The following is a 144,030-nucleotide window of genomic DNA, read 5'->3' on the forward strand; positions in this document are numbered from 1 at the left end:
TCTTTGTCACTTCCTACGAGCTGGGTTGTGACAAAAACTCACTCCCATTCTTATTTTTAATAAATGTTTCGTATAATGTGTGTGTGGCAGGCTTACAACGATGGCATAAAAACGTAATTTGAGAGTGTGCTGACCCTGGTGCTAGAGGGGGTACGCAGCTGGAGGTTTAATGTTTGAAGGGGTACGGGACTATAAAAAGTTTGGGAACCACTGCTCAAGTGGAATTGTGCCGCCGAGGTATCCTGAGGTGTCCTTCCTCTCTGACCTCAAACCCAGGACATCTCTAGTAAGAGTGTCAATAAGGCAACAGCAAACCACCCAGCTGAATGCGAGATGGCCACGTACAGGTTAGAACCCTCATTCCGGCTAGAACCCTCACCCTCATTCCGGTTAGAACCCTCACTCATTGAGACGCCATAATAAAACCACAGCTCCGGACTGCATGAAGAGTGGTAGGGGGAGTTTCACGGCCACGGCGTTTCCAGCGGGGCGAAGTCACCTGAGAGGGTATCACTCTCGCACTCTCTTTGTAGGGAGTGTTGACCTGCGCTAGTCTTTCTAGATCAGTCCCCAGATACAGTTGAAGTCAAATGTTTACATACACCTTAGCCCAATACATTTCAAACTCAGTTTTTCACAATTCCCGACATTTAATCCTCGTAAAAATTCCCTGTCTTAGGTCAGTTAAGATCACCACTTTATTTTCAGAATGCGAAATGTCAGAATAATAGTAGTGATATATTCCAGCGTTTCTTTCTTTCATCACATTCCCAGTGTGTCAGAAGTTTACATACACTCAATTAGTATTTGGTAGCCGTTAAATTGTTTAACTTGGGTCGAATGTTTCTGGTAGCCTTCCACAAGCATCCCACAATAAATTGGGTGAATTTTAGTCAATTCCTCCTGACAGAGCTGGTGTAACTGAGTCAGGTTTGTAGGCCTCCTTGCTCGCACACACTTTTTCAGTTCTGCCCACAAATGTTCTATGGGATTGAGGTCAGGGCTTTGTGATGGCCACTCCAATACCTTAACTTTGTAGTCCTTAAGCCATTGTGCCACAACTTTGGAAGTATGCTTGGGGTCATTGTCCATTTGGAAGACCCATTTGCAACCAAGCTTTAACTTCCTGACTGATGTTTTGAGATGTTGCTTCAACATATCCACATCATTTTCCTACCTCATGATGCCATCTATTTTGTGAAGTGCACCAGTTCCTCCTGCAGCAAAGCACCCCCACAACATGGTGCTGCCACCCCCGTGCTTCATGGTTGGGATGGTGTTCTTCGGCTTGCAAGCCTCCCGCTTTTTCCTCCAAACATAACAATGGTCATCATGTCCAAACAGTTCTATGGAGGATGTTTCTCCAAAAGGTACGATCTTTGTCTCCATGTGCAGTTGCAAACCGTGGTCTGGCTTTTTTACGGCGGTTTTGGAGCAGTGGCTTCTTCCTTGCTGAGCGGCCTTTCAGCTTATGTCGATATAGGACTCGTTTTACTGTGGATATAGATACTTTTGTACCTGTTTCCTCAAGCATCTTCACAAGGTCCTTTTGCTGCTGTTCTGGGATTGATTTGCACTTTTCGAACCAAAGTACGTTAATCTCTAGGTGACAGAATGTATCTCCTTCCTGAGCGGTATGACGGCTGCGTGGTCCCATGGTGTTTATACTTGCGTACCATTGTTTGTACAGATGAATGTGGTACCTTCAGGAGTTTGGAAATTGCACCCAAGGATGATCCAGACATGTGGAGGTCTAAAAATGTTTTTTTTCTGAGGCCTTGGCTGATTTCTTTTGATTTTCCCATGATGTCAAGCAAAGAGGCACTGAGTTTGAAGGTTGAAATGCATCCACAGGTACATCTCCAATTGACTCAAATGATGTCAATTAGCCAGAAGCGAATTAATTAATCCTAAACTTCTAAAGCCATGATATAATTTTCTGGAATTTTCCAAGCTGTTTAAAGGGACAGTCAACTTAGTGTATGTAAACTTCTGACCTACTGGAATTGTGATACTGTGAATTATAGTGAAGTAATCTTCTGTAAACAATTGTTGGAAAAATGACTTGTGTCATGCACAAAGTAGATGTCCTAACCGACTTGCCAAACCTATAGTTTGTGAAGTGGTTGAAAAAAAAACTAGTTTTAATGACTCCAACCTAAATGGACGTAAACTTCCGACTTCAACCATATCTGTAGCTCGAGGAGTCGGGTCTCGCTCTACTGTTGTATCTGTGCCTTGTGTTTGATGCTGATTGGCCCTGTGTTTGATGCTGATTGGCCCTGTGTTTGATGCTGATTGGCCTGTGTAGGGCAGCATGATCCCATAAAGCATCAAACACACACCACTAGCACAACAATAGAGACCTTTCTGTTTTACTTAGTACTTACTGCTAGTTTTCAATGGATTCCAAGTTGGCCTGATACCAATGCCAGATGTTAGGAAGAATTTTGCTGTTCGAATCAGTGGGAGTTGAGTCTATATAAATGTGATAGCACGGAGACTTACCCAGTAAAAGGGCTTAACTGGAATGGAGAGATTTTCATGGTTGTGCCACCTGCCATGCCAAGCAGTGCTGTTGCCAAACTGGGCACAGGAATCTCCTCTGGCATGTGGAGAGGGCATCACCCACCACACTGGCAGTGCCCCTGTCGTGACATGACTAACTTCTGCTGGGAGGGTAGGCTTACATACAGTATGTTCACTATGTGACCGCACCCAGTGAAGCGGGGCTAGATTCACGCCCCATCATGTCCACATGGACTCCATCCCCGGCTGCATTCAGTTGCTTTTCTCTGCCTTCACAAAGCCCACAAGTCAACGAAACCAGGGCCATTTGGCTCAAAATGGCCGACATCGGATGTGCTATGTTTGCTAATGTATGGTACGTTTCGAGTCATCCATGTTGGCTCTGCTGATCCTGGTTGAGGGCGAAGGGAGATCAGGGAGGGGCTCGGCAGGTCACCTGACCTTCATACAGGGCTCCGAGCAGAGGAGTGTTTGGCCTGGCCTGTGCACACTGCCGAAGCCATAACAACTCTGCTCTGCCACACACACACACACACACACACACACACACACACACACACACACACACACACACACACACACACACACACACACACACACACACACACACACACACACACACACACACCAGCTCTGGTCTGCCGACATTAGGGGCTGTCGCCACTTAATCTCCCCCACAATTGTGTGTGGGCGTGCGCGCTGGAGTGGATTAGTGATATTGCTGGGCAGAGGGGCACACAAATCGCCGCCACGAGCAGTACTCTTAGTTGCTGCAGGGCGTCAGTTCATTATCCTGGAGCATCTGGCTGCAAATCTGGCCGTGTTTGCTCTCCGTTTCTCTTTCTTCACAGCCCGTTTACTCGTCCCTTTCTGTCCGTTTGTAATTTGCCCTCTGTTTACGTTTGATATGTTGTTTTGTCGGCTTGCCTGTCTTGTCTATGACCCTCTACTCATCTGTCCGTCCGTCCGTCCGTTTTCAACTGTGTTTTGTCCATCTGTATGTTTTCCTTCTTTTCCCGCCTTTTCAGATATTCATCTGTGTTTTCTGTAAAAATCTGTTTTCCTATTTATTTCACATATCACCGTATCACTCTGAGTGTACAAAACATTAGGACCACCTGCTCTTTCCAGGGCATAGACTGACCAGGCGAATCCGGGTGAAAACTATGATCCCTTATTGGTATCCACGTCAAATCAGTGTAGACGAAGGGGAGGAGACGGGTTAAAGAATGATTTCTAAGCCTTGAGACAATTGAGACATGGATTGTGTGTGTGTGTGCCATTCAGAGGGTGAATGGGCAAGACAGGTTGCCGGTGCCAGGCGCACTGATTGGTGTCCAAAAGTTTTTTCATGCTCAAACAGTTTCCCGTTGTGTATGAAGAACATTCCACCACCCAAAACACATCCAGCCAACTTGACACAACTGTGGGAAGCATTGGAGTCAACGTGGGCCAGCATCCCCGTGGAACGCTTTCGACACCACGGTGTTCTGAGGCTGTCCTGAGGGCAAAACGGGGTGCAACTCTATATTAGGAAGGTGCTCCTAATGTTTGGTATGCTCCGTGTGTTTCTGTCCAGCACCCTCTACCTCTCTGGATGCCACCACTGACTCACCCCGTCACGATGACAGGTTCATAGGTCAGCAACGAAGGCTCCATGAATGACTCCAGCACACAAACGCTATGAAATCGGCACTATTCATTGTCAATGTTCTGATCGGTAACCTTGATCAAGACATTCACAACATGCCTTGTGTTTAACGAACATGCGTTGTATTTGCCAAACGTCTCGCGCGCACACGTACCGCACTTCAACACGACAGGCTGAAAGCTTCCCACACGACCTGCCTGTCAGTCTCTCGCCGTCATCGTCTCTGTGGGTGAGGAGGGCAGCAGCTGGGGCTTCGTCTTCCCTTTAGAGAGTAATTAAGAGGAATGGGAGTTAATTTGAAGCTCCCCCAATGCCACCAGGCCCTGCCTACCCATAAGCCCCTTAAGGGATTAACCAAGGGGAGCTCATTGGCGCTTAGACTGGTGAGTTAATGCCCACCCAGTGTGGCACAACTAACCTGGCCAAGCTAGGCCCACACAGCCGCATAGACACACACATACACACACAGACACATGCGCAAACACATTTAATGGTCCCATGTAGCTCAGTTGGTAGAGCTTGCAACGCCAGGGTTGTGGGTTCGATTTCCCACAGGGGACCAATGCAACAAAAAGAAGGTACGAAAATGTGTGCACTTAGAGCGTAAGTCGCTCTGAATAGAAACATCTGTTAAACTGCCAACTGTTAATGCCCCGCGAACTTTCTCGTTCCCAAACACACACACACACACACACTTTTCCTCTTCAAATTGCGCTATTGGCACCTAAAGTGTGCACGCGCTGCCAAAGCTTACACATGGTCCCTCAGCTTAGTGGGTTGTAAAAGTCAAGTCCTGAAATATGTTAACAGCCTCGTTTTAAAATGCCCAAATAGCAGAGTGTGATCGGGCATGATTCAGAGTGGAGCGTAGCACGTGCGGCGGTGGTGCCACGGTTAGTCACTGTGGAGAAACACGTGGCTGGACAATACGCTCCGTGACACAGACACACAGAATGGGAAGTTGAACACTGTGCGGGCACTCATTTTAAGGAAGTCTGTGTGTGTGTGTGTGTGTGTGTGTGTGTGTGTGTGTGTGTGTGTGTGTGTGTGTGTGTGTGTGTGTGTGTGTGTGTGTGTGTGTGTGTGTGTGTGTGTGTGTGTGTGTGTGTGTGTGTGTGTGTGTGTGTGTGTGTGTGTGTGTGTGTTACATATTAAGGCTGGGAATTGCAAAGGACCTCTCTTTACGATATCACAATACTTAGATGCCGATATGATACGTATCAAGATTCTCACACTTCTATATGTATTGCCACTCGATACCGCAATTTTTATTGAGACTCGAACGTATTGCTCATCGTATGTCTGCTGCAGAGAGACGAGAGGGAGAGAGAGAGAGACACGAGAAAACGGGTTTTGGCCAGTCGTGGAAATAAATGTGCCCGAAAACAAATTGGCTCCCTGTTTAAAAAAGAAGATGGGAGGACTGAGCTATGAAGGAGAAATACTGGGTGCAGGTACAGCCGACCTGGCGCATAAATAGTATTGCGGTATTGTTAAAACGATACGACATATCGTCAAAAATAATATCCTGATATGTAACTAATCACTATTACCTTACGTACCAATGTTATTGTCACTCGCCCTCCATAGGTCAACACGAGAGCTTTGGGCCAATACACTCCCACAGGTTTGAACGTCACTCACCAGCATGTTGAGCGCCGTTAGAGCCTGTCGTCGATGCGGGTGTCCTTTGTCATGTGACTTGTTGACACCGTTGGTCGTTCTATCCTTCCGTCTTCCATACATAAGCTGGCCTACTCTAGTTGTATTATCTCAATGACGCCGCTGCTATCAAAAAACGAGCCTTTTAGGTCAGTAACCTATTATTGCTGCTCTCTCTCTCTTTCAGTTCGGCGACGCTACGTTGGGCATCGAAGCATGTCATTCGTAGGCGTATATTGTCTAAGCAAAACCAGAACATAACAGCAATCTTTCTCCCCTTCTCTCCCGCTTATTATTATATATTTTTTTAAATTACAATTATCGTTTTTTTTAATGAGCAAATAAAGCAAATGTTAACACCCGACCTCTCTTCTCCCCGCAGGGTTTCTTCCGGCGAAGCATCCAGAAGAACATGGTGTACACCTGTCACCGAGAGAAAGGCTGCATCATCAACAAGGTCACCCGCAACCGCTGCCAGTACTGCCGCCTGCAGAAGTGTTTAGAAGTGGGCATGTCCAAGGAGTGTGAGTACTAGTACCTGTCTCCTTCTCTCTCTTTCTCACCCCAATCCCCACTATTCAATTTAAGGGGCTTTATTAGCATTGGAAACATGTTTCTCTCTCTCGTGTGTCTCTCTCTCTCTCTCTCTCTCGTGTCTCTCTCTCTCGTGTGTCTCTCTCTCTCGTGTCTCTCTCTCTCTCTCTCTCTCTCTCTCTCGTGTGTCTCTCTCTCTCGTGTCTCTCTCTCTCTCTCTCTCTCTCTCTCTCTCTCTCTCTCTCTCTCTCTCTCTCTCTCTCTCTCTCTCTCTCGTGTCTCTCTCTCTCTCGTGTCTCTCTCTCGTGTCTCTCTCTCTCTCTCTCGTGGGTCTCACTCTCTCTCTCTCGTGTGTGTCTCTCTCTCTCTCTCGTGTGTCTCTCTCTCTCTCTCTCTCTCTCTCTCTCTCTCTCTCTCTCTCTCTCTCTCTCTCTCTCTCTCTCTCTCTCTCTCTCTCTCTCTCTCGTGTCTCTCTCTCTCGTGTGTCTCTCTCTCTCTCTCTCGTGTCTCTCTCTCTCTCTCTCGTGTGTCTCTCTCTCTCTCTCGTGTGTCTCTCTCTCTCGTGTGTCTCTCTCTCGTGTGTCTCTCTCTCTCTCTCTCGTGTGTCTCTCTCTCTCGTGTGTCTCTCTCTCTCGTGTGTCTCTCTCTCGTGTGTCTCTCTCTCTCGTGTGTCTCTCTCTCTCTTGCGTTGCTCTCTCTCTCTTACGTTGCTCTCTCTCTCTCTTGTTTCTCTCGTGTGTCTTTTCTCTTGTGTGTCTCTCTTTCTCTCGTGTGTCTCTCTCTCTCTCTCGTGTCTCTCTCTCTCTCGTGTGTCTCTCTCACTCGTGTGTCTCTCTCGTGTGTCTCTCTCACTCGTGTGTCTCTCTCTCGTGTCTCTCTCTCGTGTGTCTCTCTCTCTCTCTCTCTCTCTCGTGGGTCTCTCTCTCTCGTGGGTCTCTCTCTCTTGTGGGTCTCTCTCTCTCTCTTGTGGGTCTCTCTCTCTTGTGGGTCTCTCTCTCTTGTGGGTCTCTCTCTCTTGTGGGTCTCTCTCTCTTGTGGGTCTCTCTCTCTCTCTTGTGGGTCTCTCTCTCTCTCTCTCTTGTGGGTCTCTCTCTCTTGTGGGTCTCTCTCTCTCTCTTGTGGGTCTCTCTCTCTCTCTTGTGGGTCTCTCTCTCTTGTGGGTCTCTCTCTCTTGTGGGTCTCTCTCTCTTGTGGGTCTCTCTCTCTTGTGGGTCTCTCTCTCTTGTGGGTCTCTCTCTCTTGTGGGTCTCTCTCTCTCTCGTGGGTCTCTCTCTCTCTCTCTCTCTCTCTCTCTCTCTCTCGTGTCTCTCTCTCTCTCGTGTGTCTCTCTCTTGTGTCTCTCTCACTCGTGTGTCTCTCTCTCGTGTGTCTATCTCTCTCTCTCTCGTGTGTCTCTTCTCTTGTCTCTTACTCTCGTGGGTCTCTCTCTCTCGTGGGTCTCTCTCTCTCGTGGGTCTCTCTCTCTTGTGGGTCTCTCTCTCTCTCGTGGGTCTCTCTCTCTTGTGGGTCTCTCTCTCTCTCTTGTGGGTCTCTCTCTCTTGTGGGTCTCTCTCTCTTGTGGGTCTCTCTCTCTCTCTCTCGTGGATCTCTCTTGTGGGTCTCTCTCTCTTGTGGGTCTCTCTCTCTCTCTTGTGGGTCTCTCTCTCTCTCTTGTGGGTCTCTCTCTCTCTCTCTTGTGGGTCTCTCTCTCTCTTGTGGGTCTCTCTCTCTCTTGTGGGTCTCTCTCTCTCTCTTGTGGGTCTCTCTCTCTTGTGGGTCTCTCTCTTGTGGGTCTCTCTCTCTTGTGGGTCTCTCTCTCTCTTGTGGGTCTCTCTCTCTTGTGGGTCTCTCTCTCTTGTGGGTCTCTCTCTCTTGTGGGTCTCTCTTGTGGGTCTCGTGGGTCTCTCTCTCTCTCTCTCTCTCTCTGTGTCTCTCTCTCGTGTGTCTCTCTCTGTGTCTCTCTTGTGGGTCTCTCTCACTCGTGTGTCTCTCTCTCGTGTGTCTATCTCTCTCTCTCTCGTGTGTCTCTTCTCTTGTCTCTTACTCTCGTGGGTCTCTCTCTCTCGTGGGTCTCTCTCTCTCGTGGGTCTCTCTCTCTCGTGTGTCTCTCTCTCTCTCTCTTGTGTCTCTCTCTCTCTCTCGTGTCTCTCTCTCTCTCGTGTGTCTCTCTCTCTCTCGTGTGTCTCTCGCTCTCTCGTGTGACTCTCTCTCTCTCTCGTGTGACTCTCTCTCTCCCGTGTCTCTCTCTCTCTCTCTCTCTCGTGTCTCTCTCATGTCTCGTGTCTCTCTCTCTCTCGTGGGTCTCTCTCTCTCGTGGGTCTCTCTCTCTCGTGGGTCTCTCTCTCTCGTGTGTGTCTCTCTCTCTCTCTCTCGTGTGTGTCTCTCTCTCTCTATCTCTCGTGTGTGTCTCTCTCTCTCGTGTGTCTTTTCTCTTGTGTGTCTTTCTCTCTCTCTCTTTCTCTCGTGTGTCTCTCTCTTTCTCTCGTGTGTCTCTTTCTCTCGTGTGTCTCTCTCACTCGTGTGTCTCTCTCTTGTGTCTCTCTCACTCGTGTGTCTCTCTCTCGTGTGTCTATCTCTCTCTCTCTCGTGTGTCTCTTCTCTTGTCTCTTACTCTCGTGGGTCTCTCTCTCTCGTGGGTCTCTCTCTCTCGTGGGTCTCTCTCTCTCGTGTGTCTCTCTCTCTCGTGTGTCTCTCTCTCTCTCGTGTCTCTCTCTCTCTCTCTCTCGTGTGTCTCTCTCTCTCTCTCTCTCTCGTGTGTCTCTCTCTTGTGGGTCTCTCTCTCTTGTGGGTCTCTCTCTCTTGTGGGTCTCTCTCTCTCTCTTGTGGGTCTCTCTCTCTCTTGTGGGTCTCTCTCTCTCTCTTGTGGGTCTCTCTCTCTTGTGGGTCTCTCTCTCTTGTGGGTCTCTCTCTCTTGTGGGTCTCTCTCTCTTGTGGGTCTCTCTCTCTCTTGTGGGTCTCTCTCTCTCTTGTGGGTCTCTCTCTCTCTCTTGTGGGTCTCTCTCTCTCTCTTGTGGGTCTCTCTCTCTCTTGTGGGTCTCTCTCTCTCTCGTGGGTCTCTCTCTCTCTCGTGGGTCTCTCTCTCTCTCGTGGGTCTCTCTCTCTTGTGGGTCTCTCTCTCTCTCTCTTGTGGTCTCTCTCTCTCTTGTGGGTCTCTCTCTCTCTCTTGTGGGTCTCTCTCTCTCTCTCTCTCTCTCGTGGGTCTCTCTCTCTCTCTGGGTCTGTCTCTCTCTCTCTCTCGTCTCTGTGTCTCTCTCTCTCTCTTGTGTCTCTCTCTCTCTTGTGTCTCTCTCTCTCTCGTGTGACTCTCTCTCTCTCTCGTGTGTCTCTCTCTCTCTCTCTCTCTCTCTCTCTCTCTCTCGTGTGTCTCTCTCTCTCTCGTGTCTCTCTCTCTCTCTCGTGTGACTCTCTCTCTCTCTCGTGTGACTCTCTTTCTCTCTCTCTCTCTCTCTCTCTCTCTCGTGTCTCTCTCTCTCTCTCGTGTGTGTCTCTCTCTCTCTCGTGTGTGTCTCTCTCTCTCTCTCGTGTCTCTCTCTCTCTGTGGGTCTCTCTCTCTCGTGTGGTCTCTCTCTCTCTCGTGTCTCTCTCTCTCTCTCTCTCGTGTGTCTCGTGGGTCTCTCTCTCTCGTGTGTCTCTCTCTCTCGTGTCTCTCTCTCTCGTGTGTGTCTCTCTATCTCTCGTGTGTGTCTCTCTCTATCTCTCGTGTGTGTCTCTCTCTCTCGTGTGTCTTTTCTCTTGTGTGTCTCTCTCTCTCTCTTTCTCTCGTGTGTCTCTCTCTTTCTCTCGTGTGTCTCTCTCACTCGTGTGTCTCTCTCTCGTGTGTCTATCTCTCTCTCTCTCGTGTGTCTCTTCTCTTGTCTCTTACTCTCTCGTGGGTCTCTCTCTCTCGTGGGTCTCTCTCTCTCGTGTGTCTCTCTCTCTCTCGTGTGTCTCTCTCTCTCTCGTGTCTCTCTCTCTCTCTCGTGTCTCTCTCTCTCTCTCGTGTGTCTCTCTCTCTCTCGTGTGTCTCTCTCTCTCTCGTGTGTGTCTCTCTCTCTCTCTCTCTCTCTCTCTCGTGTCTCTCTCTCTCGTGTGTGTCTCTCTCTCTCTCGTGTGTCTCTCTCTCTCGCTCTCTCTCGTGTGACTCTCTCTCGTGTGACTCTCTCTCGTGTGTCTCTCTCTCTCTCTCTCTCTCTCTTGTGTCTCTCTCTCTCGTGTCTTTGTCTCTCGTGTCTCTGTCTCTGTGTGTGTCCGTCTCGTGTGTGTCGGTCTCTTCTGAGTGAAATACTGTCTCCCACGAAATGTCTTCAACGCACCACACACTGACGTGACAAAAAGTGATGGTTCCAACCCATTTCAAGACATTTTCATATCAAGGAGCTATAATCCACAACCCACCATGATGGCTTCCCTCCCTTAGTCCATGTCTACACTTCCACCACACACACGCTCACACGCACTGTATATCTATCTCCCTATAGGTTTCCATGAGGCTAAGCGCCAAAACAATCTCCTAGCCCTTCATCCTCTTTGCCCCCCTGTAAGTGAGTTATCCTCCTCAGTGCTCCGAGCCGCTGGTTTACAGCTACATTCATCCCAGTCAAGGCCGCTAGGGAAATCAACCACTGCCATCTAGTGGTGGGGAGCATGTTACTACACCTGGGAAGTAGCACTGTGTTGTTGTTGTTGTTTTTCATGTATTAATTTGACAGAATCAGATGTGTGTGTTTGCTTTTAAACTGGGATCTATATCGAGTTGTGTAGCTGGGCTGTGCGTGTGTCCAGGACTGTCTTAAATCCTCTTGACTGACCTTTGTGCCCTGACCTTGACATCTCGGTCAACCTGTCATCCTTTTAGACATAGAACCACGGACACGAAGACTCTCTGAAGGGGGTTGGCACACTGATGCTATTTAACCCCCCCCCCCCCCCATGGGTGCATGTTTTGGTTTTTGCCATAGCACTACACAGCTGATGGGGGGGCATCTCCGTTTTCCTTTGTGTGTGTGTCAAGACTGATTGGAGCGCCAGGCTAATAGTTATTTAATGGCTTCATTAGGTTGTGTTTTCTGGGCCCACGCTGGCAGCACACACACACACATAGTGAAAAGTGCTATGCTGCCCTGAGGAAAGAAAGCAACACACATAGTGAACAGTGCTTCTCTCTCTCTCTCTCTCTCTCTCTCTCTCTCTCTCTCTCTCTCTCTCTCTCATATTTATATATATATACACACATACAATTCCATTTAGTGGTTGATGTGTGTGTTCCCCTGCCATACATTGTCTGTCTTGTCTCTTTGGTTGGAGTTGGCACGGCTATGTGATGATTGTGAGGTCGACTTGGAGGCATTAACTTTCACATATCCGCGGGAATTGTCATTTGAGCCTAGAGGATAACTCTCTCCATCACTCCCTCTCTCTCTCTCTCTCTCTCTCTCTCTCTCTCTCCATCTCTTCATCTCCTCTCTCGCTCTCAGCGGTGAGGAACGACAGGAACAAGAAGAAGAAGGAGGAGAAGAAGCCAGAGTGCACGGAGATCTACGTGCTGAGTACCGAGACGGAGCAGATGATCGAACGCGTTCGCAAGGCCCATAAGGAGACTTTCCCCTCGCTCTGTCAGCTGGGCAAATACACCACGGTGAGTTATATATACACACACACACACATGCACACACACCGACAGGTTACACGTACACAAACATTACCCTCACTCTGCCAATATGTTTTGGGTACACCAAACGCTGACAAACATACACTCCTTTCACTCTCAACATGCCAACCGGTGTATTTGTAGAATCACAGAATAAAATGCATCCCTCTTCCCCCCCCCCCCTATAGAATAACAGTGCAGAGCACCGCGTGGCTCTAGACGTAAACCTGTGGGATAAGTTCAGTGAGCTGTCCACTAAGTGTATCATCAAGACGGTGGAGTTTGCCAAACATCTGCCAGGCTTCACCACCCTCACGATCGCTGACCAGATCACCCTGCTCAAGGCTGCCTGTCTGGACATACTGGTGAGGAGACGCATCAGGACACATACACACACACACACACACACACACACCCACACACACACACACACACACACACACACACACACACACACACACACACACACACACACACACACACACACACACACACACACACACACACACACACACACACATGTAGGACATACATATATTTATTACAAACAGCAAAACATCTACAAAAAGGGAACACCAATATACAATATCTTTGTGCTCCACCTCCCTTTCCAACTAACTCCGTGGCCTTGTGGTTAGTGTCCGTCCTGAGACTGGACGGTTGGGAGTGTGATCCCCAGCCGAGTCATAAAAAAATGGGACCCGATGCTTCTCTGCTTGGCACTCAACATTAAGGAGATAGATTGAGGATAAGGTAGTCCAGCATCCTGTCCAGGGGGTGCACTTGCATATCAAGCTTCCTCACGCCACGGAAATCTACTCCGATGAGCCAAGGCTCGTCGCAAGACTGACTAACTTCCTCCCTTTTCCCCTCCTTCCCTCCCTCTACATCTCAATCCCTCCATCTCAGATTCTGAGGATCTGCACGCGCTACACTCCAGACCAGGACACCATGACCTTCTCAGACGGGCTGACCCTGAACAGGACCCAGATGCACAACGCAGGCTTCGGCCCGCTCACAGACTTGGTGTTCGCCTTCGCCCAGACACTCCTCCCTCTGGAGATGGACGACGCCGAGACCGGCCTGCTCAGCGGCATCTGTCTGCTGTGTGGAGGTACTGCACCTCTGCCCGGATCCCAACCCAGCGCTGCACTCATGTCAGGGTCCGGGAGTTGAGCTCAAAAGAGGCCGATTTGTCATTGTTTTTCCAGCAAATTAGTACAAACAAGTCTCGGCAACTAGTGTGTTTTGTCAGCTGTGTGCATTACTGGCGTGAAGACGTGAGTTTGCCTAATACTGCATGTGGGTAATGCTACTGTTATCATGCCACTGTGTGAATCATGCCACGGTTGGGCGTGCTCTTTGAGTGTAAAGAGTGGGTAATAAGGACGTGCTTTTCATTGTTTGTGTGTGTGTGTACGTGCGTGTGTGTTTGTGCGCGCGTGTGTGTGTGTGTGTAGACCGTCAGGATCTGGAGCAGGCAGACAAGGTGGACTTGCTACAGGAGCCCCTACTGGAGGCTCTGAAGATCTACGTGAGGAAGAGGAGGCCTCACAAACCGCACATGTTTCCCAAGATGCTGATGAAGATCACGGACCTCAGGAGCATCAGCGCCAAGGGTGAGAGAACACGCCTGTACACTGCGTTGTTTTTTTGTATATAGGGTAGCTTTAGTGTAGCTTAAACTTCTTCCAGTGTGAAGTCATCGGCAGCTTGGGAAACCGTATTGTTTTATGTTGGTGTTGACTTGATATTTTGGCAGTTACCTGTATGTGCTTGTTATACAACTTAATCCACAGTTGTTTTTTATTTTTTTTTATAAACTATTAATCCTCTGTGGCTAAATTATGTTCTTTTGGTGTATTTTAAACTTTGAAAGTTGGCTCCTGTGATTGTATATTTGTAATTTTTTGCCTCTTGGGCACCCTGTGGGGTTGGGCCAAGGGAATTCAGCCTCTGTAAACCCCTGTGTTAGTCCAGCCCTAGTCTCAGTGCAGCAATACTGCCGTTTATAGCTACATCATGCGTCATTTATTTGAAGATAAATGTTTATGGTCTTACATACGACATTTTGCTGTAGAGGCCGAACCTTGTGGAACACATAACACATGACCCTCTCTCTCTGCCTCTCTCTTTTTCTCCCTCCCTCCCTCCCTCTCCTCTCCTCCTCCAGGAGCGGAGCGAGTGATCACTCTGAAGATGGAGATCCCAGGCTCCATGCCCCCTCTCATCCAGGAGATGCTGGAGAACTCAGAGGGTCTGGAGGGGCAGGGGGCCAGCGGGGGCCGCTCCAGCGGAGGAGGGGCCCCACCAGGCAGCTGCAGCCCCAGCCTGTCCCCCAGTTCAGCTCGCAGCAGCCCCCCTGCACCCTCCCCTTAGACGGGGGTCCACCACCACCCCCCAGACAGGGACAGCCAGAAGGCGTGACTACAGACTCCCACACTGTGACAAACCAGGCCAGAGTGGAGTGGGGTTAGGAAGAGGGCCAAGCCTGGGCCCAACCAAGATGGACTTTGACACTTTGGGGGCAAACGTAGGCCTCGATGGACAGCCGTACCCCCACTCCCCCTATCTCAGACCCAGACCGGGCACCGAAACGGGGCCGGAACCGACCCCATCATACTTGACTGAACAATACGGGGGGCGGGCGGGTGGGCATCTCACTTTGATGGCACTATCCCCATCACCCCCCCACCACAACTATAGACATGCCTCAGAACCAACACCAGGGAACGGCTGCCCCGCCGCGCAAGGAGTTTAATCTGAGGTGTTCTGTTTACTCTCCTCAGTGACGACTCTGTGTTCCTCCTCTCTCCCCCTTAAGACATTGGAGAGGAATTCGGGCTCGGTGCCCGTCAGACCTGGGGTGAAGGGGTCGACAAGACACACGTCTTTCTGCAGGGAACTAGACAGACAGACGGACAGCTTGACATTGGGCACGAGTCATCCCTAAATGTTGTCAGGGACAGCAAACGGGGGGGGGCCCGAAGGGGGGTGCCTGCCTCACCTTCTCCTATACAAGAGACTGATTTTTTTTTTCTTACAAAAGATATATGGAAATATAAATATATATATTGAAAAAGTAATGATTGCAATTTGAATTATCCTCGGTGGAATGATGCATAAAAGAGGAGTTGCTATCTTTTTTTCCCAAATGTTTTCCCTCACTGTTCTTTCGAACTTGTGATCCTCCGCCCCACCTCCCCAGACCTAGTGTTTTGTTCTCTCCGTTTCACCCAGGAACATCGGCACACTAAGTAGTCACAGTGGAAATGTGTTTTTTTTTTCTCTCCTCTATCAAATCAATAGATAAGTAGAACAAAAATGATTTTCAGATGCAATTCACTTTATGCACTAGACCTCTTGCACTGTCATGTTCACAGGTTGGATCAAATTGATACACAAAACACAAATTGGACCAGGTTGGGTTGGCATCTCTCTGTTCTGTTCTGTTCCGTTTACAGTATTTAGTTTTTTTTTCGTGGGTGGAAAAGAAAAGAAAACATAGTGGCTCTAATGATCCAGAGTCAAGTCGTTGTGGAGTTATGAAGATGCTCTGTGAGATAATAGCAGCCGCGACAAAATGTACATCAGATGTGTTCCTTCTTTTTAAAAGTACACGGAGTCTAGACCTTTTTTTGACATTGTCAAAGCCTTTTATGTTCAGCTTTTTTGTTCTCGTTTTGGTTTCTGCAGTGAAGGCATTGATCACTAAATCGACTGTTTAGACCACCTAAGGAAGGGGCTGACTTCTAGGACCACTACAGCCGTTGACAACCAGTAAAGAGTTACATTTCGACTTCACCTGAAATAAAATGGAAAGATTTACGACAATTTGTTGACCGACAACTCCGGGATCCCCTTCTCCCCCTCTTTTCCCAAGGTGGTCCCTCCCTCATTCCACGTCTGGATAGTGTATGTGTTTACCCCCCCTAACACCACTGCCTCTGTGCACGTTCTCAATATCTATGCCCCCCCCGTCAGTCCCAAAATGTCCCACGTTACCAGTATGCTCACAACACCACTGCCTACATGTTCCCCATCTCTCTCTAGCCCCCCCCCACCACCACCACCACACAACACAACAGCACTGCCTCTCTAAGTCTGTTTCACAGTATCAGCACCTCTCTCTCTTTATCTATCATGACAACGCAACTGCCTCTGTTTTACACACTATCAGTATTTATCTGCCTGTCATCCCGGACTCTTGTGACACATCCGAGTACCTAGCTGTTCCCTAGCCTGGCCTTGAATCAGTTTGTGCTGTCTCGCCAATGCATGACAACGAAACAGGAGTGGGCAAGACCGCACAAACTGTTCTGGTATCAGGCGAGCTATTCGCCCCGCTCTCTAACCGCTGTTTACACACTAGTGTGACTTACACCCACCCATCTCCTTTCCCCCCCACGACGCCACTGCCTCTGCTGTTCAGTAGCAGTGGACCTGTCCTTCACAACGGATCGAACGGGGCCAACCTCACTGCAGCCAGAATGACAACGCACAACTGCCCCCCCCCCCCCCCCCCCCACTCTCACTTGTAATACAATCGGATGCACAACCAGCATTTGCGGATTAAATAAATAAATAACTGTTTTGATTATGCCAGATCATTGGACGAAGAGAATAATGTTTAATAAAGAACCATGTCTGTGTGTTTTTTTAATGTTTCTTAATTAACTGGGTGTGGGTCCACCATTTATACGTTTGTGTATAGCAGCATTTTGGTGGACCTGGGACTATAGCAGGTCTCGTTGCAAAAAAACAATACAAGATCCAGACACCCTTTAATGGTTATACTACAGTTTTCTTCCCTTATTGGCCCCTCGATTTAGTTCAGACAATACACGGAGTGTGCAAAACATTAGGAACAACTATTTCCCTGACAGACTGCCCTATGTGAATGTTAGGATCTCTTACAGATGTCACTTGTTAAATCCACTTCAATCAGTGTAGATGAAGGAGAGGAGACGGGTTCTAAGAAGGATTTTTGTGCCATTTGAGGGTGAATGGACAAGACAAAATATTTAAGTGCCGTTGGGTTATGAGAATAAGAAATACACTTCTTCGTGTCACTGAGGGAGACTAGGGGAATGTATAATGTTCACCTTCTGTGCGGATATGTTATGGTTGGCTATCAGGGATTCTATGGGAGCAGAAAAGAGTCTGGTACGAGTCAACACGACCCCCCGTGAGTTGAGGAGGAGTGAGCAATTTGGGGCAGAGGTCAGGTCAGAGGAAGTGAGGAAGAACAAATATCACTAAGGTTCTGCCTAGCAACAGCGATGCATTGGCTGTTCAGATGTGTAGGAGGAGACTCGGCATAGGAGAAAGGGTTTGACATCGGTGCTGGTGGGAATGTGTATTTTGTCTTACGCAGCTGTATTGACCCAATGGGTGAATAAACTTGGTTTAAGCTTTACCGATCGTCCATGAGTTTTAATAGGTTAATTTAGAACCCAACAGGGCCTTTTGAACGGGTTATGGTAGCAGACGCCAGGCGTAGCTGTTTGTGTCAAGAACTGCGATGCTGCTGGGTTTTTCACGCTCAACAGTTTCCCCCGTGTATCAAGAATGGTCCAACACCCAAAGGACATCCGACCAACTTGACACATCTGTTGGGCGCATTCATGGGGGATGCAACTCAATATTAGGAAGGTGTTTTTTACATTTTGTACACTCAGTGTGTATCTATGTGTATATACACTGCTCAAAAAAACAAAGGGAACATTAAAATAACACATCCTAGATCTGAATGAATGAAATATTCTTATAAAATACTTTTTTCTTTACATAGTTGAATGTGCTGGCAACAAAATCACACCAAACTTATCAATGGAAATCAAATGTATCAACCCATGGAGGTCTGGGCGCCAGTGGCGAATTTGCCAATCTTGGTGTTCTCTGGCAAATGCCAAACGTCCTGCACGGTGTTGGGCTGGCTGTAAAGCACAACCGCCACCTGTGTATGTCGGGCCCTCATACCACCCTCATGGAGTCTGTTTCTGACCGTTTGAGCAGACACATGCACATTTGTGGCCTGCTGGAGGTCATTTTGCAGGGCTCTGGCAGTGCTCCTCCTTGCACAAAGGTGGAGGTAGCGTTCCTACCTGTGCCGGCTGGAGATGTTAAAATGTTCATAAATGACCAGCATGGTCAAATAATAATAATCACAGGCAGAACAGTTGAAACTGGAGCAGCAGCACGGCCAGGTGGACTGGGGACAGCAAGGAGTCATCATGTCAGGTAGTCCTGAGGCATGGTCCTAGGGCTCAGGTCCTCCGAGAGAGAGAAATAAAGAAAGAGAATTAGAGAGAGCATACTTAAATTCACACAGGACACCGGATAGGACAGGAGAAGTACTCCAGATATAACAAACTGACCCTAGCCCCCCGACACATAAACTACTGCAGCATAAATACTGGAGGCTGAGACAGGAGGGGTCAGGAGACACTGGCCCCATCCGATGACACCCCCGGACAGGGCCAAACAGGAAGGATATAACCCCACCCACTTTGCCAAAGCACAGCCCCCACAACACTAGAGGGATATCTTCAACCACCAACTTACCATCCTGAGACAAGGCCGAGTATAGCCCACAAAGATCTCCGCCACGGCACAACCCAAGGGGGGGCGCCAACCCAGACAGGAAGATCACATCAGTGACTCAACCCACTCAAGTGACGCACCCCTCCAAGGGACGGTATGAAAGAGCCCTAGTAAGCCAGTGACTCAGCCCCTGTAATAGGGTTAGAGGCAGAGAATCCCAGTGGAAAGAGGGGAACCGGCCAGACAGAGACAGCAAGGGTGGTCCGTCGCTCCAGAGCCTTTCCGTTCACCTTCACACTCCTGGAGAGATAAAGAGATGAGTCTTCAGTAAAGACTTAAAGTTTGAGACCGAGTTTGCGTCTCTCACATGGGTAGGCAGACCATTCCATAAAAATGGAGCTCTATAGGAGAAAGCCCTGCCTCCAGCTGTTTGCTTAGAAATTCTAGGGACAATTAGGAGGCCTGCGTCTTGTGACCGTAGCGTACGTGTAGGTATGTACGGCAGGACCAAATCAGAGAGATAGGTAGGAACAAGCCCATGTAATGCTTTGTAGATTAGCAGTAAAACCTTGAAATCAGCCCTTGCCTTGACAGGAAGCCAGTGTAGGGAGGCTAGCACTGGAGTAGTATGATCAATGTTTTTGGTTCTAGTCAGGATTCTAGCAGCCGTATTTAGCACTAACTGAAGTTTATTTAGTGCTTTATCCGGGTTGCCGGAAAGTAAAGCATTGCAGTAGTCTAACCTAGAAGTGACAAAAGCATGGATACATTTTTCTGCATAATTTTTGGACAGAAAGTTTCTGAGTTTTGCAATGTTACGTAGATGGCAAAAAGCTGTCCTTGAAACAGTCTTGATATGTTCTTCAATAGAGAGATCAGGGTCCAGAGTAACGCCGAAGTCCTTCACAGTTTTATTTGAGACGACTGTACAACCATTAAGATTAATTGTCAGATTCAACAGAAGATATCTTTGTTTCTTGGGACCTAGAACAAGCATCTCTGTTTTGTCCAAGTTTAAAAGTAGAAAGTTTGCAGCCATCCACTTCCTTATGTGTGAAACACATGCTTCTATCGAGGGCAATTTTGGGGCTTCACCATGTTTCATTGAAATGTACAGCTGTGTGTCATCCGCATAGCAGTGAAAGTCAACATTATGTTTTCGAATGACATCCCCAAGAGGTAAAATATATAGTGAAAACAATAGTGGTCCTAAAAAGGAACCTTGAGGAACACTGAAATTTACAGTTGATTTGTCAGAGGACAAACCATTCACAGAGACAAACTGATATCTTTCCGACAGATAAGCTCTAAACCAGGCCAGAACTTGTCCGTGTAGACCAATTTGGGTTTCCAATCTCTCCAAAAGAATGTGGTGATCGATGGTATCAAAAGCAGCACTAAGGTCTAGGAGCACGAGGACAGATGCAGAGCCTCGGTCTGATGCCATTAAAAGGTCATTTACCACATTCACAAGTGCCGTCTTAGTGCTATGATGGGGTCTAAAACCAGACTGAAGCATTTCGTATACATTGTGTGTCTTCAGGAAGGCAGTGAGTTGCTGCGTAACAGCCTTTTAAAAAAAATTGAGAGGAATAGAAGATTCAATATAGGCCGATAGTTTTTTATATTTTCTGGGTCAAGGTTTGGCTTTTTCAAGAGAGGCTTTATTACTGCCACTTTTAGTGAGTTTGGTACACATCCGGTGGATAGAGAGCCGTTTATTATGTTCAACACAGGAGGTCCAAGCACAGGAAGCAGCTCTTTCAGTAGTTTAGTTGGAATAGGGTCCAGTATGCAGCTTGAAGGTTTAGAGGCCATGATTATTTTCATCATTGTGTCAAGAGATATACTTGAGTGTCTCTCTTGATCCTAGGTCCTGGCAGAGTTGTGCAGACTCAGGACAACTGAGCTTTGAAGGAATACGCAGATTTAAAGAGGAGTCTGTAATTTGCTTTCTAATAATCATGATCTTTTCTTCAAAGAAGTTCATGAATTTATTACTGCTGAAGTGAAAGCCATCCTCTCTTGGGGAATGCTACTTTTTAGTTAGCTTTGCGACAGTATCAAAAAGGAATTTCGGATTGTTCTTATTTTCATCAATTAAGTTGGAAAAATAGGATGATCGAGCAGCAGTAAGGGCTCTTCGATACTGCACGGTACTGTCTTTCCAAGCTAGTCGGAAGACTTCCAGTTTCGCGTGGCACCATTTCCGTTCCAATTTTCTGGAAGCTTGCTTCAGAGCTCGGGTGTTTTCTGTATACCAGGGAGCTAGTTTCTTATGAGAAATGTTTTTAGTTTTTAGGGGTGCAACTGCACCTAGGGTATTGCACAAGGTTAAATTGAGTGCCGTAGTTAGGTGGTTAACTGATTTTTGTCCTCTGGCATCCTTGGGTAGACAGAGGGAGTCTGGAAGGACATCAAGGAATCGTTGTGTTGTCTGTGAATTTATAGCACGACTTTTGATGTTTCTTGGTTGGGGTCTGAGCAGATTATTTGTTGCAATTGCAAACGTATTAAAATGGTGGTCCAGGATTGTGAGGGATGAGGTAGACCGCAGAGAGAAGGAAAAGCAGCCAAGTGCTCAGCATATGTAGGAACTCCTTCAAGACTGTTGGAAAAGCATTCCAGGTGAAACTGGCTGAGAGAATATAAAGAGAGCAAATCTGTAATCAAGGCAAAGGATAGCTACTTTGAAGAATCTGAAGTATGTTTTGATTTCTTTACCACTTTTTTGGTTACTACATGATTCCATATGTGTAGTCCATAGTTTTGATGTCTTCACTATTATTCTACAATGTAGAAAATAGTAAAAATAAAGAAAAACCCTGAAATGAGTTGGTGTGTCCAAACGTTTGACTGGTACCCTATAAATATGTGTATGTATAGCTCAATTGTCGTGTTTTATGGGTCTCATGTTCTTGTTTTAAAAAATGAAGCAAGTGGGGTTTGTGATGTTGAGCTCAGTGTTGTGTGCGGGCGCAGTTCAGTGGAATTAGTGACTTGACCAGAGACCAACCACATTTTTGCTCAGTCGGGTGGGATTTCCTGTTTTGTGACTACTTCTCTTCTCTGTCATGGAAATGCTGATACCAGAAAGTGTCTAGAGAAGATCACACATTGATTGACCTTTTCTACGTGGAGTTATTATTGCCAGAAAATTGTAATTTAACTCTCAATTTTGGTTCATCAGAATTTTGTTTTGCTCATCCATCATATTGTAACTTAAAAACAGTTAAATCTGGGGGTAAATATTGTAATAGTTTACTACCAAGTGTTGGTGAGAATCCTAGCTGACATTGGTGGACATTACAAGGATAAAGATGGTGACAACTCTACTCTTTATGGCATTAGGTGAGTATTACAGTAACACAGTTTTCATAAAGGAAGGTAATTTCAAGTGCCTTACATCAACACCAATAGATCATCACAGCTATAGCTGGGTATCCGTTGTCTCTGTGCATTCTGCTTTATACAAGTACTGTATGTTATTGTCTCTGTCTAGCCTTGTTTCAATAGGCTATTTATATATTGGATATATTAATATCTGCAATGCAATTTTAACAGGCTAATTTGGATCTCCATGAATATTGCTCACGAGCGACTTGGTAGACAGTGGCAAATTCAAACTGACCTATAACAAAGGAATTGTTTCTAGTTCTGATGTCTGCGTTCGTCTCACACAACTGCAACGTCAAATTTCAAAGTTGATGTGCTTTGTGTACATATCCCGGAAAAGTTTAGCAAAATAGGATCTTTAAGCCGTGGAGAGGATAACACCGGTCCATCTACGTGAAATTTACAATGATTCATCCTCTAGTGATGTCGCAGTTGACATATTATTCAGGTATAGCATCCTCTTTCAAGACACACAAGAAAAAATGTCCTTTTATTTGGAATAGCAAACCAGATAGTTAAACGGACATATTTATATAACAAACATGAGTTTGGAGGGTTTAAACCAGGGTCGGAGTCAATTATAAATGATGGAATTCACTCATAAAGTGGAGTATTTAAGGTGAATTGAATTCAAAATTTAAAAAAAAACTGTTTGGTCTGTTTTGAATTGGAATTCAATTAAAATTCAATATTTGTACATTTCCCAGTTAGTGCACTTACAGTGCATTCCTAAAGTATTCATACCCCTTTTCCACATTTTGTTATGTTAGTGTTATTCTAAAATATATTTTTTTAAATCCTCATCAATCTGCACCCAATACCGTGCAAATGTATTAAAAGTAAAACACAGATACCTTATTTACATTAGTATTCAGACCCTTTGCTACGAGACTTGAAATTGAGCTCAGGTGCATCCTGTTTCCATTTCTACAACTTGATTGGAGTCCACCTGTGGTAAATTCAACTGATTGGACATGATTTGGAAAGGCACACACCTGTCTATATAAAGTCCCACAGTTAACAGTGCATGTCAGTGCAAAAATAAAGCCTAGACATGATTGTGTCGAGGCACAGATCTGGGAAAAGGTGCCAACATATTTCTGTAGCATTGAAAGTCCACAAGAACACAGTGGCCTCCATCATTCTTAAATGGAAGAAATTTGGAACCACCAAGACTTTTCCTAGAGCTGGCCACCTAGCGAAAATGAGCAATCGGTGGAGAAGGGCCTTGGTCAGGGAGGTGACCAAGAACCCGATGGTGACTCTGACAGAACTCCAAAGTTCCCCTGTGGAGATGGGAGAACTTTCCAGAAGGACAACCATCTCTGCAGCACTCCACCAATCAGGCCTGTATGGTAAAGTGGCCAGATGGAAACTACTCCTCAGTAAAAGGCACATGAAAGCCCACGTGGAGTTTGCCAAAAGGGATCTAAAGGACTCCCAGACCATGAGAAACAAGATTCTCTGGTCTGATGAAATGAAGATTTAACTCTTTGGCCTGAATGCCAATTGTCATGTCTGAAGGAAACCTGGCACCATCTTTACGTTTAAGCATGGTGGTGGCAGCATCATGCTGTGGGGATGTCGTTCAGCGGCAGTGACTGGGAGACTCGTCAGGATTGAGGAAAAGATGAACTGAGCAAAGAACAGAGAGTTCCTTGATGAAAACCTGCTCCAGAGCGCTCAGGACCTCAGACTGGGGGGTGAAGGCTCACCTTCAAACCAGACAATGACCCTAAACACACAGCCAAGACAACGCAGGAGTGGCTTCAGGGCAAGTCTCTGAATGTCTTTCAGTGGTCCAGCCAGAGCCCGGACTTGAACCCAATCGATCAGCTCTGGAAAGATCTGAAAATAGCTGTTCAGCAACGCTCCTCAACCAATTTGCAAACATTTCTAAAAACCTGTTTTTGCTTTGTATTTTGGGGGTATTGTGTATAGATTGATGAGGGGAAAAAAATGATTTCATCTGTTTTAGGCTGTAATCAAACAAAATGTGGAGAAAGTCAAGAGCACAGTAGGGCTCTATTTTAACAAACCTAACGCAATGGTATCTTTCATCGCAGGCGGTATCGCTATGGGTTCAGGGCTGTGTCACATATTTGTGTCACTTTCATTATCACAATTGTCGTGCGTTTTTTGGCACCGCGATGAAAGGGCTGGATTCTGACAAATGAACAAGTTGTGGCTGTGCCGAGGCTTGGCCCCTCACCGGCCAATCAGAACGTGCTCCATGCCGAAATGTGTGGTTGCTTCAAGTTGTGCATTTACAGTCTTTTATGAATTGCCTTGGAATCAACTCCAATTCCAATGTTAGTCCGCTATAGTTTGTTAAATGGCTTACAGAAACGAAGTAACAAAATGTAGACTTATCTTTGCTAAATATGTTAACTTGAACCCATTTGCAGTCCACATTGTTCTAAGTACTTGCATGGCTTCAATACCATTCACACGGATATAGGGGATAGGCCTAGTGCACATTACATTATGGCTGAGCATGAACACGCCAAACATTGTCAATAAGCATTATGAAAGTAATTCTTCATAAGTCCTAAAAAGAGAAATAATAATTATAATCAAAACCAAAACAACTTGTTTTAAATAGGCTTTGTCACACTTACAGGCACCATCATTTCTCCCCATGGGCATATAAAATTAAAACAACGCAGACTATGGAGGGTTTTACGCACATCCACATTTTTCACAGTAGCTGGACATAGATCCATTGCAGAACATTGATCTAAAATTGACCCTAGAAATAGTACCGTTGGGAGCTCTGGAGACACCGGGTGCGTCAATTACTAATACTCTTAGTAAAAGTATTTATCTTCAACTCGCAGTCTGTGAGTTGCATTTGATTAGATAGATTGAAATTGTATGTAAAACATCACAGCATAGTTGAAAGATATATGGTGCATAGACATCCGAAGAGGGTGGCCAGAAGAGATAGGTGTGTTGGGCTGAGGGAAGCTGAGGTTTGGGATGTGGAATTGGAGACAAGTGGGAGTGAGGTTGCTGTGCCAGGAATAGAATGACGGTCAAAGATTTAAAAAATAATAATAATAAGTAAAAATAAAACAAAATGAAAAGTAAGTTTGAATGAAACTGAGGGACAGTGTTTTTACAGCTAATGCCGGTTTACCCGAGGCTGATGGCGTGCAGGTGTTTGTACACATGCAATATACACACACTGTGTGTGTAGTGGTTTGTCGTGGTTCCTTTGCAGCAATTTGACCACGAAGGACTGATTCACGCGGTCTCTGAACAGTTGATGTTGAGATGTTTCTGTTACTCAAACTCTGTGAAGCATCTATTTGGGCTGCAATTTCTGAGGTTGGTAACTCATGAACTTATCCTCTGCAGCAGAGGTAACTCTGGGGAATCCTTTCCTGTGGCGGTCCTCATGAGAGCCAGTTTCATCATAGTGCTTGATGATTTTTGCGACGGCACTTGAGAAAGTTCTTGAAGTTTTCTGCGTTGACTGACATTCATGTCTTAAAGTAATGATGGACTATCATTTCTCTTTGCTTATTTGAACTGTTCTTGACATAATATCGACTTGGTATTTTACCAAATAGGGCTATCTTCTGTATACCACCCCTACCTTGTCACGACACAACTGATTGGCACAAACGCATTTAAGAAGGAAAGATTTATTTTATCCACAAATTACATTTTAACAAGGCATGCCTGTTTTTTGAAATGCATTCCAGGTGACTACCTCATGACATTGGTTGAGAGAATGCCAAGCATGTGCAAAGCTGTATCAAGACAAAGGGTGGCTAGTTTGAAGAATCTCAAATATAAAATCTATTTTGATTTGTCTAACGCTTTTTGATTACTACATGATTCTATATGTGTTATTTCATAGGTTTGATGTCTTCGCTACTATTACACCAAATGTTGTATCAAGTCTGCCAAAATGTGCTTTATTAATACACTTACAAGTTTGTAAATGTGCACTCTCCTCAGACAATGGTATTTTTTCAATGTAATAGCTATTTTAAATTGGACAGTGCAGTTATATTAACCTGTTGCGACGAGCATACCCGTATCCGGGAGCGTAATTATAGCCTCAAGCTCATTACCATAATGCAACGTTAACTATTCATGAAAATCGCAAATGAAATGAAATAAATATGGCTCACAAGCTTAGCCTTTTGTTAACAACACTGTCATCTCAGATTTTTAAAAAATGTAATAGTTTCGACAGAGGACACCGAGCGGACAACTGGTAAATGTAGTCTCTTATGGTCAATTTTCCAATGATATGCCTACAAATACGACAGGGATTGGGGAAACGACAGAAAGTGTAGGCTCTCTCCTTGCGCATTCACAGCCATATAAGGAGACATTGGAACACAGCGCCTCAAAAATCTGGCTCACTTCCTGTATGAAATGTCATCTTGGTTTCGCCTGTAGCATTAGTTCTGTGGCACTCACAGACAATATCTTTGCAGTTTTGGAAACGTCAGAGAGTTTTCTCTCCAAATCTGTCAATTATATACAAAGTAGAGCACCTTTTCGTGACAAATTATCTTGTTTAAAACGGGAACGTTTTTCATCCAAAAATTAAATACTACCCCCAGAGGTTCAAGAGGTTAACTACACTTTGCGTGGAAGTTTATCTGAATTCAAATCTTCTTTTCAGTAGTTATTTACTCTTTTGACATGTAGCTAACAGTGTAGTTAGCTACTAGAAGCCACCATTTTTTGTTTTATCTCCAGAACAACTGGCGTGAGGCCGATTAACTTTCTATCTGGCTGTCACACAGATCTCCCTACACTGTTAACATCAAATCAAATCAAAGTTTATTTGTCACGTGCGCCGAATACAACAGTGAAATGCTTACTTACAGGCTCTAACCAATAGTGCGGAGGAAGAAAAAAAGTGTGTGTGTAGGTAAGTAAAGAAATAAAACAAGAGTAAAAAGACATTTTGAAAATAAAAGTAGTGAGGCTACATACAGACACCAGTTAGTCAAGCTTATTGAGGTAGTATGTACATGTGGGTATGGTTAAAGTGATTATGGACATATGATGAACAGAGAGTAGCAGTAGCGTAAAAAGAGGGGTTGGCGGGTGGTGGGACACAATGCAGATAGCCCGGTTAGCCAATGTGCGGGAGCACTGGTTGGTCAGGCCAATTGAGGTAGTATGTACATGAATGTATAGTTAAAGTGACTTTGCAAATAAGATGAACAGAGAGTAGCAGCAGCGTAAAAGAGATTTTGGGGGGGCACACAATGCAAATAGTCCGGGTAACCATTTGGTTACCTGTTCAGGAGTCTTATGGCTTGGGGGTAAAAACTGTTGAGAAGCCTTTTTGTCCTAGACTTGGCATTCCGGTGCTGTTTGCCATGCGGTAATAGAGAGAACAGTCTATGACTGGGGTGGTTGGGGTCTTTGACAATTTTCAGGGCCTTCCTCTGTCACCGCCTGTTGTAGAGGTCCTGGATGGCAGGCAGCTTTGCCCCAGTGATGTACTGGGCCGTACACACTACCCTCTGAAGTGCCTTGGGGTCGGAGGCACCAGGCAGTGATGCAACCGGTCAGGATGCCCTCGATGTTGCAGCTGTAGAACCTTTTGAGGATCTCAGGACCCATGCCAAATCTTTTTCGTTTCATGAGGGGGAATAGGCTTTGTCGTGCCCTCTTCACGACTGTCTTGGTGTGTTTGGACCATTCTAGTTTGTTGTTGATTTGGACACTAAGGAATTTGAAGCTCTCAACCTGCTCCACTACAGCCCTGTCGTTGAGAATGGGGACGCTCCTTTTCCTGTAGTCCACAATCATCTCCTTAGTCTTGGTTACGTTGAGGGATAGGTTGTTATTCTGGCACCACCCGGCCAGGTCTCTGACCTCCTCCCTATAGGCTGTCTCATCGTTGTCGGTGATCAGGCCTACCACTGTTGTGTCATCAGCAAACTTAATGATGGTTTTGAAGTTGTGCCTGGCCATGCAGTCGTGGGTGAACAGGGAGTACAGGAGGGGACTGAGCACGCACCCCTAGGGAGCTCCAGTGTTGAGAATCAGCGTGGCAGATGTGTTGCTACCTACCCTCAGCCAGTGACTGATGTGGTGTCTTCCTCAATGTCATTCGAAGAATCCCGGAACATGTTCCAGTCTGTGATAGCAAAACAGTCCGGTAGTTTAGCATTTGCTTCATCTGACAATTTATTATAGACCAAGTCACTGGTGCTTCCTGCTTTAATTGTTTGCTTGTACGCAGGAATCAGAAGGATAGAGCTGTGGTCGGATTTACCAAATGGAAGGCGAGGGAGAGCTCTGTACGCATCTCTGTTGTCACGCCTTGGTCATTGTATCTTGTGTTTTTGTTATATGTTTGGGTAGGCCAGGGTGTGACATGGGTTTATGTTGTATTTCGTATTGGGGTTTGTATTAATTAGGAGTGTGTATTAGTAGGGGTGTGTCTAGTTAGGCTTGGCTGCCTGAGGCGATTCCTAATTGGAGTCAGCTGATTCTAGTTGTCTCGGATTGGGAACCGTATTTAGGTAGCCTGAGTGCGCGTTGTATTTCGTGGGTGATTGTACCTGTCTTTGTGTTAGTCACCAGATAGGCTGTAATTTGTTTCACTTGTTTGTTGTTTTTGTATTTTCAATTATTTTCATGTACCGCTTTAGCTTCATTAAAAGGCATGAGTAACCTACACGCTGCATTGCGGTCTGTCTCTCTTCTAACAACAGACGAAGATCATTACAGAATCACCCACCACGATTCACAGACCGAGCAGCGTGTGAACTGGCAGGTGTTGAAGGAGGACGATATGGATTATACGACGTGGGAAGAAATCGACAGGTGGGCAGCCGACCCAGTGCGTGTGCAGGAGCCCGCCTGGGATTCCCTACAGCAATGCGAAGAGGGCTACAGGCGAATCGAATCAACGAAAAAGACACGCCGGAAAAAAGGAGAGGCGCTGGTTTAAACAGGCAGCGACAGCTGGAGCAGCAAAGGGTGGATGAATTATTTGGAGAATGGACATGGGAAGACGTATTGGATGGTAAAGGTTGTTACACTTGGGAGGAGATATTGGCCGGAAGAGATTGCCTCCCATGGGAACAGGTGGAGGCACTAAGGAGAGCAGAGGCAGCGGGAGATAGGAGCCGACGATACGAGGGAACACGGTTGGCAAGGAAACCGGAAAAACAGCCCAAAAAAATTATTGGGGGGGAGCTAGAAGGGAGAATAGTTATGCCAGGTAGGAGACCTGTGCATACTCCCTGTGCTCACCGTTGGGCTAGAGAGACCGGGCAGGCACCGTGTTATGCTATGGAGCGCATGGTGTTTTCAGTGCGGGAGCATAGCCCGGTGAGGCACATACCAGCTCTTCCTATTGGCCGGGCTAGAGTGGGCATCGAGCCAGGGAAGCTTGGGCAGGCTCTGTGCTCTAGAGCTCCAGTGCGCCTGCACGGTCCGGTCTATCCAGAGCCACCTCTACACACCAGTCCTCCGGTAGCAGCACCACGCACCAGGCCTCCAGTGCGCCTCGCCTGTTTAGCGCAGCCAGAGTTTTTCTCCTCTCCTGCGCTGCCGGAGTCTCCTGTCTGTCCAGCGCCACCAGTGCTACCAGTCGGCCCAGCGCGTCCAGTGCGCATCGCCTGTTCAGCACAGCCAGTGCTTTTCTCCCCTCCTGTGCTATCGGAGTCTCCAGCCTGTTCAGCTCAGCCAGAGCCTTTCTCCTCTCCTGTGCTGCCGGAGTCTCCTGTTGGCCCAGTGTCACCAGTCTGCCAGGATCCACCAGAAGTGCCAGTCTGCCAGGATCCACCAGAAGTGCCAGTCTGCCAGGATCCACCAGAAGTGCCAGTCTGCCAGGATCCGCCAGAAGTGCCAGTCTGCCAAGATCTTCTAGATCGGCCAGACAACCTTAATCATCCAGGTCCACCAGCCAGCCAGGATTTACCGGAGCCTACTACCTGCCTGAGCTTCCTCTCAGTACTGAGCTTCCTCTCAGTACTAGGCTCCCTCTCTGTACTGAGCTCCCTCTCAGTACCGGGCTTCCCCTCAGTACCGGGCTTCCCCTCAGTACCGGGCTTCCCCTCAGCACCGGGCTTCCCCTCAGTACCGGGCTTCCCCTCAGTACCGGGCTTCCCCTCTGTCCCGGGCTGCCCCGCTGTCCCGAGTTGCCCCTCTATCCCGAGTTGCCCCTCTATCCCGAGTTGCCCCTCTATCCCGAGTTGCCCCTCTATCCCGAGTTGCCCCTCTGTCCCGAGTTGCCCCTCTGTCCCGAGTTGCCCCTCTGTCCCGAGCTGCCCCTCGGTCAGGAGCTGCCCCTCAGTTATGTGGGGATCAGGGTGAGGACTATTAGGCCATGGTCGGCGGAGAAGGTGGATTATCCTAGGACGCGAAGGGGAGGAACTAGGACATTAATGGAGTGGGGTCCACGTCCCGAGCCAGAACCGCCACCATGGACAGACGCCCACCCGGACCCTCCCTATGCTCTTGAGGTGCGTCCCGGAGTCCGCACCTTAGGGGGGGTTCTGTCACGCCTTGGTCATTGTATCTTGTGTTTTTGTTATATGTTTGGGTAGGCCAGGGTGTGACATGGGTTTATGTTGTATTTCGTATTGGGGTTTGTATTAATTAGGAGTGTGTATTAGTAGGGGTGTGTCTAGTTAGGCTTGGCTGCCTGAGGCGATTCCTAATTGGAGTCAGCTGATTCTAGTTGTCTCGGATTGGGAACCGTATTTAGGTAGCCTGAGTGCGCGTTGTATTTCGTGGGTGATTGTACCTGTCTTTGTGTTAGTCACCAGATAGGCTGTAATTTGTTTCACTTGTTTGTTGTTTTTGTATTTTCAATTATTTTCATGTACCGCTTTAGCTTCATTAAAAGGCATGAGTAACCTACACGCTGCATTTCGGTCTGTCTCTCTTCTAACAACAGACGAAGATCATTACATCTGTGTGTGGAGTACAGGTGATCTAGAATTTTTTCCCTCTGGTTGCACATTTAACATGTTGATAGAGATTGGTAGAACTGATTTAAGTGTCCCTGCATTAAAGTCTCCGGCCACTAGGAGCGCCGCCTCTGAGTGAGTGGTTTCCTGTTTGCTTATTTCCTTATACAGCTGGCTGAGTGTGGTCTTAGTGCCGGCATCTGCCCATGGAGGTAAATAAACAGCCATGAAATGTATAGCTGAGAACTCTCTAGGCAAGTAGTGTGGCCTGCAATCTATCATAATATACTCTACTTCAGGTGAGCAAAATCTAGACACTTCCTTAGATTTCGTGCACCAGCTGCTGTTTACAAATATGCACATACCCCCCCCCCCTTCTAGACTCTAGAGTTATGTGTTCTTCCAGTCCATTTTATATCAGGAAATAACGTAAGTCTACATCAAGTGGGGAAACTTTTTCATAAAATAAAGTGTTGAGAGTCATTCATAGATTTTTGCAGAAAGCAGGATTATCTGATTTTAGAAGAGGGCTATAATGTGAGAAATATATGTATTTTTTAAATGAAGCTTAATCTGAATACTAAGCAGCTGGCAAATGTTAACCACAATAGTTAACTATGGTACATGACACATACATCTCTCACAGGGCAGTTTCACAAAGGAAATCCTTGAGCTCAATATAGACATAACCATCCGGCTTTACAAATGGTTTAAATACCACAACATCATATGCAAATTATGTTCGCTTGCTGGGATTACATTTAAAGTTGTTTTATAAATGTGTCAATAACTATCTACATATAGCTTACTAACATATCTAAATGTAACAATAACATTTATTAAATGGTGAGCAAACGTATATTTAAAAAATGTATGATTTTTTTGTACTGGACATATAGTAAGGTGTTATCCATTTAGAAATGGCAACTTCAGTAAATGTTTGTTTAAATTGTAATGTTTTGGTTCTCTGTGTTTATTGATATTTATTATGGATCCCCATTAGCTGCTGCCAAGGATACTCTTCCTGGGGGTCCAGCAGAATTAAGGTAGTTCTACATTTTTTTAAACATTACAAAACATTCATAACAGATTTCACTGTGTTTCTCTCCAACAGCTCATCGAATGGTGTTATCTTCATTGGCAGGTAAGTGTTCATTTACATGTGAACACAAGTCTCAAAAAGGTTTTAAAATGCTGTTTAAATGCTGTTAAAGTCCATAAAAGGTTAAGCAACACATTTGTAACAACTTTTAATAGAACAACTTTGACAATACTGACGGTGTTAAATTGCTTATTTGATTATTAATCATTATTCATTATTTTTCCCGATCATCTCTTTTCCTCTTTGTGAGCTGGTGAAGAGATCAGGCTGGTCGATGGCACTAGTCGCTGCTCGGGGACAGTAGAGATTCTTTACAAGGGCCAGTGGGGACGAGTGTGTGGCCAGAAGTGGGACGTAAAAGATGCCAATGTGGTGTGTGGCCAGCTGGGCTGTGGGAGAGCTGTGAGTGCCCAGGGTAGTGCCCACATAGGTCAGGGTAGTGGTGGCAGGCCTACTTGGCTGGATGATGTTGGGTGTAAAGGCACTGAGAGCTCCCTCACAGAATGCTCACATGGAGGATTGAAACACCATGACTGTTTACAGGCTCAAGATGCCAGAGTTGTCTGCTCAGGTAAGAAAAGTCCCTCTGTTGCTATTGTGGTTGCTAAAAGTCGAAATACCTTGATTTTAGTTGTGTCAACTTGGCATCGATTTATTTGATAAAAATGATACTGAAATGCATTTAATTGTCAAATGTTCTTTCATGCCTAGTTAAACCTAATATCAGACTGGTCAATGGGAGTGACCTCTGCTCTGGGAGGGTGGAGGTCTATCAAACTGGTCACTGGCGGACCGTGTGTGATGACGTGTGGGACTTGAATGATGCTGCTGTGGTTTGCAGACAGCTTGGCTGTGGGAGAGCTGATAGTGCCCCAGAGAGGGCGTACTTTGGTCAGGGAAGTGGGCCCATCTGGCAGGATGATGTTGACTGCTCTGGCACAGAGTGCTCCATCACACAGTGCCCACACACAGGAGGAGGAACACATAACTGTAATCATGGTAACGACGCAGGTGTTATTTGTTCAGGTAAGGGAGTCTCTTTGCCTTGTCTATACATTTGGTTTGAATGGTTTGAATTGTGCAGAAAGGTCTCGTCATAGAGAAAATCCTAAAGCATATTACTGCAGTATTGTAGCCTGCTCTGCCACCTAGTGGAGAGTTGACCGTTGCGCAAAGAAACTTAACCCAGGCCTGACTTGGTGCTATATGACCAGATGGGGGAAACCTACATTTACATTTAAGTCATTTAGCAGACGCTCTTATCCAGAGCGACTTACAACCTAGAACAGAGCATGTGGTTTATATAGTATGAAGACCAGATAGGTTGTGATTATTGTTTCCTCACTAAACTACATCTCTTTGTCCAACAGGGGTTGTCTTGCAGAAGCCTTCACTCTCCGCAGACCCGTCCTACTCTGCCTTCTTGCATGGAGAGGAGGTCCAACTCACCTGCACTCTTCCATCCCGTATCCTCTGTAATGCTGTGGAGTTCATCTTCTATCAGAATGGAGATTCCGTCATGACCGTGACCGTTGGATCCTCACAGCCCAGGGCTACTTTAACAAAGTTTAAGACGGACGCTTCACACCAGGGCAGTTACAGCTGTCTCTACAGAACCCTCTCCAACGGCAAAGCCATCAGCTCCCCTTACAGCACCGTTACTAAAGGTGAGGTGGTAGTTGGGAAACAAGTGTTGCTTAATCTACAGTGAGCTCCAAAAATATTGGGACAGTGACAAATATTTTGTTTTGGCTCTGTACTCCAGCACTTTAGATTTGAAATGATACAATGACTGAGGTCAAAGTGCAGACTGTCAGCTTTAATTTGAGGGTATGTTCATTCTAAACGGTCGAACCGTTTAGAAATGACAGCACTTTTTGTATCTAGTCCCCCCATTTTAGGGGACCAAAAGTATTGAGACAAGTTCACTTATACAGTATGTGTAATAAAGTAATCAAACGTTTAGTATTTGGTCCCATATTCCTAGCATGCAATGATCACATCACGTTTGTGACTCGACGCACTTGGATGCATTTGCTGTTTGTTTTGGTAGTGTTTCAGATTATTTTGTGGGCTATGAAATTTGTGCATCTAACTTTCTCACTCATCATTGTTCACGAATATATTCAGGACTATCCGTAATCACGGTAAAACATTCATGTAGAAGTTTTTAGAAACATATTATATACTGCTCAAAAAATAAAGGGATCACTAAAATAACACAATCCTAGATCTGAATGAATGAAATATTCTTAATAAATACTTTTTTCTTTAGATAGTTGAATGTGCTCGACAACAAAATCACACAAAAATGATCAATGGAAATCAAATTTATCAACCCATGGAGGTCTGGATTTGGAGTCACACTCAAAATTAAAATGGAAAACCACACTACAGGCTGATCCAACTTTGATGTAATGTCCTTAAAAAAGTCTAAATGAGGCTCAGTAGTGTGTGTGGCCTCCATGTGCCTGTATGACCTCCCTACAATGCCTGGGCATGCTCCTGATGAGGTGGCGGATGGTCTCCTGAGGGATCTCCTCCCAGACCTGGACTAAAGCATCCGCCAACTCCTGGACAGTCTGTGGTGCAACGTGGCGTTGGTGGATGGAGCGACACATGATATCCCAGATGTGCTCAATTGGATTCAGGTCTGGGGAACGGGCGGGCCAGTCCATAGCATCAATGCCTTCCTCTTGCAGGAACTTCTGACACACTCCAGGCACATGAGGTCTAGCATTGTCTTGCATTAGGAGGAACCCAGGGCCAACCACACCAGCATATGGTCTCACGAAGGGTCTGAGGATCTCATCTCGGTATCTAATGGCAGTCAGGCTACCTCTGGCGAGCACATGGAGAGCTGTGCGGCCCCCCAAAGAAATGCCACCCCACACCATGACTGACCCACTGCCAAACCGGTCATGCTGGAGGATGTTGCAGGCAGAAGAACGTTCTCCACTGTGTCTCCAGACTCTGTCACGTCTGTCACGAGCTCAGTGTGAACCTGCTTTCATCTGTGAAGAGCACAGGGTGCCAGTGGTGAATTTACCAGTCTTGGTTTTCTCTGGCAAATGCCAAACGTCCTGTAAGCACAACCCCCACCTGTGGACGTCGGGCCCTCATACCACCCACATGGAGTCTGTTTCTGACCGTTTGAGCGGACACATGCACATTTGTGGCCTGCTGGAGGTCATTTTACAGGGCTCTGGCAGTGCTCCTCCTTGCACAAAGGCGGAGGTAGCGGTCCTGCTGCTGGGTTGTCTCCTGATGTACTGGCCTGTCTCCTGGTAGCGCCTCCATGCTCTGGACACTACGCTGACAGACACAGCAAACTTTCTTGCCACAGCTCGCATTGATGTTCCATGCTGGATGAGCTGCACTACCTGAGCCACTTGTGTGGGTTGTAGACTCCGTCTCATGCTACCACTAGAGTGAAAGCACCTCCAGCATTCAAAAGTGACCAAAACATCAACCAGGAAGCATAGGAACTGAGAAGTAGTCTGTGGTACCACCTGCAGAACCACTCCTTTATTGGGGGATGTCTTGCTAATTGCCTATAATTTCCACCTGTTGTGTATTCCATTTGCACAACAGCATGTGAAATGTATTGTCAATCAGTGTTGCTTCCTAGGTGGACAGTTTGATTTCACAGAAGTGTGATTGACTTGGAGTTCCATTGTGTTGTTTGTGTTCCCTTTATTTTTTTGAGCAGCATATTTTTTATTTACAGTAAAAGTACATTGAAAATGACACAATACATTATTTACCATTCATTTCGATTGGGCACAAAATAATCGGAAACACAACCAAAACAAACAGCAAATGCATCCAACAAATGTGTACAGTCAGAAGCTTGATGTAATCATTGCGTGCTATGAATATGGGACCAAAAATACTAAACTTTGACTATTTTAAACATATACAGTACCAGTCAAAAGTTTGGACACACCTACTCATTCAAGGTTTTCTTTATTTTTTCCTATTATCTACATTGCAGTATAATAGTAAACATATCAGAACTATGAAATAACACATAGGGAATCATGTAGTAACCAAACAAGTGTTCAACAAATCTAAATATATTTTATATTTGAGATTCTTTGCACAATCTTGGCATTCCCTCAACCAGCTTCATGAGGTAGTCACTTGGAATGTGTTTCAATTAATATGTGTACCCTGTTAATTTGTGAAATGTGTTTCAGCCAATCAGTTGTGCTGTGACAAGGTAGGATTGGTATACAGAAGATAGCCTATTTGGTAAAAGACCAAGTCCATATTATGGCAAGAATAGCTCAAATAAGCAATAAGAAATTACATTTCAAGAACTTTGATAGTTTCTTCAAGTGCAGTCGCAAAAACCATCAAGTTCTATGATGAAACTGGCTCTCACGAGGACCACCGCAGGACATCAAGTCCCAGAGTTACCTTTGCTGTAGAAGACACGTTCATTAGAGTTAACTGCACCTCAGATTGCAGCCCAAATAAATTCTTCACAGAGTTCAAGTAACAGACACATCTCAACATCAATTGTTCAGAGGAGAATGCGTGAATCAGGCCTTCATGGTCAAATTGCTGCAAAGAAAACACTACTAAAGGACATCAATAAGAAGAAGAGACTTGCTTGGGCCATGAAACACGAGCAATTGACATTAGACCAGGGGAAATCTGTCCTTTGGTCTGATGAGTCCAAATTTGAGATTTTTGGTTCCAACCGCCATGTCGTTGTGAGACGCAGAGTAGGTGAACGGAAGATCTCTGCACGTATGGTTCCCACCGTGAAGCATGAAGGAGGATGTGTAACTGTGTGGGGGTGCTTTGCTGGTGACACTGTTGGTGATTTATTTAGAATCCAAGGCACACTTGTCCAGCATGGCTACCACAGCATTTTGCAGCGATACGCAATCCCAACTGGTTTGTGCTTAGTGGGACTATCATTTGTTTTTCAACAGGACAATGACCCAACACACCTCCAGGCTATTTGAACAAGAAGGAGAGTGATGGAGTGCTGCATCAGATGGCCTGGCCTCCACAATCACCTGACCTCAACCCAATTGAGATGGTTTGGGATGAGTTGGACCGCAGAGTGAAGGAAAAGCATCCAACAAGTGCTCAGCATATGTGGGAACTCCTTTAAGACTGTTGGAAAAGCATTCCAGGTGAAGCTGGTTGAGAGAATGCCAAGAGTGTGCAAAGCTGACATCAAGTCAAAGGATGGCAACTTTGAAGAATCTCAAATCTCAAATCTATTTTGATTTGTTTAAAACTTTTGGTTACTACATGATTTCTTATATGTTTTTTTTTATAGTTTTGATGTCTTCACTATCATTATTCAATGTAGAAAATAGTGAAAATAAAGAAAAACCCTTGAATGGTACTGTACGTGAATTTGTCCCAATACTTTTGGTCCCCTAAAATGGGACTATGTACAAAAAGTACTGTAATTTCTAAACGGTTCACCCGATACGGATGAAAATACCCTCAAATTAAAGCGGGCCTACTGCACTTTAACCTCATATTCATTGTGTCACACACATATTTCTCAGTTACAAGGTGTGAATATGGAATCACATTACAGTCATATTGCTGTTTACTTTCTTCCAAGTGGTCCTGCTACAGCCCAACATCTCTCTCAGTCCTCCAAATGGAGGGATGTTTTGGGAACCTCATGGGCCAGAGGTGACCAGGGGCCACAGCTTCTCCATCATCTGCTCCATTCAGCCACAGTATCCCGGAGGCCTCTTCTATCTGGACTTCTTTGGTTCCAACAGAACAGAGACTACGCCACCAGTCAACCACTCTGCCTGCTTCCACTTCCCTGTAGCAGAGTATACAGACCAGGGGAAATACAGCTGCAGCTATGGAGTCAACATCTCCACCCGGTCATTCAGGTCGGCTAATAGTGAACTAGCTGTCACCATTAGAGGTAAAATAACTCGTGCTTTACATTTTTTTTTTAAATAGCATTTACGTGAGAGAAAAATCACAGTATTGTAAAATGATTCATAATCCTTCATATCACTTTTTTGGGGGGTTTTATATCCTATGAATTGGCCATCTACAAGTCTTGATCTGTAGGTCTAAACCTTGAAATACCTACCTTTTCCTCAGCCTCTATGGTCCCCATCATTGCCTCTGGAGGGACTGGTGGCCTCGCACTCCTGTTTCTGCTTCTGCTTATCATCTGTGTCATGTTTTGTCTTAGATTGTCTTGTCATTATGCTTTCCCTTCTGTTCGTTTCCCCCTGCTGGTCTTATTAGGTTCGTTCCCTTTTTCTATCCCTCTCTCTCCCCCTCCCTCTCTCTCCTCTCTCTATCGTTCCGTTCCTGCTCCCAGCTGTTCCTATTCCCCTAATCATCATTTAGTCTTCCCACACCTGTTCCTTATCTTTTCCCCTGATTAGAGTCCCTATTTCTTCCCTTGTTTTCCGTTCCTGTCCTGTCGGATCCTTGTCTATTGTTCACCGTGCTGTGTCTATGTATTGCCCTGTCGTGTCGTGTTTCCCTCAGATGCTGCGTGGTGAGCAGGTGTCTGAGTCTGCTACGTTCAAGTGCCTTCCCGAGGCAACCTGCAGTTCTTGATCAAGTCTCCAGTCTGTTCTCGTCATTACGAGTAGTATTATGCCTTTTGTTTGTAAAGTAACTTTACTGGATTAAAAACTCTGTTTTCGCCAAGTCGCTTTTGGGTCCTCATTCACCTGCATAACAGAAGGATCCGACCAAGGAATGGACCCAGCGACTACAGATGCTCGTAACACTGCCGTCGAGATCCAAGGAGCCATGCTCGGCAGACACGAGCAGGAATTGTCTGCTGCTCGCCATGCCGTGGAGAACCTGGCCGCTCAGGTTTCCGACCTCTCTGGACAGTTCCAGAGTCTTCGTCTCGTGCCACCTGTTACTTCCTGGCCTGCCGAGCCTCCGGAACCTAGGGTTAATAACCCACCTTGCTACTCCGGGCAGCCCACGGAGTGCCGCTCCTTTCTCACCCAGTGTGATATTGTGTTCTCTCTCCAACCCAACACATACTCTAGCGAGAGAGCTCGGGTTGCTTACGTCATTTCACTCCTTACTGGCCGGGCTCGAGAGTGGGGCACAGCTATCTGGGAGTCAAGGGCTGATTGTTCTAACAATTACCAGAACTTTAAAGAGGAGATGATTCGGGTTTTTGACCGTTCAGTTTTTGGTAGGGAGGCTTCTAGGGCCCTGGCTTCCCTATGCCAAGGTGATCGATCCATAACGGATTACTCTATAGAGTTTCGCACTCTTGCTGCCTCTAGTGACTGGAACGAGCCGGCGCTGCTCGCTCGTTTTCTGGAGGGACTCCACGCAGTGGTCAAAGATGAGATTCTCTCTCGGGAGGTTCCTTCCAGTGTGGACTCTTTGATTGCTCTCGCCATCCGCATAGAACGACGGGTAGATCTTCGTCACCAAGCTCGTGGAAGAGAGCTCGCGTCAACGGTGTTTCCCTGCTCCGCATCGCAACCATCTCCCTCCTCTGGCTCAGAGACTGAGCCCATGCAGCTGGGAGGTATTCGCATCTCGACCAAGGAGAGGGAACTGAGGATCACCAACCGCCTGTGCCTCTATTGCGGATTTGATGGACATTTTGTCAATTCATGTCCAGTAAAAGGCCAGAGCTCATCAGTAAGCGGAGGGCTACTGGTGAGCGCTACTACTCAGGTCTCTTCATCTAGATCCTGTACTACTATGTCGGTCCATCTACGCTGGACCGGTTCGGGTGCTACATGCAGTGCCTTGATTGACTCTGGGGCTGAGGGTTGTTTCATGGACGAAGCATGGGCTCGGAAACATGACATTCCTTTCAGACAGTTAGACAAGCCTACGCCTATGTTTGCCTTAGATGGTAGTCATCTTCCCAGTATCAGATTTGAGACACTACCTTTAACTCTCACAGTATCTGGTAACCACAGTGAGACTATTTCTTTTTGATTTTTCGTTCACCTTTTACACCTGTTGTTTTGGGTCATCCCTGGCTAGTATGTCATAATCCTTCTATTAATTGGTCTAGTAATTCTATCCTATCCTGGAACGTTTCTTGTCATGTGAAGTGTTTAATGTCTGCCATCCCTCCCATTTCTTCTGTCCCCACTTCTCAGGAGGAACCTGGCGATTTGACAGGAGTGCCGGAGGAATATCATGATCTGCGCACGGTCTTCAGTCGGTCCCGAGCCAACTCCCTTCCTCCTCACCGGTCGTATGATTGTAGTATTGATCTCCTTCCGGGGACCACTCCTCCTCGGGGTAGACTATACTCTCTGTCGGCTCCCGAACGTAAGGCTCTCGAGGATTATTTATCTGTGTCTCTTGACGCCGGTACCATAGTGCCTTCTTCCTCTCCGGCCGGGGCGGGGTTCTTTTTGTTAAGAAGAAGGACGGTACTCTGCGCCCCTGCGTGGATTATCGAGGGCTGAATGACATAACGGTTAAGAATCGTTATCCGCTTCCCCTTATGTCATCAGCCTTCGAGATTCTGCAGGGAGCCAGGTGCTTTACTAAGTTGGACCTTCGTAACGCTTACCATCTCGTGCGCATCAGAGAGGGGGACGAGTGGAAAACGGCGTTTAACACTCCGTTAGGGCATTTTGAGTACCGGGTTCTGCCGTTTGGTCTCGCCAATGCGCCAGCTGTTTTTCAGGCATTAGTTAATGATGTTCTGAGAGACATGCTGAACATCTTTGTTTTTGTCTATCTTGACGATATCCTGATTTTTTCACCGTCACTCGAGATTCATGTTCAGCACGTTCGACGTGTTCTACAGCGCCTTTTAGAGAATTGTCTCTACGTAAAGGCTGAGAAGTGCTCTTTTCATGTCTCCTCCGTTACTTTTCTCGGTTCCGTTATTTCCGCTGAAGGCATTCAGATGGATTCCGCTAAGGTCCAAGCTGTCAGTGATTGGCCCGTTCCAAGGTCACGTGTCGAGTTGCAGCGCTTTTTAGGTTTCGCTAATTTCTATCGGCGTTTCATTCGTAATTTCGGTCAAGTTGCTGCCCCTCTCACAGCTCTTACTTCTGTCAAGACGTGTTTTAAGTGGTCCGGTTCCGCCCAGGGAGCTTTTGATCTTCTAAAAGAACGTTTTACGTCCGCTCCTATCCTCGTTACTCCTGACGTCACTAGACAATTCATTGTCGAGGTTGACGCTTCAGAGGTAGGCGTGGGAGCCATTCTATCCCAGCGCTTCCAGTCTGACGATAAGGTTCATCCTTGCGCTTATTTTTCTCATCGCCTGTCGCCATCTGAGCGCAACTATGATGTGGGTAACCGTGAACTGCTCGCCATCCGCTTAGCCCTAGGCGAATGGCGACAGTGGTTGGAGGGGGCGACCGTTCCTTTTGTCGTTTGGACAGACCATAAGAACCTTGAGTACATCCGTTCTGCCAAACGACTTAATGCCCGTCAAGCTCGTTGGGCGTTGTTTTTCGCTCGTTTCGAGTTTGTGATTTCTTACCGTCCGGGTAGCAAAAACACCAAGCCTGATGCCTTATCCCGTCTGTTTAGTTCTTCTGTGGCTTCTACTGATCCCGAGGGGATTCTTCCTTATGGGCGTGTTGTCGGGTTGACAGTCTGGGGAATTGAAAGACAGGTTAAGCAAGCACTCACGCACACTGCGTCGCCGCGCGCTTGTCCTAGTAACCTCCTTTCGTTCCTGTTTCCACTCGTCTGGCTGTTCTTCAGTGGGCTCACTCTGCCAAGTTAGCTGGTCATCCCGGTGTTCGAGGCACTCTTGCGTCTATTCGCCAGCGCTTTTGGTGGCCGACTCAGGAGCGTGACACGCGCCGTTTCGTGGCTGCTTGTTCGGACTGCGCGCAGACTAAGTCGGGTAACTCTCCTCCTGCCGGTCGTCTCAGACCGCTCCCCATTCCTTCTCGACCATGGTCTCACATCGCCCTAGACTTCATTACCGGTCTGCCTTTGTCTGCGGGGAAGACTGTGATTCTTACGGTTGTCGATAGGTTCTCTAAGGCGGCACATTTCATTCCCCTCGCTAAACTTCCTTCCGCTAAGGAGACGGCACAAATCATCATCGAGAATGTGTTCAGAATTCATGGCCTCCCGTTAGACGCCGTTTCAGACAGAGGCCCGCAATTCACGTCACAGTTTTGGAGGGAGTTCTGTCGTTTGATTGGTGCGTCCGTCAGTCTCTCTTCCGGGTTTCATCCCCAGTCTAACGGTCAAGCAGAGAGGGCCAATCAGACGATTGGTCGCATACTACGCAGCCTTTCTTTCAGAAACCCTGCGTCTTGGGCAGAACAGCTCCCCTGGGCAGAATACGCTCACAACTCGCTTCCTTCGTCTGCTACCGGGTTATCTCCGTTTCAGAGTAGTCTGGGTTACCAGCCTCCTCTGTTCTCATCCCAGCTTGCCGAGTCCAGCGTTCCCTCCGCTCAAGCGTTTGTCCAACGTTGTGAGCGCACCTGGAGGAGGGTGAGGTCTGCACTTTGCCGTTACAGGGCACAGACTGTGAGAGCCGCCAATAAACGCAGGATTAAGAGTCCAAGGTATTGTTGTGGCCAGAGAGTGTGGCTTTCCACTCGCAACCTTCCTCTTACGACAGCGTCTCGTAAGTTGACTCCGCGGTTCATTGGTCCGTTCCGTGTCTCCCAGGTCGTCAATCCTGTCGCTGTGCGACTGCTTCTTCCGCGACATCTTCGTCGCGTCCATCCTGTCTTCCATGTCTCCTGTGTCAAGCCCTTTCTTCGCACCCCCGTTCGTCTTCCCTCCCCCTCCCGTCCTTGTCGAGAGCGCACCTATTTACAAGGTACGTAAGATCATGGACATGCGTTCTCGGGGACGGGGTCACCAATACTTAGTGGATTGGGAGGGTTACGGTCCTGAGGAGAGGAGTTGGGTTCCGTCTCGGGACGTGCTGGACCGTTCACTTATTGATGATTTCCTCCGTTGCCGCCAGGATTCCTCCTCGAGTGCGCCAGGAGGCGCTCGGTGAGTGGGGGTACTGTCATGTTTTGTCTTAGATTGTCTTGTCATTATGCTTTCCCTTCTGTTCGTTTCCCCCTGCTGGTCTTATTAGGTTCGTTCCCTTTTTCTATCCCTCTCTCTCCCCCTCCCTCTTTCTCCTCTCTCTATCGTTCCGTTCCTGCTCCCAGCTGTTCCTATTCCCCTAATCATCATTTAGTCTTCCCACACCTGTTCCTTATCTTTTCCCCTGATTAGAGTCCCTATTTCTTCCCTTGTTTTCCGTTCCTGTCCTGTCGGATCCTTGTCTATTGTTCACCGTGCTGTGTCTATGTATTGCCCTGTCGTGTCGTGTTTCCCTCAGATGCTGCGTGGTGAGCAGGTGTCTGAGTCTGCTACGTTCAAGTGCCTTCCCGAGGCAACCTGCAGTTCTTGATCAAGTCTCCAGTCTGTTCTCGTCATTACGAGTAGTATTATGCCTTTTGTTTGTAAAGTAACTTTACTGGATTAAAAACTCTGTTTTCGCCAAGTCGCTTTTGGGTCCTCATTCACCTGCATAACAATCTGTCTCGTCAGCAGGAGGACCAGGAGGAGCAGCAAGCCATCTACAGAGACTGACCAGAGAGAATGTAAGTGATGTCATCACACTGTAAACTCAAATTTGTCCCAAAGACTTTTGCTGATATCATTTTGTTTGTAAGGCTTTTTTATTCCCTTGAGTTTGTTCTTGCGAATATTCATGAGCAAATGTTTAATGCAACAGGTACTGACAACAGACACAGAGGGGAGGACAACGAAGAGGGAGAGAACTATGTGACTTTTGAAAACGTCTGTTACGAGAGAGGTCTGGAGAGAGGGAAGAGGGAAAAGAAGAATGAGGAGGAGAAAGGGCACAGCTGTGGGAAATCAGAGGATGTCTATGACAACGGGGAGGGAAACACTCAAAGAAAGGGTGTTTCTGTGGGGTCTCGTGAAAAAATGAACAGTGATGATGATGAAGAAGATTATGTTAATGTCTCTGCTCAGGACCACAGTGTAACACAGGCAGGCGCGTCAGCTGGGTACAGCTCAAGATAAAAATTAAATAAAAGTAGGCTGCAAAAAAACAAATGGCTAAAATCATTCCAATCCCGCATTAAAATGCAACAGCTGTTTAGCGTATCGATTGGCTAGCTTTGGGAACATGCAGACATTTGCTTGGCGAGAAGCTGCCAGCCTGTGTATGTTTCTCTCAGCATTGAGCAGAGACAGAACCTGACAGTTTGCTTGGGGTCAGCTATCTAGGCTATTTTGATGTTGTCATTTGAACTTGGCCTTGTAAGCCTCGCAGCCAGCTCTTTTATACACCGGCTACTCATACATTGATGTTGACATGGGCGGCGCATCCAGTCGGCTAGGGGAAGATAAGCTTACCCTAAAGTAAATTGAATGACATTTGAGAAAATTAGGTATCTTTTTTTAAATGTATTTGACCTTTATTTAACTAGGTCAATTAATAAGAACAAATTCTTAGTTACAATGACGGCCTAATAATGACTTGTCTCTTGTACAGAAATGAACAACATCATTACAAATACTACACCAGAGAATATGATTTGACCACAGAGGATCCTTAGCTTCTTTTAAAAATGAGCTGTTGATTGTTTTAACACTTTTCTCACTTACCAGCAAACGGGTGTGGTCATTCTAAAGTATGGTCCCTGGAGCTACGATCAAACCGGATGAATTAGAATGCTTATTTAGAACGTCCAGTCGGCATTTGAGCGAGCCACACTGTTTTTTTTTCACAGAAACATTTTTTCAAAAGCACAGTCCTTACAAAGTTAAAGTCCTGAATGTGACAAGTTTTTTTATTTTTTTATTTCACCTTTATTTAACCAGAAGGGCTAGTTGAGAACAAGTTCTAATTTGCAACTGCGACCTAGCCAAGATAAAGCATAGCAGTGTGAACAGACAACACAGAGTTACACATGGAGTAAACAATTAACAAGTCAATAACACAGTAGAAGAAAAGAGAGTCTATATACATTGTGTGCAAAAGGCATGAGGAGGTAGACGAATAATTACAATTTTGCAGATTAACACTGGAGTGATAAATGATCAGATGGTCATGTACAGGTAGAGATACTGGTGTGCAAAAGAGCAGAAAAGTAAATAAATAAAAACAGTATGGGGAAGAGGTAGGTAACAGATAGTGAGGTCCAAAAGGGTTACTTCACTAGAATTCAATGTAACAGATAGTGAGGTCTAAAAGGGTTACTTCACTAGAATTCGATGTAACAGATAGTGAGGTCCAAAAGGATTACTTCACTAGAATTCAATGTAACAGATAGTGAGGTCCAAAAGGGTTACTTCACTAGAAAGTCCCTTCCACTTTTCTCTCTCCTATCAAGAAGCCGCTTGGTTTGATGAATCTCATGTTTGCAAAGGCAAACAGAGGCTCCCCATTCAAGAATGTTGTATTCTTTGGGTTGAGAGTCTGGACCCCTTGCATTATCTTGCGATTCTTCTTTGAAAAACGCCTCGGCAGCTCAGCTGTGAGACTGTCAAGCACCTGATAAAAGATAGCTCTTTGGAAGCTCTCACCATCTCTTGGGACACAATTTTTCTGTCCTACAGGGCTCATCATCAATGAGTCGTGAAATCTTGAGCTTGTTTTAGGTTGTCTTTTATACACTGTTTGTACACTTATTTTGCAGTGCTCTGCCATCTCTCCTACCTCTTTCCATAGTTCTCCAAAGTAATCCTCACTTCTGTAGTCCTTTAATGTATCTGGAAGGGCACCTACTAGATCCAGAGCCCTTGAGGGATCTGAATACTTTCAGAATGCACTGTGTATACGTAAGAGTCTAGCCTCATTTTCACATATTATACATTTCACATTTTGTCCGAAAGTTGTTTTCATTGCAATTTAAAGCGTTCTGTTTGCTAGCTAGCGAACATTAGCTTGCTGGCTCGCTAGCAAACAACACATGTATGATTTGGGTAGTAATAGTATTAGTATCTCAGAAATCTATTTGCATTGCTAGTTATAGGATAATTTGAGCTAACTAGTTAACATTGAACCTGGTTGGTTAGCTTTAGCTACCTGCATATTCATACTACAGCATTTCATGCATGGTGGCCAGCTATGACAATCTGTTTGTATTGCTAGTAGTATGGGTTGAAATTATGGTGAATTGTTTTGCTAGATCGCTACATGTCTAAACAAAAGACTCCACTTCACCAGATCATTACATGACCCATCAAGTTAGCCAGGTGTGTCTGGGGTGATTATGTCCATCTAATGTATTTCATGAATATGTGTACATGCCTAGTGCGGGCGCTGGTGAGTATTTCTCTCTGTAATAAAGCCCTTTGTGGGGAAACTCATTCTGATTGACTGGGACTTCCCAGCGTGTGGGCCTGACTTCCAAGTGGCTGGGCCCATGCCCTCCCTGACCCACCCATAGATTAGGTCCTAATGAATTCATTTCAATTAACTAATTTCCTTCTATGAACTGAAACTCGGTTAAATCTTTGAAATTGCTGCATGTTGTGTTCATATTTTTGTTCAGTATAGATGTGGCTGAGGGGTGGTTATAGCATTTCTTTCACATGGCCAATCAGTTTAGACAAGTGTGTCTGGGTAAGCGTAATTTAATAATTATAAAATAGTTGTACCAAATTTTCATCTGGACACTTTCTATTTTTGATATTGCCACTATGCAAATATACCAGTAACCATTTCACTGTACAGTTTACACTTTACGTATCCTGTTCATGTGACAAATAAACTTAGATTTTATTTGATATAGAGTGTGTTTACCAGAGACGGTAATGTGAAGAACAACATGATCTGCATCAAAGTCAGATTAGGATACAGGCCAAGGACTAGATAAAGTGTGTTTTTATCTAGTCGAGTTTTTCCTTATTGTAGGCTGCTCATTTCAGCTCTTTTAGTCTTGAACTCTTTGGTTGTTTACTACACTACCTTACTCACTCTGTTTAGCACATGGCCTCACATGCCCTCACCGGCCCACCAGAACCGGCCCCTGTATACTCCCCCACGGCTGCCCTGCTAATGCACGCACGCACACACACGACCAGCCCCTAATACAGCCACCTAGCTGAATCACAACCATTGATCACTATTGCAGTACTACTTTAAAAAGGCTGCAGAACACACACACAAACACGCTGCACGCTGTTATAAAAACACACAGAATTTGTCATGATTGAACAACCTCTCATCACATGAAGCCTAGAGTGAAAAAAAGAGATTCTAAAATATCCATAATACTCACTGAGACACAGATCTGTCTAACTGTTGCTCAGGGTCAGCTGGCTGGCTTTAAGTCATGGGAGTACACCTTCTAAAAAACAGTGGTTGAACACCTCTCCAAACAGAACGGAACCTGTAAGAGAGCAGCACAAACCGTCATGATTCATCTACATCACCTGAAGCCTGGAGTAAAAAAGATAGTCATTGGCTGATACACTATGGCTAATAGTGCGAGGAGTAGTTCAAAATAGAGACCCTGGTCTGGCTTTCCAAAGGATCCAAAGACCTTCTTCAAAGCACTATCCTTAGCCCACCAGCGTGCTTCTTCGATTGGAGATAGGCGTCTGTGTCGTGTGTCCTGGCTCTTCTCCCACACTTCATCCTTTGGTAGGATTCACGGAGTAACACAGCAATGTTGTTAAGGAGAGCAAACAGTGACCCACTTGCTAAGACAATTTCGGTTGTGTCAGACAAACCAGAAACTTCTTAGGGATAGGCGTTCCGTCAACAGGGCAGTTGTAAATCATGCAGCGCCTTGTGTCACGATCGCAGATTTTAGAGAAGCAACAAATGTCGGTACATATAATCGTCTTATGTCGGCTGAAAGCTTAAATTCTTGTTAATATAACTGCACTGTCCAATTTACAGTGAAGGTGAAATGTGTACTTACATTCTGAAATCTTGCTCGGATTTATCATCCAAAGCGTCCCAGAGATAACATGAAGTGTCGTTTTGTTAGATAACATCCTTTTTCATATCCTGAAAAGGTCCATATAGCAAGCACGATCGATTTTGTATTTCCACTCGTTCAATTTACAAAGAAAGAAATTTGTGAAATCTAACCGTAAACCTTGTTTCAACCAGTCAAATCACGTTTGTATATATTCCTCAGAGATCCTAGAACGTAACCAGACTTCACTATATCATTAGGGGTGTAGTATATCCTATAGGACACCAAATTTGGTCAGAGAGCGACACCTTCATGGCACGCAGATGACGCGGGTGGTCTCCACTTGATCGACTCTAACTTTGTCAAATAAGCATAAGGCTAGCTAGATGAGCTGGACTTTACGGGAGTATACGGAAACCCTGTATCTGTCGCAAAATGTAGCTGCTAACCTTTTGCAACAGCATGCCTTTTCCTTTTGGACAAAAATCTTAAGAATATTCAGAGTTATGAAGTTATGAAAACTGGTTGTTTTGCAACTGTTGAACTTATTATATGGCTACTAATACTGGAAAACTAAATCAAAGTCCAAGTATACAGATTTGGTGATATTCTTGCAGAAAAATGTAATTTGAATGCAAATGTCTCCTTCACAATTTGCCCAAATGTACCTGGGTGACTTCAAACTAAATGCCGTGAAGTTCGCTCATACTTCAAGTTATCTATCTGAAATGTTACACATACACTGGTGCCATCTTCTGGACACCATTGGAATTTCAAAGATGGTGGTAGAAGAAACTAAACAGTTGTTTTTTCTTTGTATTTTCTTTTACCAGATCTATTGTGTTATATTCTCCTACATTCAATTCACATTTCCACAAACTTCAAAGTGTTTCCTTTCAAATGGTACCAGGAATATGAATATCCTTGCTTCAAGGCCTGAGCTACAGGCAGTTAGATTTGGGTATATCATTTTAGGTGAACATTTTTTTAAAGTGGGCTATTTTAAAGTGGGCTATCCCTAAGAACATTTATTTTAAGAACATGTGCATAGCACCATACATGCACTTGACTGGGGGACTTTGAGAATAACAAAGGAGAGAAGTCCTTATATTTGCCCTGCATATTGGATGCTCCATCCGTAGCATTGCCAATGCACTTGTGGCTGTTGTGAAGAGTGAGGCAATGTTAGTTTATCCACAACATCTGTCAACAACTGGACAAAGTACTGTCCAGTGGATGCCTCACACTTCACAACAGCCACAAGCCTCTCTTGTACGACGTCTGTCACATATCTCACAATGACAGAGCACTGGTTTTGAGAAGTTATGTCCTGAGTTGTGTCGATCTGGAGAGAGAACATTCCAGCTTACTCAATTTCACTATTACGATAATGCTCTGCATTGTGTGAATGTTGTTGACCATATTTTTTGAGAGGAGTGAGATTAGAGAACCTCTCCCTCTTGCCCCAGACTGATTTAGGTTCTTGCTTTTCTCAATGCATTCGGTGAGATGTTCTTTCAAGCAGACGTCATACATTTCCCAGCAGTATTATCAACTCCAAGAAATTACCGTGATTGACACTGGTGTCCTCTAATGTATACACGGCCTCAGACTGCATCCCCCTGTTACTGAGCCCCCTCTTGCCAATGACTTTCACTATGTCTATGACACTTTCCAGCACCTGCCTTCTCCTGCGTACATGCTCTATGTGGGCAGACACCTGACTGCCACTGAGCAGACTGCCACTGAGCAGACTGCCACTGAGCAGACTGCCACTGAGCAGACTGCCACTGAGCAGACTGTCTGCTTTGGAGGACCTTAAAAAGAATGCCTGAGCACTACTTCTGTGCATGTTGCTCTTCCAACGCTCCTCTACCCTTTGGTGAACATGTTTCCAATCTGTTATTCCACGAATAAAAATAATGTTGTCGGTAGGCTTCGCAAATGACTTTCAAATTGAACAGTATAACGCATGGCTTTCCTCATTGTATGACAGCTATATCCGATTGGTGCTATCTTTAAAACAGAAAACTCTCTGGACCACAGAATTGTTTGATTCCTGCATAGAGTGGAAACAAAAAAATGTTTTTAGGTCTTCAGGCTTGGGTCTCTTGAAATAATCAAAAGTTGGTCTGGCATCCTGGCCTTCTCTGACTGTGTCTTCAACTGAAACTGGACTGGGCCTGTCATCAACCTCAATGCTCACTTCCACTTTAACTGGACTGGACCTATCATCAACCTGGATATTAATAAAATAGTATATACATTAACTAATAAAGGCACAATTTTGAAACACTACAAAAACAGCAGCAGCCCCACTATTTCATATCAACACAACATGTTTGCTTGTGTGGGTTTACTCGCCGTTCACACCGGACTCTTGGTATGATGATTTCAATGCGTTGTCTAGTAAGAGGCGAAGTGGTGGGAACCGTGGCGATGAGGATCAGAGCTAGCAAATCACTGTAGCCATAATGTCCCACACAAAATATGAATTTGAGAGGGAAAAGACTTGATTGGTTTTACAATATGTATACTATTTGCAACCAATGGCTGTATAGACATGAAATAAAATGAGCTAATTAACGTTTGTATATGTCTAATGCAATTTAGTGTTTAGAACGACTAGGCAAAAGCAATCAGAATCAGATGAAAATGCTTATTTTAGCTAAGTAAAATGATTCAACTTTAAATCACTGATACTCAAGTGATTGCCATTTTCCACAATCCCCACAGGACCGTCGAAATCTAGGCATTCAGAGCTTTGCTAGGCGTCAAATTTGAGTTTTCCCGCTAGCCGGTTTGAACACCCAGTTACTGTACGTCTTTACCTCAATTCATTCTTTCTGGTACATTTACACAGCAGTAGCTGACCAATAGTATTTGCCTTTCACTCATAAATTCTAATATGTTATATTTGTAACCCATTTATGCACATATCTACCAATTCGTCTGCACCGTCTACTCTTTTACCCGCGAACCGGGTTGTGGCATCTTCCTCTCGATGTTAGCGTCAGTGGCACTTGTACTAGTACTACTACCGAATACGTCGGTTAGTGTTTTACATTTACTTGCATTTGAGTGAAGACTTTTGACTCTATTGTTAACTTTTCAAACCCACCCTTAGTTTTTTTTACTCTGCTTTTCCATTTTCTATTGTAGCTAGTTTTCAAGCTGTCAGTGTCAATGTGAGTGTGAGCGAGACAAAGAGGACGGAGCTAAGGGTTGCATAGATGTTCGTTTGGAATAGACCAACGGGCCTAGGGGAAAGGGGGGGTTGGCCCATCTCGCTCAACCTTCTACCAAATGTTTTGTTAGTAGTAAAAAATGTATAAGGCAGGCGGCCCTCCGGCCCAGAGGTTGACCAGCCCACCTGGAATTCTCCCGGTGCTTCCGGTGGCCAGTCCGCTACTGGATGTAGAGAAAGCAGAGCTCTCCAATAGGTGTGCCAAAACATTCAACGACCATTTTCTATAACGTGCGATTACAAGTTTATTAACTTTCAAATTACTTTCCCATTGTTCCTCAACTATAGTGTGGGATATACTATTTTGTGTCTCTGAGTCTGTACTTTTATCCAACGTAAAGAAAGGAGAAAAAAAGTTCAATGTTGCAACATAAGACTGAATCGAGGTGGTCGGTGGCATATTTATGTACAGTTGTATTGCAGGTAAAATTTCATGTGACACAAAGTCTGCGTGAATATATCACCTTTATATTTATTTTAAATTAACAATGTGTTCATTATATTGACAGACCAAAAAAATCTGAATTACACAACTTAAATCAGTGGGTCCAACAAGTAATTATTTGCCAAAAACATAATGGTTTAATAAAGTTCACTTCATGAAGTCTTATTTCAGTGTCCTCCAAGCCTCAGGTGAAATGTAAATGAATTCCTTTGATCTCACTAACAGGTATGTCTTTTTTAGAATGATGAATTTGCTTTAGGAACAGACTGCACTGAATTTGGCTTCTGACACACACACACATACAACAGCCACACGACAGCCACAAAGCACACAGTAAAACTCCACACCCTCAGGCTGAAATAAAAATTATAGATTTGATCCTTGATTAACGTTTGGAAACTGGATCTGCCAATGGGATCTTGGATGGGAATAAATACAGTATGGTATTTTCCTGTCGTAATGGAACTACTAAAACACTGCCCCTTGACAGCAGTATCTAGCCACAGTCGTACTGGAATAACTAAAACTACTGGAACCCTTGACAGTACTCTCTAGCCACAGTCGTTCTGGAACTACTAAATCGCTGCCCCTTGACAGTGGTATCTAGCCACAGTCGTTCTGGAACTACTAAATCGCTGCCCCTTGACAGTGGTATCTAGCCACAGTCGTGCTGGAACTACTAAATCCCTACCCCTTGACAGTGGTATCTAGCCACAGTCGTGCTGGAACTACTAAATCCCTACCCCTTGACAGTGGTATCTAGCCACAGTCGTTCTGGAACTACCAAATCGCTGCCTCTTGACAGTGGTATCTAGCCACAGTCGTGCTGGAACTAGTAAAACTACTGGAACCCTTGACAGTGGTATCTAGCCACAGTCGTGCTGGAACTAGTAAAACTACTGGAACCCTTGACAGTGGTATCTAGCCACAGTCGTACTGGAACTAGTAAAACTACTGGAACCCTTGACAGTGGTATCTAGCCACAGTCGTACTGGAACTAGTAAAACTACTGGAACCCTTGACAGTGGTATCTAGCACTGTCGTACTGGAACTAGTAAAACTACTGGAATCCTTGACAGTGGTATCTAGCACTGTCGTACTGGAACTAGTAAAACTACTGGAACCCTTGACAGTGGTATCTAGCACTGTCGTACTGGAACTAGTAAAACTACTGGAACCCTTGACAGTGGTATCTAGCACTGTCATACTGGAATTAGTAAAACTACTGGAACCCTTGACAGTGGTATCTAGCACTGTCGTACTGGAACTATTAAAACTACTGGAACCCTTGACAGTGGTATCTAGCACTGTCGTACTGGAACTAGTAAAACTACTGGAACCCTTGACAGCGGTATCTAGCCACAGTCGTACTGGAGCTAGTAAAACTACTAGGGGGGGGGGGGTTGCTGGGTTTTTCATGCCCAACAGTTTCCCACGTGTATCAAGAGTAGTCCCCCACCAAAAGGACATCCAGGTGTAACCATTGTGAAATGGCTAGCTAGTTAGCGGTGGTGCGCACTAATAGCGTTTCAATCGGTGACGTCACTCACTCTGTGGCCTTGAAGTAGTTGTTCCCCCTTGCTCTGCAAGGGCCACGGCTTTTGTGGCGCGATGGGTAACGATGCTTCGAGGGTGACTGTTGTATGTGTGCAGAGGGTCCCTGGTCCGAGCCCAGGTAGGGGCGAGGAGAGGGACGGAAGCTATACTGTTACACAGGTAACGTGAGAAATTGGTTGAATTTAGCTGGTGCTTTTGGGACAGTTTCTCTAAAGATCCACTCTCTGGGTTGTGTGTTTGCATAAGAAAGCCTTCTGATGATTATTCTGGATCACAGTGTGTTAGGTGAGTCCAGAATTTGGTGTCTCTTTTCTTAATTTGGAGTGCTAGGGGGAATCTCCTAAGTTTTGACCTTCAGGCTAGGTTTGGGGGATTTTTACATACACCTAGAATATTTGTACAAAATTCCGGTCCCACATTAGGCTGCCATATAGAAGGACTGGAGTTATGACAGAGTTTGTAGACAGACCAAGGTAAGTATAGTTGGTGGTGCATTTCAGAATTGTTTCACCTAGGGTGAAATGTTATCTACTTTCCTGAGATCTGGATTTTATTCTGAGAGATCATTACATTGGTATGGTGAATATTAAAATGGATAGTGCCCAGTCCTCACAATACTGTTCTAGAAAGGACAGGCTTTGTTGTAGCCCCTATTCTGTTGGTAACATGATTACTAAGTCATCGGCTTATAAAAGAAACTTTGTCTTTGTCTTCTAAGTTGAGTCGCAGTGATGTATATTGTAATATATGGTAGCCAATTAATTTATATAAATATTGAATAAGGTTGGACGAATATTGAAACCTTGTCTTACTCCTCTGTCCTGACTAAATAATTGTGTTATTTTGTTTTTGTTTCCCTTATAAATCCCATGAATAATATCATATACCTTGCCTCCTATACCAATTAGAATTTTTAAGAATGATTCCATATGGCATGTAAAGGCTATAAAATCAGGCAAATACACTATATATACAAAAGGATGTGGACCCCCCTTCAAATTAGTGGATTCAGCTATTTCAGCCACACCCATTGCTGACAGGTGTATAACATCGATCACACAGCCATGCAATCTCCATAGACAAACATTGGCAGTAGACTTACTGAAGAGTTCAGTGACTTTCAACGTGGCACCGTCATAGGATGCCACCTACCAACAATTCAGTTCGTCAAATTTCTGCCCTGCTAGAGCTGCCACGGTCAACTGTACGTGATGTTATTGTGAAGTGGAGACATCTAGTTAGGAGCAACAACGTCTCAGCCGCGAAGTGGTAGGCCGCACAAGCTCACAGAAAGGGACCACCGAGTGCAGAAGCACGCAGTGTGTAAAAATTGTCTGTCGTAGGTTGCAACACTCACTACCGAGTTTCAAAAGGCCTCTGGACGCATCGTCAGCACAATAACTTTGTTTGTCGGGAGATTCATGAAATGGATTTCCTTGGCCGAGCAGCCTAAGATCACCATGCACATTGCCAAGTGTCAGCCATTGGACTCTTGAGCAGTGCAAACGTGTTTTCTGGAGTCATGAATCAAGCTCCACCATCTGGCAGTCCGTCGGACGAATCTGGGTTTGGTGGATGCCAGGAGAATGCTACATGCCTGAATGCATAGTGCCAACTGTAAATGGTCTGGGTCTGTTTGTCATTGTTCGGGTTAGGCCCCTTAGTTCCAGTGAAGGGAAATCTTACCACTACTACAGCATACAATGCAATTCTTGACGATTCTGTGCTTCAAAATGTGTGGCAATAGTGTGGGGAAGGCCATTTCCTGTTTCAGCATGAAAATGCCCCATGCACAAAGCGAGGTCCATACAGAAATGGTTTGTCAAGATCGCTGTGGAACAACTTGACTGGCCTGCACAGAGTCCTGACCTCAACTCCATCAAACACCTTTGGGATGAATTGGAACACCGACTGCGAACCAGGCCTAATCGCCCAACATCAGTGCCTGACCTCACTAAGGGTATATACCTGTATATGATTTGTTGTTTAGGGAAGAACCCCATTGGACATTTACTGAAAATGTTGTGTCCACTTAAGAAGGCCGGAATTCTGGCATTTGTGATGTCTCAGAAAACCCTTCCTAAATGATTACTAACATAGACGCCTCTATAGTTATTAGGGTCAAAACTTGTCACCGTTGTTTTATATAAGTGTGATAAAGCCTTGGCTCCAGATCTCAGGAAAGTAGCCTACCCTCATCAGTAGGTTAATAAAACAGCTTGAGAATAGCCTCTCAGCTTATAGCTGCTATGTTTCAGCATCGCTGTTTGAATTCTGTCTAGCACACAGGCTTTACCACTCAAGGGCCTTTATTTTATCATTTAGTTTAGAGAATGTAATATGATTGTCCAGCTGGTTTTGTTAATCTCTTACTGTTACTTCAAATTATTTTAATCGTTCTATTACTGATTTATGTGTGGTGGATTTTAAGTCATTTTTCTTGGAATTTATAGAGGTTTTAAAAATGCTGTTTCCAGATTATTTCCCTTTTTTGATAGGGAGATCTTTCTCTTTAACAGTATTCCTCCTTTATTTCCAAAATGATTGATTGCCACATACAAGAGGACAAAAAATCTGATAAACCACCCCTAAATTTAAAACCAGAACCTAAACTCTATCAATTGGATTAATTGCCCTTAGTATGCTCAACTAGCAGCAATTCCATAATGTCTTGCATGTTTGATGGACATGTCAAGGTCATTAGTCATTAAGACAGAGAGGAAGAGACGAAGGAAGAGTGATAAACTGGGCCCAAAAATGTGTCTTCTCCAGCAGGTGGCGTTGTTTAGTTTTTGTTGCTCACTAATCGAGGAGTTTTTGTATGAAGGTCAATGAGCATGTCGATTTGGTGAACAACCAAAAAATGTAATGGCTTATTTGGTACATAAGATTTATTTGATCGAATAGAAGTTTGGTAACGTTTAGGTCCTTACAAGTGTACTGATATATGTACGACACGTGACATCCCGGCAACTTTGGTCGGAGTTCCTGAGATGGCTATGCATATTAATGACATGAGGATAGTAGCATAGTAGCTCTCTATTGAATACAGGCGGTTGACATCAACAACACTCTATGAATATTCAAAAAAAATAATTAAAATAACGAGATGTATTCCACCAATCCAAAGAGAGAAATACAGTGCCTTGCGAAAGTATTTGGCCCCCTTGAACTTTGCGACCTTTTGCCACATTTCAGGCTTCAAACATAAAGATATAAAAGTGTACTTTTTTGTGAAGAATCAACAACAAGTGGGACACAATCATGAAGTGGAACGACATTTATTGGATATTTCAAACTTTTTTAACAAATCAAAAACTAAAAAATTGGGCGTGCAAAATTATTCAGCCCCCTTAAATTAATACTTTGTAGCGCCACCTTTTGCTGCGATTACAGCTGTAAGACACTTGGGGTATATCAGTTTTGCACATCGAGAGACTGAAATTTTTTCCCATTCCTCCTTTGAAAACAAATTTGTGCACAAAAGTTGAAATTAATACATTTTGGGGATTTTTTATTTCAGCTCATGAAACCTGGGACCCACACTTTACATGTTGCATTTATATTTTTGTTTAGTGTAGTTTGGACCACTTCTTTGTTCAGCCAGATATTTCAGATAAACAGCTCGAGCTCAGTGAGGTTGGATGGAGAGCATTTGTGAACAGCAGTTTTCAGGTCTTTCCACAGATTCTCGATTGGATTCAGGTCTGGACTTTATCTCTATTGAACACTTCATATAAGAACCTTGCGAAACTCATAGCTCTTTGACTGGATAAGGTTCTTCCGGACTTGGTTGACCAAACAGGCTTTGTAAAAACCGCTCATCTCCTAATAATATCAGAAGATTATTTAATATTATGCATTATGTAGAGAATGACTAAGAACCTGTAGTGGCGGCTTCATTAGATGCGGAAAAGGCTTTTGACCGCATAGAATTGAACGACCTGTTTGAAGTTTTACAGAGGATGAATATATTACCAAAATTCTTGTACCTTTTTCAAACCTTGCCCTTTCCTATTCCCAAAGTTATTTTCAAACAACTTAATATGGAGGTTTCTTCATTTCTGTGGGAAGGGAAACCCCCCAGAGTGAAACGCACAACTTTATTGCAAACCATACTCAGGAGGAGGACTTACTCTACCTGACATCCAGTTGTATTACTGGGCATCTCAGTTAAAGGCTGTGTGGGTATGACAAGATACAACATCAAGTTCACCCTCTTGGAGACAGATAGAGGAGGAGTGTCTGGCCCCTGCTACATTGCCATCTATACCTTCTATTAGCCCACCTAAAGCTTTGCTAGGTCTCATAAACAACCCGTTCCTTAAAAACGCTTTGAATAGATGGAATGAAGTTTGTAAACAAACAGAAGGGCGAGCAGAGGTGGCTAAAATAACTAACTTCTTATATTCTATCTGAAAAAAGAACATACAGTTGATAATGAACCCTTTGAATTTACTGATGTCTGGGGGGACTTTCAGTAGTTTCTAGAGATGTCACCTTAGCTGCCTCATTACTACTTTCTTCATTAATATAATATTATTATTTGTTTTTGTGTTGAATCATTTATTTTCTAGCATGGAATGTGAAGGTCATTCTCTTTCTTTTTTTGTTGTTAATGCGTGAAGCTAATACCGGTAGAGGGGAGGGAGGTGGGTGTTCCTGTGTTGGGGAGGGAAGGGTTTTGCACGATGTGCCCCCATGTAGCATGGCGTTTTGTGTAGGTGGAAGGAATAACCGGGCTTTATCTTGTGTCATATTGTGATGATTGTTAAATTGTAAGAAAATAAATGCCAATAAATATATTGTACAAAAAACACACAAAAGATAGTTTAGCCCGCAGGTGCATCTAATGTCCTGTTAAGAAGCGTTACAAGAAATCCAACGATAAACTGCAACAGTGCATTACATATATTCTGCCTGTTGGTTGCAAAGAGCCAGGGTTGTGTTCTTGCAGTTGAACATTCTTTGCCAACCCATTTTTACTTAGGTATTTTATTTCTTTATTTTCACTTTTTTAAAATATATTTGTTAGATGTCGCACACATTTAAATGTCTCGATCTGAGTGGACAATTTCCCTTTTTGTCTTTAGCCAAATGTATGTATTTATTTTTCTCTCTGCTGTGGTATAATTTGAAAGATCTTCTTTACAACAGATTATAATCCCTCCTAAATCTCTGCCACATGTTGCATGTGTTTCCTGAAGGGACACTACATGACCAAAAGTATGTGGACACTTGCATGTCAAACATCTCATTCCAAAGTCCTATGCATTAATATGGAGATGGTCTCCCCTTTGCTGCCATAACAACCTCCACTCTTCTGGGAAGGCTTTCCACTCGATATTGCTGTGGGGACAAAAGCATTTATGAGGTTGGGCGGTTAGGCCTGGCTTGCGGTCGGTGTTCCAATTCATCCTCAAGTTGTTCGATGGGGTTGAGGTCAAGTCTCTGTGCAGGTCAGTCAAGTTCTTCCCCAGCGATCTCGGCAAACCATTTCTGTATGGACCTCGCTTTATGCACGGGGGCATTGTCATGCTGAAACAGGACAGGGCCCTCCCCAAACTGTTGCCACAAAGTTGGAAGCACAGAATCGTCTAGAATGTGATTGTATGCTGTAGCGTTAAGATTTCCCTTCACTGGAACTAAGGTCAGGAACTTAAGGAGTCAGACCACTGGAACTAAGACCTCAGTGTTTTTCAGTGTCTCCCTCATTTCCTAAATTGTCTTGTGTTCCGTTTGATTTCACCTCTGTAATCAAGTTCACTGATTGCTTCCAATTTCAATCTCCAGCTTTGAATGATATTATAGTTCATCTAAGAAAAGAGAAAAAACAATTATTCTCTCCGAAAGGAACTGTGGGAGTTGTAAAGGGGCTCCATGCTTGATGCAGCATTATCTATTTCTTCAGATGCATTCCTAAAGCCCCTTGTTTTACCAATGGCTAGCTCCTCATATGATTTTCCTACTAGCTAGCTAGCAGGGTGAACACCTGCATCCAGTCAGTGTGGTGCAGTCAGTGGGGCTGCTAACCACTGTGTGTGTGTGTGTGTGTGTGTGTGTGTGTGTGTGTGTGTGTGTGTGTGTGTGTGTGTGTGTGTGTGTGTGTGTGTGTGTGTGTGTGTGTGTGTGTGTGTGTGTGTGTGTGTGTGTGTGTGTGTGTGTGTGTGCAGCCTGTCCCACCTCTTTAAGGAATACCTAGGATAGGATAAGTATTCCCTCTCTCCCCCCCCCTTTAAGATTTAGATGCACTATTGTAAAGTGACTGTTCCACTGGATGTCATAAGGTGAATGCACCAATTTGTAAGTCGCTCTGGATAAGAGCGTCTGCTAAATGACTTAAATGTAAATGTAATGTGTGTGTGTGTGTGTGTGTGTGTGTGTGTGTGTGTGTGTGTGTGTGTGTGTGTGTGTGTGTGTGTGTGTGTGTGTGTGTGTGTGTGTGTGTGTGTGTGTGTGTGTGTGTGTGTGTGTGTGTGTGACCGTAGGGGTGGGGGGGGTTGAAATTCATCAATTTTAGAATAAGGCTGTGATGTAACAAAATGTTGAAAAAGTCAAGGCGTCCGAATGCACTGTATGTCTATTTCATGGATTGGAAGATAAATATTTAGGGTCTTACATACGACATTTTGTTGTAGTGGAACACAACGGATGGCCTGTCCTGATCCTCTCTCTCTCTTTCTCCCTTCAATCAATCAATCAATCAAATGTATTTATAAAGCCCTTTTTACATCAGCTGATGTCACAAAGTGCTATCCCGCCCTCCTTCTCCTCCTCCAGGAGTTGAGCGAGTGATCACTCTGAAGATGGAGGTCCCAGGCTCCATGCCTCCTCTCATCTAGGAGATGGTGGAAAACTCAGAGGGTCTGGAGGGCCAGGGGGCCGATTCCAGCGGAGGAGGCAGCTATGCAGCCTGTCCCACAGCTCAGCCCGTAGCAGCCACCTTGCACCCTCCCCTTAGACGGGGGTCCACTGCCACCACTCAGGCATGGACAGCCAGAAGTCATGACTACAGACGGAGCCAGCACAGAATAGAATAAAATTTTATAAAGAACCCTGTCTGTGCGTGTTTTTAAATGTTTCTTAACTGGTCCACCATTAGGCTGAAAATAAGATTGTGGTGGGACTTTAAGAGCAGCATTTCAGTGGACCTGGGACTATAGCAGGTCATGTTTCAAAAACTTACAACTGCGACTTGGCCAAGATAAAGCAAAGCAGTGCGACAAAAACAACACAGAGTTACACATAAACACATAAACACACAAATGTAGAAGAGTAGGGATGTAAGGCAATAAATAGGCCATAGAGGCGAAATTAGCATAGCATAGACTTATAGATGACCTGGAGCCAGTGGGTTTGGTGACGAATATATGGTGAGGGCCAGCCAACGAGAGTGTACAAGTAGCAGTGGTGGGTAGTATATGGGGCTTTGGTGACAAAACTGATGACACTGTGATAGACTACATCCAATTTTCTGAGGAGAGTGTTGGAGGCTATTTTGTAAATGACATCGCCGAAGTCCAGGATTGGTATGATAGTCAGTTTTACGAGGGTATGTTTGGCAGCATGAGTGAAGGAGGCTTTGTTGCGAAACAGGAGGCCGTTTCTAGATTTAATTTTGGATTGGAGATGCTTAATGTGAGTCTAGAAGGAGAGTTTACAGTCTAACCAGACACCTAGGTATTTGTAGTTGTCCACATATTCTAGTTAGAACCGTCCAGAGTAGTGATGCTGGACGGGCGGGAGGGTGTGGGCAGAAATCGGTTGAAGAGCATGCACTTAGTTTTACTTGCATTTAAAAGCAGTTGGATGTCTCGGAAGGAATGTTGTATGGCATTGATGCTCGTTTGGAGGTTTGTTAGCACAGTGTCCAAAGAAGGGCCAGATGTATACAGAATGGTGTCGTCTGCGTAGAGGTGGATCAGAGAATCACCTGCAGAAAGAGCGACATCATTGATATGTACAGAGAAAAGACTCGGCCCAAATATCTAACCATAAGGCACCTACATAGAGACTGCCAGAGGTCCGGACAACAGGCCCTCCGTTTTGACACACTGAACTGAGACGTGGTTGGTGAGGCAGTCATTTGAGAAGCCAAGGCTATTGAGTCGCCAATAAGAGTGCAGTGATTGACAGAGTCGAAAGCCTTGTCCCGGTCGGTGAAGACGTCTGCACAGTACTGTCTTTTATCATTGGCAGTTTTGATGTTGTTTAGGACCTTGTGCGTGGCTTAGGTGCACCCTTGACCAGCATGGAAACCAGATTGTATAGTGGAGAAGGTACGGTGGGATTCGAAATGGTCGGTGATCTGTTTGTTAACTTGACTTTTTAAGATTTTAGAAAGGTAGGGCAGGATGGATATACTGTAGGTCTATAACAGTTTGGGTCTAGATTATCTCCCCCTTTGAAGAGGGGATGACCGCGGCAGCTTTCAAATCTTTGGGGATCTCAGATGATGCGAGACGTTGAATAGGCTAGTAATAGGTGTTGCAACAATTTCGGGCAGATCATTTTAGAAAGAGAGGGTCCAGATTGTCTAGCCTGGCTGATTTGTTGGGAACCAACTTGGACAAGTTGCTACAGGGGGTAATGAGACCGTGGGTGCTGAGATGTAGGCCGGGGTAGGGGTAGCCAGGTGGAAAGCATGGCCAGCCGTAGAAAAATGCTTATTGAAATGATCAATTATCAAAGATTTATCGGTGGTGACAACATTTGAAGGGTTTTATTAAAATGTTTTTTTAGGGGGAGGGTTTCTGTACATTTCTTTGGCCTCTCAGTCTAGTTTAGCATATTTCAAAGCTTTAAGGAATATATAGGATAGATCCCCCCAATGCACATTGTGCTGGATTTATGAACAGCTCATATTCTTAAATGTAAAAAAAATGTAAATGGTTTATATTCTTGGTTTAAAAAGTCCAACAAATGGGGTTATTGCCGTTGAGCTCATCTGCATTGCTTGCTGTTTGGGGTTTTAGGCTGGGTTTCTGTACAGCACTTTGAGATATCAGATGATGTACGAAGGGCTATATAAATACATTTGATTCGATTCGATGTGTTGTGTGCAGGTGCAAGATGGGTGGTATCGGTGACCAAACCAGAGAATAAACCACATTAGTGGGCCAGGATTTCCTGTGCTGTGACAGTATATGCCCTTCAATGTCATTGTAACTCTAACACAGGAAACTTGTAGAAGATCACACATCAGTCTCTTGTACACGGAGAGAACTTTGTCAGAGCCTGGTAATTTAACTCTCAATTTTGGTTCATCAGAATTTTGGTTTTGCTCATCATTTGTATTTTTAACTTCAAACAGTTGAATCTGGGGTAAATATTGCAATAATTTACGGCAAAGTGTTGGCGATAATCATACCTGATATTGGAGGACATTACAAGGATCAAGATGGTGACAACTCTACTCTTTGTGGCATTAGGTGAGTATTACAGTATCTCGGTTTTCGTAAAGGACGGTCTTTCAAGTGCCTTACATGAACAACAATATACTATACTGTATATAGATTGGTATCTGTGACTTCTGCTTTATCCAAGTACAGTTTAATATTGTCTCTTTCTAGTGTAATATCTGCAACGCAATTTTAACAGGCAAATTTCTGAATTCTGGTATCCATGAACATTGCTAACGAATGACTTGTCAACGAGAGTCACAGAATAAAACCAACCTAGAACAAAGGACTCATTCCGATTTCTGGTCTCACACAGCCGCGACTTACAAGTTAGAAGTTGATGTGCTTGGTGTACATATCCCAGAAAGGTTGTGCAATCTTGCAATTATTCACTTTGATAGAAAATCTATCAAAAGAGACAGGATCTTGAAACCGTGGAGAGGGAGACACCTGTCCGTCTGCGGGAAAATTTCACGGAATAATTATCTAGTGATATCGCAGTTTACGTATTTATTCATGGCTCTCCCGAATGGAGGAGTCTGTTTTTTCCAGCAGGCTACTAAAAGAGGCACATCCAGTGTTCAAAAGGGGTCTTTTTGCTGTTATACAGATTAAAACGAATCATTTTCGGTGGATTGACAATGGAACCCTGTTTAATGTATCCTCCTTTTAAACGAAGACGCAGAACAAATATTACAGCAAATAATATGGCTAAACTCCAATGTACTGAAAACAATTATTGGACAAAATGTACCTAGAAGGTATCATGATTACGAATCAGATTGTGAATGAGGATGGTAAAATTCTCACACAAGCAATTAACATTCGCATATTGAGAAGTATCAATACAAAAGTATATGTAGCGATGTGTGCTGAGAGTCGGAAGCAAAGTTCGGTGAGTGAGTGTTTAAATAAATGAACACAACATAATACAAAAATAAGAAACACGAACAACGCACAGAACTGACACAGAAACACCTGAGGAAGGAACCAAAGGAAGTGACATACAGTTGAAGTCGGAACTTTACATACACCTGAGCCGAATACATTTAAAATCAGTTTTCACAATTCCTGACATTTAATCCTAGTTAACATCCACTGTTTTAGGTCAGTTAGGATCACCATTTTATTTTATGAATGTGAAATGTCAGAATAGAGAGAATGATTTATTTCAGCTTTTATTTCTTTCATCACATTCTCAGTGGGTCAGAAGTTTACATACACTCAATTAGTATTTGGTAGCATTGCCTTTAAATTGTTTAACTCGGGATGTAAATTGTTTAACTCGGGATTTGGTCAATTGCCCCTCACAGAACTGCTGTAACTGAGTCAGGTTTGTAGGCCTCCTTGCTCGCATAAGCTTTTTCAGTTCTGCTCAAAAATGTTCTATAGGGTTGAGGTCAGGGCTTTGTGATGGCCACTCCAATACCTTGACTTTGTTGTACTTAAGCCATTTTGCCACAACTTCGGAAGTATGCTTGGGGTCATTGTCCATTTGGAAGACCCATTTGCGAACAAGCTTTAACTTCCTGACTGATGTCTTGAGATGTTGCTTAAATATATCCTCATGGTGCCATCTATTTTTTGAAGTGCACCAGTCCCTCCTGAAGCACCCCCACAACATGATGCTGCCACCCCCATGCTTCACGGTTGGAATGGTGTTCTTTGGCTTGCAAGCCACCCCCTTTTTCCTCCAAACATAATGATGGTCATTATGGCCGAACAGTTCTATTTTTGTTTCATCAGACCAGAGGACATTTCTCCAAAAAAGTACGATCTTTGTCCCCATGTGCAGTTTCAAGCCATAGTCTGGCTTTTTATGGCAGTTTTGTAGCAGTGGCTTCTTCCATGCTGAGCGGCCTTTCAGGTTATGTCGATGTAGGACTAGTTTTACTGTGGATATACAGTTGAAGTCGGAAGTTTACATACACTTAGGTTGGAGTCATTGAAACTAGTTTTTCAACCACTCCACACATTTCTTGTTAACAAACTATAGTTTTGGCAAGTCTATTAGGACATCTACTTTGTGCATGACACAAGTAATTTTTCCAACAATTGTTTACAGAAAGATTATTTCACTTATAATTCACTGTATCACAATTCCAGTCGGTCAGAAGTTTACATACACTATGTTGACTGTGCTTTTAAACAGCTTGGAAAATTCCAGAAAATGATGGCATGGCTTTAGAATCTTCTGATAGGCTAATTGACATAGATTTGAGTCATTTGGAGGTGTACCTGTGGATGCATTTCAAGGCCAACCTTCAAACTCAGTGCCTCTTTGCTTGACATCATGGGAAAATCAAAATAAATCATCCAAGACCTCAGCAAAATAATTGTAGACCTCCACTAGTCTGGTTCATCTTTGGAAGCAATTTTCAAATGCCTAAAGGTACTACGTTCATCTGTACAGACAATAGTACGCAAGTGTAAACACCATGGGAATTTTTTTTATGAATGAAGTTGATTTTCATCCTCCAATTAAAAAACACAAATGTCTTAAAATCGAAAGGTTTGACATCTCTCAATCACATATATTTCAAGAAGTTGGGAACAGATTTTTTGTCCCAATGCAATAGCATCGGGTTCATGAACTGAAATACGAAACAACAATTGACGCATTAGTCCGTACTTTTCAATTTAAACTATTATATACAATTCCGCCACAGAAGTAATGCTACAAATAATGCTATTTGACCAAGAAGGAGAGTGGTGGAGTGCTGCATCAGATGACCTGGCCTCCACAGTCACCCAACCTACACTTAGTTTGAAATGTTTTTACGACCTGTAATATAACTTTGTGAACTTCTCGTCCGACGTTCGGCTGGACCTGCACGAGCGTTTGGATTTGTGTACCTAACGCCCTAACAAAAGTAGCTACTTGGACATAAATAATGGACATTATCGAACAAATCAAACATTTATTGTCAAACTAGGATTCCTGGGAGTGCATTCTGATGAAGATCATCAAAGGTAAGGGAATATTTATAATGTTATTTCTGATTTCTGTTGACTCCAACTCAACAACAACAAAAATATTCTGAGCGGCGTTCTCAGATTATAGCATGGTTTGCATTTTTCCGGAAAGTTTTTTTTAAATCTGACACAGCGGTTGCATTAAGGAGAGGTATATCTATAATTCCATGTTTAACACTTGTATTTTCATCTACATTTATGAGGAGTATTTCTGTAAAGTTGATGTGGCTATGCAAAATCACTGGATGTTTTTGGAACTAGTGAACGTAACGTGCCAATGTAACCTGAGATTTTTTTAGATAAATATGAACTTTATCAAACAAAACATACATGAACTGTGTAACATGAAGTCCTATGTGTGTCATCTGATGAAGATCATCAAAGGTTAGTGATTCAATTTCTCTATTTGTGCTTTTTGTGACTCTTCTCTTTGGCTGGAAAAATGGCTGTGTTTTTCTGTGAGTTGGTGGTGACCTAACATAATCGTATGTGGTGCTTTCGCTGTAAAGCTTATTTTAAATCGGACACTGTGGTGGGATTAACAACAAGATTACCTTTAAAATGTTATAAAATACATGTATGTTTGAGGAATTTTAATTATGAGATTTCTGTTGTTTTGAATATGGCGCCCTGCACTTTCACTGGCTGTTGTCATATCGATCCCGTTAACGGGATTTCAGCCCTAAATTAAGTCATACCACAGATTCTAAATTGGATTGAGGTCTGGGCTTTGTCTAGGCCATTCCAAGACATTTAAATGTTTTCACTTAAACCACTTGAGTGTTGCTTTAGCAGTATGCTTAGGGTCATTGTCCTGCTGGAAGATGAACCTCCATCCCAGTCTCAAATCTCAGGAAGACTGAAACAGGTTTCCCTCAATAATTTCTCTGTATTTAGTGCCATCCATCATTCCTTCAGTTATGACCAGTTTCCCAGTCCCTGACGATGAAAAACATCCCCACAGCATGATCCTGCCACCACCATGCTTGGATGGTGTTCTCAGGGTGATGAAAGGTGTTGGGTTTGTGCCAGAAATAGCATTTTCCTTGATGGCCAAAAAGCTCAATTGTAGTCAGAGTACCTTCTTCCATATGTTTGGGGAGTCTCCCACATGCCTTTTGGCGAACACCAAACGTGTTTGCTTATTGTATTCTTTAAGCAATGGCTTTTTTTCTGGCCACTCTTCCATAAAGCCCAGCTCTGTGGAGTGTACGGCTTAAAGTGGTCCTATGGACAGATACTCCAATCTCTGCTGTGGAGCTTTGTAGCTCCTTCAGGGTTATCTTTGGTCTCTTTGTTGTCTCTCTGATTAAATGCCCTCCTTGCCTGATTTGTTATTTTTAGTGGGCGGCCCTCTTTTGCCAGGTTTGTTGCGGAGCCATATTCTTTAAATGGTTTATTAATGGATTAAATGGATTTAATGGTGCTCCGTGTGATGTTCAAAGTTTTGGATATTTTTTTTTTATAACCCAACCCTGATCTGTACTTCTCCACAACTTTGTCCCTGACCTGTTTGTTGAGCTCCTTGGTCTTCGTGGTGCCGCTTGCTTGGTGGTGCCCCTTGCTTAGTGGTGTTGCAGACACTGGGGCCTTTTAGAATAGGTGTATATATATATACTGAGATCATGTGACACTTAGATTGCACACAGGTGGACTTTATTTAATGGATTATGTGACTTCTGAAGGTAATTGGTTGTACCAGATCTTATTAAGGGGTTTCATAGCAAATAGGGTGAATACATATGCACACACCACTTTTCTGTTTTTTATTTTGTAAATTATTTTGAAACAATTACTTGTTTTAATTTCACTTCACCAATTTTGACTCTTCCATTACATGAAATCCAAATACAAATTGATTTAAATTACAGGTGTAATGCAACAAAATAGGAAAATGCCAAGGTGTTGCGTTTACGCACTGAAGGGTAGGTAAGGAGTCAAACGCAGGAGAGCAGAGATGTCAGTGTAGTGTATATTTTAATAAGGGCAAGTCCCAAAAAAACGGTACAGTACAATACCCCAAAACAACGCCCAAGACAATGGGCACTAACAGTACTCCAGTAAGTCGCAAAAACATAACGCACCTTACTATAATAAACACATGCAAAATACACTGAGGAAAGCCGAAGAGGAAAAATAATCCTGCACAAACCTAAATGGGGAAAATATTCACACAGAAATTAAATTAATGAACCAAAGACAAAACAAACGGAAAAGGAAACATGGATCGGTGATGGCTAGTAGGCCGGCGACGCCGACCGCCGAGCACCGCCTGAACAGGGAGAGGAACCACCTTCCGTGGAAGTCGTGACACAAGGGGGTGAATTTTTTTGCAAGGCACTGTATAGAATTTTTTATATTTTCCACCAAGTCCTCCAACTAGAATCTAGAACTCGAAACTAGAATCTGAGTAACTGTAACTGCGTACGTCTGTTGAAGAAAGAGAGTCGGACCGAAATGCAGCGTGTTGATTACTCATGCCTTTAATGAATGAAAACGCGGTACATGAAATAACTGAAACTAAATACAAAAACAACAGAACGGAACGTGAAACTAATTACAGCATATCAGGTGACTACAACACAGAGACAGGAACAAACACCCACAAAATACAAAGCGAAAGTCAGGCTGCCTAAATACGGTTCCCAATCAGAGACAACAACAAGCACCTGACTCTGATTGAGAATCGCCTCAGGCAGCCAAGCCTAACAACACCCCTAATCAGCCGCGATCCCAAATAATACAAACCCCAATACGAATATAACATATAAACCCATGTCACACCCTGGCCTACCCAAACATATAACAAAAACACAAAATACAATGACCAAGGCGTGACAGTAACTGTAACACAAGCTATATATGACATACGTTTTACATAGCTCGGTGGTAGTTTATCCAAATTAAAATCGTATTTTCAGTAGTTATTTACCCTTTTGACATGTAGAGGTGTAGCTAACTACTGAAACTACCCACTGTATTTTATTATTTCCTGAACCACTGGGCTAAGCCGATGCACTCTCCTATCTGGCTCACATAGATCTCCGTACACTGTTAACATTTGACTCTAGAGTTAAGTATTCTCCCAGTCATGTTTTTTTAAAACATTTTGTATTATATGACATTTCAGATTTACATATGATCATTTTTCAGGAGGACGTTGTGCTGTAGTGAATTACTTTTTCAAAGTAACTTTAGTTACGCAAACAATATTTCTCTCAATGGCAGCTTCACATTAGCTCAACTTCGTCCTCCAGTGTGACATTGGTAGCTTCACAAACTATATTTTCAGAGTAGTTCCCCAACACTGCTGACATATTACAAAAGGAAATAACAATAGTCAACATCAAGTGGAGAAACTTTTTAGCAAAGTAAAGAGTTGAGAGTCATTTAATAGCATTTTGCAGAAAGCAGGATTAAGCCAATTTTAAACAAAGGAAGAGTGCCATATTGTAACGGTTTTCCTCCTCTTCTTCTGAGGAGGAGGAGAGATCGGACCAATGCGCAGCATGGTAAGTGCCCATATTTTAATGAAATATAACCAGACACTGAATACAAAAGAACAATAGAAAGAAAAAAAACGAAACAGTCCTGTATGGTAAACACAGACACAGAAAACCACTACCCACAAATCATAGTGGGAAAACAGGCTGCCTAAGTATGGTTTTCAATCAGAGACAACGATTGCCAGCTGCCTCTGATTGGGAACCATACCAGGCCAAACACATAGAAATAGAAAACATAGAATGCCCACCCCAACTCACGCCCTGATCAAACTAAAACAGAGACATAAAAAAGGAACTAAGGTCAAGACGTAACACATATTGTGTGAAACTGATTCTAAAAATGTAACTTTCACTTGTATACCAAACTGTTGGTCTGTGAGAGTATGGCAAATGTTCACCACAACAAGTTAACTCCTCTACATGAGAAGTACATCTCTAACAGAGCAGTTTCACAAAGGAAATGATTGAGCTTGACATACAGTGTATTCGGAAAGTATTCAGACCACTTCACCTTTTCCAAATTTTCCGAGCTTGGCACACCTGTACTTGGGGAGTTTCTCCCGTTCTTCTCTCCAGATCGTTTCAAGCTGTGTCAGGATAAATGGACGCTGCACAGCTATTTTCAGGTCTCTCCAGAGATGCTCGATCAGGTTCAAGTCCGAGCTCTGGCTGGGCCACTCAAGGACATTCAGAGAAATATCCCGAAGCAGCTCCTGCATTGTCTTGGTTGTGGTCCTGAGCTCTCTGGAGCAGTTTTCATCAAGGATCTCTCTCAAGGATCACTTTTCTTCATTCATCTTTCCCTCGATCCTGACTGGTCTCCCAGTCCCTGCCGCTGAAAAACATCCACACAGCGTGATGCTGCCACCACCATGCTTCACCGTAGAGATTGTATTGGTCAGGTGATGATCAGTGCCTGGTTTCTTCCACACGTGACACTTGGCATTCAGGCCAAAGAGTTCAATCTTGGTTTCATCAGACCAGAGAATCTAGTTTCTCATGGTCTCAGAGTCCTTTAGGTGCCTTTTGGCAGACTCCAAGCGGGCTGTAATGTGCCTTTTACTGAGGAGCAGCTTCCTTCTGGCCACTCTACCATAAAGGCCTGATTGGTGGACTGCTGCAGCGATTGTTGTCCTTCTGGAAGGTTCTCCCATCTCAGAAGAGGAACTCCTCCAGAGATGGTCACACTGTCAGAGTGACCATCGGGTTCTGACATGCACTGTCAACTGTGGGACCTTATATAGACAGTTGTGTGTCTTTCCAAATCATGTCCAATGAATTTAGTTTACCACAGCTGGACTCCAATCAAGTTGTAGAAACATCTCTAGGATGATCAATTGAAACATGATGCACCTGAGCTCAATTTCGAGTCTCGTGGGAAAGGGTCTGAAAACTTCTGTAAATAAGGTATGTCTGTTTTTATTTTGGAAAAAATTAACAAAAATGTCTGAAAACCTGTTTTCTATTTTGTCATTATGGGCTATTGTGTGTAGATTGATTAGGGAAGACAAATGATTTAATCCATTTTAGAATAAGTGAAGGGTTGTGAATACTTTCCGAATGCACTGTATAAACCATCCGGCTTTACAAATGGTGTAAATACCACAACATGGAAACATTGTCTGTTTGCTTGGTTTACATTTAAAGTTGTTTATGAATGTGTCAATAACTATCTACATAAAGCGTTCTAACATTTACAAATGTAACAATAACAGTTCATGAGTTAAAACATTATAGTAAGGTGTTATCCATTTAGTAATGGCAACTTCAGTAAATGTGTATTCAATTGTAATGTTTTTGTTTTCTGTGTTTCTCCCCAACAGCTCATCAAATGGTGTTGTGTTCATTGGCAGGTAAGTGTTAATTTACACTGAACGAAAATATAAAACGCAACATGCAACAATTTCAACGATTTTATTGAGTTGCAGTTCATACAAGGAAATCAGTCAATTGAAATGCATTCATTAGCCCCTAATCTATGGGTTTCACATGACTGGGAATACAAATATGCATCTGTTGGTCACAGATACCTTAAAAATAAAAGGTAGGGGCGTGGATCAGAAAACCAGTCAGTATCTGGTGTTAACATCACTTGCCTCATGCAGCGCGACACATTTCTTTCGCATAGAGTTGTTCAGGCTGTTGATTGTGGCCTATGGAATATTGTCCGACTCCTCTTCAGTGAATGTGCAAAGTTGCTGGATATTGGCAGGCACTGGAACACGCTGCCGTACACATAGATCCAGAGCATCCCAAACATGCTCAATGGATGACATGTCTGGTGAGTATGCAGACCATGGAAGAACTGGGACATTTTCAGCTTCCAGGAATTGTGTACAGAGCCTTGCGACATGGTGCATCATCATGCTGAAATATGAGCTGATGGCGGCGGATGAATGGAACAACAATGAGGATCTCGTCACGGTATCTCTGTGCATTCAAATTGCCATCGATAAAATTATATTGTGTTCGTTATCCATAACCCCACCGCCACCATGGGGCACTCTGTTCACAACGTTGACATCAGCAAACCGCTCGCCCACACAATGCCATAAACGCTGTCTGCCATCTTCCTGGTACAGTCGAACCCGGGATTCATCCGTGAAGAGCACACATCTCCCGTGTGCCAGCGGCCATGGAAGGTGAGCATTTCCCCACTGAAGACGTTTACAACACCGAACTGCAGTCTGGTCAAGAACATGGGGAGGACGACGGACACTCAGATAAGCTTCCCTGTGACGGTTTCTGACAAACCTATTTTCATCAGCTGTCTGGGTGGCTGGTCTCAGATGATTCCACTGGTGAAGAAGCCAGATTTGGAGGTCCTGGACAGTGTGGTTACATGTGGTCTGCGGTTGTGAGGCCGGTTGGCCGTACTGCCAAATTCTCTAAAACGAAGTTGGAGACGGTTTATGGCAGAGAAATTAACATTTAAATCTCTGGCAACAGCTCTGGTGGACATTCATGCAGTCAGCATGACAATTGCACGCTCCTTCAAAACTTGAGGCATCTGTGGCATTGTGTTTTGTGACAAAACTACATATTTTAGAGTGGCCTTGTACTGTCTCCAGCACAAGGGGCACTTGTGTAATGATCATGCTGTTTAATCAGCTTCTTGATATGACACACCTGTCACGTGGATGGATTATCTTGGTGAAGGAGAAATGCTCAGAAGGATGTAAACAAATTTGCGTACAACAATTTGAAAAAAAGGCTTTTTGTGCACATGGAACAATTCTGGGAGGAAACTGTAACGGCGTTCGTTTGTTGAAAGAGAGTCGGACCAAAATGCAGCGTGGTGGTACTCATGTTCTATAATGAAGAATAGACGATACATGAAATAACTATACAAATACAAAACAACAAATGGAACGTGAAAACCTATACAGCCTGTCTGGTGAACACTAACACAGAGACAGGAACAATCACCCACGAAATACACAGTGAAACCCTGGCTACCTAAATATGGTTCCCAATCAGAGACAACGAGAATCACCTGACTCTGATTGAGAACCGCCTCAGGCAGCCAAACCTATGCTACACCCCTACTCAGCCGCAATCCCAATGCCTACAAAACCCCAATACGAAACACAACATTTAAACCCATGTCACACCCTGGGCTGACCAAATATATAACGAAAACACAAAATACTATGACCAAGGCGTGACAGAAACATGGGACCAAAACATTACATTTTTGTTCAGCGTACATGTGAACACAAGTCTCCAAAAGGTTTTAAGTAGCATGTTTGAATATCATTTAAATACATTTAAAAGTACACATGAAATAAGTCCAAAAAGATTGAGTGGCACGTTTGTAACAAAACTTTGAATAGGACATCTTTCACCATACTGACAGTGTTAATTTGCTTATTGATCATTAATTAATTTTCCTGATCATCTCTTTTCCTCTTTGTGAGCTGGTGAAGAGATCAGGCTGGTCGATGGCACTAGTCGCTGCTCGGGGACAGTAGAGATTCTTTACAAGGGCCAGTGGGGAAGAGTGTGTGGCCAGAAGTGGGACGTAAACGATGCAAATGTGGTGTGTGGCCAGCTGGGCTGTGGGAGAGCTGTGAGTGCCGAAGGTAGTGCCCACATAAGTCAGGGTAGTGGTGGCAGGCCTACTTGGCTGGATGATGTTGGGTGTAAAGGCACTGAGAGCTCCCTCACAGAATGCTCACATGGAGGATTGAAACACCATGACTGTTTACAGGCTCAAGATGCCAGACTTGTCTGCTCAGGTAAGAAAAGTCCCTCTGTTGCTATTGTGGTTGCTAAAAGTCGAAATACCTTGATTTTAGTTGTGTCAACTTGGCATTGATTTAGTTGATAAAAATGATACTGAAATGCATTTTATTGTCAAATGTTCTTTCATGCCTAGTTAAACCTAATATCAGACTGGTCAATGGGAGCGACCTCTGCTCTGGGAGGGTGGAGGTCTATCAAACTGGTCACTGGCGGACCGTGTGTGACGACGTGTGGGACTTGAATGATGCTGCTGTGGTTTGCAGACAGCTTGGCTGTGGGAGAGCTGATAGTGCCCCAGAGAGGGCCTACTTTGGTCAGGGAAGTGGGCCCATCTGGCAGGATGATATTGGCTGCTCTGGCACAGAGTGCTCCATCACACAGTGCCCACACACAGGAGGAGGAACACATAACTGTAATCATGGTAACGACGCAGGTGTTATTTGTTCAGGTAAGGGAGTCTCTTTGCCTTGTCTATACATTTGGTTTGAATGGTTTGAATTGTGCAGAAAGGTCTCGTTATAGAGAAAATCCTAAAAAGCATATTACTGCAGTATTGTAGCCTGCTCTGCCACCTGGTTGAGAGTTGACCGTTGCACAAAGAATCTTAACCCAGGCCTGACTTGGTGCTATATGACCAGATGAGGGCAGCCTAGAACAGAGCATGTGTTTAAGACAGTATGAAGATGAGCAGAAACATTTATTCATCTATTAAATTGATTATTTCTCTCCCCCATCTACACACAATAGCCCATAATGACAAATGACATGTTTTTAGAAATGTTTCAAATATATTGAAAATTAAATACAAAAATATCTCATTTACTTAAGTATTCACACCCCTGGCAGTGATTACAGCTGTAAGTCTTTCTGGGTAAATCTCAAAGAGCTTTGCACACCTGGATTGTACAATTTTTGCATATTACATTCAATGTCGTCTTGGTAAGTAACTCCTGTGTATATTTGGCTTTGTGTTTTAGGTTATTGTTCTGTTGAAAGATGAATTTGTCTCCCAGCGTCTGTTGGAAAGCAGACTGAACCAGGTTTTCCTCTAAGATTTCCCCTGTGCTTAGCACTATTTTGTTTATTATTCTTCCCTAAAACACTCCTTAGTCCTTACCGATGACAAGCATACCCATAACACACTGGAGGTTGGTTTCACCTTAATTGGGGAGGACGGGTTCATGATAATGGCTGGAGCGGAATTAGTGGAATGGTATCAAATACATCAAACACATGGTTTCAATGCCATTCCATTCGCTCGGTTCCAACCATTATAATGAACCGTCCCCCCCTCATTAGCCTCCACTGCCATAACATGAGGCACCCAATGGTACTCAGTGATGTGTTGTGTTGGATTTGCCCCAAACATAACACTTCGCATTCAAGAAATAAAGTTAATTTATTTGCCACATTTTTTTGCAGTTTTACTTTAGTGCCTTATTGCAAACAAGATGAATGTTTTAGAATATTTGCTTCATTCTTTTCACTCTGTCATTTAGGTCAGTATTGTGGAGTAACTACAATGTTGTTGTTCCATCCTCAGTTTTCTCCTATTACAGCCATTAAACAATGTAACTGTTTCAAAGTCTCATGGTGAAATCGTTGAGCGGTTTCCTTCCTCTCCAGCAACTGAGATAGGAAGGACGCTTGTATCTTTTTAGTGACTGGGTGTATTGATAAACCATCCAAAGTGTAATTAATAACTGCATCGTGCTCAAAGGGATATTCAGTGCCTGCTTTATTTTCTTTTTTTTTTACCCATCTAACAATAGGTGCCCTTCTTTGCGAGGCGTTGGAAAACCTCCCTGGAATTTGTGGTTGAATCTGTGTATGAAGTTCACTGCTCGACTGAGGGACCTTACAGATAGTTTTATGTGCAGGGTACAGAGATGAAGTAGTCATCCAAAAATCATGTTGAATAAGCCTAAATAAGTTCAGTAGTAAAAATTTGCTTAACAAGTCACTTGTTAAAACAAATTATTACGACTGAACTTATTTAGGCTTGCCAAAACAAAGGGGTTGGATACTTATTGACTCAAGACACTTCAGCTTTTCATTATATGGTCATTTGTTTTTTTTAACTCAGAAAACATAATTACACAGTATTGTTTGTAGTCCAGTGACACAAAATGTACATTTGAATCTATTTTAAAATCAGGCTAAAACAAAACAAAATGTGGAAAAAGACCAGGAGTGTAAATACTTTCTGAAGGCACCCCAGGTTGTGGTTACTGTTGCCTGACTAAACTACATCTCTTTGTCCAACAGGGGTTGTCTTGCAGAAGCCTTCACTCTCCACAGACCCGTCCTACTCTGCTTTCTTGCATGGAGAGGAGGTCCAACTCACCTGCACTCTTCCATCCCGTATCCTCTGTAATGCTGTGGAGTTCATCTTCTATCTGAATGGAGACTCCGTCATGACCGTGACCGTTGGATCCTCACAGCCCAGGGCTACTTTAACAAAGTTTAAGACGGACGCTTCACACCAGGGCAGTTACAGCTGTCTCTACAGAACCCTCTCCAACGGCAAAGCCATCAGCTCCCCTTACAGCACCGTTACTAAAGGTGAGGTGGTAGTTGGGAAACAAGTGCTGCCTAATCTATATCTATATATTCAAGATTCATAGCCTTGATAGAGATGAGAGACTGATACCTTGTCCATCACACACATATTTCTCAGTTACAAGGTGTGAATATGGAATCACATTACTGTCATATTGCTGTTTACTTTCTTCCAAGTGGTCCTGCTTCAGCCCAACATCTCTCTCAGTCCTCCAAATGGAGGGATGTTCTGGGGACTTCAGGGGCCAGAGGTGACCAGGGGCCACAGCTTCTCCATCACCTGCTCCATTCAGCCACAGTATCCCGGAGGCCTCTTCTATCTGGACTTCTCTGGGTCCAACAGGACTGAATGGTGCCATCAGTCAACGACTCTGCCTCTTTTTACTTCCCTGTTGCAGAGTATACAGACGAGGGCAACTACAGTTGTGTTTATGAGGTTAATGTCTCCACCCTGTCATTACATTCTATCGACAGAGTTGCTGACAGTCAGCATTCAAGGTAAAATATGTTTTAGTTTCATTCTCAAGTGAAAAAGAACATAGATATTATCAGTCCTTTTCAGTCATGCAATATTTTTTAAAGACCAATGTTTTACATTGCAGAAGAATTTGATAGCTTTACGAATTCAGAAATGAAGATGTTGAGTACGGTGTTGTTTCTCTCCATAGCATCCATAGTCCCAATTATTGCCTCTGGCGCAATAGGTGGGCTACTGCTCCTGCTCCTGCTGCTGCTCATTCCCATTAATGTTTAGTCTTGGAGGAAGATAAGCAACAGAGAGCAGACTATTACGATCAACCCCAAGAGAAAGTAAGTTCTAGCTCCTCTTATCAGAATTTGCAAGGTTTGCAAAATACCCAGGTTTTTAAGAACCTGGAAAATCCGGAAGGATTCATCAAGAAATTTGAAATCCTCCCAACTAGGATTTCTTGAAAACCTGGACATTTTGATTTAGATTTTTCAACCCTCATTTTGTTATGATTTTGTACTGTTCATGATATCTATTCGCGCTTATATATATATACACTGATGTCATTTGTATGAATTAAACGGATAAATCCCTCAGCTGCCATTAGCATGAACACACATGGGAACACCGTGGGTGCAGCGAGTGAGGAAAACGATGAAGAGGACGATGTCAACGCAGAAGCCTTTGTCAACAAGAGCAAAGACGAAGACTTGAAAAAAAAGGATGCCGTGCAGGAAAGTGTGTGAAAATAACGATTCAAAGAAACAATGTCTGCAGTTAATGAAAGGATAACCTGTGCCAAGATCCTGACTTGAAGTCCAGGCACGTAAACTCAAATGTTTGTATTCATCCTCGGGAATGCTCCAGGAGCCACGAACAAGTGTGGAAACAACCAAGGTGAAGGACCAGGTGAGGAAGATGAGGACGTCTATGAAAATCCAGATACCTTCACACGGGATCGATGATGCCGAAGACATGTACGATGAAGACAATGACCCTTTTGACCTGGAGCAGCTCGCTTCATGTGAAGGCGGAGGGGAGAATATGACTATGAAGAAGATGACAACATATAGGCAAACTAAGAGTGAAGGCCTTGTAATAGGCATGTTGATGCAGAGATATCGGTAACAGGAGAGGCTTGAAAGGTTAGCTTTGTGAGTTGAATTATCAGGGCTTTAAAAAAAAACATTTTCATCAAAATGTTTCAGTTGGTCGATAAGAGTAAAGGCTTTGTTTCCATTTCAATGTACATTTTCTGTGTGTCCGATTTCTAGTTGTATTCTTGCCAGGTAATTAAAATAGTTTTTCTACTTTACTAACACATCTATTTATCTTTTTTTGTTATATATCTTTTTTAATACTTGTTATTTACTTGAGATTCTAAAGAGTGATTTTCTTGTGAACTCATTGAACATAATGTTCATTTTTAAAATGTTCCACATAAAAAAAATATAAAAATATTAATGCTTTAGACTAATTCTTCTATCATATTCTGTGTGCTGTCAATTAATAATCCAGGTAGAACGTTTTTGGGTTCCTTATAGAATCATCTGTGTAAAGGGTTCTATCTGGAACCAAAAAGGGTTCTTCAAAGGGTTCTCCTATGGGGTTTTTTTTCTGGCAAAATGCAAACACATTTGTACTGTATGTATAAAATCTATCAATAATTTGATTTCAGTGTACATTTTAGATTACTGTGTGTGTGGCTTTAAAGAACATGAAATCCAAGCTTAAAAGTTTGTTGTTGTTGATGTTGAGACCACAAGATGAACGGGAATAGTTTTGAATATATGTGGAGATTTAAATACTGTACAACTATATAGTCAACATTTAGATATAGATCTCTGGACGCAGGAGGCCAAAACCGACCCTGACCGACAACTTTCATTTTGAAGAAACCTATAAAGCAGAGGATGAGATTAATGCAGGTCTTATTATATCCACTAGGGAGAAATGTTGTCACATCATTCATTATGTCAAACACACTACATACTGTACACACTGTGCAATCTCTCTCTCCCTCCCTCTCTTTCTCTCACACACACACACACACACACACACACACACACACACACACACACACACACACACACACACACACACACACACACACACACACACACACACACACACACACACACACACACACACACACAAATTCGCAACCAAGTCATGGGTGCAGTGGCCGACATGCAGCAGCGAGCAAGCCTCCGAGCGAAACCCATTCTTGACTGGTGTTAACATTTATTAATTTATTGAGGCTTTCCTCCTCCAGCCTGGCTGACACACACGGTCTGGAGCACAAGCGGCTTTACTAGGTTGAGAGAGAACAGCAGACAAGAAGAAAAGACGGCTGCCTAAAGACAAGGATCCCAACTGGAGCCACTACAGAGAGACAACCATATTGCTCTTCCATACTGTTTGCCAGGGACAAGAATTCGTCCTTGGCATTTTATCCACACCAGCCCCGACTACTGGTTTGGTGCCCAAACCCTATCAGCCACTGCCCTGACAAAATCACGAACCTACATCTTCACCAGGCTTGAGCCTTCTGTCTGATATTCAGCATCCACTCTGAGTTAGACGTATACACAGGCAGACACAGACATAACATTGGTAGCACAGTACAGTGTTTCTCAACCATTTCTGTACCAGTGACTGGTGAGACATGATCCTCCTCTTTTTTAACAAGCTCATATGTAAAATAAATACAATATGTAAAAGCCCCACTGGAGATACAACTCACCACAATAACTGTGCCTCTGCACTGGCCATCGTGTTTGCCTCCTTGTTTTGCCGTCTGTCTGTCTCAGCATCTTGTCTGCTGTCCCTCTGTGCTTTTTCTTGTTCACTGTCTGCCTGTCTGCTTAAACCTTATACTGTACGTTATAGAAGTCAAGCTAATGATTTAGAGCTCTATTCAATCAGATCTGCTTTAGCCAACCTCCCCATAGCGGTTGTTTTGGCGGTGTTGGGGTGGTACTGTTTAAGAGCTGTCAAATCCACAAACGGCTCCTGGTATTATACCTAAAGCGGACATTGCCATTGGCTGCACAGAGTCGCATGAAGAGAAATCCCACGTGTACAATTTCAAACACTGGAATCTGAGATGTGTAAATCTACACGTCGATTAAGCTGATACATTATTTTGCTGAGTGATTTTGTATTTGAGCAAAACGATTTATATGTAGCCTACACTTTCTCGTTCTGAACTTCAAATGCGAGTGGGAGGGGTGTGGCTTTGTGACAATAATCAAGAGCAGCTGCTCCCCGATTTGACAGCTTCAGCGTTCACACCTACGACACCGACAAAACATCAGCTATGAGGCCATCGCCAGTTAACACTTTATCTGATTAAATCTAGGCCTTAGGCTATATTGCAAATGAGTGCATATCATGTGTTCACCTGAATCAACACCTATCCTAAGTATTAATTACTATTCCAGGCCTCCAGACACTCATTTTCCACTGATGTCACTGGTGCAACTTACTTTTACAGTTGGTGGCACCAGCCCATGATTTGGTCGGACCCAAATCACAAGTAATTCTCTCATATAGCAACTCATAGACTACTGAGGTATTCATGAAATAAGTGGTTTCGTCTAACATGTCCAAGTAGGAATGGAACTTTCAAGATATTTTGATGTGCAACATAACCCAGTGACTGCCATGATTTGTGAGTTCACAATTAGACTATAGTTGCTATATTTTACTGTCAAAATAGGTCTCCAGAATTTCCTGCTTTATTTTTGTTCAATAGAGATCAATTACATATGCACAGTGCATTCGGAAAGTATTCCGACCCCTTCACTTTTTCCACATTTTGTTAGGTAACAGCCTTATTCTAAAATGAATGAAATTATCATTTTTTTCTCATCAATCTACACACAGTACCCCATAATGACAAAGTGAAAACAGTCTTTTAGAATTTTTGGCAAATTTATTCAAAATAAATTTTAAAAGGAAGAAGTTTGGAACCATCAAGACTCTTCCTAGAGCTGGCTGCTCAGCCAAACTGGGCAATCGGGGGAGAAGGGCCTTGGTCAGGGAGATGACCAAGAACCCGATGGTCACTCTGACAGAGTTCCAGAGTTCCTCTGTGGAGATGGGAGAACTTTCCAGAAGGACACCAATCTCTGCAGCACTCAACCAATCAGGCCTTTATGGTAGAGTGGCCAGACAGAAGCCACTCTTCAGTAAAAGGCACGACTGCCCGCTTGGAGTTTGCCAAAAGGCACCTAAATGAGAAACAAGATTCTCTGGTCTGATAAAACCAAGATGGAACTCTTTGGCCTGAAAGCCAAGCGTCACGTCTGGAGGAAATCTGGCGCCATCCCTACGGTGATGTTTTTCAGCAGCAGGGAGACTAGTCAGGATCGAGGGTAAGATGAACGGAGCAAAGTACAGACAGATCCTTGATAAAAACCTGCTCCAGAGTGCTCAGGACCTCAGACTGGGGCGAATGTTCAACTTCCAACAGGACAAAGAACCTAAGCACACAGCCAAGACAATGCAGGAGTGGCGTCGGTTCAAGTATCTGAATATCCTTGAGTGGCCCAGCCAGAGCCTTATCGAACATCTCTGGAGAGGCTGTGCAGTGACGCTCCCCATCCAACCTGACAGAGCTTGAGAGGATCTGCAGAGAAGAATGGGAGAAACTCACCAAACACAGGTGTGCCAAACTTGTAGCATCACACTCAAAAATACTCGAGGCTGTAATCGCTGCCAAAGATGCTTCAACAAAGTTCTGAGTAAAGGGTCTGAAATCTTAGTTAAATGTGATATTTCAGTTTTTTAAACCTGTTTTTGTTTTGTTGTTATGGGCTATTGTGTGTAGATTGATGAGGGGGAAAAAGCATTTAGTCCATTTTAGAATACGGCTGTAAAGTAACACCATGTGGAAAAAGTCAAGTGTTCTCAGTCAACTTACCTGTTAAAATAAGGTTTAATTGAAATAAGATTATGTGCACTAACTAATAACATAGGCCAATTCATTTGGGTTTCAACATCTGAAGAACTAAAAACACATTGCTTCATTGCTGTCTCTAAGTATAGTACCCACTGCTAGTAGCCATGTATTCATCCAAAATTAAATGTCCTAAAATAGACGTTGCAGTTGTAGGCTACTACCCATGACCTCCATATCTCAAATATCTTGGTTGTAAAATAGATGTTACTGAGATGAATATTGAGAGTTGAGAAATACATAATTATACCTACCGAAAACTGAGGCCCTCCTCTCTTCGAGAAGGGGACAAATCTTGTTGTATGTTTAGAATATTTTTTTTCTCTCTCTCTCTCGAGCGCATGGGGGGAGAGGAGAGTGGCTCGCTCATTGCAGCAACAGGCCCCAGTGAGGGCACAGGCACATGGTGAGAGCGGACACTTTCGTTACAGGAACCGTGACGATAATGCACTGTACTGTTTGACCAAATACCGGTTTTACACACAAAACATAGAACGTTTTGAGTGAGGTGACAATGTAGAATATGCTCTTCCGACGTTTACAGGCACCGTTTCTGGGGGTTTTCAGGCCACGATCTGTCTAACTGATGACAAAGTCGGAGCAGGTCTCTTTGCTGATGTAGAATTTGTGTTCGTTTTAAATGTTTGTAGAATGTAAATTTGCGTGACCTCAGCCTATGAGAAAACCCGGCCGGCCCACCTTGGTCCACTGATCATCCAGAAGGTCATTATAGATTAGTATAACAGATAAATTGCGTAAATGTCTTTTAAAAATACATTTTCTAAGGCCCGTGAGCTGCCGGCCATGTCATCCTTTTCATTATTACATTTTTATATATGAAACATATTTCTGAGTGTGTCAATTTCGATTGGAAATCAATTGTTTGGTCCCCACAAGGATAGTAAAACAAATGTGTGTGTGTGTGTGTCTTCTCCTGAGTATCATTGATTATACCTGAGTGGGTGTATGTATGAGCCTGGCAACAGGTGTGTTATGCAGGTGAATGAGGACCCAAAAGCGACTTAACAGAAACAGAGTTTATTCGAGTCTTAACAAAAAACAATTAATCCTGAATTCTTTCACTGGTAATGTCCAAACAGGAATAACTGAAATCCTCTAGTCAGTAGAGGGGAACAACAGGAGATGCGACCACAGACTGCAGGTCGCTTCGGGTTGGCGCAGGCCGTAGCTGATAGAGACACCTGCTCACACGCAGCATCTGAAGAAGGCAAAAACACGACAGGACGGAACAAGGACACAGTACAGCAAACAAGGATCCGACAAGGACAGAAGCGGAAACAGAGGAAGAAATAGGGACTCTAATCAGAGGGCAAAATAGGGGACAGGTGTGAAAGAGTAAACGAGGTAGTTAGGAGAATGAGGAACAGCTGGGAGCAGGAACGGAACGATAGAGAGAGAGAGAGAGAGGGAGAGAGATAGAGAGAGGGAAAGAACCTAATAAGACCAGCAGGGGGAAACGAATAGAAGAGAAAGCACAGGGACAAGACATGACAATCTATGACAAAACATGACAGTACCCCCCCACTCACAGAGCGCCTCCTGGCGCACTCGAGGAGGAACCCTGGTGGCAACGGAGGAAATCATCGATCAACGAACGGTCCAGCACGTCCCGAGATGGAACCCAACTCCTCTCCTCAGGACCGTACCCCTCCCAATCCACTAAGTACTTGTGACCACGTCCCCGAGGACGCATGTCCATGATCTTCCGTACCCTGTAAATAGGTGCGCCCTCGACAAGGACGGGGGGGGGGAAGACGAACGGGGGCACGAAGAAAAGGCTTGACACAGGAGACATGGAAGACTGGGTGGACACGACGAAGATGTCACGGAAGAAGAAGTCGCACTGCGACAGGATTAACGACCTGAGAAATACGGAACGGACCAATGAACCGCGGAGTCAACTTGCGAGAAGCTGTCGTAAGGGGAAGGTTACGAGTGGAAAGCCACACTCTCTGACCGCGACAATACCTAGGACTCTTAATCCTACGTTTATTGGCGGCTCTCACAGTCTGCGCCCTATAACGGCAAAGTGCAGACCTGACCCTCCTCCAGGTGCGCTCACAACGTTGGACAAAAGCCTGAGCGGAGGGAACGCTGGACTCGGCGAGCTGGGACGAGAACAGAGGAGGCTGGTACCCAAGACTACTCTGAAAAGGAGATAGCCCGGTAGCAGACGAAGGAAGCGAGTTGTGAGCGTATTCTGCCCAGGGGAGCTGTTCTGCCCAAGACGCAGGGTTTCGAAAAGAAAGACTGCGTAATATGCGACCAATCGTCTGATTGGCCCGTTCTGCTTGACCGTTAGACTGGGGATGAAAACCGAAAGAGAGACTGACGGAAGCACCAATCAAACGACAGAACTCCCTCCAAAACTGAGACGTGAATTGCGGACCTCTGTCCGAAACGGCGTCTAACGGGAGGCCATGAATTCTGAACACATTCTCAATGATGATTTGTGCCGTCTCCTTAGCGGAAGGAAGCTTAGCGAGAGGAATAAAATGAGCCGCCTTAGAGAACCTATCGACAACCGTTAGAATCACAGAGTCTTCCCCGCTGACGAAGGCAGACCGGTAATAAAGTCGATGTGAGACCATGGTCGAGAAGGAATGGGAAGCGGTCTGAGACGACCGGCAGGAGGAGAGTTACCTGACTTAGTCTGCGCGCAGTCCGAACAAGCAGCCACGAAACGGCGCGTGTCACGCTCCTGAGTAGGCCACCAAAACCGCTGGCGAATAGAAGCAAGCGTACCCCAAACGCCGGGGTGGCCAGCTAACTTGGCAGAGTGAGCCCACTGAAGAACAGCCAGACGAGTAGAGACAGGAACGAAAAGAAGGTTACTAGGACAAGCGCGCGGCGACGGAGTGTGAGTGAGTGCTTGCTTTACCTGTCTCTCAATTCCCCAGACAGTCAACCCGACAACACGCCCTTCATGGAGAATCCCCTCGGGGTCGGTAGAAGCTACAGAAGAACTGAAGAGACGGGATAAAGCATCAGGCTTGGTGTTCTTAGTACCCGGGCGATAAGAAATCACGAACTCGAAACGAGCGAAAAACAACGCCCAACGAGCTTGACGCGCATTGAGTCGTTTGGCAGAACGGATGTACTCAAGGTTCTTATGGTCAGTCCAAACGACAAAAGGAACGGTCGCCCCCTCCAACCACTGTCGCCATTCGCCTAGGGCTAAGCGGATGGCGAGCAGTTCGCGGTTACCCACATCATAGTTGCGTTCCGACGGCGACAGGCGATGAGAAAAATACGCGCAAGGATGGACCTTATCGTCAGAATGGGAGCGCTGGGACAGAATGGCTCCCACGCCCACCTCTGAAGCGTCAACCTCGACAATGAATTGTTTAGTGACGTCAGGAGTAACGAGGATAGGAGCGGATGTAAAACGCTTCTTGAGGAGATCAAAAGCTCCCTGGGCGGAACCGGACCACTTAAAGCACGTCTTGACAGAAGTAAGGGCTGTGAGAGGGGCTGCCACTTGACCGAAATTACGAATGAAACGCCGATAGAAATTTGCGAAACCGAGAAAGCGCTGCAACTCGACACGTGACTTAGGGACGGGCCAATCGCTGACAGCATGGACCTTAGCGGGATCCATCTGAATGCCTTCAGCGGAAATAACAGAACCGAGAAATGTGACGGAGGAGACATGAAAGGCGCACTTCTCAGCCTTCACATAGAGACAATTCTCTAAAAGGCGCTGGAGTACACGTCGAACGTGCTGAACATGAATCTGGAGTGACGGTGAAAAAATCAGGATATCGTCAAGGTAAACGAAAACAAAGATGTTCAGCATGTCTCTCAGTACATCATTAACTATTGCCTGAAAGACAGCTGGAGCATTAGCGAGACCGAACGGCAGAACCCGGTATTCAAAATGCCCTAACGGAGTGTTAAACGCCGTTTTCCACTCGTCCCCCTCCCTGATGCGCACGAGATGGTAAGCGTTACAAAGGTCCAACTTAGTAAAGAACCTGGCTCCCTGCAGAATCTCGAAGGCTGACGACATAAGGGGAAGCGGATAACGATTCTTAACCGTTATGTCATTCAGCCCTCGATAATCCACGCAGGGGCGCAGGGTACCGTCCTTCTTCTTAACAAAAAAAAAACCCCGCTCCAGCGGGAGAGGAAGAAGGCACAACGGTACCGGCGTCGAGAGAAACAGACAGATAATCTTCGAGAGACTTACGTTCGGGAGCCGACAGAGAGTATAGTCTACCCCGGGGGGGGAGTGGTCCCCGGAAGTAGATCAGTACAACAATCATACGACCGGTGAGGAGGAAGGGAGGTGGCTCTGGACCGACTGAAGACCGTGCGCAGATCATGATATTCCTCCGGCACTCCTGTCAAATCACCAGGTTCCTCCTGAGAAGAGGGGACAGAAGAAACAGGAGGGATAGCAGACACTAAACACTTCACATGACAAGAAACATTCTAGGATAGGATAGAATTACTAGACCAATTAATAGAAGGATTATGACATACTAGCCAGGGATGACCCAAAACAACAGGTGTAAAAGGTGAACGAAAAATCAAAAAGGAAATGGTCTCACTGTGGTTACCAGATACTGTGAGGGTTAAAGGTAGTGTCTCACATATGATACTGGGGAGGAGACTACCATCCAAGGCGAACATGGGCGTGGGCTCCCCAAACTGTCTGAGAGGAATGTCATGTTTCCGAGCCCATGCTTCGTCCATAAAACAACCCTCAGCCCCAGAGTCTATCAAGGCACTGCAGGAAGCAGCCGAACCGGTCCAGCGTAGATGGACCGACAAGGTAGTACAGGACCTTGATGGAGAGACCTGAGTAGTAGCGCTCACCAGTAGCCCTCCGCTTACTGATGAGCTCTGGCTTTTACTGGACATGAAATGACAAAATGTCCAGCAGAACCGCAATAGAAGCAGAGGCGGTTGGTGATTCTCCGTTCCCTCTCCTTAGTCGAGATGCGAATACCTCCCAGCTGCATGGGCTCAATACCTGAGCCAGTGGGAGGAGATGGTTGAGATGCGGAGAGGGGGAACACCGTTAACGCGAGCTCTCTTCCACGAGCTCGGTGACGAAGATCTACCCGTCGTTCTATGCGGATGGCGAGTGCATTCAAAGAATCCATGCTGGAAGGAACCTCTCCGGGAGAGAATCTCATCCTTAACCTCAGCGTGGAGTCCCTCCAGAAAACGAGCGAGCAACGCCGGCTCGTTCCAGTCACTGGAGGCAGCAAGAGTGCGAAACTCTATAGAGTAATCCGTTATGGATCGATCACCTTGACATAGGGAAGCCAGGGCCCTGGAAGCCTCCTTCCCAAAAACTGAACGATCAAAAACCTGTATCATCTCCTCTTTAAAGTTCTGATACTCGTTAGTACACTCAGCCCTTGCCTCCCAGATAGCTGTGCCCCACTCCCGAGCCCGTCCAGTAAGGAGTGATATGACGTAGGCGATCCGAGCTCTCTCTCTTGAGTATGTGTTGGGCTGGAGAGAGAACACAATATCACGCTGGGTGAGAAAGGAGCGGCACTCAGTGGGCTGCCCAGAGTAACACGGTGGGTTATTAACTCTTGGTTCCGGAGACTCGGAAGACCAGGAAGTAGCTGGTGGCTCGAGACGGAGATTCTGAAACTGTCTTGAGAGGTCGGAGACCTGAGCGGCCAGGGTCTCAACGGCATGACGAGCAGCAGACAATTCCTGCTCGTGTCTGCCGAGCATCGCTCCCTGGATCTCGACGGCTGAGTTGCGAGGATCCGTAGTCGCTGGGTCCATTCTTGGTCGGATCCTTCTGTTATGCAGGTGAATGAGGACCCAAAAGCGACTTAACAGAAACAGAGTTTATTCGAGTCTTAACAAAAAAATGATTAATCCTGAATTCTTTCACTGGTAATGTCCAAACAGGAATAACTGAAATCCTCTAGTCAGTAGAGGGGAACAACAGGAGATGCGACCACAGACTGCAGGTCGCTCCGGGTTGGCGCAGGCCGTAGCTGATAGAGACACCTGCTCACACGCAGCATCTGAAGAAGGCAAAAACACGACAGGACGGAACAAGGACACAGTACAGCAAACAAGGATCCGACAAGGACAGAAGCGGAAACAGAGGAAGAAATAGGGACTCTAATCAGAGGGCAAAATAGGGGACAGGTGTGAAAGAGTAAACGAGGTAGTTAGGAGAATGAGGAACAGCTGGGAGCAGGAACGGAACGATAGAGAGAGAGAGAGAGAGAGAGAGAGAGAGAGAGAGAGAGAGAGAGAGAGAGAGAGAGAGAGAGAGAGAGAGGGAGAGAGATAGAGAGAGGGAAAGAACCTAATAAGACCAGCAGGGGGAAACGAATAGAAGAGAAAGCACAGGGACAAGACATGACAATCTATGACAAAACATGACAAGGTGTGTGGAACCTTTATGTGTGAGGGCACCTGTCAGCCAGCAGCACCCAGTAAAACTAGCTGTGCCTGGCTTAGAAGCTAACCAGGGCTGACAAGGGACAGGGGGCAAGGCATCAGGGCTGAAGACACACACACCAGGTGTGGAGACACTGTGCAGCTTTAATGAGCTTCCTTTATAAAACCATCACACTCCTCCTGCAGTCAGAGGCCTGACGAGGCATACTGAACACTGGACGCACACTAGTCAGGGAAAGTTGGGCAGAAATGGAAAATGTAAACTGCAGCCTGGTCTGGTGTCTACTGTATATAGACAGACATGTACACACAAAGCCTCAGCCAAAACATAACAAACTTCACTTTAGAACATTTTCTCTTATTGCCTTGAACTTTCCTTTCCCAAGCATAAAAAAAATACTTAACATTATTGAGTACTGCATTCCATGCTGGCACTCTAGCACAATGAACGGTAGATTGCAAGAGAGATTACTTGCGGGCAATCTAGCGCAATGGCAGAAAGAAATGGATTGCTTTTGAGGAGTGTTGTGAGGACAATCAGAGCGTTGTGAGGACAATCAGAGCGTTGTGAGGACAATCAGAGCGTTGTGAGGACAATCAGAGTGTTGTGAAAGTGTGTTCTTGAGGGGTGAGAGAGAGAGCATCGGTGTCCTCTCAAAGCAAACTTCTATCCTGATGACCTCTGTGACACTCGTTTGTCTTTAGCTCCCTTACGGCTCCCCATTGCAGCTGCAAACCCTGTCTGTCTCAAAACGTTACTCGCCAGCACATCCTTGCATTAGAGAAGAGGATTTAAGGTCCCTCCCCCAGGCCTCTTCCTCCAACGAGCTTTGTAAGAAATTGAGGAAACAATGCTTGAGGAAACAAGTGAGAATTTGACAGCTCTCTCCATTCCCCTCTCCCGCTCCATTTTCCTCAACACGCTCCTCTCTCTCGCCCTCTCTCTCTCTCTCTCTCTCGCCTTCCCTGCCTTTCACACCCTCTCTTCTGAGGTTATTTTCAACCCCTTTAAATATATTATTGTCTTGCTACTCTGTACATGTGCACTCCTTCTTATGTAATTATATTGTCCCTAACCTTCCTTTAGTCACGCTTCCATCTCTTTTATCAGTAAGTATGCAGAGCTGCATTCAATTGTTTTTTATCCTCATCCTTCTTTTTTCTGTTTAATGAGACAGGTGAAAGTGAGTCTTCTCTCTCTCTCTCTCTCTCTCTCTCTCTCTCTCTCTCTCTCTCTCTTCTCCACTACACTTAATGGATATCCTCCATAAACACATTTTCAATTCTTCTACACTTTGGAGATTCCTCCTTCTATTTCAGCCATATCAGATATCAAGCAGGGTGCTCATAGCTTACAATTGGACTCTTTAGGCCTATTTTACAATGGCTGACAGACAGTGTAGCTGAAGGTCGACTTATTCCCATGGCTGTAACTCCATATTATTTTTGTCAGTCTGGGCCTCAAATTACTGTTAAGTAAGAATAGTAGAACACACAAGGTGCAATTTCAAAGCTTAGTTGTACATCATCGGTTATCCTCTAGTTATACTGTGTGTCACTCACTGACAGTCACTCAATTAGCCCATGCCAGTTAACATGTAGAAGATTGGTAAATTAGTCTAGTTAGTCTAGCCAGCTATCTCAACTTGTAGTAATCATGGCCAAATTACCGACCCGGCACGCAGGGCACGAACCCTGGGGCCCTGGTCTCCAGGGAGCCCCCATTGATTTTGCTAGTCACTCTCACTCAGATTTCATATTAACATTGCATAAGTTGCGCCAAAATATGTAGAATTGCAGGAAATGAGCTGTAAAATAAAAAAATGGATTTGTTTACTTTGTGCTAATAAAATACGTTGCCCGCTAACAGATCCCTCTGTACGTATTACATTATAATATAATTTGTAATCCCTGGTTTTAGCAGATATCTGTAGACTACGGGTCATTATGCTTACTGCCAGTTAGCATTGGCTGCAAAACTCCCTTTAACTTCTTTCATACTGGACACAGATGTAAAAATGGTATCCACAAGTTCATCTGACTCTGGAGAAGTAGATAAAGGGTCTCCCTCTTCTTAGGGATAGCCCTGTTTTTTCTTGAATTTTCACCTAAAAGGACATACCCAAATCTAACTGCCTGTAGCTCAGGCCCTGAAGCAAGGATATGCATATTCTTGGTACCATTTGAAAAGAAACACTTTGAAGTTTGTGGAAATGCGAATTGAATGTATGATAATATAACACAATAGATCTGGTAGAAGAAAATACAAAGAAAAAAGTTTTTTTTCTTCTACCACCATCTTTGAAATGCAACAGAAAGGTCCCACATCTAGCCATCACTCTGGTTGTAATTCTGATGGTGTCCAGAAGATGGCACCAGTGTATGTGCAAAGGTTCAGACGGATAACTTAAGTATGAGTTAAGTATGAGTATGAGCAAACTACATTACATTTAGTGTGAAGTCATCCAGATACATTTGGGCAAATCATGAACGAGACATTTGCATTCAAATTATATTTTTCTGCAAGTATATTGTCAAATCGGAATACTTGGAATCACTTGCTGTTTTGCAGCAGCAGTCTTCCAACGACCTTCCACAATCCCACCCCCACCAACTGAACTCCATTCTCCCAGCGGGGGTTTCGATGCCAGCAGCCCAGCATAGGGCAACCTGTCATCAGCATCTTGTCACATCTGCTCCTGCTACGCCCTCTGGTGTTCATCCGGTGTCTTCTTGACCTGCAGTTACTCCCCCTGTACACTCTCTCTCTCCCTCTCTGTGTGGTTCGAGACAGATGTGCTGAAGTCAGAGCAGATCCCTACCAGCTGCAACCCGTTCCATAATCAAGACCTCTACAAATACTCAGTCCTGCAAATTCCACTCTGCCAAATTGTAATCTCTGCTCAGTCAGTTCATGATTCTAGCCATTTACGATTACGCAAGATCTTGTTACTCTGCTGTGCCTGTTTCCCTGCCTGACACTGTTTATTTTCTCATTGCAGTCTCTGGCTCCTGTTCCACATTACACCCCCCAACTACCTTGCTCTGGATTTTACTCACCACTACCTTGGATTCCCATCAGGACCTGTTTACCCTGTTCTACTCAGCCAACTCCAACCTCAGTCTGGTTTTTCTGCAACTCATCCAAGCTTCCCTGGATCTGCACTCCATATCTCTCGGTGTAATAATACATATTTTGGTTCATTCATCCCTGTTTCCTCATCTTGGATCTTGGTCTGCTCTTGGGTTCCCTTGTGTCGCTCCGCTTAACACATCTGGTTACAAGAAGCAGTCCTTGGAAATTAGGCCAACCCCAAACTATTCACTACAATTGCATTTAGTCTCTGTTGTCATTCAGTTAATCCTGTAGTTCAAGTGAACTAGAGTTAGTGTCAAGAGTCAGAAGCACTCATTACATATAGACGTCGGCCTACACTCGTAGAAAAAATGGGTTCAGAAACGTTTTTTCGGCTGTCGATATGGGAGAACCAATTTTGATTCCAGGTCGAACTATTTTGTTTTCCATGTAGAACCCTCTGTGGAATGGGTTCTACCTGGAACTATGGGACAACCGAATAACCCTTTATAGGTTCTAGGTATCACCGTCTTTCTACTTGGAAGCACTCAGAGATGGTCTATAATTTGAATAGTCAGCATTTTGTAGATTATTGTTATCTCTGAGATTGTATCTCTAACAATCCCCCATTAGCAAGTACTAGTCATTAGTAGCCAACTTCCCATGTGACCATAGGCTATTGTATTGCTCGGATAATTGTTCAGAAAACGTAATTCTGCGCAGGTCATTTGAGCATTCTCAGCCTTTACACACGTCCCTTGAAGGCTGCGCATGACATTAATCATGGAAAGGTTTCCAGCCTCTCAGAAGTCACGATGTGGGTTGACGCGCTCAGTAGAGCGCACAGCGCAGCAGTAACCATCTACTGTAGCAGGGGGTGTATGTGTGGTGAAGAAATTGTATGCTTCAACGCTCCTGTGCCTGCGTATGACGGCTTGATATGACCATTTTAAGACAATAATAGGTTACGTTTTGGTAACGGATCCCATTGTCCCTCTTTATATTTACAGTCGTGTTTATTTCAACTAGATCGCGGGGAGCGGAGAGGCAACAACCATCGGTATTGAATGCTGGTAAACCGGCTCCAGTCCATGGGGTTGTGACGCGGATTCTCCGGCTGCGCTGAATTGCAAGCGGGTACTGTAAACGCATTTGAGATATGGACGCTGTTCTGCGAAGCATGCTGACAAATGTTCTTCTCCCAGACAACAAAAGCTGAAGTGGTAAGAAAGCTCTTATGTTTGCCAGCCTTGCATTTGCATCTGATTTATAGAATTAATACATATGTCCTTTATATTGTTGGGGACCTTTCCATTTTCATTGTCATGTTGGAATATTGAGGTGTATTTTCCAAAAGCATATCTCAGGGGGATATGATATGCTTTTGTATACTACACCTCAATATTCCATCATTAATAAGTTATGTAGGGTATCCCTAAAACACCTCCAATTTAGGTCAGTGGCCCAATGAATTCATAATAGCCTACTGTATGTGCCAAAGGTTCATACCCTGCAGAGGATTGTTGACGTCCTGCACTTTGCAGAGAACGCATCAATTTAGCCTGAATGTTGTGCAGTCGGAGAGTAATGGCATATTAATGTCGACCTACCTTTGTGTACATGAATATTTTCCAAATCAATATTTTATGTATTAAGTTCCCACCTTTTGAATGTTTGAATGTATTAGAACTGTGTCTGCAAGAGGGTTTTTGTGTGATGCCTGGCAGTCCGGCTGAAAGGAACTGTATATAAGAAACGATTCAGAGAAACGAATTCACATGCAAAACAAATGTTTAGAGTTACTTTAGCCAAAGTTGCTAACATCGTGTACTAGGAACAAGCTGAATACGGGTTTTTCCCAGTATTCCTGCAATAACACTTCTATGCTGGGTCCACTGTGGAAAAGGGTTTTCTGTCTCGTGGCAAGCCTCGAGAGCCAGTTTCTTCTATTGCATGAACGCTCCGTCGCACAAAGGTTAACCATGTGAACGTCAAACCAATGACTAAAGAATATCCATCACTGCACCGAGGAGGAGGAGGGAGGAATCAGGATAGGATAACAGCATGAGGCCTTCCTTTGCGTGATAATTGCAAGTTCCCCCATATCACTTACTGGGAGGATAGTCTAATCTAATGCATTCAAATGTTCTTCTTGTAGTCAGACAGCGAGTGCACACTGTACACCAGGCCCTGTGGTATTTTTAATATACATTAACAGTTTATACAGTGGTACATCAGCTTTTCTTATTGCAGGACACAATAAGTATCTGAGAGAGTTTATATTCAATACTATCTTGGCCTATATAGTGCTAAGTCGTTAGGGAAAAAACTGATGTAACTGAGCAAATTAAATACTGAGCCTACTCTCGCTCACACACTGTCACACACTGTAGTACACACACTATAGTACAGTCACACAGTATATCAATCCATTCCACTTAGATCATGGGGTTCTGTATTGTTTGGAATTAGTGGTTGTCAAGTTAAATGATGCTATGTTTTGCCTCTCTTCATTTTCTTTATTCGGTTGTACCCCTCTCCTCCTCACGCATTCAGCAGAACCCCAATAAACCAGACTTTGACATGCTGTGACATGCACCACTAATGCGGTTGTTATATGGTCCACTCAGGCCTCCCAGACACTCGGCCATCCCTCACCCTGGCTCTGAGGAGACTGTGTGCGAGACGCAGTCCTTCTTATTGAGCCGTGCTGCCTTTCGTAATGTGACTTTAAGAGCCGCTCTTAGATTATGTCATTTGTAAACCAGCCTAAGTGGAGCCCGTCTGGTCAGATAGAGCTAATTTCCCAGAAGCTGAACGAACGGCCAGATAGAGTACAGTTTCAGTACATTATGCCTGTATGCAACAGGCAGATCTGATGGGATGGGAGCCATGTTGGAAGTAAAGATACCAGTTACTGTTTGATTTATTTGAAGTTATCATTATATATATATATTTACATTTTTGTACACTGGTGAATACTTTAAGGAAGAATATGTTTACATTTTTTATGTGCAAGATTTACAATTATGAAGAGCATGAATCCATAAAACCAACCTAGCCTACGACCAAAAAAAGTTTTCCTAAGGTTCTTAGACCTTTTAGGCCAGGGTTTTCCTACCTGATATCTTAATATCCAACATGGCTCCCATCCCATCACATCTACCTGTTGCATACAGGCATAATGTACTGTAACTGTACTCAACAGGCTGTGATTATTTGAATTGGCCGTGTACAAAGTGCTAGGGCAAAAACAAAACGTGCACCCAGGGTTTGTGAAACCCTGCTCTAGACTACAGTTGTGTTGCGGTGAAACGGTGAGCGTCCCGTCCAACTCATAACACTTTCTCTGGGGTTTTGTGTCAGTGGGGAAACATATTCTATGTGGTTTAGAGAGGATTGGTAAAACGATACTGGACTGTGGCATTTACTGCGCCTCAGCCTGCCTCAGACAGCGCTGCTCAAGAGTCTGTCACCTGAGTCGGGTCTCAGTGAAAAGTGGGTTTCCAGAACCGATGGGCCCGGAAACATTACATTGATCGACCCAAAATGTACTTACACTAAATGCAGACATAGGCTACATCCAAACAGACTCCCCCCTAGATTCAATTAGTTCCCGCATTAGGGCTCTATTACAGCGTGATTAAAATTGAAATGTTAGCAGAGACTGCATTTCCGGTAGGTGTGCATATGTCGGCTCAAACGGAAATGCCCTTCACTTTTCTATCACCCAATCTGGAACGCTTCAACGATACAGATTGAATAGAGCCCTTAACCCGCAACAACCGCCGACTGCATAGCAGTTTTATTGTTTTTGTTTAGGCGACGTCGGAGGTGTAACTGTGTTCGGAAGCAGTCAAATCGGTGAGCGGCTGCTCTTGTCGTCATTGTCACGAAACCACACCTGTCCTTAAATCCCACCCGTAACAAAAGTTCAGAACGAGAAAGTGTAGGCTCTATAGAACAGACACTCACGTTTAAAATCATTAAATGAAATGAGGGTTGATATCAGCCAAATCGAGTTGTAGATTACAACACACAGTGTTGGAACTTGTAGCAATTCTGCATGGGATTTCTACTAATGCAACTCGGTGCAGCCAATGGCAATGTCCGCCATAAGTATAACGCCAGGAGCCGCTTGCTGACTCGACAGCTGCAGACGTAGTTCCACCTCTGACATCGCCGAAAACAATAATGCTGCTATGCAGTTGTCGGTTATCGCGGGTTAAGACAGATCTGATTGAATCTAGCCCATAGCCTATATCCTACATCCAAACCGGGTTAGGTTAGGTACTGTAGGTTCCTAGAGACCCTAAGACTGAGTTTCGGAGATATTCACTCTGAATCCATTAGATGCTGACAGTACTCCAAAATAACCATGACCATATATATATTTTGAGTCTGTCTCCCTAGTTACACTGGATCAGAGCAGGATTATGGTAATGAAAAGTCACTCCACGGCAATGTTGAAGTGGGACGAGAGAGGAAAAAACATGCCAATCAACAAGAGTTCCATCACTGCACTGGCAGGAAGCACATTATCTGTCATCTGTACGCACGGATGACGCCGTCGCTGATCTCTATCCCACTCCTCCTCTACACTACAGCTGTGTTTTGTCATTTTCTGTTCGTCATGTCACAAGTGCCAATTCATTACAATTAGCCCAGTCAGGATCAAAGTGGGTTTAAAAATAACACCTGGCACTTGTATGGAAATTCGGATTACTCACACCGAGATGGTTAGGTGTTGCTTCTGCCACACTGATATTAGTGTCATTTGCAATCACTTGTTGTCCTCGTTCCTTTTATTCATTATTTTCGCTCTGACATTTTTCCTCATTGTCTCTCAGGCCGGCTGGTTGGTGAAGCTGTGACCTATGCAGGGTTGTCTTGGCTGATGGTCCAGGGGCTGTGTCCTTCCAGGAGGGTATGCCTGTATCCCACCATGTCGCTGCTGGCAAAATGGCTGCTGTGCCACTCATTGGTGGCATGCCTGTTGCTGCACAGCCTGGCGCTCGGGGCCACCACCGCGGGCCTCCACGGGGCAAACACCGGCTGCTCCGAGAGCTGCTACTGCTCCGAGATGGCCGACGGCGGGAGGGTGGTGCGCTGCAGCAACATGCACCTGGCGGAGGTGCCGCATGACCTGCCCAATGACACTCGCCGACTTTACCTGGACGGTAACCTCCTTACCACCATCCCCGCCGACGCCTTTGCAGGGCTTCCTTTACTCAACGAGCTGGACCTCTCCCACAATGAGCTAACTCAGATGGAGCCGAGGGCCTTCTGGGGTCTGGTCCCCTCTCTCAGGAGCCTGGACCTGTCCTCTAACAGACTGACCACCCTGGAGCCCGAGGTCCTGGGGGGCCTGAGGGCCCAGGCCAACCTCACCCACAACCCCTGGCACTGTGACTGCCGCCTCCAGGTGGCTATGCCCCGGTTGGATCTGGAACCGGTATCACTGGCTGGCGTGGTATGCCACACTTCGGAGCCCAAGGACGTTGGCATAGATACAGGGGTGCCCTTCATCATGGTGGCGGCCGACCTGGACCTGTGCGCAGGGCTCAAGAGGACCACGGACGTGGCCATGCTGGTGACCATGTTCGGCTGGTTCGCCATGGTCATCTCCTACCTGGTGTATTATGTCAGGCACAACCAGGAGGACGCACGGAGACACCTGGAGTACCTCAAGTCCCTTCCCAGCAAACTGGACAGGCCAGAGGAGTCCTCTAAACTCAGCACAGTGGTGTGAGAAGTAAATTACCAGACTTGGGTCAAAATGCATTTTGTCAGGTACTTTCAAATTCTGGAGAAGTGCTTGATTTAGCTTGATTGCTGTGCAAGGCGGTAGAGTTTGCACTTTTGGGACGATTCTTAGGTAGTAGGTAAGCTAAATCAAGCGCACCTGTTGTATTTGACATTTATTTACCTAGGTCAGGTAGAGACACAGGAAATAATAGCCAAACACCTCAAAGGGATCATAAAAGGAATTCCCAAACTTGGAAATAGACCGGGATACTACTGTACTGTACAGGTTTTCACCAGTAATCCATTGGAAACGCAATACCTCACGGTAACATTTCATTCAAACAAATTCACACTCTTTGATGAATCGTCATGAAATGAAGACTCTTTTTTTCCCACCACATAGCTGTTTCTTATACGAATGAAGGAATTATTTGACACGTTTGTGAATATTCTAAATGTATTTCCAAATCAGTCTGTGTCTTTATGTAAGACACTCTGTATTTGAAAATGATTGAATTCCAACGAGGTATTGAAATGTCGTCAAATGCATAACTATTTCACAATGGACTGCCGAGGGCACCGTTTTGTTATTAATCAGGAATGCACGATGTCATCAAATGTCCCCATATTAGTGATGATACTGTGCTTGGCAGTGTAACAGAGACTGCATTGTTCGACCAGCATCTGCACTCATTGAATGTTAACCAGAAAGAATAAAATCATGAAATGCTCCTTCCTTTTTTATTTTGGCCACAATACCATATTTTTTTCCACAGTTGTATTGCATGTAATATTTCATTTCTCACAAAGTCCGCCTGAACATGTCACCTTTTCATTTATTTTAAATGAACAATGTGTTCATTATATTGAATTATGATATTTGACAGACCGTAGTGCACGATGGCAAAACTAGTTTAGAAATATGAATTGCGCAACTTCAAATCAGTGGGTCCAACAAGTAATTGTAAAAAAAAAAAGAAAAGAAAAAAAAAGAGAAAAAAACAAGTTTAAAAGAGTTCACTGTCTGAAGTCTTATTTGAATTTCCTCCAAGCCTCATGAATTCCTTTGATCTCACTAATGGGTATGTCTTTTAGAACTATGAATCTGCTTTAGGGACAGACTGCACTGAATATGACTTCTGTCACACACACACACACACACACACACACACACACACACACACACACACACACACACACACACACACACACACACACACACACACACACACACACACACACACACACACACACACACACACACACACACACACACACACACACACACACACACACACACACACACGACAGCCACAATGCACACGGTAAAACTCCACACCCTCAGGCTGAAATAAAAATGATATAGATTTGATCCTTGCTCACCATTTGGAAACTGGGCCTGCAGATGGGATCCCCCCTGGCCTCCCACATCATGACGTAGGATGGGAATCAATACAGAATGGTGTTTCTCCTGTCCTACTGGAACTATTAAAACCCTGTCCCTTGACCGTGGTACAGTATCTAGCCACAGTCTGTCCGCTTTCTGTATATCTTAAGTGCTCATTTGTGGAGGATGGGAAAATGGGGGTAGCCTCTCTCTCTCTCTCTCTCCTCTCTCCCTTGCATTTATCTGTCACACCACCAATCTGATACTGAGCCCTGAGGGTCAATCATGCACACGCACATGCACACACAAATAAACATAGTTGACATAATTATACAGTATAGCCTGTTCGGTCTTAAAAATGTCAGTCATGACACGGATACATTGCCCTACAGACACGGATACATCGCCCTCATTAGCATGTGTTTATGTGCATGGACACATGGACTCAGTCACATTACCATACACATTGCAGTAGGAGAATGTCTGTACATGAGTGCTATGTAAGCAATAAGCAACACAGTGTCCTGAATGTAAGGCAGGCTTGATAGGTGACATTCAAACAGTGTCCTGGATGTAAGGCAGGCTTGATAGGTGACATTCAAACAGTGTCCTGAATGTAAGGCAGGCTTGATAGGTGACATTCAAACAGTGTCCTGGATGTAAGGCAGGCTTGATAGGTGACATTCAAACAGTGTCCTGGATGTAAGGCAGGCTTGATTGGTGACATTCAAACAGTGTCCTGGATGTAAGGCAGGCTTGATTGGTGACATTCAAACAGTGTCCTGGATGTAAGGCAGGCTTGATAGGTGACATTCAAACAGTGTCCTGGATGTAAGGCAGGCTTGATAGGTGTCATTCAACCAGTGTCCTGGATGTAAGGCAGGCTTGATAGGTGACATTCAAACAGTGTCCTGGATGTAAGGCAGGCTTGATAGGTGACATTCAAACAGTGTCCTGGATGTAAGGCAGGCTTGATTAGGTGACATTCAAACAGTATCATGGATGTAAGGCAGGCTTGATAGGTGACATTCAAACAGTGTCCTGGATGTAAGGCAGGCTTGATAGGTGACATTCAAACAGTGTCCTGGATGTAAGTCAGGCTTGATAGGTGACATTCAAACAGTGTCCTGGATGTAAGGCAGGCTTGATAGGTGACATTCAAACCGTGTCCTGGATGTAAGGCAGGCTTGATATAGGTGACATTCAAACAGTGTCCAGGTGTCTGAGAACATCCCTGTTCTCAGACACCACTGTCACTCTGAAACCAGACTCATTGCTCTGCTCCTCAGTTACACTCTGTTGTAAGTGCAAGGGCTTTCTCTCAGGTGAAGGAAACACAAATCTCTCCCCTTCATTTTTAAATGCTGTGTCTTCTGGGAAATCGAATTGAGGACTCATTTGCGTTGTGTTAGGCGAATAGCTCATACTGCTGAAAGTAGAAGATGGGTATAGGAACACACACACTGCTTCTGAGCTCATATCCAACCCTTTCAGTGACTAAACTCTCTCCTCCCCATGTGTCAGCTGGTTAATTGTAGGTGGAGGGAACAAGTCCTCTCAGTCCATGTCCCTGAATGAGCTTTGGAGTTTCACTGATTACTTCTGCAATGCAACACTCGCTCCATTGTTTACAAAACATTTACATTACATTTACATTTAAGTCATCTAGCAGACGCTCTTATCCAGAGCGACTTACAAATTGGTGCATTCACCTTATGGCATCCAGTGGAACAGTCACTTTACAATAGTGCATCTAAATCTTAAAGGGGGGGTGAGAAGGATTACTTATCCTATCCTAGGTATTCCTTAAAGAGGTGGGGTTTCAGGTGTCTCCGGAAGGTGGTGATTGACTCCGCTGTCCTGGCGTCGTGAGGGAGTTTGTTCCACCATTGGGGGGCCAGAGCAGCGAACAGTTTTGACTGGGCTGAGCGGGAACTGTACTTCCTCAGTGGTAGGGAGGCGAGCAGGCCAGAGGTGGATGAACGCAGTGCCCTTGTTTGGGTGTAGGGCCTGATCAGAGCCTGGAGGTACTGAGGTGCCGTTCCCCTCACAGCTCCGTAGGCAAGCACCATGGTCTTGTAGCGGATGCGAGCTTCAACTGGAAGCCAGTGGAAAGAGCGGAGGAGCGGGGTGACGTGAGAGAACTTGGGAAGGTTGAACACCAGACGGGCTGCGGCGTTCTGGATGAGTTGTAGGGGTTTAATGGCACAGGCAGGGAGCCCAGCCAACAGCGAGTTGCAGTAATCCAGACGGGAGATGACAAGTGCCTGGATTAGGACCTGCGCCGCTTCCTGTGTGAGGCAGGGTCGTACTCTGCGGATGTTGTAGAGCATGAACCTACAGGAACGGGCCACCGCCTTGATGTTAGTTGAGAACGACAGGGTGTTGTCCAGGATCACGCCAAGGTTCTTAGCGCTCTGGGAGGAGGACACAATGGAGTTGTCAACCGTGATGGCGAGATCATGGAACGGGCAGTCCTTCCCCGGGAGGAAGAGCAGCTCCGTCTTGCCGAGGTTCAGCTTGAGGTGGTGATCCGTCATCCACACTGATATGTCTGCCAGACATGCAGAGATGCGATTCGCCACCTGGTCATCAGAAGGGGGAAAGGAGAAGATTAATTGTGTGTCGTCTGCATAGCAATGATAGGAGAGACCATGTGAGGTTATGACAGAGCCAAGTGACTTGGTGTATAGCGAGAATAGGAGAGGGCCTAGAACAGAGCCCTGGGGGACACCAGTGGTGAGAGCGCGTGGTGAGTAGACAGATTCTCGCCACGCCACCTGGTAGGAGCGACCTGTCAGGTAGGACGCAATCCAAGCGTGGGCCGCGCCGGAGATGCCCAACTCAGAGAGGGTGGAGAGGAGGATCTGATGGTTCACAGTATCGAAGGCAGCCGATAGGTCTAGAAGGATGAGAGCAGAGGAGAGAGAGTTAGCTTTAGCAGTGCGGAGCGCCTCCGTGATACAGAGAAGAGCAGTCTCAGTTGAATGAATAGTCTTGAAACCTGACTGATTTGGATCAAGAAGGTCATTCAGAGAGAGATAGCGGGAGAGCTGGCCAAGGACGGCACGTTCAAGAGTTTTGGAGAGAAAAGAAAGAAGGGATACTGGTCTGTAGTTGTTGACATCGGAGGGATCGAGGTGAGAATACGCAGCAATGAGAATGAAGCTTTGGTTTCAGGCTCCTGATTAGATCTCAGAACAGTTGTTCTCTTTCTCCCTCATTTCCTAAATTGTCTTGTGTTTGCTTGATTTCACCTCTGCAATCAAGTCCACTAATTGCTTCCAATTTCAATCTCCAGCTGTGTCTGATATTATAGTGCATCAAAGATAAGATTATATATATATATATATATATATAATTCTCTGAAAGGAACTGTCTCTGTGGGAGTTGTAAAGGGGCTCCATGCTTGATGCAAAATATCTATTTCTTCAGATGCATTCAGATGTTATCTCACTGGCTAGCTCCTTGTTTGATTCTCCCACTGGCTAGCTAGTGTGGTGCAGTCAGTGGGGCTGCTAACCACTGTGTGTGTGCGTGTGTCTGTGTGCATACCCACCATCTAAATGGGTAACCTTGCCTGGGGCAGAGTCACCACTGGGAGCTTGGTCGACATCAGGAGCCAAATCATGTCCTGCTACAGCCGCCTGCAGAACAAAACCCACTCCAGCTGGTAAGCGAGTCCACTTTGTCCCCACATCACCAATGCCATGCTTTAACCCAGATGGATGCTATACTTACATTGTTGCCTAGCCAACCAAGAAGGAGAGAGTCTGTGAAAAACAGAATCAAGGTTAACACCCAGCCTTGGCTGAGGCCTCCCATAATCTATTCTGTCCACCTACACTTACTGAATGGAAGAGCACTCTGACCTCTCTCTCTCTCTCGCTCTCTCTCGCTCTCTCTCGCTCTCTCTCACTCTCTCTCGCTCTCTCAGCCTTTCATTTAGACAGAACGTTGTAGTTACTGCATGGTAGAACTGCAGATTCAAGGCTACACCTCCTAGGTTTTGTGTGTGCTGGTATAATGACAGGCCTGTGTAGTAATGAGCTTGGTCCACACATCCCACACACGGTGGTATCTGCTGTTCTAGACTGTGGCGTTCCATCCTCTTTGATAGATACAGGTAAAGTAGCTAAATGAACCAGAATGGCCAGTGTAGTGTAGGGCAAGCCAGACACTTAGCAGTTCAATTCTTATTTCACCTGAGGCAGTTGAATATCCTCAAATTGGTAGGGGATTTAATTTTGGTTCCACATACTTTTAAAATAATAATTTGTGTACTTGCAGCATTTTGCTTTCTGTGAAAGTGGCAGGATGGGGCCACCCGGGTGGCTCAGTGGTCTCATTGCAGTGCTAGCTGTGCCACCAGAGATTCTGGGTTCGAGCCCAGGCTCTGTCGCAGCCGGCCGTGCCCCAGAGGTCCATGGGGCGAAGCACGATTGGCTCAGCGTCGTCCGGGTTAGGGAGAGTTTGGCTGGCAGGGATATCCTTGTCTCAACGCGCAATAGTGACTCCTGTGGCGGGCCGGGAGCAGCGCACACTGACCAGGTCGCCGGGTGTACGGTGTTTCCTCCAAAACATTGGTGCCGAAATAGGGGAAATAGGGATAGCACGAAATAGGGGAGAAAAAAGGGCTAAAGAAAATAATAATAAAAAGGAAGTGGCAGGATTAGTAATAGCAATGGAAGGGTTGAATTGAACGAAGGATGTCACTCACTAAAGCATGAGCTGACACACACACAAAAATGTTTGTGGAGGGGCTGACTAACCATGAGTAAGCAGTAAAAAAATAAAAATAAGATGTATAGAAAGGAAGTTGCACACTCCCAACAATTGAATGGACAAACCTAATCTATTTAAAGGAGATGATTGTGGACTACAGGAAAAGGAGGACTGAGCACGCCCCCATTCTCATCGACGGGGCTGTGGTGGAGCAGGTTGTCCACATCACCAACAAACTAACATGGTCCAGGCACACCAAGACACTCGTGAAGAGGGCACAACAAAACCCATTCCCCCTCAGGAGACTGAACAGATTTGGCATGGGTCCTCAGATCCTCAAAAGGGTCTACAGCTGCACCATCGAGAGCATCCTGATTGGATGCATCACTGCCTGGTATAGAAACTGCTCGGCCTCCGACCACAAGGCACTACAGATAATAGTGCGTACAGTCCAGTACATCACGGGGGCCAAGCTTCCCGCCATCCATGACCTCTATACCAGGCGGTGTCAGAAGAAGGCCCTAAACATTGTCAAAGACTCAAGAGACTCCAGGTACAAGAGGCTTCTAAACAGCTTCTACCCCCAAGCCACAAGACTCCTGAACATCTAATCAAATGGCTACCCAGACTATTTGGATTACCCCCCCCCCCCCCCCCCCCCCCCTTTACGTTGCTGCTACACTTTCGTCACTTTAGTAGTCACTTTAATAACTACCTACATGTACATATTACCTCAATTACCTCGACTAACCGGTGCCCCGCTCATTGACACTGTTCAGGTACCCCCTGTATATAGCCTCGCTATTGTTATTTTACTGCTGCTCTTGAATCCTTTGTCAAATTTTGGGGGGGGTATTTTTCTTAAAACTTGATTTTTGGTTAAGGGCTTGTAAGTAAGCGTTTCACTGTAAGGTCTACCTACACCTGTTGTATTCAGCGCACGTGACAAATACAATTTGATTTGATCATTGCAACATCAAATAGAAAACACCACATCAGTGGTAATGTAGTAAGAATTGGCAACTTTGTTCCGTTAATGCTGCATGTAATTGTGCTTGTCGTCCTTGCCAAAATCATCTCAAATACCAAATGTGCACATGTTGACTGACAATGTATTAATGCGTTGTTATTGTTGAAGAGTCATAGAGTTGATCTAAATGTCACATTTGTAGAGGGGGGAGCATTACCCCATCAGGTAATGAGACACAGGCCACTCCGGATAGGGTGTCACACATCCATCCAATCTAATGGAGCGTGCTCTATCTCCACCAACTCTCTGCTCCTCTGGACTGCTCAGGATCAGGCGTATATCAGGTGTCAGGATGGGATGCTGCAAGGTGGTCCTGCCTTTGTAGAATGACGACTTGAATGATAACTGTATGTGCACGTGTTTGTGCTTTATTATACAACGGGTGGGTCTAATCCTGAACGCTAATTGGTTAAAACTGCAGTCCAGACAGTGTTTTTTTAAGCAATAAGGCCCGAATGGGTGTGGTATATGGCCAATATACCACGGCTCAGGGCTGTTCTTTAAGAACTAAGCAATGCGTGCCTGGATACAGGCCTTAGCCATGGTATATTGGCCATATACCACAAACCCCCAAGGTGCCTTATTGGTATTATAAACTGGTTACCAACATAATTAGAGAAGTAAAAATAAATGTTTGTCATACCCGTGGTATACGGTCTGATAAACCATGACTGTCAGCCAATCAGCATTAAGGGCTTGAACCATCATGTTAATAATCCACAAATTACCACCTGCTAAATCTATGATATGCCTATTTACTCTGTTCCATCTGACTGCGCAATCCACTGTCTCATCAGCCCAGTCAGGCAATTTATAAACTTAATCTCCACTATGAAAAGCGTCTAGACATTATCTCACGTTTCTTTTAGACTAACATTTTCAACAGTTGAGATTTGTATAAACCTTGCTGTTTGTCTCTCCAACATTTGCAACATTGTTTCAATATTCAAATTCTTTCTCCAGCTGTCCCATAGTAATGAACGTGTTAGGTGTCGGGATGAGGCAGACAGGCTGGCAGCGTTTCTCAGCCAGCAGAAGTCATGAATCAGCTGGCATAATTTTAATGGATATATACAAGGAAATATCAATTGAAAAATGGTCAAAAGAAACTAAATGCAGTCTTTCCAGCTTCAGTTTGAAGTGATTGTGTTAGCAGTGTTGTTGGCTAGCTCCGCTGAACAACAGTGTCCTGACGAGAGCACATTTTCAATGCCAGGTGAAATCGCGCCTCATTAGCTCGTTGCTTTGGATGTATCCAAATAAATGTCACTAGAAAACAGTTTAAACAAATGCAAATGCAAATGCAGCTACCGTTGTTATTCTGGCTGCATTTCTTTTTGAAGTGACTGTAAGTTAGCCGTAATTGGCTAGCTAACAAGCAAGGGATAAGAACGTTGCCAGCCAGTATGGCAATGGAACATTGAACGACTGGGTCGCATCCATGGATACAGAACAAAAAGACTGAATGACTGGGTTGCGTCTCTGGCAATCAAACCGATAGAATGAACGATCAGCCGGCATAGTTAGCAACCCTAGTTCTGAGTCGGGACGATATCTTGTGGAAGGATGAAATAGTATGAATAAATTCATAAAAATAACATATTCTTCCTTCAAGTCTCATTAATATTCCGTGAGCAAACTTTTTCTTGATTAAGAATATTGTAGCTCATTGTTGAGACAACAGTATTTCAGTTGTACATTTCATGTTCGTTACACATTCCGGTGACATTGCTGTTCTGAACACACAGGATACATATAATACATGACCAAAAGTATGTGGACACCTGCTTGTCAAATGGTCACATGGTCTCTCCTATCATTGCTATGCAGACGACACACAATTAATCTTCTCCTTTCCCCCTTCTGATGACCAGGTGGCGAATCGCATCTCTGCATGTCTGGCAGACATATCAGTGTGGATGACGGATCACCACCTCAAGCTGAACTTCGGCAAGACGGAGCTGCTCTTCCTCCCGGGGAAGGACTGCCCGTTCCATGATCTCGCCATCACGGTTGACAACTCCATTGTGTCCTCCTCCCAGAGCGCTAAGAACCTTGGTGTGATCCTGGACAACACCCTGTCGTTCTCAACTAACATCAAGACGGTGGCACGTTCCTGTAGGTTCATGCTCTACAACATCCGCAGAGTACGACCCTGCCTCACACAGGAAGCGGCGCAGATCCTAATCCAGGCACTTGTCATCTCCCGTCTGGATTACTGCAACTCGCTGTTGGCTGGGCTCCCTGCCTGTGCCATTAAACCCCTACAACTCATCCAGAACGCCGCAGCCCGTCTAGTGTTCAACCTTCCCAAGTTCTCTCACGTCACCCCGCTCCTCCGCTCTCTCCACTGGCTTCCAGTTGAAGCTCGCATCCGCTACAAGACCATGGTGCTTGCCTACGGAGCTGTGAGGGGAACGGCACCTCAGTACCTCCAGGCTCTGATCAGGCCCTACACCCAAATAAGGGCACTGCGTTCATCCACCTCTGGCCTGCTCGTCTCCCTACCACTGAGGAAGTACAGTTCCCGCTCAGCCCAGTCAAAACTGTTCGCTGCTCTGGCTCCCCAATGGTGGAACAAACTCCCTCACGACGCCAGGACAGCGGAGTCAATCACCACCTTCCGGAGACACCTGAAACCCCACCTCTTTAAGGAATACTTAGGATAGGATAAAGTAATCCTTCTCACCCCCCTCCCCCCTTAAAATATTTAGATGCACTATTGTAAAGTGGCTGTTCCACTGGATGTCATAAGGTGAATGCACCAATTTGTAAGTCGCTCTGGATAAGAGCGTCTGCTAAATGACTTAAATGTAAATGTAAATGTAAATCTCATTCCAAAATCATGAGCATTAATATGGAGTTGTTCTCCCCTGTGCTGCTATAACAGCCTCCACTCTTCTGGGAAGGCTTTCCACTAGATGTTGGAACATTGCTGTGGGGGCTTGCTTCCATTCAGCCACAAGAACATTGGTGAGGTCGGACACTGATGTTGGGCGATTAGGCCTGGCTCGCAAAGGTGTTCGACGGGCTTAAGGTCGGGGTTCTGTGTAGGCCAGTCAAGTTCTTCCACAGTGATCCCGACAAACCATTTATATATGGACCTTGCTTTGTGCACGGAGGCATTGTCATGCTGAAACAGGAAAGGGCCATCCCAAACTGTTGCCACAAAGTTTGAAGCGCATAATCGTTTAGAATGTAATTGCATGTTGTAGCGTTAAGATTTCCCTTCACTGGAACTAAGGGGCCTAAATCAAACCATGAAAAACAGCCCCAGACCATTATTCCTCCACCACCAAACTTTACAGTTAGCACTATGCATTCGGGCAGGTAGCGTTCTCCTGGCATCCGCCAAACCCACTTCGCGGCTAAGCCGTTGTTGCTCCTAGACATTTCCATTTCACAAAAATAGGGGCGGAAGGTACTTATTTTCCACCATAATTTGCAAATAAATTCATGAAAAATCCTACAATGTGATTTTCTGGATTTTTTTTCTCATTTTGTCTGTCATAATTGAAGTGTACCTATGATGAAAATTACAGGCCTCTCTCATCTTTTTAAGTGGGAGAACTTGCACAATTGGTGGCTGACTAAATACTTTTTTGCTCCACTGTATACAGTTGAAGTCGGAAGTTTACATACACCCTAGCCAAATAAATTTAAACTAAACATTCCCTGTTTTATGTCAGTTAGGGTCACCACTTTATTTTAAGAATGTGAAATATCAGAATAATTAGTAGAGAGAATTATTTATTTCAGCTTTTATTTCTTTTATCACACTCCCAGTGGGTCAGAAGTTTACATACACTCAATTAGTATTTGGTAGCATTGCCTTTAAATTGTTTAACTTGGGTCAAATGTTTTGTGTAGCCTTCCATAAGCTTCCCACAATAAGTTTGGTGAATTTTGGCCCATTCCTCCTGACAGCTGGCGTAACTGAGTCAGGTTTGTAGGCCTCCTTGCTTGCACATTCTGCCCACAATTTTTCTATGGGATTGAGGTCAGGGCTTTGTGATGGCCACTCCAATACTTTGACTTTGGTGTCCTTTGCCACAACTTTGGAAGTCTGTTTGGGGTCATTGTCCATTTGCCCATTTGCGACTAAGCTTTAACTTCCTGACTGATGTCTTGAGATGTTGCTTCAATTTATCCACATAATTTTCCACCCTCATGATGCCATCTATTTTGTGAAGTGCACCAGTCCCTCCTGCAGGCAAGCACCCCCACAACATGATGCTGCAACCCCATGCTTCACGGTTGGAATGGTGTTCTTCGGCTTGCAACCCACCCCTTTTTTCCTCCAATCATAACGATGGTTATTATGGCCAAAGGGTATATATTTTTGTTTCATCAGACCAGAGGACATTTCTCCAAAAAGTACAATCGTTGTCCCTATGTGCAGTTGTAAACCATAGTCTGGCTTTTTTATGGAGGTTTTGGAGCTCAGCTCTTTGCTGAACGGCCTTTGAGGTTATGTCGATATAGGACTCGTTTCACTGTGGATATAGATACTTTTGTACCTGTTTCCTCCAGCATCTTCACAAGATCCTTTGCTGTTGTTCTGGGATTGATCTGCACTTTTCACATCAAAGTACATTCATCTCTCGGAGACAGAACGTGTCTCCTTCCTGAGTAGTATGACGGCTGCGTGGTCCCATGGTGTTTATACTTGCGTACTATTGTTTGTATAAACGAACGTAATAAAAAATGTATGTTTTTTTCTTGCCTGAATTGCCTCATTTTACTGACAAAATCAAATTAAACCATCTAGTGTACAGCGAAATAACAACACAATGTCAAATACAGGTAGCCTAGTCAAATAATTGCCATCCAATCACATTAGCCATTACTCGCTCACAGGAATTCCACTAACGGTCCGTATGTAGCCAAACGTAGCTGCTGCTCATGTTGGTATCTGTACTGATGGGGCAAAAGCAATGACAGAGAAACATAATTGCGTGGTAACACGCGTGCAAGCATTTGTTCCCGACGCCACTTAGGCACACTGCAGCATCCACCAATAGGCTCTTGCTGTCAAGAAAATGCCTGACAGCTTGAAAGACGTTTTGGACACAACAGTGTAAATGGTTAACTTTGTTAAAGCAAGGCCCCTGAATGCTTGTGTATTTTCTGCACTATGCAATGATATGGGCAGCGATCATGTAACGCTTTTACAACATACAGAAGTGCGCTGGTTATCAAGAGGCAAAGTATTGACGTGTTTTTTAAAATTGAGAGACCAGCTTAAAGTTTTCTTTACTGACCATAATTTTCTCTTGTCTGACTGCTTGCATGATGACGAGTTTCTCACACGACTGGCCTATCTGGGTGATGTTTTTTCTCACCTGAATAACCTGAATCTAGGATTACAGGGACTCTCTGCAACTATATTCAATGTGCGGGACAAAATTGAGTTGGAGTTCTTCTCTGTCTGCATTAACAAGGACAACACACAGGTCTTTCCATCATTGTATGATTTTTTGTGTGTGCAAATGACCTCAAACTTTACGGAAATTGTCAAATGTGATATAGCGAAGCACCTGAGTGAGTTGGATGCACAGTTACACAGGTACTTTCCCGAAACGGATGACACAAACAACTGGATTTGTTATCCCTTTCATGCCCTGCCTCCAGTCCACTTACCGATATCTGAACAAGAGACCCTAATCGAAATTGCAACAAGTGGTTCTGTGAAAATGTAATTTAATCAGAAGCCACTGCCAGATTCCTGGATAGGGCTGCGCTCACAGTATCCTGCCTTGGCAAATCGGCTGTTAAGACACTGAAGCCCTTTGCAGCCATGTACCAATGTGAGAGTGGATTCTCGGCCCTCACTAGCATGAAAACTAAATACAGGCACAGACTATGTGAAGAAACTGATTTAATACTGAGACTCTCTCCATTACAACCCAACATTGCAGAGCATACACTTCTCATTAACCTGTGGTGAGTTATTCACAATTCTCGATGAACAAATAAAGTTTTATATGTAAGATGGTTACATAAAGAGCAAAATGATTGATTATTATTATATTATTATTTGTGCCCTGTTCCTATAAGAGCTCTTTGTCACTTCCCACGAGTCGGGTTGTGACAAAAACTCACACTCATTCTTATGTTTAATACATTTATAGTATAGTGTGTGTGTGTGTGGCAGGCTTACAATGATGGCAAAAACACTACATTTGAGAGTGCTCTGACTCTGGTGCTAGAGGGGGTACGCATCTGGAGGTTGCGTGTTTGAAGGGGTACAGGACTATAAAAAGTTTGGGAACCACTGCGTTAGATGACTGTGTTCTTCATTTCCCCGATCACATCACTTTTCATTATGAAGTTAACCGGTAGTCCCCAGTCACGTGGTGATTGTTTACCAGCACAACAACGAGAGTCCGGAGCCTTGTGAGTCAATCACTGATCCAAGATCACGCTTTGCTTGGTAACAGCAGAGAATCCCCTCCTGGATCAAGATATTTGTTTTGTGTGTGCAACAAACTGTGAGTAGCATTTTTTCGTTACTTGTTATGAGCTGGGATGTTTGTCCTGCAAATACTTAAAACGTTTCCAATGCATTTAGTTAGCATTCTCTATTGGATTTTACATGTACTTTTTAGCATTGCTAAACTTTGATTGACAAAGGCTCAGTGGGGTTTGTTCAGTGCCGGTATGGCACAAGGTCGGTATGAAGGTATGACAATCGGGAGACTGACAGTGGTGGAAAAAGTACCCAGTTATCGTACTCGAGTAAAAGGGAAGATACTTTAATAGAAAATGACTTAAGTAAAAGTGAAAGTCACTGATTAAAATACTACTTCAGTAAAAGTTTTTAAAAGTATTTGGTTATAATATACTTCACCCTTGTGTAGTCTTAACATTCTGCATACTCCCCTTGTCCTAAGGGTCAAAAATGAACTGCCTTCACTAAACCACTAAACCCCTAAACCCCTAAAAGCAGCTTAATTGAATTTTAAACCCCAAATATATTTTGCATGAAGAAACAACCTGTCACTTTTCACAATGCAGAATGACTGCATTTCAATAACTGGACACTATAATTTTTTTATTACAACACAAAATTAGAGGCTTATTATTATTATTGCTAAAGGTACTGCATAGGTGTAAACATATTTTTTTTGCAAGAGATAGCTCTTGTATAGCCTGTAGCTCAGTTGGTAGAGCATGGCGCTTGTAACGCCAGGGTAGTGGGTTCGATCCCCGGGACCACCCATACGTAGAATGTATGCACACATGACTGTAAGTCGCTTTGGATAAAAGCGTCTGCTAAATGGCATATATTATTATTATATTATAAGTAGCAGAAATGTGCAGAAAGTAGTTTTGAATGCATTTTTATAGTGATATATTCGTATATACTGTACAATGAGGAATTCAACTACAAAATAGTTGTCTTCCCCATTTTTTGAACCATTGCCACCCCCCACAAGGTGTAATAACAACAACAATAAATAAGAATAAGATAAGATAATAGATACAAATCAAAAACGTGAAGAACATAAATCAATCAACTCTAACTAGTACATGTAGGTCAGTATGCAAGTGTGTGTGCATGGACTTTGCAGATATATTTCTCACATGTGCAGCACATAGTATTTGTTTTACAGTCCTTCTTTGGGGGCAGAATTGGCATCTCCAACTCTTGCCTGCCCCAGCTAAAGTCTCAGGTGGATCAGGACAAGATTCAGCCAACTGAACAGCTTTCACAAGTGCTGCAGAAGCTGCTGTGCGTGGAAGGCGCTCCCTTCTTTCAATGTGTGGGTTTACAAGTGCCTTTCCCAGCTGCTCCAGGAACAGCCTCCTCTTGTTCCGCTTATCAGGCATCCATGTAGGGTTGATCTTGTTCCATATCACAAAGGCATTGTGATATGGGCCAGCGGGCAGTTATCCTCCTGGCGCTGTAAGTTCCAATCACCTTGTCCAGGTTGTCCACACCTCCTTTGTTGTGGTTGTAGTCCAGGATGATGGCTGGCTTCCTGTCCTCGCGATCACTGATCTCAGCTTTTTTGTGCAGTGTGCTCAGGAGGACCACATTCTTGTTCCTCTTTGGGAGGTAAGAAACTAGAGAGCTGGTGGGGGTGAAGGCAAACTTTGATGAGAAGGCCTCTCTGCCCCTTGTTGCGAGGAGTGCAGGGGGGATCTCAGGCTTGTTCTTTCTAACTGTGCCAACCATGGTGATCTTCCACTTCAGGGGCTGCTGGCTGAGTTCAATCAGTAGCACACATAATCTCAATTTCTCATTGTGTATGTGTGTGTGTGTCTTTGTGGTTTTTGTGGTGTGTAAATTATTTTATAACTGCTGGGTCAAAAATGACCCTAAGGTGATGTTTCACTCTTTCTAATGTTGGGGTCACTCTAGGAAAAGCCATCAAAGTTCAAGTAGAAAAAAATATAATTTAGGGAGTTTTCTCTGCTGTTAAACACAGTGGCGGGTCATTTTTTACTTTTTTTTACTCATTTTTACATTTTTAAAATTTTCTATGAGATTGAGGTCAGGGCTTTGTGATGGCCACTCCAATACCTTGACTTTGTTGTCCTTTAAGCCATTTTGCCACAACTTTATGAAGTATGCTTGGGGTCATTGTCCATTTGGAAGACCCATTTGTGATCAAGTTAACAGGAGACTGATGTCTTGAGATGTTGCTTCAATATATCCAGATGATATAATATATATATTAAGCTCATGGGACCAACACTTTACATGTTGCTTTAAAAACAAATGTTCATTGTTATTAGAGGAGAAGATGGCTCATTAATTATACAGACAAAAACAATGTGTGTTTTGAAAAAAAGGAGACTTCATGAATCATTACTACAATATGGAAAAAATTATTCAATCAAACTAGCAAGTATAATTGAAACTGAAAAGTGTGATGACATTATCTTTCATTAATGGCACTTGATGTTGTATACACATTCCCAATACAAATATTTAATACTATCTGATTTTTCCAAATGCACATATATGGTTATTCGTTACAAGGGTTCACAATTATTATCAAATGGACAAATTATGAAAGACAAGCGAGGGAAAACAATGCCAACAATTGAATAATGCAGAGTCCATAAGTGACATATGCTCATATTATTGAACAGGAAGGGGGTCTCCCCTTCTGCAGTCCGTTTAGGTACACACACACATACTTCACATACACCACCCACAACATTCATGTTGTCCCGAATGCCACTCTGGGCTCGTGTGGGTGGAACAGGCTTTGGTTTGTTAACCGTCTGTGTGAGATCGCATGTCCCCTTCGTATTGGAGAGAGAGAGAGATCCCCATGGTGGCCGGAGATGGCACAGCATGGGACGGGATCGCTGCATCCCCCCTCCACTACCTCCCCCACCATCCTCCCAGCCTTTAATGTGTCTCTCATCACTCTGTTGACATGCCAGAACTTTCGCCATGTCCATGGTAATGGCTCATTCATGTTTACCTCCTTGTGAAAGCATTCCCTGATCTATCCTTTCCCTTTTCTCTTTCAAGACTGTCAAGGGAGTTGTGATTATATAACTTTATGACACATCTCTTGCCTTTGGTTTTGGTATCTTTACAGTAAATCTGTGTGGCATGCATGGAATTTTCAGTGGGATCATCATAGTGTTCAGATGATCATAGAAATCATTTTGAAATTGCAATCAGTTTAATTACTGTATGTGTGCGCCTAAATGTTGAAAGTGGATTGGCTCACAAAGTAAATTATCCCACTAAGGATGTATACTGAGCTAAAATATAAATGCAACATGTAAAGTATTGGTCCCATTTTTCATGAGCTGAAATAAAAGATACCGGAAATATTCCATACACACAAAATGCTTATTTCTCTCTGGTGCTGAGGAGTATTTCTGTCTGCAATAAAACCCTTCTTTGGGGAAAAATAATCATTCTGATTGGCTGGGCCTGGCTCCCCAGTGGGTGGACCTGGCTCCCAAGTGGGTGGGCCTATGCCTTCACAGGCCACCCATGGCTGTGCCTTTGCCCAATCTTGGAATCCATAGATTAGAGCCTAATGAATTTATTTCAATTGACTGATTTCCTTCTATGAACCGTAACTTTGTAAAATATTTGAAATTGTTGCATGTTGCGTTCATGTCTTTGTTCAGTATATATGTGTCAATGCGAGAAAAGGACGTCATATAAATGACAACACAGGCTACAACTCTGTCAAAGCACAATAGGCCTACAATACATATTTTATTTGATCAAAACTCGCCATAAATGGTTTGGATTATTAAGGTAGATGAGTGGAGCCCGAAACAAATTCAATATTTCTTTCAATTGGATTAAGAAAAAAATTGTTATTGCCAGATCACCCTGTTTTATATCTACATCAAACAACAATTCGTACTAAAAGTAGCGTTACAGTGAAAATTATCACTTTATGCAGCTATCTATTACTTTTGACTGCTCGATATTATCAGCATCAACTAGTATGGTATGTCTCCATAATCCTTTGCGTCTCGCAATAGTTGCCAGTCATTCTGCCGACGAGACGAATGTGAGTGTTGAATGGAGTCAAATAAGAATTCTACGTGGTTTATTTTGACCTGGCTTATTGATAGGTAAGTTATTATATTCATTTTTTAAAACTTGCACATTTGATTTCAGACAGTATGAAAGAGACAACAGCCAAGAGACGCGAGAAACCCAAGGACTCCAAGGCTGAGAAACAGAAGGATGCGGGCCCCGAGCCGCAGGATGTGGAGATGCCGGAGGAGGACTCCGCCACTGCAGAAAAGAAACCCAAGGAACTTGATACCCTCACACTTGAAGGTAGCTAGTTAGGTGGTTACCTGCGGTTTAACACAAACACTGGAAAGGATACATTCAAACTCAGTGTCAGATACGGAATGTTGCAACTACTTCGGGTTTTTGCTACCTAGCTAACGTCACTACTGAATGTTAGTTAGCAGGCTGCTGTTAGTCTATGTAGCTAGCTAGCTAATTTGCCTGTTTTAATTGGCAATACTTTGAAGTGTAACTATCGTTAGAGAATGTAGTTAGCTGACCTAGTTCGCCTGTTCCTATATGTTTTGACTAACTGCGTTTTGACGTTGGTCTGACTTTAAATTCACTCGCTATATTAGGAACAAGCTAGGTAGCTAACGTTAGCTAGCTAGCTATCTGGGTGCCTAACAACGAAATCCCCTAGTCATAGCTAGCCAACTAGCTAGTTAATCAGTTTGCTAGCAATGTTAACTTCACTGTGTGTCAGTTGGAAATCACTTTACTGCCGTAACCTGTCAAAGCAGTACTTTTATAGTTTTGTGTATCCAATTGTAGCTACCTAGCTTGACAGGTCATTGTATTTACAAATCTTTTCAGTTTTGAATTGAGTGAAAGAACTGACATTAGCTGTCAGATTGTTAAAAAAAAAAAATCATTCTTCCATAAGTCTCTCCTTATGACCTTACTCCTCCAACTCCCGTTGCAGACATCAAGGAGCATGTGAAGCAGATAGAGAAGGCTGTGTCGGGCAAGGAGCCTCGCTTTGTGCTGAGGGCCCTGCGCGCCCTACCCTCCACCAGCCGCCGCCTCAACCCCAACGTGCTGCACAAGGCTGTGTCTGGCTTCTACACCTCCAACGCCGCTGGCAAAGAGTTCCTACTCAGCTTCCTAGAGGAGGTATGATGAGTGCAGATAGAAAAGACTGGTACTACTATTACTACTTCTATTGCTGAGAAACCTTGACTATGAACTATTACTCATTGCCTTTATCTCTGTCTCCTTTTGCCCACTTGACTCCTTTGGTCCCTTTCTGTCCGCTTCTGTCTTTCCTTTTCCCTCCTCTACCCACACCCTCTCCCCTCCATCTCTTGCATCCATCCAGCCCATGGACACTGAGGGAGATGTCCAGTTCAGGCCCCGTACAGGGAAGGCAGCTGCCACCCCCCTGATCCCTGAGGCGGAGGCCTACCTGCAGCTGCTCCTGCTGGTTTATCTCACCAACAACAAACGCTACACAGAGGTGGGCTGACGGGAGTTCACACACTCTCTCTGTCTATCGCATGCCTCTGTCTCTCGCTCTCATGCATGCACAGTACATATTTATGTTGGATTGAGCTCTGAATTCTCTTTGGTATATACAATGCTCACCACACAGTAGTCCTTAGAAAGAAATGTCTGGATTAATTCCCGACTGCCTGTCTTGGTTGTTAGCTTCTCACTTTTCTCTCTGTAGGCCCAGAAAGTGTCAGATGAGCTCTTGCAGAAGATCGGACCTCAGAACCGGCGTGCTCTGGACCTTGTGGCCGCTAAGTGTTACTACTACCACTCCCGCGTCTATGAGTTCCTCAACCAGCTGGACACTGTGCGTAGGTAAGCCCACCAACACTTTCACTGACTATGTTTTTTTTCTGACTTAAACACATAGTGGGGAAAGATGGAGGTTGTCTCGGAAGGCAGTCGGCCAGTTTGAACCTATGCAGGTTCAAATGTAATGCCTTCGATCGATTTTAAACTAAAAACCCTTCTCTCTCAGTTTCCTGCACACGCGCCTGAGGACGGCCACCTTGCGGCACGACGCCGACGGCCAGGCCACGCTGCTCAACCTGCTGCTGAGGAACTACCTGCAGTACAACCTGTACGACCAGGCTGAGAAGCTGGTGTCCAAGTCAGTCTTCCCTGAGCTGGCCAACAACAACGAGTGGGCCCGCTACCTCTACTACACAGGTGAGAGGGACTGGGAAGGAGAGGGACTGGGAAGGAGAGGGACTGGGAAGGAGAGGGACTGGGAAGGAGAGGGACTGGGAAGGAGAGGGACTGGGAAGGAGAGGGACTGGGAAGGAGAGGGACTGGGAAGGAGAGGGACTGGGAAGGAGAGGGACTGGGAAGGAGAGGGACTGGGAAGGAGAGGGACTGGGAAGGAGAGGGACTGGGAAGGAGAGGGACTGGGAAGGAGAGGGACTGGGAAGGAGAGGGACTGGGAAGGAGAGGGACTGGGAAGGAGAGGGACTGGGAAGGAGAGGGACTGGGAAGGAGCCCTAAGCATACCAATTTCTGTTGACATAAGGTGTCACCCGTGATAAAACTATACATTTTACTAGTAAGACATCAGAAGTTTAGTTTAATCACATTCAATTGAATTATGTTTATCGGGCCTCTACAGGTTTTCAAGTGACCATAAGAAACTGCCTCGGAATATGAATGAATTTGTAGTTGTGGCTTAGTTTGCTGCTTTTCCACTCTGATCATTCTCTCCTTCAACCCTCCAGGTCGTATCAAGGCCATCCAGTTGGAGTACACAGAGGCCAGGAGGACCCTGACCAATGCCCTGAGGAAGGCCCCCCAACACACAGCTGTGGGCTTCAAACAGACAGTTAGTACACCCAGTATGCAGTTTTGTGTGCAATTATTACATTTTGCACACACTTTTACGTTAGTCTTTTAGCACTCTTATCCAGAGTGACTTACAGGAGCAATTAGGGTTAAGAACCTTGTTCAAGGGCACATCGAGATTTTTCACCTAGTTGTCACAGGGATTTGAACCAGAGAACTTTTGGTTACTAGCCCAATGATCTTAACCACCAGGCTACCTTATTAAAAAGGAGAAACTATTGTTAAGGTTTTAAAGTTGTCACTCAAATTTCCCATAGTGTGTTGCCTGACAATATATTGTCAATCAATCAAACTTTATTTGTACAGTCCATTTCTTACAAGGGATGATGCATTTCATATTTCTTTTAATAATATTTAGTTTTAAATGTGTTTTTTTTTTCTTTTTCCTCGTCATACACGAACAACTTGAGACGCACACAATGACTACATCTCATCTGCCAAGACCCACATGCTAATGCTATTTCAATAATTCAGGGGATGCATTTTTAAGTGCTTAACAAATAATATAGCCCACTGTATGCCACAAAATTCAGGTTGTTCACATCTTCTCTCTATCCCTATCAGGTTCATAAGTTGCTGATTGTGGTGGAGTTGTTGCTTGGGGAGATACCAGACAGGCTGCAGTTCCGCCAGGCTCCTCTGAAGAGATCACTAGCGCCCTACTTCCTGCTCACCCAGGGTAAATTGCCGGCAAGCTGGGTCATGAGAATGAGTCTTAAGCGCGAGTAAGATGTGAACCCTGGTCTCTGTTCCCACACAGCTGTCAGGACGGGTAACCTGGCCAAGTTCAACCAGGCCCTGGATCAGTTTGGAGAGAAGTTCCAGGCAGACGGCACCTATACCTTGATCATCCGCCTGCGACACAATGTCATCAAGACAGGTCAGTGACCAGGGCTTTCACTTCGGGCTCTTCTTCCACATTCTCAGATGGCTTCCTCTTCTTTTTAACAGTTTTTGGTCATGGCTCTTAATTTTTAACATGTGAATGACTTGTTGATATTTAACACCATCTCTCCCTGTAGGTGTGCGTATGATCAGCCTGTCATACTCACGTATATCCCTGGCAGACATCGCTCAGAAGCTCCAGCTGGACAGTCCAGAGGATGCTGAGTTCATAGTGGCCAAGGTAACATGATATAATACAGCCATAATCAGTTGGTGGACTGCGATCCGTGCCCAGATTGGGGTCAATATGGTCTAGGGGGGCGTGGATCAGAAAACCAGTCGGTATCTGGTGTGACCACCATTTGCCTCGTGCAGCGTGTCAGATCTCCTTCACATAGGGTTGATCAGGCTGTTGATTGTGGAATGTTTTCCCACTCCTCTTCAATGGCTGTGTGAAGTTGCTGGATCTTGACGGGAACAGGAACACACTGTCATACATGTCGATCTATAGCATCCCAAACATGCTCAATGGATGACATGTCTGAGTATGAAGCCCGAGGAAGAACTGGGACATTTTCAGCTTCCAGGAATTGTGTACAGATTCTTGCGACATGGCATTGTCATGATGAAACATGAGGTGATGGTGGCGCATGAATGGCATAACAATGGGCCTCAGGATCTCGTCACCGTATCTTTGCATTCAAATTGCCATCGATAAAATCCAATTGTGTTCGTTGTCCATAGCTTATGCCTGCCCACACCCCTCCGCCCCATGGGGCACTCTGTTCACAAAGCTGACATCAGCAAAGCGCTCGCCCACATGACTGCATACACGCCATCTACCTGTTAGTTCAAACCTGGATTCATCAATCAAGACCACACTTCTCCAGCGTGCCAGTGGCCATGGAAGATGAGCAATTATCCACTGAAGTCTGTTAGGATGCTTATCTGCAGGCAGGTCAAGACCCTGGTGAGGATGACGTGCATGCAGATGAGCTTCCCTGAGACTGTTTGTGTAGAGATTCTTTGGTTGTGCAAACCCACAGTTTCATCAGCTGTCCGGGTGGCTGGTCTCGGACGATTGAGTAGGTGAAGAAGCCGAATGTGGAGGTCCTTGGGCTGGCATGGTTACATGTGGTCTGCAGTTGTGTGGCCGGTTGGACGTACTGCCAAATTGTCTAAAATGTCGGAGGTGGCTTATGGTAGAGAAATTAACATTACAGATCTGGTGGAAATTCCTGTAGTCAGCATGCCAATTGTACACTCCCTTAACTTGACACATGTGGCTTTGTGCACCTGTGCAATGATCATGCTGTTTAATCAGCTTCTTGATAATGCCACACCTGCCATGTGGCTGGAGAAATGCTCAATAACAGGGATGTATAAATACATTTGTGTGAAATAAGCTTTTTGTGCTTATGAAACATGGGACCTTTTCATTTTTGTTCAGTATGTGCATGTATATATTGTACCTTAAGCTCATGATTTAACCCCACCGCCTGCTCTACATCAGCTCATACAAGGATATCCTAAAGAGCATTAATAGGGAAGCACATCACTTGTGTGTAATAAATATGGAATGCTGTCAACTGTCCTAAGCCACCGGTGGCAAGGGTAAACTACCTCGGTCTCTTACTGATTTTCTTTCTCCCAACCTCATCCCTCTCTTCCAGGCTATCCGTGATGGAGTGATCGAAGCCAGCATCAACCATGAGAAGGGCTATGTTCAGTCTAAAGAGACCATGGACATCTACGGTACCAGGGAGCCCCAGCTGGCCTTCCACCAGAGGATCTCCTTCTGCCTGGACATACACAACATGTCTGTCAAGGCCATGAGGTTTCCACCCAAGGCTTACAACAAGGACCTAGAATCAGCAGAGGTGTGTACCAACTTTTTACTACTCCTTGTATTAGCCCCTGAAATTGACTGTCGTGAGGGTTCTTTTGTAGGAGATAATATGAAATTGTTCTTTATATCTGTGCTGCTGAACTACCGGTATGCTATATTTTACTGTTATGACCACAAGGGGGCAGTGTTAACTAGCTTTAATGTTATATTTGGGACTAGAATTTCAGACTAAATGCTAACTGTCATTCTAAAATGTTAGTTATTTGCAAACTTAATCATTTTAAAGATGCACTATGCATAAATCAACCATTTTTCTGGTTGCTAAGTCTAATAGTTTGCCTAATTTCAGTTTGTGAGATTCATTGTACCATCAAACCACTGAAATATATTTTCCATAACCAAAAATATTATATTTTCAGCTGTTTGAAGCTGGTGTACAAAACCAAATTTAAAAGACGCAAAAACAAAACTTAAGAATGGGAGGCATAGTAATAGGGCACATAGAACAGATATACTGCTTTCAATGAGAATGACAGATCTATAACACATTTCTGTGGGAATTTGGTCAGGTCTCCCAAAAAGTTACATACTGCAGCTTTAGTGTGTTTGCATTTCAGGAGCGCAGAGAGCGGGAGCAACAGGACCTGGAGTTCGCCAAGGAGATGGCGGAAGATGACGATGACAGTTTCCCATGATCCTCTGAGAGGAACGAGTACAAGGATGCCTTATTGTTTTTTCCCTTTCTCTCCCCCCTCTATTCTTCCTCCTCCCTCTTGTAATAGTTGTTTTGTTTATTTCTCTGCAGGCACAAGGCCATTTATAACATATGTATGTTAGCATTGTAACATACAATAAGAACACCTCTATTCAACCCTACCACTGGTCCTCGTTGTCCCTGCTTTTAGGCTTTGCGTGTCACTGTCAACTTGCTGGGAGAGACATTTTGTGTATTATGTATTGAGTTTGAGGCCAGCACGCAAAACCAGTCTTTGTCAATTTAATCTAATTTGGGGAACACTCATTTGTACAGTGAATGCCTAGCAAACTAAGAAGCTTTTGGCACAGAGCAGCTTGTAAGTTTTTCTGTCAGGAATTTGTTGGCTCCTTGGTTGTTATTTTTGCTGCACAATTCAATATCTTGACAGCAGCCCTTTCTAAAATGCAGATATGGAAACTCATCTTTCAAAATACCTTGAGGAAATCAATGAGTTTGTTGTCCCTCTTTAGAACTGTGCCGTTGAGCTCAACTAATTAGATTTGTCTCTGCCTCCTTATTCACGGCTCCTGTTCCTTCCTCTGATTTCTTCATTTAGCTCCCTCTTCCTCCTGCCTCATAGGGTGCATCCCAATTATCTCTTTTGTTCCATTAGCTTCATGTATTTTAAAAGAAGTGACTGGTATAATAGTGCATTCGGAAAGTATTCAGACCCCATGACATTTCTCACATATTGATACGTTAGCATCATATTTTTCCCCTCAATCTACACACAATTCCCCAATATAATGACAAGCAAAAACAGGTGTTTTGAAAATTTGGCCAAATGTATAAATAAGTGAAATACCACATTTACATAAGTATTCAGACCCTTTACTCAGGACTTTGTTGAAGTGCCTTTGGCAGTGCTTACAACCTAGTCTTCTTGGCACAGCTATATTTGGGGAGTTTCTCACATTCTCTGGAGATCCTCTCAATCTGTCAGGTTGGATGAGGAGTGTTGGCTGCACAGCTATTTTCAGGTCTCTCCAGAGATGTTTGATCGTGGTCAAGTCTGGGCTCTGGTTGGGCCACTCAAGGACATTGAGACTTCTCCCGTGTGCTTAGGGTTTTTGTCCTGTTGGAAGGTGAACCATCGCCCCAGTCTGAGGTCCTGAGCGCTCTGGAGCAGGTTTTCAAGGATCTCTCTGTACTTTGCTCTGTTCATCTTTCCCTCGATCCTGACTAGTCTTCCATCCCTGCCTCTGAAAAACATTTTAGGGATTGTCCCAGGTTTCCTCCAGAAATATTGCTTGGCATTCAGGCCAAAGAGTTTAATATTGGTTTCATCCGACCAGAGAATCTTGTTTCTCATGGTCAGAGTCCTTTAGGTGCCTTCTGGCAAACTAAGCGGGCTGTCATGTGCCTTTTACTGAAGAGTGGTGTCCGTCTGGCCACTCTACAACGAAGGCCTGATTGGTGGAGTGCTGCAGAGATTATCCTTCTGGAAGGTTCTCCCATCTCCACAGAGGAATTCTGAAGCTCTGTCGGAGTGACCATCGGGTTCTTGGTCATCTCCCTGACCAAGGCCCTTCTCCCCCAATTGCTCAGTTTGGCCGGGCGGCCAGCAAGAGTTTTGGTGGTTCCAAACTTCTTCCATTAAAGAATGGAGACCACTGTGTTCTTGGGAACCTTTTTTTTTGTATCCAGACCTGTACCTTGACGCAATCCTGTCTCTGAGCTCTACGGACAATTCCTTCCACCTCATGACTTGGTTTTTGCTCTCACATGCATTGTCATGTGGGTGGGACCTTTCCAAATCATGTCCAATCAATTGAATTTACCACATGTGGACTCCAATCGAGTTGTAGAAATGTCAAGGATGATCATTGGAAACAGGATGCAGCTGAGCTCAATTTTGAGTCTCATAACAAAGGGCCTGAATACTTATGTAAATAAGGTATTTCCTTTTATTTGTAAAAAAAAATAAATACAAATGTGCAAAAATGTTTTACCTGTTCACTTTGTCATTGTGGGGTATTTTGTGTAGATTGATGAGAAACATTTATTTGAATCCATTATAGTGTAAGGCGTAATGAAATGTGGGAAAGGGGAAGTGCTGTCATACTTTATGACAGCACTGTATAAACCAGTCATAATGCAGTCCTATACCAGTCACTTCCTGCGAAGTGAACAATGCCCATGCCAACACCAATCCAGTGCTTTTCAATATCTGCAGAATAGTGAATGAGTCATACTTCAGGTGGGAGAAGAGATTATTGGGACACACAGGCATACAGTAATGGGGCCATTGCAAGGTAATGATGGTTCTGGAGCATCGCGCTTGATTACTCATTCGCTAAAATGAAAATGTAATATTAAAGCTCTAGGCAAAATGTATCGTGGCTCGTGTTCACTAGCAAGCGGTAAATTGCCTTCGCTGGTGGGCCTGCTGACGTTAAGTGCCTACCGTCTAAGCTGTTCTTGTCTTAACGACCATTCCACAGGTGCATGTTCATGAATTGTTTATGGTTCATTGAACAAGCATGGGAAACTGTTTAAACCCTTTACAATGAAGATCTGTGAAGTTATTTTGTGGGGGGGGGGGGGGGGGGTTACAAATTATCTTTGAAAGACCGGGTCCTGAAAAAGATACTTTTTTTTTGTTGTTGTTGCTGAGTTTATTACAATTATACACTTCAGTGTTTACCAATCTTGGTCCTGAGACATCAATTCTTAGACATTGTAACTAATAGACTAGAAACAGGATTTAACTAATTAAAGGCTGATTTTTAATTCATATATACAGATAGAATGAAAACTAATTTCCTTCATCTGCATTGATCTGATAAACACAGGATAGGTGTAGTATTTCATCAAATGAGACTTAATTTCAACCAGCAGAGACTATGAAACACTTTATTGAAAGAAGTTCTTGCAAACTATTACAGACTACAAAGGGAATCACAGCCGAGAGCTGCCCAGTGACACGAGCCTACCAGACAAGCTAAATAACTTCTATGCTCGCTTCCAGGCAAGTAACACTTAAACAGCATCAGCTATTCCAGAAGACTGTGATCACGCTCTCCGTAGCTGATGTGAGAGACTTTTAAACATGTTAACTTTCACAAGGCCCCTGGGCCAGACGGATTACCAGGACATGTACTTCGAGCATGCACTGACCAACTGGCAAGTGTCTTCACTGACATTTTCAACCTCTCCGTGTCTTGAGTATGTAATACCAACATGCTTCAAGCAGACCACATTAGTCCCTGTGCCCAAGAACACTAAGGTAACCTGCCTATATGACTAATGACCCGTAGCACTCACGTCTGTAGCCATGAAAGGCTGGTCATGGCTCACATCGACACCATTATCCCAGAGACCCTAGATCTACCCTAATTTGCATACTGCACGAACAGATCCACAGATGACGCAATCTCTATTGCACTCCACACTGCCCTTTCCCACCTGGACAAAAGAAACCCCTATGCGAGAATGCTATTCATTGACTACAGCTCAGCGTTCAACACCATAGTGCCCTCAAAGCTCATCACCAAGCTAAGGACCCTGAGACTAAACATCTCCCTCTGCAACTGGGTCCTGGACTTCCTGACAGGCTGCACCCAGGTGGTAATGGTAGGTAACAACACATCCACCACGCTGATCCTTAACAAGGGGGCACCGCAGGGGTGCGTGCTCAGTCCCCTCCTGTACTCCCTGTTCACTGCACAGCCAGGCACGACTCCACCACCATCATTAAGTGTGCTGATGACAGAAGTGGTAGGCCTGAACACAGACAACGATGAGACAGCCTATAGGGGGAGGTAAGAGACCTGACCATGTGGTGGAAGGACAACAACCTCTCCCTCAACATGTTCAAGACAAAGGAGATGATTGTGGACTTACAGGAAAAGGAGGACCGAGCACACCCCCATTCTCGTTGACAGGGCTGTAGTGGAGCAGGTTGAGAGCTTCAAATTCCTTGGCGTCCACATCAACAAACTAACATGGTCCAAGCAGACCAAGGGGGCACGACAAAATCTATTCTCCCTCAGGAGACTGAAAAGATTGGAGAGAGACTGTTATTGAGAAAATAGGGTAGTTAAAGAAGGTGTTCAACAGGAATCTGTGTGGCCTCACCTGGTGTCCACACTAAGTGGCTGCAGAGTACTTAATACTGAAAAACGTGAATGGACACACAAGGACAAACAATATAGCGTAGTTATAGAAATAATGAAGTGAATGGTTGGCCCTCTTGCCTATTCTTTGACGGTGGAAGGAGCCACAGTTATAATCCTGAGCCTGATTATTGCACAACACAATCCATCAATCAGATTGATACATGAGTGTTTAGGTGTGGGTTATAGGGTGTCTAATTGTTCCACATTCTTTCAATATGGGTGACTTTAAATAGTCTGTTTTGTTTTTGTACAGACATCACACCCTTACCTAAACAGCACCGTCACCTGAGAAGTAGAAATCAAATGGAGAGAAACTAGGAATTGAATAACTGCAGTTGACATAGCTAAGTAAATGGAATAATACTCTTATTGCAATGTGGATGACTTAAAAAAGCCTTTGGTTGTGCATAGTGTAGTGTATGGTGTTGCCATGGAACAGCACCCTCTTCGAAGAAGTAGGAGGTGAATATCTCCCGCACACGGATTGCTTCTCTTGCTGTGTTGTTGGACCCCATCCTTGAAACATCCTGCAGAGCAGCAGACTTCTCCTCTGGCACACGGCGGCGAGCTGCAGATCCCCTCCTTGTGTCCATCCTCAGGAAGTTATGCAGAACACAGGTAGCCTTCACACGCCTGAATTCCTCCTGGAGGCAGTCCCAGATGGCCTTGGTCATCCAACCTTGCAGTGTCCTACACTAACTGTTTTGAAGGAATCTCCAGTTACAAGGTAACTGTAGGAATATGGAAGATAATGTCATTATTAGACTTTTACATCACCAGGTCATTGTGGATTACTAAAGTATAATATCCCTTATAATAAAGTATGATAACATTGGATTGATAGATGCATGGGCACACACAGTTGAAGTCTGAAGTTTACATACACCTTAGCCAAATATATTTAAAAACTGTTTTTCCACAATTCCTGACATTTAATCCTAGTAAAAATTCCCTGTTTTAGGTCAGGATCACCACTTTATTATAAAAATGTGAAATGTCAGAATAATAGTAGAGAGAATGATTTATTTCAGCTTCTATTTCTTTCATCACATTCCCAGTGGGTCAGAAGTTTACATACACTCAATTAGTATTTGGTAGCATTGCCTTGAAATGGTTTAACTTGGGTCAAACGTTTCGGGTAGCCTTCCACAAGCTTCCCACAATAAGGTGGGTGAATTTTGGCCCATTCCTTCTGACAGAACTGGAATAAGAGCTTCTTGCTCGCACACGGTGAATTATAAGTGAACTAATATGTCTGTAAACAATTGTTGGAAAAATTACTTGTGTCATGCACAAAGTAGATGTCCTAACCGACTTGCCAAAACTATAGTTTGTCAACAAGAAAATTGTGGAGTAGTTGAAAAACGAGTTTTAATGACTTTGTAGACGTCCTACTTCAACTGTATGTATGTGTACATGTGACATTAACAGGATCATATCAATGATAGCGTCAACAATGAATACATAAATATCCCTTGAAGCTTGATGATGAGTTGATCATTTGAACCAGCTGTGCAGTGCTAAGGCAAAAACAAAAACGGTCACCCCTTTGAGTTCCCAGGACCAGGACTGAGAACCGCTGCTCTTCATTGGGACCTCTACATACGTCGACAGACTTTCATAGCTCTCTTTATCCGAAGAGAAAACCCCACAACAGTCTTCATTATACTCAAATTACACTGCACTGAATAGTATGTTACTATTATCTCCGTCCATACTTCTAGAGACAGGAACTACACAAAAGTACCTGCCCTATCCGGAATAGCCTACTCTCTCACTTTGACAGTTGGGGCTACTATCCTTTCACCCACCTCCATGGCTGCTAGCTAGCTACCTACAAATGCAGTTGGAGTTTGTTTTTTTACAGTGATAAATACATAAAGATAGCTAGCTAACTTAATTAAATATCACCAGCTACCTATCTATACACTATGTGAAGTTGGCTAGATAGCTAGCTAGCCAACTAGCTAGCTCATTTAGCAGCTCATTTGAGTTAGCTTGCACTGTAGCTAGTTAGGTTTATTTTACATTTTCGAAATGTATTTACTTGAATATGTTCTCCCAGCCTTGTGGACAATTGGAAACAGGGCAGAAAAGTTTGTTTGTCACCAGAGTGTTTTAGAGGATATTACTATTGGAATATTTACCCATTTAATAGCCAGACCTTCATACAAACTTTTTTTAAATGTTTTAATCTTCATACAAACATGCTATGCAGAATTCTTGACGCACAGTCGATCTTGCTGCTGTCATACGCTGCCAGCACGCCCACAAGCGAGTCACAATGGGCGGCGTAAGCGGCACGCGGCAATGTACCGCAACCTAGTTGGCATTCCCCATGAAGATTCATGGGAAGCGGTGCTTCACCGCGCGGCAACATGTGCCATTGAACAAGGGGGTCAGCCATAATGAAACATTATATATTTAAGAGTCTAGCATTACTGGTAGGCACAACAAATGGAGGGGAAAACATCCTACATTTGGAAAATAATGTATGCAATCAAAACTAGCTTATATGCCAATTCTGGAAACGATATGAGCTATTCACAAACGGCATGATAAATGGTACATTATAAACTGGGTGGTTCGATTCCTAAATTCTGATTGGCTGACAGTCGTGGTGTATCAGACCATATACCATGGGTATGGCGAAACATGTATTTTTGATTGCTGTAATTATGTTGGTAACCAGTTTATATTAGCAATATGGCACCTCGGGGGTTTGTGATATATGGCCAATATACCACCGCTAAGGGCTGTTAACACGGATATTGGTCATATAGCATACCTCCTCGGGCCTTATTGCTTAATTAAGACCCTGGGAATGAGGTCAGTTATTACCTAAGAAGGGGATTTGCAGTCAAGAGAACAAGTCAGCACACCTTGCAATTAAGATGTGCGTGGGCTTGATGTCATTGCGCAATGGCCAAATCCTGAAGTAAGACTAATTTACTTGCGCAAATAAGGATTTTACAAACGGGGATATTAGTCTTCAATTGTTCTGAGGAAATAAAATAGGAACTAAGCATTAGGTAACCCAACCTTATTTCCTAAGTATATGCCTGCTCAGAGACTAGCATACATAACATGTCGAATTGTTACAACTAGAGTTGTGAAATGATGTACATGATTTATTTTTCTGGGTAATATAGCCCTACATTCACGTCACTGAAAATGCCATAAGGTTGTTTCCGTCTTGGGCTTGCCATGATGTCAACACAGCTGCACGCGCGAACGTCCCCTGCATTGTTTTTGGATGTGCGACTGTTTTGTAGAGCGCATATAGCTATTTTCAATCACAGCCTATTGTCCGAAGCGTGACCGTTCACTTCAGGCTATTGAATAAAAAAGAAGAATAATAATAATAATATGATTTTTTTCTGAATTATAGGCTGGAACTAATTTCCCATCCACAAATGTAAATTAAAGTGTAAAATTATAAGACGTATAGACCTGTTAATCAAGTCAAGTCACCAGCTAGGCCTATTTAAAGTGCATTTCATAAGTCTCAACACACTTTACAGATCAAATGTTGTTTAATACATGGGGTTAGAACACATAAAGTTAAACATTAGGGAGTCCAGTATGGCAGGAGTGACAGAGTCCAGACAGTGACAGCCAGGTGGAAAGGTGAAGGATCACAGGGTAGGACAGAGTGGGTGGAGAGTGCAGAATGGATCCAATCAATATTAGGCAATTAATAGCTTTGTTTCGTTTATTTGATTCATAATGTGCAGCTCAAAGTGCTTTACAAGAAGCTATAAGAAATAAAATATTGGCCTAATAAAATACAAATAATACTTTATAATAGATATAAAACAGCAGAATACAACAATTAGGCGTAGCCTATATATAGTTTCTGTATTGAAAGCCTAATAAGGCTGGTTGTCTTTAAAAAAAAATCATAAGCGCAGTTTCAATCACATGCATTATATATTTGCTCATGTTCTGATTTTTGAATGCATGCCAAGCTATCACAAGGTCATCAGGATGTAGCATTTCTATCTCTTAAGGGCTTTATTCAATATGTAAAACTGAAGAGTTACAGATTCCGCGATAGAAATGTAAAGGTAGCCTCATTTCCGTTTGAGCCTACTACATGTGTAGCGTTTATCATGAATTCAGTCTCTGCTAAAGCGGGAACATTGCCTTTACATTTCAACCACGCTGTAAACCTGGACTTCCGCAAATCAGATTGAATAGAGCCCAAATTATTAGTCACTCACTATTGCAGGTTTACAATGACCCTCCAGTACAATCACCCTTCAGTGGAAATTCCCATGAAATATACTTGAATCATATAAATACTTCAAGTCTCCCTCAAATGGGAGATAAGAAAGAATCCTACATATTTAGCAAAATAGACTAGCCATACTGACACGGAATGAACACTCTCAAAAGTAAGTGATATTTTATATGATATATTTATAAATACATTTGACTAGGACACTACTAATTTGTGTATTTTTTCTTCTCGATGCAACTTTCTTTAAAAAAAAAATTGGAAACAATATTTTGTTAAAAACAAAATTGTCTGAGGAAAGTCATAATAGCTTGGACATATTTTGAGTGGTTGTCTCCAGGCATTTTATTGTGCATGGCTACTGCGTACCTCAATGCACTACATTTGACACGCGCCCCTTTCTTGCATAATGTTCTGCGGAGGCACTGGCTGTATCTCAGTTCAACTTGTTCAGAATCCGTATCGTCATAGAGTCGTTCTGCAGCTGTTTTTCCTTTCTCCAAGTTGTAGGTCTGCTCTGCAGTTTAGCTTTTCTGGTCCGGTCCGCACACCTTCCAGAGAGGTCAATGGACGCAAGGAGTTTGGTCGAAAAAATATTAGGCAACATACCCATGGTTCACGGGTCTAGTGTCAAAATCACGGTAAGTCTGTTGGACGGCGACGATGCCCTATTCTTACGTGGTCTTTACTGTATGTAATTTAATCGCAAACTTGTATGGGTAAAATTACGTAGCTTTGCATGGTCTTTAATGCTCGATTTGAGTTGAAATCACTTTGACCGTTAGAACATGTAAACATTGTGTTGTTTTTGCATAAAACAAACCCTAGCACACGACAGGACATATTTGCGCTGAAGAATGCACAAGCATGTATCTAACAAAGATCAATATCGCATTTAGCTGCTGCTAAATTTAGTAAATGCAATCATACCGTGTAACTGCAGGCACATTTAGGAAAATATACTGTAGGTTTAGTTAAATTGCAAAACAAATGCATCTCTTTGTGCATTTTTAAACTTGGTGTGGTTTGGTTTTACAACCTGTCATGACCACTAACAACACAGATTCCAAAAGTGCACTAACCCCAACTTCTCTCTGCTTGATCTGCAGTCAACCCATAGACATACATGTATGCATTACATTGGCTCCATCTCTATAACCACTCCACTCCTCTTCTCCTAGGGCCTGACCCTTGACCCGTCCAGCCAGTCTAGGAACATACCGTACCAGTCCATGGTGACCTCCCTGGGCATCCCCGCAGCACCAGAACTAAAGACTGTCTGCAGACCCCTAAACCAAATCGACTTCACCCTGGTGAGTGTGTGTGTCAGTGCCGGACACTGCCGTTTAAGATAGGGGAGGACAATCTTTTTTTAAAATTGAGCATGGCCTTATTTCTATTACAGTGTATTGGATGACTGTCATTCCAATTCCATTCACCCAGCTCAATGTCACATCGATAGGTTGAGACTACTACATGATACATTTTCTCCCTTTACCCATCATGATGTTGCTACAACCTATACAACGTAGTTGCACAGGTCGAGATCTGCCTTGCTAGCTAAGCAAGTAAAAGTGAGAAAAAAAATACAACGAAATATGGCTCTCTCGCTCTCTTGCCTCGCCTTCATTTTTGAAGAAATTGATTTGTTCAAAACTGTCCAGCTATTGTCTTTCTCTGAGTCGACTACTCACCACATTTTATACACTGCCGTGGCAGCTAGCTGTAGGTTATGCGTTCAGTACTAGATTCAATCTCTGATCCTTTGATTGGATGGACAACATGTCAGTTCATACTGCAGGAGCTCTGATAGGTAGGAGGAAGTTGTCATAATTAATGTGTAAGCCTATGGAATGGGGTGAGAACCGTGACCCTCCTAGGTTTTGTATTGAAGTCAATGTAGCCAGAAAAAGATGGAAACTAGCTGTCCTCCAGCTACACCATGGTGCTACCCTACAAAGTGCTGTTGAGGCTGTTGGGTTGTAATTTGAAATACTTGTTACACCAGAAGTTAATGTAGGAGGAATGTATATGGTGGAGTCAATTAAGGGTGAGCGATGGGCTTGGAGAGTTACTAAGTGAGGGAAAAGGCAATCACATGGTTGAGGTCACTGATAAGGGTGGATAGCTGTGGATTAGTGAGGAATGGGGGGCCGAGGTCAGGTCACATGAAGGGAGAAGGAACAGTTTATTGCACACGTCACTTAACTTCCCGCCAAGCAACAAATATGTCATGTTTAGAGAAAAGGAGGAGACTGCCTAAATTGTGGTGTAAATACTTGTGCTGGTGGGAATATGTCTTTGTCTTTTCAGCTGTCTGACCCATTGGGTGAATAAACTTAGTTTGAGCTTTTCCTAGTTGTCTGTTGTTTTTACTCTGTTTACTTAGAACCTAACACCACTGTAGACCATTGCTAAACAGTGCGCTTTAATCAATTATTTGGTTACGTGAATATATTTTGTATAGTTATCTAAAAATAATACATTTTTTAATGTTTCACAATACAACTTTTGTATTTTTATGAAACTCACTGAGGAGGATGGTCCTTCCCTTCCTCCTCTGAGGAGCCTCCACGTGTGTGTGTGTGTGTGTGTGTGTGTGTGTGTGTGTGTGTGTGTGTGTGTGTGTGTGTGTGTGTGTGTGTGTGTGTGTGTGTGTGTGTGTGTGTGTGTGTGTGTGTGTGTGTGTGTGTGTGTGTGTGTGTGAGAGAGAGGGGGAAACTGCTACGGTTCTCCAGAATGTTGCAGGTAGAATAATAAAGCTGACATGAATAGTTCTGATACGATTCCTTATTGCGTTGTGTCCTAGCATACTGGCCATGGTCCATTTTAGTTGACTGACCAGCTGTGTGCTTCTGCCTACAGGAGGTGTGTCTGAGCAGTATGTCTGCGGGGCTGCAGCTGTATCAGGATGTGCTGGGTGTGCTGAAGGAGCGTGTGACCACTGAAAAGGTGACAGGACTCCTGGCTGACATCAGAGACCTGCTGGCCCAGGTCAACAAGGTGAGACTGACACGCACAAACTCCCTGAGTAATAGCAAGATCACAGAGGTCCTACACTCATATCGTCACGCTTGAGATGTTCGTTTAGGTTGATAACCTCCTGTATGTGTGTGTTTTTGTGTTGTTCAGATGCAGGAGCCGGGCCAGATGAGCAGTGTGGCCCAGTACGAGGCCTCGGGACTGGCCTCACGCCTCCCAGGGGACTACGAGGTTCAGGTTGCCACTCATTTTATCCTGTTGCAGCTCCGTGACTTCACACAGAACCTAAAACGCAGCCTGCGCAATGTCGAACACTTGACTTCCAGGCCAGGACAGAGTGGCTGAACTACTCCTTTTCAGGCCAGGACAAAGGGGCTGGGCTGCACTCTACAGCGGCAGCAAAACCTGTGCAGACATGGATGGAGGACCGGAGTGGGGTCGTCCGTGCCAGAAGCCTATTGGACTTCTCAGGCAGCTGCGTCATTCGAGCCTGCTTCAGTCTTTCTATTTATTCTGTCAATCAAGGTCAAACGGGACATTCGAAAACATGAAGCAAGTGGAGCACTTTATCTGAGAGAGAGGGACGGTACACAATTGGTTTTGGTTTTGGTGCCATCCCCTATCTGCCAAGATCTGGTCCTCATCCTTTAACTGCAGGTAGCTGGCCTTGTTCGATCTGTTCCCCATCAATTGGTACAATAGCAACTGAAGGACTGAGTACCTGCGTTTCTTCATCTCTTTCTCCCCATGAGGGTTTTGTTCTTAGCTTGTCCTGCTAGTCTACGACACCTCTGATTGCTGTCTCAGGTTTTCCTTGAGATAAAGCAACACTGATAGCTGCCAGATAGTGGCAAGTCCCCGCCTGCACTCCCTCTAACTCGGATGTGAGATAAACCATGTCCACTGTTTGATTTGTCTGTTGAGGCTCTTAGATACTTATTTATACTTAAAATATATATTTATATTTATGAAGTACTGAGATATTTGTTTGTGTATTTTAATTTATTTTGCGTATTCATGTCTATTTATTTAATGTATTTATATTGTATGTGTTTTGTATTGATTGATACAGTCATCCCTAGAATAATTTTCTGGTGGGTGTCAAAAGATTTGTATTGTATGTGGTTTTGCAGAGAGGTAAAACAAATGTTATATACCAGCAGCTCCGATCTCCTTCCCTTTGATTTATTTATTTATTATATATTTTTTTACAGGATAGTAGGAAGTCGGGAGACATGTATAGAACAAACAGTGAGGAAGGGTTTTAGACGAGCGGCCGAGTTGCCTTGAAGGCATGTTGTCACGGTTTTGACTTGAGGTTATTGTTTGTAGGGGTGCCAGTTAGGTTGTGCCGACCAGAGAAAATATTGCTTTCTCCTTTTTGTTTTGTGAGGGAACGAGTCCCGTCTGGTCCGTCAAGTCTACACCAATACAAAGGACACATGGAAAAGGATGGACATACACTTTTCATTAACCATTAAAAACATTGGAAATAACTTCAAAACAACTGTTCTTTTGTATTGGTTGTATTACCAACATAAATGATCACACACAACAAACAATGAGCTCTGGTTCCTCCAGAAAGGTCCTGTACCTCGGGCCTAAAAGAGTCCAGCCTGGTAAAGGAGTTCAGTGAACTCAAGTGACCTTAGTCACGCAATGTTTGTCCGTTCATAAAAGTGTAGCTTAAACCCAGCCTCAATCAAAATATCAAACTCTTTTACTATACAACCATAAATAGTATCAAATCTCAGTAGTCTTCAACTAAACTGACCACAAATCAACACGGTATAAATCACATTCAAACAAATGAAGTATGTATGCAAAAAAACATGCAAATCCAATCCGCTAACAGATCTCCAGCAGAGAAAGGTCATGACGAAACAGCTTAGACCAACAGATGTGTAGTCCAAAGGAAGAAATGAGTGGATCCGATCCTGGTTAAACTTGAAACAAGGCTACAAAGCACATTTTTAAATACAACAAAGCAAACAAAGTAAAGAAGCTTCGGAACTGAGGGTTGAACACATCCTCATTTGCACCACCATCACAACCCCTTTTTCGCAACTGATGCAGGCAATTTCATTGGGAATTAAAGAGGAAGCGAACAGGTCAGGGTTCCCTATCCGCAGGCAGAACAGTTGAAACTGGAGCAGCAGTACGACCAGGTAGACTGGGGACAGCCAAGAGTCATCAGGCCAGGTAGTCCTGAAGCATGATCCTAGGGCTCAGGTCCTCTGGGAGCGGGAAAAAGAGAGTTAGAGGGAGCATACTTGAATTCACACAGGACACCAGATAAGACAGGAGAATTACACCAGATATAACAGACTGACCCTAGCCACCCGGCACATAGACTATTGCAGCATAGATACTGTTGAGACAGGTGGTGTCTGAGGAAGGCCCAGAAGATTTCCAGAGACTTCAGCCACACCAGCCATGGACTGTTTTCTCCCTTACCGTCTGGCAGGTGGTCTCGGAGCATTAGGGCCAGGACCAACAGGCTCAGAGAGTTTCTACCTGCAGGCTATAAAGACTGTTGAACAGCTAACCCCTGGCTGTCCTTAAGGCTATTTGCACTGACTCTGCATTCCCACATCAAACACAAATATATATACACACACACACACACACACACACACACACACACACACACACACACACACACACACACACACACACACACACACACACACACACACACACACACACACACACACACACACACACACACACACACACACACACACACACACACACACACACACACAGAGTGTAAACAGAGTAAAAACTAACAGACAACTAGGAAAAGCTCAAACTAAGTTTATTCACCCAATGGGTCAGACAGCTGAAAAGACAAAGACATATTCCCACCAGCACAAGTATTTACACCACAATTTAGGCAGAGTCTCCTCCTTTTCTCTAAACATGACATATTTGTTGCTCGGCGGGAAGTTAAGTGACGTGTGCAATAAACTGTTCCTTCTCCCTTCATGTGACCTGACCTCGGCCCCCCATTCCTCACTAATCCACAGCTATCCACCCTTATCAGTGACCTCAACCATGTGATTGCCTTTTCCCTCACTTAGTAACTCTCCAAGCCCATCGCTCACCCTTAATTGACTCCACCATATACATTCCTCCTACATTAACTTCTGGTGTAACAAGTATTTCAAATTACAACCCAACAGCCTCAACAGCACTTTGTAGGGTAGCAACATGGTGTAGTAGCTGGAGGACAGCTAGTTTCCATCTTTTTCTGGCTACATTGACTTCAATACAAAACCTAGGAGGGTCACGGTTCTCACCCCATTCCATAGACTTACACATTAATTATGACAACTTCCTCCTACCTATCAGAGCTCCTGCAGCATGAACTGACATGTTGTCCATCCAATCAAAGGATCAGAGATTGAATCTAGTACTGAACGCATAACCTACAGCCAGTTGCCACGGCAGTGTATAAAATGTGGTGAGTAGTCGACTCAGAGAAAGACAATAGCCCACTGCTGCCTCTGTGTTATTATCTACCTCGCTCCTAACTCATCACTATTCCCTTTACTACTTGTGTACAGTATAACCGTACACTCATATAGATCCACAGTATATTATTAACATTTCACAATATATATTTCTTGATTTTCTTTTTAATGGACAATATGGTTAGCGCATTTCTTTAACTCCTACACATTGCTAGTCATTAGCAGCTGAGATAGAATATTGTTATTGTTGGATTATTATATTGTGTGGCAAGAGAACAGCATACCCAGGATCAACACTTAAATAATAGTGTTGCAATAGTGTTGTAATAAAAGCTTTTAAAAATGTAATAGGAACATTTGAACCAGAACCTCTATGCTTGTCTACCTTCAAGTTGAAGATGAACAGACTCAGTCTGAGGAATCTCTCTGTTACCCCTACTCTGTCACAACCTCGGACTCAGTGGGGAGAACATATGATTCAGATGTTGCTTGCGTTCCATTGTTATCCATGACTTGATGGACCATTGTGAACAGATTCACAACATTGTCATGGGGCTGTGAAGAGCTGTTGGAGACTGCAGAGCTTTTCGCAAAAAGCAGGGATGAGAAGAGGGAACAGCAACTTATTTCACTGACATTTCAGCAAAGGCATACACACAGGCTCGGTGGAAAAGAACTTCCCTGATTGTTCTATCGACTTTCACGATGAGGGAAAAACAATGTATAACACACTTCTCCGCTGCCACTGATTCCATTAACAAACACGTTTCTGTGTTTCAAAATCAGGTTTTGGAGTTCATCAACTACAGTGCCTTGCGAAAGTATTCGGCCCCCTTGAACTTTGCGACCTTTTGCCACATTTCAGGCTTCAAACATAAAGATATAAAACTGTATTTTTTGTCAAGAATCAACAACAAGTGGGACACAATCATGAAGTGGAACAGCATTTATTGGATATTTCAAACTTTTTAAACAAATCAAAAACTGAAAAATTGGGCGTGCAAATTTATTCAGCCCCCTACTTTGTAGCGCCACATTTTGCTGCGATTACAGCTGTAAGTCGCTTGGGGTATGTCTCTATCAGTTTTGCAAATCGAGAGACTGAAATTTTTTCCCATTCCTCCTTGCAAAACAGCTCGAGCTCAGTGAGGTTGGATGGAGAGCATTTGTGAACAGCAGTTTTCAGTTCTTTCCACATATTCTCGATTGGATTCAGGTCTGGACTTTGACTTGGCCATTCTAACACCTGGATATGTTTATTTTTGAACCATTCCATTGTAGATTTTGCTTTATGTTTTGGATCATTGTCTTGTTGGAAGACAAATCTCCGTCCCAGTCTCAGATCTTTTGCAGACTCCATCAGGTTTTCTTCCAGAATGGTCCTGTATTTGGCTCCATCCATCTTCCCATCAATTTTAACCATCTTCCCTGTCCCTGCTGAAGAAAAGCAGGCCCAAACCATGATGCTGCCACCACCATGTTTGACAGTGGGGATGGTGTGTTCAGGGTGATGAGCTGTGTTGCTTTTACGCCAAACATAACGTTTTGCATTGTTGCCAAAAGGTTCAATTTTGGTTTCATCTGACCAGAGCACCTTCTTCCACATGTTTGGTGTGTCTCCCAGGTGGCTTGTGGCAAACTTTAAACGACACTTTTTATGGATATCTTTAAGAAATGGCTTCCTTCTTGCCACTCTTCCATAAAGGCCAGATTTGTGCAATATAGGACTGATTGTTGTCCTATGGACAGAGTCTCCCACCTCAGCTGTAGATCTCTGCAGTTCATCCAGAGTGATCATGGGCCTCTTGGCTGCATCTCTGATCAGTCTTCTCCTTGTATGAGCTGAAAGTTTAGAGGGATGGCCAGGTCTTGGTAGATTTGCAGATACTCCTTCCATTTCAATATTATCGCTTGCACAGTGCTCCTTGGGATGTTTAAAGCTTGGGAAATCTTTTAGTAACCGGAAGGTTGCGAGTTCAAACCCCCGAGCTGACAAGGTACAAATCTGTCGTTCTGCCCCTGAACAGGCAGTTAACCCACTGTTCCCAGGCCGTCATTGAAAATAAGAATGTGTTCTTAACTGACTTGCCTGGTTAAATAAAGGTTAAAAAAATTCATTCACAACAGTATCTCGGACCTGCCTGGTGTGTTCCTTGTTCTTCATGATGCTCTCTGCACTTTTAATGGACCTCTGAGACTATCACAGTGCAGGTGCATTTATACGGAGACTTGATTACACACAGGTGGATTGTATTTATCATCATTAGTCATTTAGGTCAACATTGGATCATTCAGAGATCCTCACTGAACTTCTGGAGAGAGTTTGCTGCACTGAAAGTAAAGTGGCTGAATAATTTTGCACGCCTAATTTTTCAGTTTTTGATTTGTTAAAAAAGTTTGAAATATCCAATAAATGTTGTTCCACTTCATGATTGTGTTCCACTTGTTGTTGATTCTTCACAAAAAATACAGTTTTATATCTTTATGTTTGAAGCCTGAAATGTGGCAAAAGGTCGCAAAGTTCAAGGGGGCCGAATACTTTCGCAAGGCACTGTATATATAGGGCAGAGTGAGGATCTTACCCATTGAGATTACTTCATGTAGTCCTGCTGGATTTACAACATACATGATTGTCTTAACTACACCAGTAATGGTTTTGCCACCCACTGGAGGGTCTGGGACTGTACCATCATTCACATCAATAATTGTACTTGTACAATCAGACAACTATAGACAGGCAACTCACTTGGAATGGGAGTTCCTGGGAGCAATGTTCCTTCCAATTGTTTGGGGCACTGAGCAAATTTTCGGTCTTGTCATGCCTCCCGAGCTAGAGATTCTTGGTTCGAGTCCATGCTCTGTTGCAGCCTGCCACGACCGGGAGACCCATGGGGCGGCGCACAATTGGCCCAGCATCGTCCGAGTTAGGGGAGGGTTTGGCCGGCAGGGATGCCCTTGTTCCATTGCGCACTAGCGACTCCTGTGGCTGGTCGGGCGCAGTGCACGCTGACACGGTCGCCAGGTGTACGGTGTTTCCTCCAACACATTGGTGCGGCTGGCTTCCGGGTTAAGTGGGCATTTGTGTGAAGAAGCAGTGCGGCTTGGTTGGGTTGTGTTTCGGAGGATGCACAGCTCTCAACATTTGCCTCTCCCGAGTCTGTACGGGAGTCGCATCGATGAGACAAGACTGTAACTACCAATTGGATACCACGAAAAGGGGGGTAAAAAAACTATTGTGAGCGGAAACTTGAGCTTTGTGAGAGTTTTTGCAACTTCTGGGGCGCATTTACAGTGAACACTTACAGTTTTAGACAGTAGCCAATAGGCTATTGTGGCTATTTGAGCATGATATAGGCCTAAATCCCATAACATTTTCACATGGAAATAGCTTTGACTTCTATGATTTTCAATGCAGGCCTACATTGCGTGAGACTTTTAAAAAGTGTTTACATTATGAAGGGATTGACATTAATTAATTCATTTTGACCTGGTCTAACACCATGCACCAAATAGGTGACTGTAAATTGCATTGTATTGTGTTGTAATATGTAAGAAACCACTTTACAAAATGAAATGAATTATTATTACCATACAGAGAATTAGACAGTGTAGGCTACCCCTCTGCCTATAAGCTTGTTTGCATATTCAAGCCTGTCTCAAAACCCAACACTGCCCCTTTAATTAAGACATAAGCTTTTTACCTGACTGGCTTTTCAAAGGCAAACGTATCCTACACATGTTGTGCTCTTGTAGGAAGCGGTAACTCCCCATTGCTGACCTATACTTATCTATAACTGGGCTAATAACTCGCTAACTAGCAAAGTATATCAACAAATGTGCACACCCGCGGCTCTGATCTGAAAAGTGCATTCACTCGAGGGTGATTGAAAGACCGCTTATGGGCTACTCCCGTCAAGAAGAATTCGACTCCTTTGGCTCTGGCTGTGCATAAAACAAAATCACAGACTCAATTTTGAAAAGTTAGATTTGTTTTGGTTTGTTGCATTGAAAAGGGCTGATATAATGTTGATTCGATCACCGAAAAAAACGTTGATCTATATAGTGAAAACTAATGGGGCGCACTCAGTGACGTTCAGTCTGTTCAGCATGGAATTTATTTTGCGTGGCAGTCCTGTAGGAAGTGTGCTCCAGCTCTTCATTGCCTTCACATTGAGCCATCGCTACACTTACACGTCATAGTTCCCAAAATGTTATGTAGTTGGGCGAACTTCCCAGAGGTCTTCACTTCTTCAGACCTGGAAATTTCCTCCTGAATGATGACCAAGATCGGATACTTTTTTTGGCATCCGCCATGGTAGCACTGCTTTTGACACAACGGGAGAGAAAATACCCCATCATTCTCGGAAGACGCTGGCAAATCACCTGTGCTACAGACCACATCTTCATCTCGGACACAACACCTTTTTCTGAGTCTGTGGATGGGGTCTCTGAATCGTTTGAATCCTGAAGAAGGACAGAGTCTGTAGGCCTTATAGTACCAGAGTACTCTGTGGTCTGCAACAGGCTTTTCACACCATCTATTATGATTTTAAAAGCATCACAGGCTGTTGTGTACATACTCATAGAGGAAGCGGTGGGTGTGCTCTGTAAAATGCTGTCCTCACGGGTACTTGACTCTGTGTTGATACATTCTTTACCCAGTTCATAATGCTGTCTACAAAATCAGACTGCTTCATGTTGTCATCAGCTTCAAATGTCTTTACAAAGCTCTCTGCAGCCACCACAAATGTGTCCATGATTTTAGATGTCTCTGAATCAACATTCATCGATGACACAGAGACATCGTCCTCTACCATAGTGGGCATCTTGGTCTGGCGAGCAGCTTTGCTGCATGGCTCTGAGTTCTGAGAGGGTGTTCTAAGACCTGCATTTTTCTCAGGAGTACCTAACAAATTCCCCCTTGCTTTCTCTGGAAGCTCTGACTGGATAGTTTCCTGATGTGTGGGTTAGGATATCAGATGGGCTTTGGTGCTGGTTGCACTCTCCCGTGGACTCACATAGGATGATAACTCACAAGCGAAGAGAGAAAAGCTTGAAGCAGCGAATTCATCCAGTTGGGAGATTTTTTTTAATTAATTAATTTAACCTTTATTTAACCATGCAAGTTAGTTAAGAACAAATTCTTATTTACAATGACGGCCTACCAAAAAGGCAAAAAATATAGGACAAAACACAATCACGACACTACATAAAGAGACAACATAGCATGGCAGCAATACATGACAACACCGTATGGTAGCAACACAACATGGGAGCAGCACAAAAAAAAGCACAAACATTATTGGGCACAGACATCAGCACAAAGGGCAAGAAGGTAGAGACAACAATACATCATGTGAAGCAGCCACAACTGTCAGTAAGAGTGTCCATGATTGAGTCTATGAAGGAAAAGATGGCGATAAAACTGTCCAGTTTGAGTGTTTTTTGCAGCTCGTTCCAGTCTCTAGCTGCAGCAAAATGAAAAGAGGAGCGACCCAGGGATGTGTGTGCTTTGGGGACTTTTAGCAGAATGTGACTGGCAGAGCGGATGTTGTATGTTGAGGATGAGGGCTGCAGTAGATATCTCAGATAGGTGGAGTGTGGCCTAAGAGGGTTTTATAAATAAGCATCAACCAGTGGCTCTTGCGACGGGTATTCAGAGGTATACCAGTTTACAGAGGAGTATAGAGTTCAGTGATGTGTCCCATAAGGAGCATTGATGGCAAATCTGATGGTTGAATGGTAAAGAACATCTAGCCACTCGATAGCACCCTTATCTATAAATTACATTTCTGTAATCTAGCATGTGTAGGATGGTCATCTTAATCAGGGTTAGTTTGGCAGTTGGGGTGAAAGAGGAGCGATTGCGATAGAGGAAACCAAGTATAGATTTAACCTTGATATGTGCTGAGAGAAGGACAGTGTACTGTCTAGCCATACTCCCAAGTACTTGTATGAGGTGAAACAACAAGGTTAAGGTCAGAGAACTTGTTGGATACTAAGAAAGCTTTGTTGTAGAGCATTTATCACAACATCCAGGGAGGAGCCAGTTGAGTATAAGACTGTATCATCTGCATATAAATGGATGAGAGAGCTTCCTACTGCCTGAGCTATGATGTTGATGTAAATTGAGAAGAGCGTGGGGCCTAGGATCGAGCCTTGAGGTACTCCTTTTGTGACAGGCAGTGGTTGAGACAGCAGATGATCTGACTTCATACACTGCACTCTTTGAGAGAGGAAGTCAGAAAACCAGGCCAAAGACCCTGCAGAGACACCTATGCGCCTTGGCCGGCACAAAAGAATGAAATGGTCTACCGTATCAAACCTTTGACCAAGTTGTCATTTTAGCTTAGCTTCTTTCCAAACCTGGTCTGAGAGCATTTCTTAATATTCTGTATGTAAATTAGACACTCCAATTAGTATGGTAGGTTACATTTTGTATAGTATGTAATACATTTGGTCCATCACCCATTTCGTATGATATGTTACAAATTACAATTTATATTATATTTTATAAATTTGCAAAATGTACAATATGTTACGAAATCTAGCTCAGTAACGTTAGCTAGGCTAGGGGTAAGGTTGAGGTTAATTTTAGGAGGTAGGTTAAATAATTAAACTAGGGTTAGGTGAAGGGTTAGCTAAAAGGGGTAAGGTTAGGGGAAGTTTTAGCTAACATGCTCAGTAGTTGCAAAGTAGTAAAAATTGTTGAAAAGTTAATGAGCTAAAATGCTAAATTTGTCCATGATGAGATTCTAATTCACAACCTTTGGGTTGCTAGACATTTGCGTTATACGCCCGACCAACCACCATACTACGTAACCATCTGTCTCATGCAAACTTAAAATATCAAAAACTTAGGTTTACATAAAGAATAATACAAAAGGCTCTGAAACCAGGTTGTTTTTCCACTGCTGGTCCTGTCTTTCTTTGGCTAGACTACTGGGTCTTTCATCTCTCTCCTGTTGATATTTCAAATCCAACTGCTTTCCATCCGATTTGGGAAGGATGCAAAAAAAGGGTATACTTGCTAAAACATGTACGACCAGTACAAACCTGTTTGAACTGCGCCCTGAATTTGAGGATTGCAGGTGTCATAAAGATAATGGTCTCATGCACCTGATAGGCTAGGTGCTATTCTATACCGCAACCACTGTAGATAGCCTATTACTAGTAGTACTAATATATATATAGGACTAATATGTCTATCAATATCAGATGTTATGTTGACTTTTGAAATCCCAGGCCTACATGTATTCCAAGGACTAAGCCTACCTTATTGTCATCCATAATTGATAACTTGAAGTTCAAATCCACGTCTGTCTCAGCTACATGGAAGAACAGTAATGATGACTGATGAAAAGTAACAGACTTTATAACGGTATTACGTCATGCAACCTAATGTTGTGCATGTCCGCAAGGTCGTTTTGTTGCTGAAGAGCGCGGGGTCTGGGAATAACATGGGGGGCAAGGATATAGGCATGGTGCTGTGACTGTAAGAGCAATAATTCAAGGATGTGCTGGCTATGTTCCTTGTGATACCTTTAGGCCAACTATTAGTCCAAAGGTCCCATAAGACACTTCGAAAAGGATCCACTATGAGGAAATAATTTGAACTATTACAGACTACAAAGGGAAACACTGAAGTGAGCTGCCCATTGATGCGAGCCTAACACACGAGCTAATTGCCTTTTATGCTCTTAGCTCGCTTCGAGGCAAGAAACACTGAAGCATGCACGAGAGCATCAGCTGTTCTGGATGACTGTGTGATTACGCTCTCGGTAGCCGATGTGAACAAAGCCTTTAAAACAGGTCAACGTTCACAAAGCCGCTGGGCCAGACGGATTACCAGGACGTGTACTCAAAGCATGCACGGACCAACTGTCAAGCGTCTTCACTGACATTTTCAACCTCTCCCTGACCGAGTCTGTAATACCTACATGTTTCAAGCAGACCACCATAGTCCCTGTGCCCAAGGAAGCGAAGGTAACCTGCCTAAATGATTACTGCAATGTGGCACTCACATCGGTAGCCATGAAGTGCTTTGAAAGACTGGTCATGTCTCACATCAACAGCATCCACCCAGACACTCTTGGCCCACTCCAATTCGCATACCGCCCCAACTGATCCACAGATGACACAATCTCAATCGCACTCCACAACGCCATTTCTCACCTGGACAAAAGTAACACCTATGTGAGAATGCTGTTCATCGACTACCACTCAGCATTCAACACCATAGTGCCCACGAAGCACATCACTAAGCTAAGGACTCTGGGACTAAACACCTCCCTCTGCAACTGGATCCTGGACTTCCGGACGGGCAGCCCCCAGGTGGTAATAGTAGGCAACAATACATCTGCCACGCTGATCCTTAACACTGGGGCCCTTCAGGGGTGTGTCCTTAGTCCCCTCCTGTACTCCCCTTTCACCCATGACTGCGTGGCCAAACACGACTCCAAACACCATCACTAAGTTTGCTGATGACAACAGTGGTAGGCCTGATCACCGACAACGATGAGACAGCTTATAGGGAGGTCTGAGTACTGGCAGTGTGGTGCCCGGACAACAACCTCCCCCTCAATGTGAGCAAGACAAAAGGAGCTGACCGTGGACTACAGGATAAGGCGGGCCGAACAGGGCCCCCATTAACATCGACAGGGCTGTAGTGGAGTGGGTCAAGAGTTAGGTTCCTTGGTGTCCACATCAACAAACTATCATGGTCCAAACATACCAAGACAGTCGTGAAGAGGGCACGACAAAACCCCTCAGGAGACTGAACATATTTGGCATGGGCCCCCAG

General features: G+C 44.2%; 5 protein-coding genes across 6 annotated transcripts in view; all 5 read left to right on the forward strand.

The window, feature by feature from the left end:
- Nucleotides 1-16,633, forward strand: part of LOC124016157 (retinoic acid receptor alpha) — a 203,371-nt gene extending 186,738 nt beyond the window's left edge. For both annotated transcript variants that reach the window (XM_046331696.1, XM_046331697.1), the window contains 6 exons: nucleotides 6,225-6,366; nucleotides 11,809-11,969; nucleotides 12,170-12,346; nucleotides 12,891-13,095; nucleotides 13,442-13,600; nucleotides 14,155-16,633. In XM_046331696.1, the coding sequence (XP_046187652.1) occupies nucleotides 6,225-6,366; nucleotides 11,809-11,969; nucleotides 12,170-12,346; nucleotides 12,891-13,095; nucleotides 13,442-13,600; nucleotides 14,155-14,360 (1,050 nt within the window). In that variant the 3' untranslated portion in view covers nucleotides 14,361-16,633. The remainder of the gene's footprint in view (nucleotides 1-6,224; nucleotides 6,367-11,808; nucleotides 11,970-12,169; nucleotides 12,347-12,890; nucleotides 13,096-13,441; nucleotides 13,601-14,154) is intronic.
- Nucleotides 16,634-31,090: 14,457 nt separating this feature from the next.
- LOC124015339 (deleted in malignant brain tumors 1 protein-like) lies at nucleotides 31,091-77,378 on the forward strand. Its single transcript, XM_046330523.1, has 16 exons — nucleotides 31,091-31,137; nucleotides 31,953-31,982; nucleotides 32,191-32,511; nucleotides 32,652-32,966; nucleotides 33,311-33,607; nucleotides 37,543-37,863; nucleotides 38,049-38,130; nucleotides 49,415-49,604; nucleotides 59,895-60,054; nucleotides 70,759-70,788; nucleotides 72,856-73,176; nucleotides 73,317-73,631; nucleotides 75,452-75,748; nucleotides 75,923-76,243; nucleotides 76,414-76,555; nucleotides 76,812-77,378. Exons 2-15 carry the CDS (start codon nucleotides 31,961-31,963, stop codon nucleotides 76,497-76,499), a joined length of 3,078 nt encoding a protein of 1,025 aa, XP_046186479.1. The 5' UTR covers nucleotides 31,091-31,137; nucleotides 31,953-31,960; the 3' UTR covers nucleotides 76,500-76,555; nucleotides 76,812-77,378.
- A 14,158-nt stretch (nucleotides 77,379-91,536) lies between these two features.
- LOC124016285 (leucine-rich repeat-containing protein 3B-like) lies at nucleotides 91,537-97,302 on the forward strand. Its single transcript, XM_046331833.1, has 2 exons — nucleotides 91,537-91,893; nucleotides 95,521-97,302. Exon 2 carries the CDS (start codon nucleotides 95,568-95,570, stop codon nucleotides 96,420-96,422), a length of 855 nt encoding a protein of 284 aa, XP_046187789.1. The 5' UTR covers nucleotides 91,537-91,893; nucleotides 95,521-95,567; the 3' UTR covers nucleotides 96,423-97,302.
- A 16,614-nt stretch (nucleotides 97,303-113,916) lies between these two features.
- LOC124016284 (26S proteasome non-ATPase regulatory subunit 3-like) lies at nucleotides 113,917-120,521 on the forward strand. Its single transcript, XM_046331832.1, has 12 exons — nucleotides 113,917-114,071; nucleotides 114,182-114,346; nucleotides 115,008-115,198; nucleotides 115,404-115,541; nucleotides 115,755-115,891; nucleotides 116,055-116,245; nucleotides 116,788-116,891; nucleotides 117,476-117,590; nucleotides 117,672-117,791; nucleotides 117,934-118,037; nucleotides 119,470-119,676; nucleotides 120,263-120,521. Exons 2-12 carry the CDS (start codon nucleotides 114,187-114,189, stop codon nucleotides 120,338-120,340), a joined length of 1,545 nt encoding a protein of 514 aa, XP_046187788.1. The 5' UTR covers nucleotides 113,917-114,071; nucleotides 114,182-114,186; the 3' UTR covers nucleotides 120,341-120,521.
- Nucleotides 120,522-128,759: 8,238 nt separating this feature from the next.
- On the forward strand, nucleotides 128,760-133,244 carry LOC124016028. The gene is made up of 5 exons (XM_046331546.1): nucleotides 128,760-128,923; nucleotides 129,271-129,407; nucleotides 129,948-130,079; nucleotides 131,632-131,769; nucleotides 131,899-133,244. The coding sequence occupies exons 1-5, from the start codon at nucleotides 128,908-128,910 to the stop codon at nucleotides 132,091-132,093; spliced, it is 618 nt and encodes a 205-aa protein (XP_046187502.1). The 5' UTR covers nucleotides 128,760-128,907; the 3' UTR covers nucleotides 132,094-133,244.
- The last annotated feature ends 10,786 nt before the right edge of the window (nucleotides 133,245-144,030 follow it).

Source organism: Oncorhynchus gorbuscha, linkage group LG26 (genome assembly GCF_021184085.1).
Source record: "Oncorhynchus gorbuscha isolate QuinsamMale2020 ecotype Even-year linkage group LG26, OgorEven_v1.0, whole genome shotgun sequence".
NCBI lineage: Eukaryota > Metazoa > Chordata > Actinopteri > Salmoniformes > Salmonidae > Oncorhynchus > Oncorhynchus gorbuscha.

Coding starts and splice junctions, on each gene's coding strand:
- LOC124015339 (XM_046330523.1), top strand. CDS start 31,961: ATGGTGTTATCTTCATTGGCAG. Junction 33,608..37,542: donor TTACAGCACCGTTACTAAAG/GTGAGGTGGTAG, acceptor CTTTCTTCCAAG/TGGTCCTGCTACAGCCCAAC. Junction 76,244..76,413: donor GCTGACAGTCAGCATTCAAG/GTAAAATATGTT, acceptor TTCTCTCCATAG/CATCCATAGTCCCAATTATT.
- LOC124016285 (XM_046331833.1), top strand. CDS start 95,568: ATGGTCCAGGGGCTGTGTCCTTCCAGGAGGGTATGCCTGTATCCCACC.
- LOC124016284 (XM_046331832.1), top strand. CDS start 114,187: ATGAAAGAGACAACAGCCAAGAGACGCGAGAAACCCAAGGACTCCAAG. Junction 117,591..117,671: donor CTACTTCCTGCTCACCCAGG/GTAAATTGCCGG, acceptor GTTCCCACACAG/CTGTCAGGACGGGTAACCTG. Junction 118,038..119,469: donor CTGAGTTCATAGTGGCCAAG/GTAACATGATAT, acceptor CCTCTCTTCCAG/GCTATCCGTGATGGAGTGAT.
- LOC124016028 (XM_046331546.1), top strand. Junction 129,408..129,947: donor GGTCTAGTGTCAAAATCACG/GTAAGTCTGTTG, acceptor CTCTTCTCCTAG/GGCCTGACCCTTGACCCGTC. Junction 131,770..131,898: donor TGCTGGCCCAGGTCAACAAG/GTGAGACTGACA, acceptor TGTGTTGTTCAG/ATGCAGGAGCCGGGCCAGAT.